Source organism: Sphaerodactylus townsendi, linkage group LG13, assembly GCF_021028975.2.
Source record: "Sphaerodactylus townsendi isolate TG3544 linkage group LG13, MPM_Stown_v2.3, whole genome shotgun sequence".
Taxonomy (NCBI): domain Eukaryota; kingdom Metazoa; phylum Chordata; class Lepidosauria; order Squamata; family Sphaerodactylidae; genus Sphaerodactylus; species Sphaerodactylus townsendi.
In genome coordinates this window covers 30,808,539-30,952,717 of record NC_059437.1, presented here as the reverse complement: position 1 = coordinate 30,952,717, position 144,179 = coordinate 30,808,539, and the positions used below count along the sequence as shown (strand labels likewise).

At 44.8% G+C, this 144,179-nt stretch overlaps 1 protein-coding gene across 9 annotated transcripts; it reads right to left on the bottom strand.

Annotated features, from left to right (window-relative positions):
- Positions 1-50,636: 50,636 nt before the first annotated feature.
- KLHL13 (kelch like family member 13) lies at positions 50,637-134,870 on the bottom strand. Of its 9 annotated transcripts, XM_048514477.1 has the most exons (9): positions 134,723-134,870; positions 114,995-115,053; positions 110,093-110,164; positions 73,399-73,540; positions 68,599-68,731; positions 68,200-68,396; positions 61,541-62,336; positions 55,111-55,233; positions 50,637-52,226 (listed from the first exon to the last, which is right to left on the bottom strand). In XM_048514477.1, exons 2-9 carry the CDS (start codon positions 115,012-115,014, stop codon positions 51,739-51,741), a joined length of 1,971 nt encoding a protein of 656 aa, XP_048370434.1. In that variant the 5' UTR covers positions 115,015-115,053; positions 134,723-134,870; the 3' UTR covers positions 50,637-51,738. The 9 variants fall into 9 exon arrangements, with proteins under 9 accessions (XP_048370434.1, XP_048370437.1, XP_048370436.1 ...); XM_048514480.1 differs by lacking the exon at positions 110,093-110,164; XM_048514479.1 differs by lacking the exon at positions 114,995-115,053.
- Between the last annotated feature and the right edge of the window lie 9,309 nt (positions 134,871-144,179).

Here is a 144,179-nt window from a genome sequence, read left to right as displayed (position 1 = left end):
CTAGGTCCTTGATGGTTGTCAGAGATCAAACCTGAGACCCCATATAGATGCATTTTTCTACTGAGTTCTATTGGCCTCTGTCCTGTAGGCCATTGAATAAGTAATATTCAGCTAGTAAAGATCTTGCATCAGCACACTGGAAAAGCTAAGACAGTTCTTTTCCAGGCCTTTGGTTCTAATAATCTATTCTTATGAAATAGTGGTAAATAGTTTATACTGGCTTTCCAATCTTGGCCCAATTAATGTATTAGGTTTGAAATGCGGTTGCCAACCTGAAGAAGAAAAATATAGTAGATTTGGAAGTTGACCATGTGACCTAGGCCTCAGATACAGTCAAAACATCCATATAGTACTAGTGAGGGGGTATACAAGCTAGATTGAGTAATTTTTTAGAAGTAATGGGCAACAGAAAGACCAAGGCTAGTCTTAGACACATAGTGAGATATTTTTTAATAAGAATGGCCGCTTGCTTTCTTCACTTTGACTTTGGTGACAATCACAAGAATTTGCCCTCTTAACAGGGTTTCCAATTTGTGGTAGCATCATGTTCTTTGCAAGAACAACCACCATAGCCCCGTGCTTGAGAAATTGTTTTCAAACTGCCTCTGACAGCTAGCCAGAGAAATAAAGCAATCCAGAGCTTTGCTGTGTTGAATATGTAGATTTTTTTAGCATGAAAAGAAAATCCTGTTAAATAATGTAATTAAGGTTGCCATCGTGTGCAACAGAGGGACCCACAGATCAGCTGTCTTTCTGCTATACCTGTGATTGTCTATTTAGTTTGATCTAATTGTTAGCTAAAACTCAGCTTGGTGCATTTTTATAAAAAGCCTTTGATTTAAACACATTTAGAAGCTTCACAAAATAGAAAGGGTCATTCAAATTCATAAAGCAAAAGGGAGAAACGCAGTGGGTATCAAACAAAGCAGACTGTAAAAAGTGCCCTCTTAATTTTCTGTTCCTCATCAACGCATCTCATCAGAACTCAGAATATGGGGGGGCATAAAACTGATCTAAGAAGACATCACCAGAGTTGAATGTATACCTGTTTGCTAATAATTTCAATACAACTTTTTCCTACCAGCATTGGGTAGTGGTGAAGAGCAGTGAACTGTAATCTGGAGAACAGGGATCTATTCTCCACTCCTCCATATGAAGCCTGCTGGGTGACCTTGGGCCAGTCACAGTCCTCATAGAACTCTCTCAGCCCACGTGGAGGCAAGCAATGGCAAACCACCTCCAAAAGTCTCTTTCCTTGAAAACCCCATGGGGCTTGCCATAAGTCAGCTGTGACATACACACACACACACACACACACACACACACACACACACACACACAAATCCTTCCTAGGTTCTTTAATGAAGCATGTTAGATTGCTTTGAATTGATCCATTAATGCTCTTTTAAGCACACGTGCACACCTGACATTAATTGTGTGGTACAGATAGACCTTCTGTGTATCTGGTTCCCATGCATCTCCAGTAGATCACATGGAAAAGGAATATTATGTAACTTCTCCCATGTTGGCATTGTCCATCACAACCTTTGCAAAATTTGAGATTAGATGGGGAAATTTAACCACAGAGCGAGAGAAGTTGCAGGTGCAGATGTGAGAATATAATTCTTGTTTCCTAAATTTTGAAAAGGGAGATAAATGCACAGGAAACCAGCCATTGCTGGTATTATTTTTGTCTTATTCACAATCTATGAAATCCCATATTTTAAGGGGAATTCATTCATTTTCAAGAGAAATTCATTCACCACCATAGGCACATTTTCAAGAGGAATTCATTCAGTCACCATAGGCACATAGAGGAACAAATTAAGTACATGCAACATTCTCTTTTTATTCCCTCCGCTATTTTAAGAGATAAACAATAAACATCTGGTTTTTGTCCCTTTTCATTAAAAATATAACAAATAGCTTCAATCCAATCTAGTTAAGTTTTGATGTTTATTAATTAATTGCAACAATTATTTTTGTTGTTGCCTGCTTTTTAACTTTTGCATAGCACAAGCAACTGTGTGTAGACATACAGAGATCTGTTTTTAACGTTTCTGGTTTCCGAACACAATTCTTTTTTTTTTTCTTTCGTGAGCAAGTGTTTTCTACGGTGCTTTGACTATTTGGATGAATGACTTTGATATTTAGTATAGTGCGTGCAAAGTATAGTATCTGTTTAATACAATTGTGCATGCTCTTTAACCCCGAGAATCGCCAGAGAACGCCATTAACGTAATATCTACTGTTCAGTTCTCAGATGGAGTCTTCTAGTTACAATGCATAGTGCCCAATAGTATACAATACAGTCCAAAATTCAGACGAGCTCCCTGGGGTTTTTTGCCAGTTTCATGGAGTAAATATACTTCTTCAGTATGTGTATTCCATCATTGCCTGCATTATTTAGGAAACTCTTCTTTATCATTTATAAATAGGCAATTTCTATGTTTATAATGAGTTCCATCTATGTCAGGCTAAGAACAAGTGCAAAAGATACAATTTTGTGGGGCCATTCTGTCACAGGCATACAAAGCTTACTTATCATTTCTCATCCAAATATGCTTTGTGATGTAAAATTCTTGTCATTGCCTGTTTATATGTGTACACCATTCAGTGGCGATAGGTGAATTCATATCTTAACCAGTTGCTTTCAATCAATCAGTCATTCTTTATTATGGACCATATGCCACACAGAATCAGAAAAAAAATCTGTAATTTAGTTAATTACCCACGTAAAACCCACTTGCTTTCTGTACCAGTTCCAATATTCGATTAAATTGAGCATTTTAAATTATGAGAAATTGGGGACAACAAAGAAGGTTAGCTTGTTGTTTTGGAGTTGACAACCTAGAGTTACATCATATTCGTTTAACATATAACAAGATTTTTTTTTTGCCATAGCTTTAGTAACATTGCAAGAAACTTGGGAAAATGCATGATTAGGTGAGTAGCAATAATTAGAAAATGCACGGCGGGAGACCACAAAGACATGGAGGGGCAGATCTTTTCCCTTCTCTCACTACTTGAGGTTTTCCTTCCCTGAAAGGCCCCATAGCTTTGCCCCTTTCTCCTTCCTGTCCACCACCTGACTTTCTCTGACCCATCCTCATCCACTTTCCCTCCTTTCCTTTCTCTGCCATCCTTTCCCTGGGAAAATTCTGGCCCAGTTGCATGGTATCACTTACAATAAGCAAGTTTAAACTGCAGATGCCTACGGCTAAACCTGTGACCCTTTGCACACAAGGCTTACCCACTGCGAACATTTTCTTATATCGTTTCCGAACGGCCGTCGATGCGCCTCCACGTCGGCAAGAATTCTGCCGGCGTGGAGGTGGAGGCCGTTTGCACGCACGCGTGCGGGCGGCCTCAGGAGAGGCCGGCGGACGGCAGGCGGCTCCGCATGGAGCCGCCTCTGTGCCCTTCCCTGTCCGACTCACCGTGTCCCCGTCATCGGCCTGCTGGCCGTCGAAGCCCCGCCCACGCTGCCCTCCGACCTCCAGGGGTCGGAGGACAGCGTGGGCGGGGCTTCGACGGCCAGCAGGACGGGGACACGGTGAGTCTGACGGGGAAGGGAAACAGCGTGTTCCCAGCGGTGCTGTTCGCACCGCGCCGCCGGGAACACGCTGTTGCGGGAAAAACAACCCTTTAAAGGGTTGTTTTTCAGGGGTCAGCCTAACGCCGCCCTGGGGGAGGGGGAGCGCCGCCTGTGCGAATGGCTCCCTGGGAACGGAGTTTTTACCGTTCCCATGGCGTCATAAAAAGGCCGTGCGGAAAGGGCCCTAGACTTTGATATTTGAGCTGATCTTTGAACGTGGGTCTTAAATATTCAAACCTAACTCACTATCCACTAGGCAACATTGTCCCTCTCCTGCTGATGATTGTGGCAAGCCTATGGACAAGAGAAACTGAATGGGAAATATGCACCGTGCTTTTCTGTATGTTAAAAAAATCACTGTCTTTTCAAGGCCTCCTGGCCTGGCACTTTCCATTGCCCTTCACATTAAATGGCCTCCCACAGCATCCCTTATAAGCTCCTCCTAGCATCTAACTCAACTAGATGCTGAAAAGAAGCTGCATCTGCCGACATCTGGAAATTGGCTGACTGAAGCAGAGGCAATCAGCAAACTCATATTGTTCATTCCTGTTTTTGTGATTTGTTCTGTGTTTATTTTTTATGAATCACAAACTTGCTCTGTTAAGAGGTTTGGGAACAGATCAAAAACGCGTCAGGATCAAGAACTGCGAAAGCCCATGGCAGGCATGAAAAGCCAGATGTCTTTGTTTTCACTGTGCCACTGCAAACATCTTCCAGAATGCCTGACACTGTCATGGTGGTAGAGAGCAGGTAGGCAGAGAGGTTGCGTGGTCAGCCTGGGCATTGCATGCTTCACAGAATGACAACACTGCAAGCAAAGCCAGCATGTGATCAAATGGCAGAGTGGTAAAGAGTAGTGGACTCTAATCGGGAGAACTGGGTTTGATTCCCCACTCCTCCATGTGAAGCCTGGGTGACCTTGGGCTGGTCATGGTTCTTCAGAACTCTCTCAGCCCCACCTACCTCGCAAGGTGTCCATTGTTTGGAGGGGAAGGGAAGAAGGTTGTAAACTGCTTTGAAACCCCTTATAGGAGAGAAAGGTGGGGTATAAATCCAAACTCTTCTTCACCCTTGATTGGTTCAGCTTTTGAATACCTTTTTAAAAGTTCCATCTGTAGCCTGTTTTATGACATACATTTATAAATGATTTATAAATGCATACCATGTCAATTTGAGTTTGACACTTGCTTTTCCCATGATGTTTGAATATTTTATGGTATCACTAATATCACCATCATTCACTCCCAAACAGTGTACTGGGCTGGTCATGGTTCTTCAGAACTCTCTCAGCCCCACCTACCTCGCAAGGTGTCCATTGTTTGGAGGGGAAGGGAAGAAGGTTGTAAACTGCTTTGAAACCCCTTATAGGAGAGAAAGGTGGGGTATAAATCCAAACTCTTCTTCACCCTTGATTGGTTCAGCTTTTGAATACCTTTTTAAAAGTTCCATCTGTAGCCTGTTTTATGACATACATTTATAAATGATTTATAAATGCATACCATGTCAATTTGAGTTTGACACTTGCTTTTCCCATGATGTTTGAATATTTTATGGTATCACTAATATCACCATCATTCACTCCCAAACAGTGTACTGAATGGGCACTGATTTAGTGGTTTTCCAACAAACTGGGGGGAAATGTTATCAGTCTCACCCATTTGACAAGTGACAAGAAACCTTTTGTATTACGGGTGTCAGCAGCTGAACGACAATTGAGTATAGAGAAGGTCCTATAACTTGGGCATCTCCTCAAACTCAAGCGCACACACCAACATGGGGTCAGCCCTACCTCCGCCTCTCTTAAATCAAGTCCTGGCTGAAAGGAATCCAGTGAAAATCTGGATCAGCTTGGTGACACCAAAGAGAATAGTCAGGCATACACAATACAGGCTGCCGACCTGATACAATGTTGAACAATTTCTGCAAGATTAAATAAACCAATTCAAATTCAGCAGCTGATGGACAATCAACCACCTGCAACCACAAGGTTTATATGTTGTTGTTTTTTGCAGTTCATTTTCACCTCTAATTCTTCCCCTTAAAAAGGTAACTATATCACCAGTAGAAGGAAATTCCAGGGTTGCCACCCTGATGTATTAATTCTAGGCCTTAATACAAGTTCATGCAACTGTCAGGTTGAAGGTAGACAGCTAACCTGAAGCACAGCAATATGTACCGGAATTGGTATGCAGGGCATTAACTGGGAATGGATGTAATAATGATGGGTATTAGCATAGAAGTACCAATTTTCCTAGCTGCACTTAATTAATTAGGTACAATAGCATTTGTGTTAGACCTGTTAATTTGGCATAAAGAACCTTTCTCCCCAGTTGGTTCAGCCATGTTGCAACATAGCAAATTTCCACTATAGAGGTCTGATGAGTGGATGAACAGGTGTGAACTAAATGTATACTTCTTGCAGGCTTTTTACTAGCGTGCTACAAACATAATAATATGTTAGCATTGTCCCATCACACCCAACTACATGAACGAATGTTATTGTCAGATATTTGCAGTGACTGAAGGGCTATTTATATATGTGACCATCTCAAAACGTGAACCCTGTGAACAGGACTGTCCTTAGGTAGGTTTCCTGTGCTCTGCTACCACTGAGAAGCTGAGCTTGGGACTTTTCCCATGCCAAGCATATGTCTTCCCACTCTATCTGGAGATTTCACCATGAAATCACATCTTTCCTCAAGTAGGTTACTTAGAAACCAGTTGGCAGCTAAGGAGTACCAAAAGAGGAAGTTTGGTTTCTCTGACTTGCCCATTAAGACAGAAATTGTGTCAATCTTAATAGTTTGTTCAGCACACATTTGTTCTTTTGTATGAAAGCAGACAGGACAGGCATGCAAAACAGCAAGCAGCAGACAACAATCCTTTTCGTACTTATAAAGTGTACAGTTGTGTCACAAGCAGTAAACCTTACGAGTTAAAGGATGCCCCCCCCCATCATTCCTAAAGGGAAAATAGTCAAATGATAATTCATACTGTCCAAATCTACTGATGTGGAAGTACAGCAAGTTCTTCAATTGCATCTGATACAATATGGTGTCTCTAATTCAGAGTGTTCTGTATAATGGGATTGATAGTCACGTGAATAGTAATAGTGCTGGCTGAACCAGTCAAGATGGGAAGGGAAAGTACAGAGTAGACCTGAACAGGGTAGCACCACTTGCTCCAGTTGTACTGGGCAATGGATCCTATCAAACAGCTAAATAAGCTGATAAATCAGGACAGAAATTAGGGATGCCATCAAATTTCACATTCCCACAGGTTTGTCTCAGAAATCCTTGCAAGCCATTTTCCATTTCCTTGTGGTACATTTATCCTGTTAAAAATGTATGCAGTTTTAAATATCATTAAATATTAAATATTTGTGCCAGTCATGTGTAATGTAGAAATGACATAAAATGCCATAAAACAAACAGGAACACAAACCAACTAAAATGGGCAAAATGAACAAGGATCATAATGAAAATACTCACACATATGAGCAACAAATTGGAAAAGGGCATTTCATACGTCCCTTGAATACATTTATAAATTATTAACCACGCAATTCTGTTCCTTAATGCATCTTACTAGGGCAATGGCATGATCAAGTATGTTTGGCCCCAATAGGGTTCAGCTTGCCAACCGCTTCAAGAATTGGGAGTTGTTTTCAACAGGGTTTTTTTAAATAAATGTGTGTATCGCCATATTGAACAGCCTCCAAAGACAAACGTCAGTTCTTAACTTGTAGTCTGACACTGAAATCAATGGGCTTAGAAGAATGCAACTCTGTTTAGGATTGCAACTGTGCCTATTTGCTATAGAATTCTACTCAAAAAGGGAAGGAGCTGTGTCAGGTCATTCTCAGATCCACTGACCAAGCACTGACTCCTGTGCTGCTGCTGCTGCTGCTGCTGCTGCTGCTGCTGCTGCTGCTGCTGCTGCTGCTGCTGCTGCTGCTAGAGGGGAAAACTAGGGATATCATGAATGTTGCAGTAAACACATTCAGTAGGTGAATATACTCTATTCAATAGTCACAATCACCCGTGACTCAAAGATCCACCAAACAAGTTTGCAGCTGCATGGTATGTGCAATGATTCTGCCTATGGTTAATCACAGATGGTTGGGTACAGTAATTAACCCATATGAAGGGGGAATGGTATTTCTCCCAAATGTGTATGAGCACAGATGGAGAGGGTTAGACTGGATAGCCTGTGTGGCCCCTTCCAACAATACGATTCTATGAAAATAGGGTTGATAACAGAGACTTGAGCAAACACCAAATGGTAAAACTTTTAAAGAACTTTATAATTACTGATTGATTTCCTCATTGTTTATTAATATAATTGGCTGTCAAGCTATGTGCAATAAGAATAGTTATATTGGGGAGGGAGGAATTATAATTGCTCTGGGCTAAGAATGTACTTAAGAGGTGGCTCTTAACTCGTGGGTTGGTAGTGTAGAAGACCGTTCTTCAAGTACTCTAACCATTTAGGGTCTTAAATGTAATAACTAGCACTCTGAACTGCGTCCAGAAACAAATGGGTAACCAGCACAGATTGTGAAGAAGTGCATTTTATATGGAAGTTTGAGCTTGATAAAGCCTCCACTGAGTTTTAAAAGTTTTATTGTCCCTAACTGAAGTCAGGCATAAAAGGGAAAGTCAATTGCTCCTAAACCTCATCAAGTACCAACCATCAAACCTTTGGAAATTTTAATGACCTTCTTGGCTGGAAACAATGAAATGGTCAGTTCACAAGTTAACTGGGAATCTGACACCTAGGGGGGTCACAGAGACCTGGGTGGGGCAAGGAGCTAGATATATCTGTGTGGAGATGTAGGAAAAGATTATTTGACCCATCCCTGGTCAAACAGAATTAACAAAATTCCTTGGCACAGAGGGAGAGGGTCTGTTTTGCATTGATCATTTTGCAAGGTCTATTCTGGAGAAGGAACACCACCTGATGGACATAATATAGTTTGGAGCAGACAAAGGGCTGCTGCCAGTACAAAGATAAGACAAAGATAAGACAAGGTTTTTAGGAAACTGCAACTTCTAAGCCAAAGAGTCTGCCACAGAATAAGATCAGCTAGAGCATGCATTTTGAATAATGGTGGTTCTCTGTACCACATTAACCTCCATCATTTCAACACAGTATCTAAAATGGGTATCAAGGGAAGAGAGGTAGCTGCTAAATGGCTAATTCCCCAGGAGTGTGCAAGTACAGTAAGTCATCCCTGTGGTAACCAGTCTCTGGGTAATGGGAACTGCAGGCATTAGGCAGAGCCCTAGAATGGCAAAGTGAGAAGGGAAGATGCTGGTTAATTCCTCAAATGGCCAGTTGGTGGCAATGGTGCCAAAAGAGCAGGAGAAAATCCCACCAAAGATCAGGTGGACTAGAAGAGCAGCACATGGCCAGGCAAAGTCTTTGGTGGCCACCAGAGCTTAGATGCCTCAGAGGGTCAAACAGAGCAGTGCTGGTGAGTCACTGGGGTTGTTCCACCACACAGACCTTTGAGCACAGGAGTGATACAATACCTGTAACCAACTCCTGCCAAAAGCCTGGCTGCTGCATTTTAGACCAACTGAAGTTTCCAGACCAATTTCAAAAGCAGCTGCACATAGATTGCATTACAGTAATATAACTTGGATGTGATCAAAGCATGGATCGCTTTGGCTTAATCATGCTTTTCAAGAGCCAGGCATAGTGGGCAAACCAGGCAGAACTGATAAAAATATGCTACATGCCACAAAGAAAACCGAAACCTCCAATCACAGGCCAGGATCCAGTGGCATCCCCAAGTTACATACCGGCTGGCTCCTTTGGGTTCTTAGATCGTAATTGTTCTGGAAAAAAGCTTACAAACTGCTGTACAAGATGTTTTAGGTGCAATTTATATTAAAGCTGGTTTACATCATTCCTTATTCTGTTAAGCCTTTTTATCTGTGGACCCAGAAATATTATACAACTGGCTGATACACATCTCCCAGAGAAGCTGATTTCCCTTCACTGAAGGGAATTTGTAGGTGAGGGAGGCTCCCTTTGCACCCCCTGCCACCTTCAAACAGTCTTTGGCAAGTACTTTGCCAACAGGCCTGACTTTGACCCCCAACTTTCTGTCTGCCTTTTGCACAAGATCTGCCCTTAAGTCCAAATGCCTAACACATGCAAAGAATTCAATGCATCTGAATCAGCAACAATGGCACTGTCTTGCTGCAGTACCTGAGCATCCTTTGCCTAGCCCTCCAACTTGTGCACGCACTGCTGTTCTGTAAGCAAACATCAGAACCAGGTGTCACGGGTAGTCTTTATGTGTGAATCTGAATAGCACAGATAATATGACACAAATTAACCCAGCAGCAATTCCAGGTAAATGCCCGAACAGCCTTGCTGACAAAGTGCTTTGCAAGGCATCCGTTGCAGATCTTTCTTTGGGTGATTCAGCAAGGGCAGTTCCCACCTCTGAGTGGTGATGCAAACTTGGAATATCGTCCTGGGGGCCACAGGCTGAAGGGCAGGCACCCCAAGCTTCCTTTTAGCCAGAGAGAGACTGGGGCTTTGAGCCATACGACTGGATCTTTAACTGTGCATATTTTAAATTTTAAAAAAATACTCCCACTTTCAGCATACAATCCTCAGTCACCTTTTACCCCACAATCCTTCGTAGGAATATAATTAAATTTAACAGAAGCCACCCACATTTCCCAGCTGCCATGGGAAAGTACTTCTATTTAATAGGTGTTCTGGAGGCACAGTGATCATGACTTTCATTTCATTGTCCTCTATTATTTATCTCCGCCTTTCATGCAATGCTTCAGCTGGCCTCTCAGACTTTGTAGCTCTGATTTGCAATAAGAAAAACAATACAGACCTAGCAAAAAAGATACAGGAATGCAGGCTGTACAAAATTCTTTCTGCTCCACACAGCTTGATGGGAATTGCCAGGCAAAGATGAAACAACCTATGATGCTGGTCCTTATGTCCTTGAAATCATATGGGTCTCTTCAGAAGTAGAGGTTTGTATCCAACCATTCATGGACTTTGCAGAACAGGACTTTTCTGCCCCCCTTTTGCTGCAGCCCACTGAGCCTTTACAAATGTTGTTCCTGGAGGTCAGAATAAGGGGCAAAATTGGAAGGGGGTAGAGAAGGGGAAATTGGCACAAATAATCACCCTCTCTTTCCACAAACTGTTCCACTGGAGGAACTGCATCATGGATAGGGTTGCCAACTTTGGAATGAGAAATTCCTGGATATTTGGGGGCAGAGCCTAAAAAGGTCGGGAAAGGGCAGGAGCTTAATGAAGATATTATACCTTAGAGTCCATCCTCTGAAGTTGCCGTGTTCTCCAGGAGAACTTATCTCATTTGGAGGTCAGCTGTGATTCTTTGAGATCTCCAAGCCCTCCAGAGGTTGGCAACACTAGAGGTTGAGTACATACTGGAAAACATGTGTACTTTGGGTTGCTGGAGCACTGAATTTAGGTCAAGTTTATTTTTATTTATTTTTTAAATTTATACCAACCTATAGATCTCTAGGCAGCACATTAAAATATTCCCATTAAAATACTACAGCATAACATTAAAACATACCTATTAAAACATTACAACATGCAAAAGTTAAAATCCCAACCCAACTCCTCACCCCAACCCTGCAACTAGCAGCATCATAGCAGGGGCATTTAGGCCAGGGAGGCTAACCAAATGCCTGGGTGGGAAAAAAAGTCTTCACCTTGGGCCTAAACCTCTTCACCCAGGCATTTGGTTAGTCTCCCTGAATGCCTCCTCCTGCGACCTCAGTGGCCAGGCAGGTACATAAAGGTGTAGGTATTCCTTTGGGTAGGCAGGCCCAAGCCATTCAGAGCTTTATATGTTAACATCAACATTTTGAATTGGGCCCAGAAGAAAATTGGGAGCCGGTGCAGTTCCTTGAGAACCAGCATGATGTGCATCTGGCCAGATGTACCAGCAAGCAGCCTTGCTGCAGCATGCTACACCAGCTCCAGGCTCTCAATCGTCTTCAAGGGCAGCCCCATGTTGTAGAGCACATTACAGTAATCTAATCTGGAGGGTACCAGCTCATGTAACATTGTGGCCAGGTCCCTTTTGTCCAAAAAGGGGCACAGCTGGTGTACCAGCCAGAACTGCTGGAAGGCACTCCTTGCCACCACTGCCACCTGAGCTTCAAGGGACAGCAATGAATCCAGGAACACCCCCAGGTCTCATACTTGGTCTTTCTGGGGCAACACAACCCCATCCAAAACACAACCTCTGGATCTCATGGAGATTTATCACCCTTCCCCTTGATTGGCCCTGGATCCAGTGGGCCAGGTTGTATCCAAACCATGTATGTAAGCCCTTTAGCCACCCAGGTTAATTTAGAGTTGGCAACTTTCTAGAGTAAAAATGTCTTGTTGCTTCAATAGAGGTTTACTGGGATGTTATTTATCAGAAAAATCTTATTTACCGCCATGAAAAGCCTCAATTGCCCATCAGCACACATCAACCCTCTGTTAAAGGAACAGGACATTTTTTTTCATGTTGTCAGCTCAGCCTATGGCCCACTCTGCTGGCAAAAAAAAAAAGATGTTCCCATTGCCTTCCTTCCCTGTTAAATTGATTTTGGAACCATCATTTCTCCCTGGTTTAGAATCCATCAGAACCGTAGGCTACCCAGCATGTAGCTGTTTGCATAATATACATGTTAATTCTCTTTTTAATTCTCATGTTGTAAGCTGACTTGAGTACTGTGCTTAGCAGAAAGGTGGGATATGAATCTCCTAAACAAGTAAAGGTACTGTGTACCTTAGAACCCTTTGACAGACTCCACATGTCACCACATCTCAGTAGCAGGAAGCCGTGCAAATGAAGAATTCATTAGGCAAAGGAACTAAAAGCCTTTGTGCACAAACGGGGGTCTTTGTGGTGGCCTTTCGATCCCACATGCTCATCCCTGGAGAGGCATCAGGCATCCCAAGCCGAGCCCTTCCTCGTGTGCCGTCAACATGTCTTGTGCTCGTGTTAAAGTGAAGCTAATTCTACATGGCATTATGCCAAGGCAGGAAAAGGATGTGTAAATTCATAATTATCCATACATAATTTAGATATTATTTGCATATAGTAAACAGGCCATCCTTCCAATGAAATGTCAGGCGAGTCTCTGGCGCTAATGAAAGACAGGGGAGCCACGGAGAAGAACAAAGAGAGGCTGGGGTGAAGGGGAGCATCAGAGCCATGTTGACTGTGCTGCTGTGTAATAAGCTGGGAGGATAATTGAGGGGTGGGGGGTAGGGAGAATGTGCTTGTTATCCTGGCTTTAAATGTCACCGGTGTTGATAGCAGGAAGAGAATATAACTTGGCACCCTTGAGCGATATTCAGACAATGTTCCACATAAAAAGGGCACTGAAGAATTATCTGCCAAAGGCAGCACAAATGGGGCAAGGAGAGATGTCCTGTGGCCAATTGGATGATGAAGGAGTGTGGCCTTTGTCACTCAGAAAGCCATCTTCTTGCTCTCTTCTCTCTCTCTCTCTCTCTCTCTCTCTCTCTCTCTCTCTCATTCCATAGTTGAAGGTTTGGAGCGGCAGAAGGAAAGCTTTCCCATTCTTCTGACTGATGAAGCAAATCCTATAACTCTTCAAAACATCTACCAGCTTGAAAAGGCTTGAGGGTTCACTCAGGGGTTCTTCCAATGTGACATCTCTTGGCTTGTTGTCTTAAAAACACTGGATAATGAAAAAACCAGAATAAAAGCCACTTTTAATGTTGGAATGGCCAGGTGGATGAGGCAACTGAATAGGAGAAAAATCATTTTTGGATGATGTATCCATTTTTGTGACATAAAATTAAATGTCTTTTCAGCCACTGTTGGCCTTTTCAGAGCACAAGCAATGGTTTGATGGAACGTTGGATGGGCAAACATGGCATCAAGAGCATCAAACCTCTTTCCTGATGAGTCAGCCCTGCATCTTTAGCTGTCATTGACTAACTTGCTGTGACATGACAGAAGGGTTCAGGTTAGCAGAGGAGCCATGGTCATTATCAAGAGAAACCCAACTTTCTATGTTAGTTTTAGTGGTTATGAGTCACTAGCGTCTAACCATTTTTTAAAAAAAATCTCAGAATCCTTTTGGATTCTGATAAATGCCTTCCTTGAATAATAACATTGTGAAAGTAGCTCTGACTCTTTTCCTGTCATGCTCACAGTTGGTGGTCTTCAGTCCCCAGGTTGGGCCCTTTCGTGGCTGCAGAGCCTTACCTGCTGAGTTGTAAATGCCAGTAGAGCGGCCTCTTTGTTGCTGCTTTAGGAAAGACTTAGTGCTAATGCATGAAAGAAGGACAGATCTTGTGATACCTAAAGTGGATTTAGCAAAAGAACACTATATAAAAACTAATCTAAATCTGCAGCCATTAAATAGCCTGCCAGAAAGAAAGGGAAATCTCGAGATGAATAAAAGAGCTGCAGTCACTCTCCAATGAAGCTGATTCACATGTTGCATAGCCATTGGACTGAATCTGGGGTCTGACTCTGCACCCTGAGTAACAGTCAAAGAAGAGCAAAGAAGAGCAGTTCCTGCTAATCTCTCCTTCACACCCTTTCAAGGTGTACTCATTACTTATATACATTTTGTTAAATGGAACTGATGAAGAGGAAGGGAGCAAACAGAAAATTAGGAAAGGAGAAGCGGAGAACAGTTACAAATGCGGACTGAAACATGTCATAATGCATGAAAACAGTTTGGAATGGCATGATTAGCCGGTATTTATTAGAGGCACTGTAAGTTGCTGGGTAAGTTGTTCCCAGACAAGAATCGCAGGGCACTGTAAATCAAGTTAGGCAAAAGGGGACATGGAAGTGTATCTTCAAGTAAAGACACATAAGTATGACTATGTCAAAAGGAAACAGTAATAGTTGTTGATAAGAAATAGCTGTTGATGAGAGCGCCCAGTCCTCGGAGAAGCTGTTTTAAAGGCAAACACACCGCAGCTCCAGTACCAGCTCCAAAGAAAAAATCAAGGGTGAAGTAGCTTTAGTCGTCAATAGTGAATCACAGAGAAAAGGCCACACAAGCAGAAGCACCAGATGCAAAGAGGATGGTATTAAAATTGATTTTATGTCTCTGAACTCACTGGCTCAATCGCAATTACTGTAGTCTCTAATGATTGCGGAATCACCCAGCAAAACTGCCTCGGCATGAAATTAGATTTCTAGCAAACCCCCAGACTGGAAGGGCAAAAACAGTAACGAATGGAACACTGATGAAGAGCAGAGAGCGTGGCCTTTAAAAACGCACAGGGACACAAGGCAGGTCGGAACAGCCAGGTGCGGAGTGGACCTTTAAAAGTGCTGAGAAAGCAGGAGAAGCAATCAGAGCCTCTCCCTGCCCCACTCCTCCACCAGTCGCTTGGTTCATCCTCCTCCTCAGGCCGCCATAGCAAACAGGCAGAGGTAGAAGATGGATGAAGAGGTGGGAAGGAGAATGGTTTGAGGGCAAATCACACATTATTGACAGTTGTCTTCCACTTTCTCAGCATTTTTTGCAGCAGCCTGTCCACCATCTTCTCCTCCTGCATTTTATTAGCACTTGCCAGAATCCCTGAGTTTTTATCCGGAAACTATAACATATAATCCACACATATATTTTTTTCACATAATTGTCTCTCATTCTTTTCTCCATTGGTCCTCCCTCACTTTTCCTGTGCTTTTCAAATCTGACCTCTGAATAGCAGCATACTGTTGCAGTACTGCCTTGACATTTAGGTTTTCCCCCACTTATTCATAACTAGTTATTCATATATTTATACCTTGCTTTCTCCTCAGTGGGGACCCAAATAGACTTACAACATTTTCCCCTTCAAGATCAGGCTGTTTTTTTTTTTTGTTTGGCTTGAGAATCCTGGTAGTAATAGTTCCTATAACGGTTGTAATTCCTGAGGGTTTTAAAAATTAAATATCCAGACATCTTTCAAGTTATTCTTTGGCTCTAATGTGCATTTCAAAGCACTGATAGATATGCTCAGAGAATCTCTTGAGAACAGTATTTCAGTGTGATCATCAGGTCTGGTTGAGTGCTTGCCCAACATTCTGATAAGATCCCATAGATTTCCATTAGGAACAGACAATTGTGAATCGTTCTTCAAAAAGAAAACAAACCACAGATATGTTTAAGAGAGGGTGGTTGCTGAGATAAGAGACAAGGAACTTATTTGCATAGCATTGTATCTGACAGGGATCTTATATATTATACACATTAAGTTTCAGGATACAGAAAGTCTGCTCTGAGCAATAAAAGGTATAACAGCTTTTTGATCTGAACATAAAATAGGAAGGAGCCAGCCACAAAGGAAGAGTAGACTCTAAACTCACCAGATGAATTTGCATTTTGATTTGTCTGTCTGCCTTCAATCTACATCTTTTATGTTCAGATAAAAATTTTCAAGAAGTGTCAACTGCTTTAAAAATTAGATTTGGTGAAACTCTGTCACACTCACAGTTTCAGGTGCGTATCCTTGTTAGCTGGTAGTAGCAGAATAATATTTGGGTCCAGTAATATCTTAGAGACCCAAAATGTTTTCCAGGATTACAAGCTTTTATGATTCATAAAAGCTCACACCATGAAAAACAAGGGTCTCTAAGGTGCCACTGGACTCGAATTTTATTTATGTGAATATCCTGCATCTACATGATGGAACTGGCATTCATCACATTCTGAAAACCTAAGGGAAACTAGAGTTTTGCAGCATGCACAAAATGTCACAGTTAGCTACCTGGACTTGCCTTCAGAAGAAAGTTGGCTGGGAACATCAGGTCTATGTAAATACATCAACATTAACACTGTATGAAATTCTCAGCATGGGCTGAGGACTGGAGAAAGAGGCATGGAGAGGCATCAGTGACAAAGCATCTGCTCTGCACAGAGGTCCCAGGTTCAATCCTGTGCACCTACTCAGGTAGTGGGTGATATAAAAGACGTTTGCCTGAGACCCTAGAGTGAAAGTGCACAATACTGCCCTTGGTGAATCAGTGGTCTCATTGGGCACAAGGCAGCTTCATGTGTTCATTCAAACTCCTCATAATATTTTGCAGCGGGATCACTATGGATCTTTACAAAACCATATCTTTAATTATATTTTCAGCCCACGCTCCCTCGAAGGAGTTCAAAATGGTATTCATTGTTCTGTCATTCATTTTATTCTCTCAGCACCTGTGGAGATAGATTAGGCTGGGAGAAAATGACTGGTGCAAGAGGATCCAGCAAGCTTCTCTGACAGAGCTCTCCTCTGCCCTTTGTTCAGCACTAGTCTCTGCTCAGCAGTCCTGCCTCCAGGGCTCATTCCGCACATGCAGAATAATGCACTTTCAAACTGCTTTCAGAGATCTTTGCAGTTGTGCAGAATAGCAAGATCCACTTGCAAACAGTTGTGAAAGTGGTTTGAAAATGCATTATTTTGCGTGTGCGGAAGGGGCCCAGGTTGGATCTCAGCCTGACCCTCAGGCTCATCCAGGGGGCCTTTTCTGTAGAAACCTCGCCTCCTTCCCTGCCCTGGTGCCCCGTGCAGGTTTTGCATTGGCTCTGCAGTCCCAGGCTCACGGTGTCTGTCCCCCCTTTCCTTGGATAATTCTGCTGGCCTAGTCAGTGATAACCTCGTATTTGTGAGTTGTGCGGGGGAGGGGGGTATCAATGTGATGTTGGCATTGCAGCCTCTCTCTGGCAGGAGTGAGAGGGCATAGTCCTTGTGCAGATGACCTTTCAGGAGAGGGGGGGGGGTGAACTGGTCTTCAGGAGAAATCCAACAGTGTTGCTTTGTCCCCTCTGTTAAATTGCAATGAACTGCCGAATCTTTATCTCAGAGCTTCCGAGCTCTTCTGAAAACTCAGGATAAATGTTACCCTCTCCTTTCTTTTTGCAGAATGGCTGTTTTTAATTTGTATTTATGTAGGGGTAACTGCAGTTTGGGTATTGAGATGTTAAATTTCAAACCGTTATAAAACCAAAACCAAACCAGTACCTGTAAGTTGATCCAGCAGGACAACTTCCCTACGAGCTGTTTCAGCACTGAAAGGGAAGGGGAGGTAAATGCCCTCTCCCGACATTGCTCAGCCGCAATCTGAATCAAGTCCCCATGAACCTAGGAACTATGTCAACCCACAAAGTGATTTTATAATGTATAAATCAGCCATATGTGGAATTTGCTGAATTTTTGAGCAAGTAGCTTAAAAATCTTGCACTGCTCTTTTTTTATTTAGTCTTCTCATGACAATGATGTAAAAAGCCCAGGGGAAAAAAACTTGTTTTCCAGTAATTAACTGGCATGGAAAGGCTTGTAATGATGCTGGGTCCAAAAGGGGGATGATGACGCGGCTTGTTTTCCAGCCCACAGTGTTTGGATAGAACAGCCATCTTCACACATTTAATGAGATGACACTGTCTTGGCTTTTGGTATTAATCATTCATTCGCTATCAGCTTTTATCCTGTATATGGAAAGAGCGGACAATCGTGCTTCCATGGTGACGCCGTTGAGACTAGGTCGGACAGCTTTCCCTTCGAAGAGGGATATTGCTGTTGGCAGTTGCCTCAATCCATATCACCATAAATCGGAGACAACCCCCTGAACTGTCTGCATCCTCCACACTAAACCTGATGAAAAAGCATCCCCAGTTATAGCTCTTGGCAGCCTTGGCCAGCCAAAACAAAGCCCTCTGTGTGCAGCAATGATGAAGCTAACTTGCCTCAAAATGAGTTTTTATTAATTATGCAAAACAGACGTAAGCAAATTCCAACAAAGCCATTACTAAAAGGTTACCTTTTTTTTTTCACAATTCGCAAATTGGCTGTAAGATGCTTTTTTTCTTCTTCTTCTTCTGGCAAGCACGGCTGGAGCCATAAAGCTGACATCTTAAATGGGAGATTGCAACTTTTATTGTGGCTTGATGAGGAATTATGCCCAAGATTTGTGATCCTATTAACCCATGACCCTGAAGCAATTGGACGTGATTTGTTCGTTGTTCTGATCTGCAGGGTGTGAACATTATTCTCTGTTTGTGTTGGACAATATCTCTGAATTGAACGCAGGAGTGGGGAATTGAAAAATGCACACCTAGCCATCATGGCACAGCACAGGTCTGTCTCCCTGGAATGTAGCCACCCTATCTTCTTTTTTTGTTTAATCTCACCTCCAGTTTCTCTTCCTCCTTCTGTTGCCTCTCCTATGTCAGATTTTACATTGCAAGGTCCTTGAAGCAGAGAGCTTCTGCTGGAGGTCTAAGTGTCATGTGTTTGGGCTGGATATTTCCTTCCTACTTCAAGAAAAGCTTTGGAATGACCGTGCAACTCTATGCAGTTACTCTAGTTCTAAGCCCCCTGAAATTAATAGGCATATACTGGAGAAACTTTGCATAGGACTGCACAGTAAATGGGATAGTTCATTTTTTTTTGGCCCATTCTGCATAGCAATTCCAGACTGACATAATGAGATCCCTCCTTTATCACGACAACAGCATTAGCCTAAATGAATAGGTGAGCCTGAGAGGTGTAAACAATCCCAGAAAACTTTTAAACTTTACTGAGCAGACTTCATTTAAAAACAATAAGGCAAAAGGCGCACAAGTATCTTGCATGAAGGAAAGCAGTGCAAAAGTCACTGGCGCTCGTCCCAAAATCACTGCAGGGAGACTTGGTAGTTCTGTGCGAAAGGAAAGATGCAAAGCAGTTGATTGGCTTGGAACAGAGTGGAGATGGAGCAGCTGTTGCAGTGGATTTCAAACAGTGTGTGCTTGGCAAATTTACAAAAAACAGGCATAACAACAACTGAAAGAGAACCAGGCAAGGCAAAACAAAAAGAATTCCCTTACACTGCTAAACTAAACTTATCTTCCTAGCACAGCTTTGTGATCCTGTTCTTGGATCCAGTGTGCACGACTCACAGAATTATTTATGCAAGGGCACCTTCCACTCACAGCAGCTGCTGCTGCTGAGCAAACCAGGAAACAGATACTTCAGCTCTTGGTTTGGAGTATTATTGATTTTGGCAACATTCACACCCCTGGCCAGGGGTTTGGTTCACCCTTGGAAATGGCATCTGATCTTTTCCTGCTCTTGAAAATCCATATAGAGCTCAGAGGGAATCTTTGGTGGGACAGCTGAGTTGATCATTTGGATGGAGTATGGAGCACTACCACTTGTGAGAGAGGGCCATCTCCATTCATTTTAACCTCCCCTCCCACCCAAAACCCCTTCCTATTCTTAAAACAGCCAGTGTGGTGTAGTGGTTAAAAGCAACAGTTTAATCTGAAGAACTGAGTTTGATTCTCCACTCCTCCACATGAAGCCTGATGGATGCCTTTGGGCCAGCCATAGTTCTCTCAGAACTCTCTCAGTCCACACGGAGGCAGATGATGGCAAACCACCTCTGAACATCTCTTGCCTTGAAAACACAATGTGGTTGCCATAAGCCAGCTGGGTCTTTATGGCACTTTCCAAAAAGGCTCTCGTTCTTTGAATCAAAGCTTTCCTATATATGAGTCAAGAAGCCTGAAAATTGGGGAAATTCCTAGCAGAGGTGAAGAGATGCCACAGAGAAGTTGCTGTACCCCCTGGCTGTGGCCCTGCCTATACACATTGATAGTTTTGTTACTTCTCTTCAAACAAAATTCTATACAAAGCTAGTGGTCCCTTTAAGGGTCAACCCAAAGAAGATTAAAGTAGTATGCAACCTTTCCATTTCACCTGAACTTTTCTTCAGGAAGGATGTTGAGAAAGAAACTGAGGAGGAGGAGAGAGAGAGAATTGAGAAAGAGATGTTGGGGACATGAAGGAACCTCCAGCCTTGGAAGATACGAGAGAGGAAGGGAGTGTATTACAGCCTTCACTTGGTCAGAACAATGGTCTTCAACCCATGCATCTGAACCCTCAAATAGGCCACAAGCCCCTGTAGTGCCACCAAGTTTTTCTTGCTGCTTTTTGGAAGAACCTGCTGCTAATGCATAAAGGATGTTGCACTGCCTGCCGCTCTGCATGCAAGCTGAGAGGAGCAGCAAGACCATGAGTGAAGGTCATTCCTTAGTAGACAGGATTCCCCTGTGCCTCTAAGACTTCTTGACTGTTCCTCTCTATGGAGCATCTCCATGTTCTTGGCTTACATTTCCTGTCCTGACTCTCTTAGTCAGATGCCAGACTCTGGAAAAGTCAGAACTCTGCTTCGCTCTTCCTGTAATGTTAAATGCTTTCGGCTTACTAGGTGCCATTCTTCTGCACAGGGGCTAAAGGCTGGTCCTGTCGCAGGTCTGGAAAGGCTGAAGATTGCTAGGTTGGAGGCAGTTTCTCCTGCAGAGCAATAACAGATCATAGCAAGCTCTGCTGGCTCAAGGAAGTCCCAACCTCTCTCTCTCTCTGAAAACAGAAACACCAGCACTTATTAGAATTCAGGACCCAAGGATTCCCATCAGTGCTGGACACAAATACAAATTACTGCTTGTTTTTATTAATGGATGTCTTGGGGTATTTAAAGACTAACAACAAGCTATTATTCTAGTGTATACCTTCATGGACTACTGCAGCAGCCTACTCTTTGAGATGATTTTCAAAGGCAGTGAAGTAACCCTTCTTGATTGCTATTTCCAGAGATCTTATGACACCAGGTGGAGTCATTAGGGTCATGATCCCAATGTTAGACTCATCCTTTAGGATACACAGAGCACTTGTCCCTTGAAAGGATTCTCTCAGGCTCTCTCTGCCCATCCATTGCCAATTCCTAAGACTCAGGGTGTGGGGCTGGTCCCTGAAAGTGTGTGGGGTGTCTCAGCTGAGGATGTTAGTGCCCGGCAATTGAGTTTCCTGTTGCATCAGCAGCTAGTCTCCTTCAGGCGAAGCAACTCAGTCTGCTCTATTACTGAGCAACTCTCAGATATTCTTCTCTTACATTCTTCTCCATCAGAGGCATATGCTGTCACCATCTTCTGTGCTTCCAATAATGATGCAGCACATCGCTACTGCAGACTTGGAAAATCAAATACAGTTTTAAGGCTGAAGGGGCTCCCATGCTATAGGGAAGCTGTGTTAAGTGAAGCAGGCCTGACAGTTTGGGTGCAAAAAGACAACCTAATTTATTTGTACATCTTTTCTGCACCATGAAAACACTTCCATACTTAAACATATGGAGAACAAACAGAACCGAGGAAGTCATTTTTAAATGCTTTTAGTAAAATGTGTTTAGCTCCACAGACACTAAAAAACAACCTCACTTTTTCCTCTCTCCTGCCACTTTACTTGAACTCCTTCCTTTTACACGTAACCCTCTTGATTTGAAACGCTTGACGTGGATTTAATCACGCAAGTAGCATTTATCATGATCCCAATGTTACATTTGACCAATTGCTGTCGACAACCAATGTTTCTGCAAACAAGACTCCATTAAGTGTATTAAATTATCCCATTGTCCTGACCAAATTTTAATTGTTAACTGTTCTGGGCTTTTAGTAATATCCAGGCATAAATCACTATGCAAATAAATGCACAGATTGGCTTGGCACCATCTAGGAGAACATACTTTAATGAACCGTGTTGCCTTCTCGCCCTTCAAGGCATAAAGAAATGTTTCTGGCAATAAAGATTATTACTCAAATGGCTTTTTCCCCATTGATTTTTCCTTGGAAATCTGAGCTCACACTTTGGCACTCACCCACAGAAAGGAGGAAGGGCGGGACAGGAGTCGGCACTCCCTTTGGTCAGGGATCAGGCCCCAAGTACAATCCAGCCAGTGCAAAGCCCAAGATGAGCCAGGTGAACCCAGAAACTGGTCAAACAGGGCTTCTGTTGAGAGGAGCTAAACCGGCCATTGCTGCCACAGACTCAGTAGCAAGGACATAAAGTATCTGTGTTTTTGTATTTGTGTGTGGCATTGTTGCCCAAGAAACATTTGTAGGGGTGCAACTACTACAATAAATTTGGCATTTCCTAACACTATGTGTTTTATTAAAAAGGAATGACGTGTGTTTGTCTGTGGCCATTGAATGGGGGGTGGGGGGAAATGAGGAACAAACATGTTACATGAAAAATACATCCAAAGGTTAGATTAGCAGCTGAGATACAAATGCAAAACAATGAACATGTGAAACTTCCTCCTACTGAGTCAAAATGAGGGTCCACCTAGCCGAAATAGAGGCCTTTGTCACCCATCATTTGCTATCTTCTTGGGCCAAATAGACATGGTGCTGGGAGCTACATACTGGAGCTTCCAACGGTTCTTTACATGCAGTTATCAGGTGCATGGGAACCCAATTCTGATTTGGATTGTGGCACAAGGGGGGGGGGGAGTTTAAGCATTCTCCCCTGCAACATTTTTCTAACCTGAAAGGGCCCCAGGGAAATGCCATTTATTCTGCTGGGGAAATATACAGATATCCCTATATTTACCAGATATATTTACCAAATCACAGCTTCCTGGAGCCATTTCAAGTCAGGAAAACAGTGCAGTGGGGAATCTTAAGCTTCCTCTCCCCCTTCAGGCCGCCATTCTGATTGGAATCAGGCCCCTCCGTGCCTAATGACTGAATTTTTTAAATAGTAACTCTCAGCACACCATCTGGTTTGGTTTTTGAAGGGGGACGACAGAAACTGAAGCTGGGACCTTATGCATGGAAAACAGGTGCTCAACCTTTCAGCCATGACCTCTCCTCAACAGCTAAATCCCACATAATACCTTTCATTAAGACCAACCAAAATGACACAGCGCAACCTTATGTGCAGGCTTTCAGGTTTGCCAGAACTCTCCATCAAGACAGCTCTAAAAAAACATGAAGGGGAATGCTATTCAGTGTATACAAAACATGCACAGAAGTGTTCTTCTTTTCCTTTTCAAAAGTGAAATATGTTACCCTGAAGACCAACAAATTTATTGTAAAAAAAAAATGACAGCTGGAGTCCACTATCTGATACATGGTTCCCAACCTCCAGTTATGGAGTTCTGCTGGAATCACAGCTACAAAAATCAGCTTTTCTGGAGAAAATGGCAGTCTTGCTGGAGGATGGACTCCATGGCATCTCATCTCTACTGAGCTTAGAATTGTCAGGTCCCCTGGCCATTGGCGGGGGGTGCGGGGTAAGGTTGCCAGATCTAGATTGGGAAACTACTGGAAATTTGGGTATGGAGCCTGGAGAGGACAGGGATCTCAGTGGAATACAATGCCACAGAATGCTATAGAATCCACCCTCCAAAGCATCTATTTTCTCCAGGGAAACTGATCTCTGTAATCTGGAGATCAGCTGTAATTCCAGAGGATCCCCAGGTCTCATCTGGAGTCTTTTACTGACTCCAGAACTGACCACACCTATAGAATTCAAATGTAACGCTAATTAGTATTACATTTAAATGGTTTCAGTGTCATCATTGTCTTTTTGTATGTTATCTCACTTCTGTACCTTCTCCCACTGCTGTTTGTGTTGGTGTTGTCTCACCTGGAGACTGGCATTCCTAACTGAGCTCCCTTTCTTTGTAAGCAGCCGGAGCCTTCTTCCACCCACTAAAGTTTGTCATTAAGGCATGGGGACCAAAAAGATTGTCATAAGAGCAAGACGCTGCTCCACACAAAATGGACGCCTCTCAAAGAATTTTGGGATTTGTCCTGTGTGTCAAGCCTGAGTGGGAAGTCGGTTGGCCGCTGAATTTTTCCTCTGGCCCTGGCCCTTAGGTGTGCCTGGCTGGACTATGGGGCTTGCTAATCTCCACTGTGTTACCTGAAGATGATTTAATCAATACTCTGACCAGGCCATTAATTATCCTATTTGTACCATCCCAGCAATCAATAGCCCAGGCATTCTCTTGATGGCTCATCAAGCCTCTCCTGCCTTATTGTTGGAACCCCAGAAAATCGATCTCTGGCTTTGCAGTCAGCTTGACTCAAACGGCCTCAGGGGCCATTTTGGGGTATAAATATTGGTCCTTTGGTCATTTGTTGTGTGTATTCTGGAGCTGCTTGCACACCCCCATTTGCTCTTTCCTTCGCTCCTGGAAATGCTGGTTGTTTTCCTTTCCAGAACTGCTTTCGCTGGATGTCCCTTAAAGACTGGTAACTATCACCCATCCCTAAAATCCTATTCAACTTCCACCCTTTTCTCTCTTTATCAGCCCTTGTATGCTTTGCATCTGTGCACTCATTGCCTGCAATGTATTCCTTGTTTTCGATAATTATTATTAATAAAATGCACCTTGTTAATTACAGAACTGTCTGTTCATTTGAGTGTTTTCGTTCAGGATTATCCCGGCATACACACGTAATTGGTCCCACTTATCCCCTTTCGCTCTGTCTCTGCAGCTAATTCCCCCAATTAAAATGAAGACTGCCTATCTCAGGTAACACCCTGTCCAAGCCCCACCTTTCGCAGGCTCCACCCTCCAAATTGCCAGGGATTTTCCCAACTCAGAACCAGCCACCCTATCTGTGAAATTTAGTACAGGTGAGATTGCAAGCATTTTTTAAAGCACCTCTAGTTACAATTGCCTCCTCTAGCTGGTGGCCCTCCTGTTCGCCACCCACATCCTGGCTAACCAAAATGGTCTCTAGCAGCAGCAGGGACATTGTTCCTGCAGCTAAAAAAAATATCTCACAATGGGGGTTCACCTGTCAGCGCACAGAACAGGCCAACTTTGTAGATTTTGGGAACAATTCACACCATGATCATTTTGCATCTTAAATTTTGATAGGGCATTTTTGTTTCCTTGTTTTACTTGGGGAAAAAAATATACAGTAGTCAGGAAAGGCAGACAGGAACCCATAATCTTCCTTGTGTTGTAGTGGGGAGGGGGATTCTTAACATCAAAGTAAGAATATGTGTCCTTATTATTCAGTTGTTGACACATCAGCATGGAAACTTCAAAGAATCCTCTGTCTGTGTGTGTGTCTGTGTGTGTGTTTAACAGCACAGACTTGTTTCATGCATAATTAGTTATGGAAATGATAGCTTCAGCCACTGGTCTAAAACAATAAACAGCCCAGCTTTTGCAGTAATTGTTCCTAAGGAAAATGAGATAAAGATGACTACAAGAAGAAACTGTACCCCGAAACAACAGGGTTCGCTGTTCTTAAACAACTCCACATGCCTAATAGTGATTATTCTTGGCCTGCTGCTTTCATTGGTAAGCAAACAATCACAGAAGGCATTTGGATCGATGTGGAAGTAAAATATTGGATCATTTCAAAACATGCCATGTTTTTCAGATTTGAAATTCTGGATTTTAAGATAGGGGCTGCTGCAGAGAAGTGGGGAGGCAGAGAAGTTCTCTTTTCTTTCAGCACTGTCCCTTTCTGTCCTAGAAAAAATCGATGCATCCATCATGAATGTCTCTGCTTCCTCTTTCCAGAACTGCAGGCTCTCTGGGAATATTTATTTATCAATAACTGAATTTGTGTTCTCAATATATGTGATCAGGGTTGGCAAAAGAAACTAGCAGAGGGAGTTTTAATATGAGAGTGTGAAGTGGCCAGCTTTAGTTTCTACGAAAACAACACAGTGCTTTTCCCTCTTACATGCACATCTCTCTCTTGATTGCTCCACTAATAACTTCCATGTGTGAATGCACCATAGCAAACACTCAGAACTATTGTAGTACCTCGCATCATCTGAAATGCAAATACTTGTCAGCAGAGCTAGTTCACATATCTAGTCATCATGGCATATCTGCAGGAAATGGCGCCCGAGGCAAGTACTGAAATTGCACCCCCAAAATTGAGGCAGGAGGGTGAGCGAGTGGGCAAATGGGGAGATCGAGCAAGGAGGGCGAGCGAGGCAGGTGGGCAGATGAGTGGTGAGTGAGCAGCAAACAAGCGGGTGGGTGAGCGGCAAGTGGGTGTGCGAGCGAGTGAGGTGAGCCAGGTGAACAAGAGGAGTGTGAGCAGGGTGTGCGGGCAGCAAGTGGAAGCTAGTAGGTGAAGGTGCAAAGGAGGTGAGGTACAGCAGTGAGCCAGGCTGCTGCAGTTTTGCCTTCAAACATTGAATACTTGTAACCCGGTCACATTTACTGAGTCCCAAATTACATGTTACACTATAAGCCCTTCCCCACACCTATACTCCACACAACCAGAGTAATGTTTGAAAGGTACATAGTCAATGCACTACCTCACACTTGTGTGACATCTGCAGCACGCAAATTCTGTGTGCTTCCAAATGTAGGGGGGGGGAACCCTCCTTCCACACACAAAGTGCCTGGCACAGATTCTTCAGAGTTTTACTTGCCCAATAAAGGCATCTTTGTTTTCCAGAGTGGTTATTAAATTCCCTTACTCCTCCCCTAAAGAGGCTGGTGGATTGATTTTATGTATCCTGCTTTATTTATTAGATTTTTATGCTCGGAAATTTTAAACTATTTAATGAGGTTGTAAAACTGCTTTTACACTGCTGTTTAAACTGTCTTTCTGCATTTGTCATTTTGATTTTTTAGAGCTACTTCTGAATTGAGGTTTTAAAGAGCCTTGGAATGTTTGTTTTTATGAATAATATTGCTATTGTTGTGTTTGGTTTGTACTTTTAGTTATCTTGTAAAGTCCAAACTGCACATTGTGTTTTGTAAAACATGGGGTCAGGGTTTTCCCCACCTGACTTTGACACTGACATTCAGTTGTCAGGTGGTGGTGGTAGTAGTAAGTGCCCTCAGGTCACAGGCAGTGGTGGGATCCAAAAACTTAGTAACAGGTTCCCATGGTGGTGGGATTCAAACAGTGGCGTAGCGCCAATGGAGCTGGGCTGGGCACGACGGGGGCGTGGCCAGGCATTCCGGGGGCAGGGCATTGCTGGGCGGGGCTGTGGCAAGGACGCAGCTGCTGCGCCGGTCCTTGGGTAGGAAACGAATGCACGCAGGCGCAGGCTGCCACACACACCAGTGCGCCTCCTGCTAGACTGCTGCGCACTACTGCTGAGGAGCAGAAGAGGGGCGTAACTAAGGCAAAAATCCCGTGGCAAAATCACCAATTAGTAACCCCCTCTTGGCACACACAAATAATTAGTAACCTACTCTCGGGAACCTGTGAGAACCTGCTGGATCCCACCTCTGGTCACAGGTCACTTATGCAACCCTTCAAGGCAGTGGGAGGTGGTTTGCCATTGCCTGCCTCTGTGTGGACTGGGAGAGTTCTGGCCCAAGGTCACCCAACAGGCTTCAGGTGGAAGAATCCAACCCAGCTCTCCAGATTAGAGCCCATCACTCTTCCCAAGGGGCCCTATTTAAATGAAAACCATGGGAAAGAAAGGGTTTCAGCCCGGTTCCACTTCCCCAAGCTGAAGTAGACTTGCCCCATCTGGCCAAAGCAGACATGGCAAGAATCACAGATTGCCATCCATCTGTAAGAGGTAAACTGTACCTGCATACAAGCATAATTTTGCCAAACCATTATTGAAGAGGATTTGGGGGGGACGGGGACAAATGTGTGGACTGCAATTCCCCTCCCCCATCTTCTGCCCTCAACAATTCACAGCACTAATTTCAATAAGGGAACTGAGGGGTATATCGTTGACTATCCTTTGATGGGTAATGTAACCCTTACTCAAATCAGCTGTCCTCACCCCCCACCTGCTTATTAGTATTGAAGAAAACACTGGGAGAGCAAATAACAGATTGACCACATGTAGTTTAGATTCCACAGCTTCCTGTCCAACTTGTAATTACTGTTGAAGTGTCCAGCATGATGTTATGTCTTTAGATAACTTCCTGTCCAGAAGATGATGGTTGGGAGCTCAGAAAATAAATTGTTTTCAAGCACTGTTTAAACTGTGGAGCACCTAATTCCATGCCCAGTGTGGAGAGCTGCTTCTGCTTATCCAAAAGGCTCAGCTCTTCTAGCTCTGAGTGGTTCCATAATCAAACCAGATATATGGCCTGAATATTTCCTAGCATTTGTAATCATCCTCTTTTGAAGTAAAATCCTACTTAACATGACCCAAGCAGGAAATTACCTTGTTATTTTGGTACTCAATGGCCAGCAAAGAGTTGCTAGCTAGAGGCACAAAATGAATTGGAACCTTCGCTGGGCAACTCGTGAGTTGCTGTAGCACCAGACAGGGCTGGTCCAACTGCACAAATAAACCAAGCAATTGCTTGGGGCAATTCTGTTGAGGAGCACCAGTGTACAAACAATTAATTTTAAGCTTTTTTCTTCTCTTGCACAATGCTCTACGTTGGCTCGCTGCTCGCTGCAAGGCCCTGAGCTTTTTGAAACAGGGAAAGGGAAAATGAGAACTAACAAGAGAGAGACAGGAGGGAAAGAAGGGTTGTTGAAGGGAAACGAAAGGAATGAAGAAAGAGACAGAAAAAATTGAAAAAATGAGAGGACAGAGAAAGACCAAATAAAATAATGGAGAAATAAGGGAACACTCCCCCAATCCCTGAAATCCTATTGAGTGCATTAACAGCGGATCTGGATCTCCATTGTTATAGTTTGATCTAGAGATGCCAGCCACCAGGCGGGACCTGGGGGTTCCCCACAATTGCAGTTTATCTCCAGACTACAGAGAGCAAGTCCCCTGGACTTTATGGCACTGTACCCCCACTAAGGTCCCAGTACTCCTCAACCCCAAATCTCCAGTAGTTTTCCAACCTAGATCTGGAACCTATTTTGCCCCCCACATCCCCCACATGTGGTGAGGGGGAACCCAGAACCCCTGCTTTGATCTCTATTCTATCTCCACCCTGCCTTTCTCCTCAATAAAGATCCAAAGAGGCCTACATCATTCTCCACTCCTCCGTTTTTATCCTCACAATGAGCCTGTTATGAAGGTTATGCTTAGCGAGTGTGACTAACCCAAGGTTTCTCAGTGAGTTCTCATGGCGGAGCAGGGATTCCAGTCGGGTTCTCTCATAAACTAGTCTGATACTGTAACCACTGACTCTACAGTCAAGTCTGTGACAAAAGGTTCAGTGTCAGTGTGAAAATCTGCTGAAGGTTCTGTTCTACCAGACACCTAGACATGAGACAGTAGTCTTTCTCACAGATTGGTCTTTTTGGATAGGCTTATGGTTGCCAACTCTGAGTTGGAAAATTCCTGGAGATATGTGAGTGGATCCTGGACAAGGCAGGGGTTGCCATAGATTTCATCCTTCAGAGCAGCCATTTTGTCCAGGGGAACAGACCTCTGTAGTCTGGAGATCAGCTGTAATTCCAGATATTAAGCCTTCCCCTGGAGGTTGTCAACTCTAGATAGGCTATGATGGACAATGGTGATACAGGCAAATAGGAACAAAGCCTCAGGTGTCATGGGAATTATAGTATGATATAACTGACCTGTTCTGTGTGGCAGCTGCTGTTACAAGGCAGGGTAAAGGGTGGTGAAAGCCAAGAAAACTGCATGAAGAACTGAAAGTCGAGGCTGGGCAAATGTATCCAACTTTGCATAAAGGGTTCTGATTTTAAAATTTGAGGCTTTTAGGGCAGCACCCCTAAAAATCCACCCTAGCAAGCAAAGCAAAATCCTGTCAGTTTATAATGATTGATGTATTGGACTGAGAAAGTGGGAAAGGCAGTGAACAGGAAATGTTCACCTAATTACCTGCTAGTTGTATCTAACGAGATTAAAATTAATGCTCATCTGTTCGCTCCACTTCCTCTACTTAGCTGGTCCTGAGCAACAGGGCATACTTTAAAGTGAGAATGACTTGGAGAAGGCCACAGAGCTGTGCTTCAAAACAGTACACAGAACCAAAGCCAAGCAGAAATGGGTTACGGTGTATTCTGTCAATGCACCAACTTAAAACAACAGTCACCTGCATCCCAAGGTTGTGAACGTGCACAGTAAAGATTGTAGAAGCCCATCTCACATCTCTATATATAACAATCGTTTTTCTGCTGACAGGTAATCTCCCAAACTACTGGACCGATTGCTTTGAAATTTTCACACAACGTCACATTTGCGTGCGGCCAGGTTTCCATACTGTTTCCACACCTCCTGTTGTGTACATGTCACAACTGTGCCAGTTATTGTGTACATGCCACACAGTTCTGTTCCACAACAGCGCCATCTGCTGGCCATCAAAGCAACACCCTCTGATACAAGGGAACCAACCATGCCTTCCTTGAAAACCACTGCCTTATGGAGTGAAAAGGATGGGGCGGGCTATCTGCACATGGCCCACCTACCCTAGTGGAGGAAGGGGAAGGTGAGGGAGGGTCCAGGGGTTTGCTAGACCAAACGCTCTGAAATTTGAACACAACGTAGCTCATGCCTCCCAGTGTGTTTTACGCTAGATAATTCGCCTGCAAGGGAAGGGAGTGAAAGGGACAGGACCAGCCCACCTGGACATGGCCCACCCACCCTAGCAGAGGAAGGGGAACATTAGGGAGGGACCTGCAGGGTTGTCATGCAAGGGAATGGGAGAGAGGGAGGGGAGCGAGGGGCCCCTTGCCTCTCCCCTCCCTTGCAATCATTGTGCAATGACACATGTTCGAACCGTTCGCTTCCCCTTTTCTTCCTTTTCCACTTCACCAGACTCAGTCACAGCAACGCGTGGCCGGGCATGCTAGTGTAAACTAAGAATCCCCCTATTTTCTTCCTATCAGCACTGAAAATCTTGGGTCCTTTTCAATGTACAGGTGGCTGTTCTCTAGTGCCTAGTTGTACCCGGCGCCTCCATCACTTAACAACCACTATACAGGGTCTCCAAGGATGGGGTTGCATGGGAAAAGTCATAACTGACTCCATGTGAACATGCTGAAATGCCCCAATTTGATATGGGTACAGAATGAGTCTCTTTACTTGTGGGAATGTGTACTGGTAAATGACTAGTAACCTGATCATAGTATTCAGGGTGACAGTTAGAAGGTCTGAACTGGCCGTATGAGTCTGGAAGGACACACAAGCAAATATATAAGCCTCGGTTGCATAGCAACCACTAACAGAGGAAGACAGGGTATTCTGACCAGAGACACTCAAGAACATCACAGTTGCATGTGATGTGAAACATTTGCGCATCCCCATTGCCCCTTTATTCAACAAGCCTGGGATGAAAATGCTATGGATGGAGTAAGCTGAAGATGCCTTGTCTTTCCTAGGGTTTCAGTATGGAAAATACTGTGCCCCTTTTCTCTCAGAGAAAGTTACCAGAACACAAACAGATCACAATTTTCAGGTTTCTCATAGAAAGCTGAACTCTTCTCTGAAGTCCTTGAGAGAATCCAATGCTACCTTTTGACTCGCTTTTATCTTACAATTAGCAGTTTGCAAAATGACTGTACAATGACTGTACAAATCTTGGGTCCTTTTTGTAAAATTGTAAAATGACTGTACAAATCTTGGATCCTTTTCAATGTATAGGTGGCTGTTCTCTAGTGCCTAGTTCCACCCAGAGTCTCCATCACTTAACAACCACTATACAGGGTCTCCAAAGATGGGGTTGCATGGGGAAAAGTAGATATTTTTTTGCAAATAACCTTGTGTTTGCAAATAACTGCTTTGCAAATAATCCTGTGTTTTTGAAGGGCTGTCGGGTTGCCACTGACTTATGGACACTCAAACAAGCGACTTTTGAGGCAAATGAGAAGCAGAGGAGTTTTTGCCATTGCCTTCCTCTGCAGAGCCTTCCTTGGAGGTCTCCCTTCCAAGAACTGAGACATGACATGTTCAGGCTACACCATACCACCATGATCCCTTTCACACATAACCCTACCTGCAAGTCTTTTGCTTTTATAGCTTCCTTTCTTCTACCACGCATCCTAAACAGGGAACCACAATGCCAGTTTTGATCATGCGTCCATCCCTATTTGCCCTCATTTGAAAGCCCCGTGCAGTTACATTCAGTGCTGGTGATGATTGACAGATGCTTTACCAAGTTGACCTCACAGTCAGAGAGAGAGAGAGCACGCACCATATTGGCTCCATGGACAGCAACCTTGCCAGCTGCTGCTGCTGCTTTCTGCTCCCTGATGCCACTCAGAGCTGCCACTTTGAGGAGAAAATGACAGAAGGCATTTTCAGTCCAAGAGAAATGAGGGTTTCCAGCTTTATATCAGAAATATATTTTACATCAAGATGTATTCTGAAAAGCCTCCGCCATTGCAGACCGTTTAGGAGAGACAAGACTGTCTTAGGGTGTGCATTCACACTTGAGTTAAGAATGATAACAAGTGTATGCAAAGAATAAAACTTATATTTCACGCACCTGGTGTCTTGTCTATGCTGTCCTGCTGTGCTTATGCGTGCAGGGTTGGCACCTTATGGACTGCACACTACGCTGTTGAGTACGTGGAATATTGCATAGGCATGTTTTTTAATGCATGTAGAATGCTCCATTCAAAACGGAGACTTCGCATGCAGTGCCCCAGCCATGGCTGTTGGGCCTCATTGTATGGTGACTGTGTACCAGCCTTCCCTCTGTACCCCACCCCCACCACTACAAGTTACTGAGGAAGATCAGTTCTGGTAGGGCAGCTGCCTTGCAAAAATGCTCACCTGCCATTGCCACTGTCGCCAAACAACCCCCGCTGAGCCTCTGGAGCAACCTCAACATTCCCCAGTGTGTAGTTCGAAAACCACTGATCTAGACTGACAGAGAGGCAGAAAGCTGAAAGAGAAAGCATTTGCTACATTTACTATAGGGAAAAAAAGAGAAAAGAAACCTATTTTTCATAGGAACCTATTGTCTGCTCCCACGAAGCAGAAAATTAGAGTGACATTTGAAAGAAATGAACACTTGTTTCCAGATTTTTTTCTCTCTGTGTGCTTAAATTGCGTATGAACTATCTCTGCCTTGATGTGGGTTTGCTTAACGATTCTTGTTCCTGTTGCTGAGTGGGTTGCCAAACCCCTACTACCTACGCAGGCTTATGCGGATGATTGACAGCAAGAAAGTACTCGGAGATCAATGCAGAAGAGAGAGGCAGAGTTGTAGGCACCAAATTTAACCCTGGTAAACTCTTGGAGTTGCATAAGATTTGACAGCTCTGAGCAAAGATGCTTTGACTCATTTTTAAGTATCTACATATTATATAATGTTGAAATTGTCACAAAAGAAAAGGCTCAGAGACGGCAACTGACATTTTAAAGCTCAGGATATGAGCGAAAGAATGTTTTAATTAGGGGCAAAGTAAGATGTCAGTTTTGTGTATGTATATATAAAGTACAGTCAAGATACAGATGACTTACGGTGGCCCAGCAGGGTTTTCAAGGAAAGGAACTAGCAGAGGTGTTTTGGCATTGCCTGCCTTTGCATAGCAACCCAAGCAAATATTAACCAGGACCAACTCTTCTTAGCTTCTGAGGTCTGAAAAAAAATCAGGTTATTTAGACCCTTGGTTTTATTTGGTTTGTTTTAATAAAGTATTTTTTTAAAATAGTGTATCTTTTAATATGTTAGCTCAACTTCTTAACCTTGGAAACTGAAAGCAAGGATCTGCTTAAGAGACAGAGGTAAGCTTTCTACACCCAGGAAGCTTACGAACTAAACACTGGCGGAGAGGGGAATGGCAAGGAAAGGAGTCTAATGGCAAAAAGTGAGTTATGTGTACTTCAACTTTGTTTTGGCTGGCAGTGAGGATCAGTGGTCAAGGCTTCATTAAAAACCACGGGTTTCAATGAGGTATTTAGAAGGCAGGGTGATGTCAAAGGGGAGCTCTAGGTGAAAATTCCAGGGCAAAAGGGAGTCAAGATATAATTATTTAAAGGAGATGTTCAGAGGACTGAGGATGGAACAGGTGGACAAGCACAGCTGAAAGAAGCAAGTAAATAAGGGAAGGAATCCAACAACCGGCTTTTATGCATGCAAGAGTTCCCTTGCAGCTGTGGGCTTCGCAGAAGGTTTTCCCGTGGTTTTTTTGTTTTTTGTTTCCTGTTTGTTTGTTTGAACATGATTCTTCTGCTGCGATATGTCCACAGCTCAGCGGATCCACCATTTGGCCTGCCCCCCACTTCCTTGTTCTGTCCAATTGGGAGGAACTACTGTTGCATGGATGAGGAAAGCCGGGAGGAGCAAGGAAGCTGGGAGGAAGCCAAATGCATGTTGATTCCCCTCACTTTCCCTTCACTTTTCCCTGAAAAGTTGCACTTTAACCAGTCACAGAAACTGCAGGAACAGACTGAGGGGGAAACGTGCATACCGAAAGTCCAACCCAACGGGAATGTATGCTGAACACAAAGGAAACCAAATGTGTGTAATTAGAATGGCTTTACCATATGGAGCCAGATGAGCAGCCGGTCTAGCCGAGTAGTATGTACTCTTCCTGGCAATACTAGAGAAAGGTCTTTCCCCACACTTGCTTGCTAGAGATCACCCCAGCCAGAGTTAGCAGCCCTACTTAGCTACAGTTGTACGCTGTACACTTTAAAGACTCCCACCCCTTCTATTCAGTACAGGCACGAAAACAAAAGGGTGTTCATTTTGAACGTACTCGACAGTTAATAATATGCAAAGGAAGAAGAGAGTCAGGCCATGGAAGTGCTGTCAAGAGCATGAAAGGCCAGGACGAGGACTCTCAGCTAGGCCCAGGAAGGATTGGGAAGTGGATCAAGCGGTTGCTGCAGAAGAGCCAAAATGCCAAACTTTGTTTTTCTACAAGGAAATGTGCAGTGAAAGATTGGAGTCAAAGAAACCACAGTAGTAAAGGAGATTGCAAAGCTCAGATCAAGCAGCACACCAGCCTTTCTTCCACTGTAGAAAACCCCCCGCCCCAAGAAATTGTGATAATCTTAATTAGCTTTTAGTCCTTATCTGTTATGCGGCAGCAGCTGTAGAATCTTCCAGTATCCCAACCCCTGGAAGACATGAGGAAAATGAGTGGAAGCCGGAGGGACAGTATCCCTTTTATTACAGATATTGTGACTGGCCCAGCTGCCCTTGACCATAAGTATTAATTATGATTACAGAGCAGGAGCCGTCCAGATTTGGTTAAATTAACTGGTGCACCAAATGGGGACCAGTGAGCACCTTCCTGAACAATGAAATAATGCTGCAGACAGCAGGAGAGATCACCATGTTCAAGCATGCCACAGTTTCGGATTAAAACTTTCACATTGCTTTCTCCAAGAAGCAAACAAGCCAATTAACTGTACTGTGTGGGTTTTTTCTGCACCAAATGTATACCGTCTACAAAAATCTATGTAAATTCTGCACTAAGAAAACTGCAACTGCTGCTAGTCCAAAGCCAGGCATGTATTAAACCCTCGACTTTCACCTGGACAGAAAAAGTTTAGCTTGATCAGTGAGGTGTGTGGCGGCTCAATCTTTGATCTTGCTGCACGCAGAGGCGTAGCAAGGGGGGAAAGTGCCCAGTGCCCTGGTGCATCCTCCGCCCTATCCCGCCCTGGAGCACCCCTGCCCCGACAGGGGTGTGTGCCTGGTGTGTTGCACCCACTCCTACCCCCTTGGAGCTACGCCTCCGGCTGCATGTGCCATCATTTCACAGACGGCACAAATACAGCAGGGAAAGCTTTGCCCATCACTCACTTCTGTGTTTGGAAAGGCTTCACCTATTGACTCTGATTGTCCTGCAACCAGCACAGAGCTCCTGTGTGAAATCTTCAGCTTCCTTTGGTCTAACAGGCTAGCCAGAGAATGATGTTACAACATCATTTGTTACTTCCAGGTCAGTTCTTTATCTTAGCACATCTTTCCTCCTAGAAACTGCAAATTAAGGGTAGGTGAGCGGAAGCAAAGGAAGAGGGCAAAGCTTTGTACCTTTAACATTGTGGTCCCTTTTTGGGGAGAAAGGAGTGTGCAGCTTGAAGACTCAACAATTGGAGAGCTGGAATATGAGAGACAATCAAGAATCAGACTCAGACCACAACAGAAAAGCAGCTCTGTTGTCAGGGAGTTTTATTTTTGGTTGGGTGGTTGGATGGGCAGCGGACAACCACAGGAAGGCAGAACAATAACAGACTGACAGAGACATGTGCATTACATGTGCAACACAATTTCAAACAATTCCAAGTCCTCAGTAACAAGCAAGCATTTCTTCAGATGTTCGAGTGCGTTGCTTTACAATTCAAGCAGATGAGTGTTCACTTTTCAGCAACAACGAACTCTTCACATTTCAGGTAGCAACTGCAGGTAAAATGAAATTGACACACAAAGTCCAGAGCAGGGTGAAGCAGCAGGAGTGGACTCTGCCATTAGTTTACACCGCCCCCCCCCCCACCACAGCATACTTCGGATTATAGCTTTAATTCACATGATTCTTCCCACCAACACCACAAATGGGCAGAGAGATCATATTAGACTTAAGCCAGTAAACCCATACACAGTGTAGATTTTTATTTTTCTTCATACATATATTAATTCTCATGTTACAATCAATGCCTGCACAGTTGAATATGGGATTGAAACCGTACATTGACTCAGATAATGGTCCCCAGTTTTATGAGTAAAGTGAATGTGTGTTGGCTTTTTCTTCCATCAGACATATGCAAGTATGTGTGTGTTAAGGGCCATCAAGTTGCTTCCAACTTATGATGACCCTATGAACTAATTACCTCCTTAAGAATCTTGCAAACGGAGGGTTCTGGCTTCCTTGAGTAAGTCAGTCCATCTCATGTTGGATCTTCCTCCTTTCCTGCTGCCTTCAATTCTTTCTTGCATTATTGTCCTTTCCAGTGGGCCTTGGCTTCTCATAATGTGATCAAAGGACAAAAAGTCATTTTAGCTTCTTTGTTCAGGCTTGATCTGGAATCCACTAACCGATAATTGTCTTTTTGGTGGTTCACGGGATCTGAAAAACTGTCCTCCAAAACCATACATACACACATATATGCAGGGTGTATATGCCTTCACTGAAACATGTGAACAGGATTATTATGTTATCTGTGTGAGTGGAAGGAAGAATCATAAGCAGGAAGTTCACCCCTGCCCTTCACTGCATGCAAACGAGGATCTATTAGGACATCTATCAGAAGGTTGAACTTTTCTTGGGTAAATTATTGCAAAGGACAGAAGCGAGAAGAGAGTTCAAACACTTCTGCTTTCTCCGTTTGAACCCCTTGCTTGCAGATGACTTAGCAAAGTCTGAAAGAATCAGGAGGCAAATTTTATCCAGCACTAGCAGGATACAGACTGAAGGAAGGAGTGGGGAACCAGCTGCTACCGTGAAGAGAAAGGCAGGCACCAGCAAAATGAAAGGAGGGAAAATTATCACTCGCCTGACAGTTTAAAGGACTGTAACTCCAGCTTGTTGGCTACTGGGTGTCTACACTCTATGCAGTTCAGAACAAAAGCCAACAAATATCCACTGCTGCACGGCTACAGGACCTTCCAAATAGAGCCACATGTATGGCTAGGTTTTGCTAAACAAGACTTGACTCGGCAGGCTAGTGATAGACTTGTTATGCTCCACAAATTATTACCATGTTCAGGATCCCACAGTGGTTTGGAATCCATCTTTTGAGGCCATCATTAACAAGATTATTGCAGCTTTAAATATACCTGTACCATCTGAAGGTTCATAGTGGTTCATATGGCAAACAGGTGTCTATTTAAGGCAGATGCCAATCAGGTGTCTATTTAAGGCAGCATTCTGCAGCAGAAAAGCAAAAGGCATGTTGGGCACACAAAGCGAGCCAGACCTTTTGCCACTGCTGGATTTGCAGAAATTGTTGAACAGTAAAGAAGCAAATGAAAAGTTGGAAGAAAGAACATAGAAAAGAGTCCAGACTCTTCTTAGGTGAACACTGCACTCTTATTCCAGAATAAAGTGATTTTTCTAACCGATGGAAAAGGCGATGACAGTGGTGAGCAAATAAACCTAGGCCCACAAACTTCAAAATTTTAGCACATCTGGCTTTAATCCATGTGGAACTAACATCACACTGCATCAAACAACTTTTACTAAGAAAAAACAGCCTTTCGATTGAGTAGGAGGGAAAGTGCAGCTGAGTCTGTGTTGAATCATCATTGCCATGAATACCAGCTGGGACTGAAGCTCCTCCCAGCTCATTGGAGGAAATATGGTGAGGAGGCCAGTGAGGGCGTGTGACGTATTTGAACACGGGGTTCTTGCGCTCACAGCCACCGGGTAGTGTGGTTGAGGGAGGCATGGATGCTTTTTTGAGCACTGACGAGTTTGATGAACAGAAGGACGTGACGCACCACTCACAACTAAGCATCCCAACTTAAATGGTTGGCACTGAAAGCACCAGCTGGAGTCTCCTGCTTAAAAGGGCAACATTAGGGAAGCCACCATGCTCTGTTTGCAAGACGTGAGCAAGGCTATTTACGACAGGACATTTTGGAGGGCATTGATTCACAGGGTCCCCAACAGTCAGAAGCAACTTGACAGTGCTTACCCACACAGAGAAAGGTTTCTTTCGAAGGGCAAAAATAAGCAGTTTATTGAGGGTGAGGGAAAAAGAGCCTCCCTCTGATGAGAAGTGTGAGAGGAGCAGGCAAGGCTGCAAACTGGGGCTAGATCTACCCATGTAACCATAGTGAGATGGTAGAATTGGCTATACTGCTTCAGATCGTAGGTGGGGATATTGCATTTTTATTGTCCCCTTGTTTTAAGAAAACTGCAACAATTACCTATCAGGGAGCTAGTTTTCCATTTGCAGGAAATTAAAGTAGGACACTTTTTGAGAAGATAACCCTTCCTATACAGTTTGAAGTGATGAAGTCTGTTCTATCATCTTGATACTTTGCTAGCTCATTCTGCTGTCAACCTAGCTGAGGCCTGAAGGACTGGGCGGTGATGTGACAGTGCGTGAGCCTGGCATGCATCAACCTTCAGGCTTTTCAACACAATCAGGTAGTTCCATGGCTGGGGAATAAAAAGGCAACTCACCCTTGACTTTGGCATCAGTTGCTTCCGTTTCTGACCAAGGACAGATGTGCCCTCGGCACAGAGACACTGAGAAATTGGAATTTTTGCCTGCATCTGGGGAGCAGTGCTTGCTGTCCATTTTGGACTGGGCAAGCATAAACCTGGGAGTGGGGTAGGTGGGGATTTAGCAACGTTTGATGCGTGCCTTTAGAAATCCCCATTAAGATATTTGTTGAGAGCTTTTTTAGAACACCAGAATTTGAGGAACAGCTATGGAAGTGCAGCTCGGCACTGCTGCATTAACAGCAGCCATTCTGAAACCTTCCCTCATATTCCTTAGAATTGGTGTTGCCTGATGGCACTGAGGGGTGAATCTGTAGTTGAAATATCACACGGTTATGTACTCAGTAGATGGCTTTGAAAAGTGCTGCACTTTTCTTAATTTCAGCGCAGGGATGATGACAAGCAATCTACTTGCTGTACTTACCTTAGCAATCCTCTCAGTCTTGCTATAAAGTGCCATCGGTCTCAGGGAGGCCCTCTTCCTCTGTTCTGCATCCAACAAGATTCTTCAGATAGAATTTTGCAATCTTCCAATATTCTACATAGGCCATTTATGCACTTGTGGGTCTCTTTCACATTGAGTGTTCATTTCCTTTGGTTTGGATTCTCGAATACCCGCACTTTTTCCCCTCTCCTGAACTCACCACGTGTAAAATCAGAGAATTTCCACAGTTTCTGAAACTGCTGAAAGTGTGAATACTCCTCTCCTTTTACAGGGAGCAAAAGGAATCAATATGTGTTTCTTCACATTTTCTTGCTCCTCCTGGCTTTTTCTGCCCACACAGCCGCACTTCCTCCCGCTCTGCAGGGCATCACTTCAGAAGCATCATAAAGGGCTGTTTTTTTTTCCTTTTTTAATTTTCGCTTGAGCAATGGGCCCTTGAAGCTGACCTAAAACTTACACAGCCTAGCAAATTAATGCTAGACTAAAGATGCCTCCCCCAAAAGGCAGCAGGTAATCTCACCAGCTGAAGGTTACACAGATAGAACAAAGAAGTGGGGGTGGGCAAAATAGAGGATCACATCAGTTGGGGATAATTCACAGTGGGAGAATCCCCTGTTTAAACAAAAACAAAAAGGCAGGGAAAACCCACTGTGAAGTAAAAGCCACTGTGAAGTAAAAAGCACTGGATACATAAATGGCCATAATTTGTTCTGTGTTTTGCCAGTTATGGGAAATCAAAGTCGCCAAAGCCATACACACATGGAAGATACTGAACCTATCAGTGTTTTGAGATTTCAGCAAACATTGTCAATGCATACGATCCACAAAACATGCTTACCAAAACAAAAAACAAAATGGAGAACGGAGATTTATTAGAGGGATTTACATGCCAGCACCCAGGCTGTACCCACTGTCATGCTTAGGACTCTAGTGGAATCACAGCATCCAGGCAGCCCTGTCCTTAGACTACAGCAAACGACCCATTGGTTACTCACCGAGAAGGGGTCTTCTGCTGGATTAAGGGAGGCATCTTGAAGTGGGTGTTTCCCAACCGGATCTCAGGGAGGCAGGACTTAACCAAAGTTGTCACTTCCTGTGGTCCGAGTGGGCGTCACCTTTCTTCTCCAGTAGACACCTGTCCAAGCAGTGAAAGCTTTCCTCGGAAGTAACAGGTACATTGAACCACAAGAGGAAGTAACAAGACAACATAACGATGATTATAACGGTAACAACTATACAAAAAACCCATGTGAACTAATGGAACTTTGGGCTGCTGGGGTTTCTAGCCCATTTAAGGTACAAGTAGTGTGACAAGGAGAGCATGGAAAACATTGGAGACTAATGATGATCCTGTGGGAGGTTAAGATGCCTTCTTAATCCAGCAGAAGACCCTTCTCGAGTGAGCAACCAATGGGTCGTTCTACTGGATGTGGGAGGCATCTTGAAGTGGGACCTCCCAGAGCAGTGTCCCGAAAACGGGTGGGTCAGGATCAGTCTCCAATGATGTGTTCCAATACTCTCCTGCCAAACACAGCTTCTGAAGCCGCCGTAGTGTATTTTATAGTGCCTTACTTAAGGATGAGAACAGAGGACCAAGTGGCCTCTGCAAATGTCTAATACTGAGGTTTGAGTTCTAAGGGCTGGCGTTAGTTGCTGCACTACGCAGCGTGGAGGGCCACTATCCCATGAGGAACCGGGCTGGTTGAGGCCTTATGCGCCTCCACGATGCAGGCCTTGATGGTGCGGCTGATGGCAGCCTTGGACATCGGGTGGCCCAGATTCGGCGTGGATACGTTAATGAACATTGAGTTGGACTTGCGGATAGATTGAGTGCGTATTAGGAATGCTTTTAAGGCTCTACGCACGTCCAGGTTATGCCACAGCCTCTCTTTAGGATGTGAAGGGTTGGGGCAGAAATTGGGAACTATAATGTCCTGTGAGGTGTGGAATTGGGAATTGACCTTAGGAATGAAGGTGGGGTCTGGTTTGAGAACAACTCTGTCCCTATGAAAAATACAGAGTTCTTTTTCCACTGATAAGGCATGGAGTTCCAAGACCCGTCTGGCTGAGGTGATGGCTATGAGGAACATTGCCTTCATGCGGAGCCACTTGAGATGGATCGTTTGAACCGGCTCAAAGGGTGATTTAGTGAGTGCTGAGAGTACCAGGTGTAGTCGCCAGGTGGGGAAGCGATGAACGGTGGGTGGTTGTAGTTGCGTCACTCCTTTAAGGAAGCCGGATGACGCCGGGGATGTCTGGAGAGGAGCGTGCAGGCTTGAGTGGCAGATGGTGGTCAGAGCCGCGACCTGTCTCCTAAGTGTGGCGCTCCGCAAGCCTTGTTCGAATCCCTCTTGGAGGAAGCAGAGGATTTGAGGAATGCTGGGTTTTTCAGGATCGACATTCTTCCTTCGGCACCATCTGGTGAAGGCCTTCCAGGAGGAGTTGTAGATCCTGTTGGTGGAGTTGCGGCGAGATGCCAAGAGGGTGGTGGCTACCTGATCCGAGTAGCCCTTCTCTGTTAACAGTCTCCGTTCAACAGCCAGGCGGTTAGTTTGAACCACTGAGGTTTGGGGTGGCATATGGGTCCTTGGATCAGCATGTCTCTCGGGGTCGGGAGAGTCAGACCTGTGGTTACGGAGAGGTCTAGAATGGAAGACAGCCATGGACGTCGTGGCCAGAAGGGTGCCACCAAAATCACCGATGCCTTCTCTGTTATGACCTTCCGGAGGACCTTGGGAAGGATTGGTGTAGGTGGGAAGGCATACAGAAGTGCTTTGGGCCAGGATTCCGATAGAGCCGTCCACTCCCACGGCTTCTGGGTGGTAGAATCTGGATATGAAGGCCGGAATCTGGCGGTTGTGCTTGGAGGACAAAAGGTCCAGTTGTGGTTGACCGAAGTGTTGAGTGATCATCCGGAATATGGCAGGGTTGAGCTGCCATTCGGCCTCCTGGATGGTTTGACGGCTCAGCCAGTCCGCTGAGATGTTGAGGCTCCCCTGGATGTGTTCTGTGGTGAGTGACAGTAGATGTTGCTCTGACCAGTGCAGAATTTTCGTGGCTTCCTGGTGAAGGAGGGAAGACCTGGAACCTCCCTGGTTGTTCAGGTATGCTTTGGCTGACACATTGTCCGTGCGGATCAGAACGTGAGAGTTCTCGATCAATGGGAGGAAGTGCTGAAGGGCCAGGTAAATCGCTCTGGTCTCGAGAAGGTTGATAGGAAGAGTAGCTTGTTGATGCACCAATGCCCTTGGGTGAACTGGTTGTTTGCTGTGGCTCCCAGCCGAAAGTAGACTCGCATCTGTGAAGATTTCTATCCGTTTTGGGGGTAGGTAGACCTTCCCTCTGGAGAGGTTGCGTTTCACCGTCCACCACTTGAGACTGGCTTTGAGTTGGCAAGGAAGGGTGAGATATCGGTCCTCCTTCTTCATAATTTGATACTGGAAGGGGCGAAGGAAGACCTGCAGTGGGCGCGCGTGGAGTCTGCCCCACTGGAGCATGTCGAACACTGACACCATGGTACCGAGAACACTGGCCAAGTGGAGTAGGGAAGACTTTTTGGCTGAGATGATTAAGTTCACTGAACTCCTCAGTTTGTTGATCTTCTCGGGGGGTATGAACAAGGTGTTTTGAGAAGTGTCGATGATTGCTCCGAGATGTTCCATCCTTTGGGATGGGGTTGTGTGACTTTTGGGAACGTTGATTAGGAATCCGTGACGGCGGAGAACTGACTGGGTTTGGGCGACATCCCGTTCCGCTTGTTGCCGGGAGGTGGACCTGACGAGGATGTCGTCCAAGTATGGGTGGACATGGATGGCCTGCTGACGGAGAAGCACGATGGGGGCCAGGAGGACCTTGGAGAAAACTCTTGGAGCGGTGGAGAGTCCAAACGGAAGAGCCCGGAACTGGAATTGATGGTCTCCCACTGCGAAGCGTAGGAACTGGCGGTGCGAGGGTTTTATGGGGATGTGTAAATAAGCCTCGGTGAGGTCCAGTGAGGTCAAGTAATCCCCTGGTCTTAGGTGTTCCACGATGGAGCGGAGGGTTTCCATCCTGAAGTGTTGCAGTTTGATGTGACGATTGATGAACCGAAGGTTTAGGATGGCCCTCCAGTCTCCGTTCCTTTTGGGAACGGTAAAGAAGTGAGAGAACACTCCAGAGCTTCTCTCTGCCTGAGGTACCGGCTCTATGGCCCTGATGGTCAGGAGGTGTTGGATGGCTTTCTGTGTCCGTTTGGCTTTGGCCAGATTGGAGTTGATCGGGAAGGCGTGAAAGCGAGGTGGGGGTACTTGGTTGAACTCTATGGAGTAGCCCGATTGGATGACCTCTTTGGTCCAAGCATCGGCATGTTCGCCCAGCCACTGGTCCTGAAACTCCTGGAGGCGGCCGCCGACAGGGGTGGTGTAGTCAGGATTTGTTGGGGTTATTGGGATTTCTGTCGTTGGCGAAGTTCTTGCCCGATCTGGCTTGGTGACGAAAGGGCTGATTGAAGTTGCCCTGGTTTGACCTCTTGCGGAATCCCTGTTGAGGTTGCCAGCGTCTGCCGTCTCTAGGTGCTCTGGCAAGCGTTCTGTGGGAACGAAAGGTGGTGCCGGATTTGGAAGGGTTGTGCTCCGATCTATAGTATTTTGGCATGGCCTTCTTTTTGTCCTTGGTCTCTACTAGGATCCTCTCCAGTTCCTGGCCGAAAAGAATGCCGCCCTGGAAGGAGAACCCGGATACCAGTTGTTTGGAGTGCTGGTCCGCCTGCCAGGAGCGAAGCCAGGCAAGCCGCCTGGGAACCGAAGCCATGGCCATGGCCCGGGCTACTGAAATGAATGCATCGAAGTTAGAGTCTGCCAGGAAAGATACCGTCAGTAAAATACGTTCTACTCCTTCTCTAACTCCTTGTTGGGAGGTAGGAATCATGTCCAGGAGTTTGCGAAGCCACACGATGCCCGCCCTGGCCATGGTGGCCGAGGAAGCCAGGATTTTGAAGGCCATGGCTAGAACCTCATGGAGTCTCTTAGAGACCACGTCTATGCGTTTATCTAAGGGGTCCCTTATGTTGCCATCGCCGTCCTGGGAGACAAGTCCTCCCGACTGGAGTGCTGCTATGGGGGCATCCACTAGAGGGCTGGTTATGAGGCTTTGGATGTACTCTGGGGAGGCGTACAATTTTTTGAAACTGGAGGGGAACCCTTTGCTGGCAGAGGGGTTGGCCCATTCTTTCCTGGCACGTTTTTCAAAGTATTCCGGGATCGGGAGAAAATCCTTGGGGGGCTCCCCATGTGGGAAGATCTTTTTATCCCCTTTGGGGCAACCCTTGATAGGTTTGGAAGGGGTAGAAGATGAGGAGGAGTGGTCAATGGCGTCCTCTGAATCTTTCAGGTCAAGGGCAGAGATTGCCTTTGAAATGAGTAAGGTAATGTCCTCCGTTTTGAAAAATTTTGGGGCTATTTCCCCCGCCTCAGGGGTGACCTCTTCCGGGTCTGAGAAGTGGTCTGACTCCACGCATTCCCCTTCGCTAACCCCTTCTTCCCCTGGGAAGGTGGTGGGGTCCCTGTAGCGGGTGTTGGATTGTGAGGATCTGGGTGGTGAGAGGGAAGGGGAGGTGGAGGGGGATCTGCCTCGCCTATGGAATCGCTTATGATAGGAATGGATCTCTTCCCTCATGGATTTCTTAAAGAGATCCACCAACTCCTGGGCAGAAGCCTGTTGCCAACCCCCTGGTAAGGTGGGTGCCGTGGGTTGTCCTCCCCCCCCGTCGCGATCTTGCCTGGGGGCCTGCGAAGCCCCGTCGTTATCCTCCATTCCCTCCTCTTCTGCGCACATCTCGGCCCTCTCCGGGTCGTTGGCGTCAGGTTGCAAAGCAGCAGGGCTCTGAGGTCTTCCCTCAGTCCTGTGCTCGTTGCTGCGGCCGGGAGGAGCCATTTCGTGGTCTCCTCTGCGCAGTTGCGGCTGTTGGGCGCCCTCTGGCGGCCGGCAGGGGTCGCTGACGATCGCCAGGCGCTTTGCTGCCTTTTTTCTTCGCTACTGCCCTGGAGGAGGCGCTCTTTTTAGCCGGCTTTTGCTGTCGGGTTCCGGCCCGATCCTCCCGCCCTGGAGCGGGTTTGGCTGGCCGCGTTGTTCTCCGGCGCGTGTGTGCGCGCCTTGTGAGCTGCCCTGGTCCTCTCTGCGGAGGACTGGGAAAAAACCTCCCTCTCGGGAGAAAAGCGGCTGGCATTTCCCCAGTGTGCCATAGCCGCTTGGAGGAGGCTGAGGGGGAAGGGGGGGGGAGGGAAGGGGAAGGGAGAGGACAAGCTTCCGATCCCTGTTGGGGAGGAAGAAATCCCCAACTAACACACTCGCCCCTAGACAAGACTTACAATAGACGAACACGAAGAATTAACAGACAAGGGAAGAAGGAAAAGGAATTCTGCGAGCAGAGCTCAAAGAGTGCTGCGCTCCCTGTTAGGCAGGGAAGAATACTGGAGAAGAAAGGTGACGCCCACTCGGACCACAGGAAGTGACAACTTTGGTTAAGTCCTGCCTCCCTGAGATCCGGTTGGGAAACACCCACTTCAAGATGCCTCCCACATCCAGTAGAACAGCTTTTTTGCTGTTCTAGAAGCAGACAGGGGAACCTGAAACTAAAAGCTCTGCACAGAAGGCCAGGCCTTGGGCACGCGGTCCCTGCAGCAGAAAGTGCAGTTGGTTAACATCTGGCACAACCAAATGAGCAGGGCACAGTTGTGACAGGCCATCTAAGGTCCCAGTCACAAGCCCCTGCAGCAGGTCAAGGATGAGGTCAGTATCATCTGCACCAGTTCCACAGCCGTGAGAGCTGGGGCAGCTAAAGTTGAAAAGTGCCTCTCTCCTTCTCAGGGCAGAATGAAATTACACATTGCCAGTTCTAGAAAATTTCTTCAAGTGCTGCATCCAAGTGTAGCCTGAGCCAAGATCTGAGCAGCCACTCTCTATATCTGCATCAGAATTTGGGAAGGAAGCTCTGCCAAAGCACCAGAATGGAAGCCTAGTCCATCAAAGTGCTAGGTGCAGCATCCCCTCTTTCGTATCAACTCATTTAGAGTTGTTGATTACTTTTGTAGAAAAGTGGCATGGGCTCCTCTGTGCATAACTCTGTGTGTTGGATTGTGGCCCAGAAAAAAACAGAAAGATCAGCTGCATTCTACCCCCAAAGACTTCCAGTATGCTAAGGAAGAATGATCTCATCAAGAGTGTAGATTGACAGGGAAGGAAACTGTTGTTGTTATGGATATAGACACAATTCCTCCATCTCAGCAATTTGCCAAACACTTTTGATGGACAGCCTGAATCTGATTTCACTTGCCAAAGCCTCTTTCCAAGAAAAAAAAAGAAAAAATTACTAACTGGTTCTGGTGGGTTTTTCGGCCTGTGTGGCCGTGGTCTGGGGGATCTTGCTCCTAATGTTTCGCTTGCACCCCGTGTGAGCATCCAGGGGCTCCTAGCTGGCCATGGCTGGTGAAAGCACTCTGGGGTAAAGTGGATAAACTAATGAGTGAGAAGCAGACCACCAGGGTCTGGTGTCCATAGCTCAGCAGCTGAAGCAGGAAGGAAATAGAGCACTCAGAGAAGTTGGCAAGCATGCTGATAGACATGCGGGCACATGCAAGGAATGAGCACAAGTCCACATCCTGGTATAAGGACAGACAACTGCTCAGCTGATGGAGAATTTGGGGACGGGGGAAGAAAGAACAGATGATGATAATGTCAGAGGATAGGAGAATTATACACAACAGGATAAGAGGGAAAACCCTACCCACAAGGGGAACAAGGAGGTCTGCAGTCTAAACAGAAAGACACCAAAAGGGAAAAAAATCCTCCCCTCGCAAATCCTGCAGCAGCTCCAAGAGATCAGGTGTCAACAGCTGCTTAAACAGCTTCCTGCAGCTGCGCTCAGCACCACCCACAAAACAGCTGCAACTTTAAATATAAACGTAGTGGGCCAGTGAAGTGCTGGTCTCAACAGAAAATTCCTCCGGAACAGCTGCGTATTTAAGAAATGAGTGCGTGCAAGAGCAAGAGGGAGAGACTGTTAAGACTTGCATTCTAGGACTTCCACCTCCAGTTCGATTGGCATTTGAGGATCACAAGGCAGGCAAAAGCTCCTTAGATTGTGCACACAATTAAGTGGGATGAAAATGTGTCCTAGCCTGGCAGAAGCCCTTTGACAGGCTAAGTGCAGTCTTAAGGGGGGTAGCTGAAGGGAAGATCTGCATGCCCTTGGAACAGCACCATTTTGCTGGGTTTCCTGCAAAACACAGGACTAGATAAACCTGGGCCTGATTCAGTACAGCACAGCATTATTTAAAGGAAGGGTGTACCGCCAGAATAATTTAACACACATCCCTTAGACCAGGGGTAGGGAACCTGCGGCTCTCCAGATGTTCAGGAACTACAATTCCCATCAGCCCCTACCAGCATGGCCAATTGGCCATGCTGACAGAGGCTGATGGGAATTGTAGTTCCTGAACATCTGGAGAGCCGCAGGTTCCCTACCCCTGCCTTAGACTCTTTATCAGATCTTCCATTGATCTTCCTGCTTGGCAACTTTAATGCATTTCTGTTGACTATAGGAATTCTCGGCCGGGGGGGGGGCAGTATATGAAACACAGAAGTTCACCCAACCTGGAATTACACAGTAAAAATTACATAATCCCACAAAACTACAAAATGTGTATCTGGATAGCCCTCATTCACATCTCACTTTTAAAAGTTGCCTTATACAAATCTCTGTCTCTTAGCCCTCTCCTCCTGATCTATAATATGGTGATACTGCCCAACCTTATAAGACTGTTGTAAGGACAAGGAGCTGAAGTGTGTTACACAGCCTTATATAAATACCACTCTGCAGCTAACTTGAATCACCATTCTTCTGTCACAGAACTTCAAAATCCAGCATTAAATCCCTGAATTAGCTTTTCCTGGAAAACTTGACTGCATTCATAATTGTCAGAATAAAGATGAAACTTCACCAACCTACTGCATGCATTGATGATGGATGAAACACACTGTGATAGAAAAGTCACAGGCAGAACTTCTTGCCTTCTGTGACCTGTAGCCCCATCATCTTCCTTTGACCTCTCCTCGTGTATTTAGAAGAAGAGTTGGATTTATATCCCCCCTTCCTCTCCTATAAGGAGACTCAAAGGGGCTGACAATTGCCTTTTCCTCACACACACACCCCAACAAATACCCTACAAGGTAGGTGGGGCTGAGAGAGCTCAGAAAAACTGTGACTAGCCCAAGGTCACCTAGCTGGTGTGCGTTGGAGTGCACAGGCTAATCTGAATTCCCCAGATAAGCCTCCACAGCTCAAGCGGCAGAGCGGGGGAATCAAACCCGGTTCCTCCAGATTAGAGTACACCTGCTCTTCAACCACCACACCACGTGTTTGACCACTTCTTGCATCAAATAATATGAACTCTGATGCTAGAATAAAATCTGTAAGAGAACACATGGAGCTGCTGCTTTATACCCAGTAAGACCTCTATTTGTATGAGCAGTATGACAGCGTGGCTCGCCCCCCTCCCACCCACCCCCTGCCGTTTGTTGATGATTATCCTAACAAAACTCTCTCACCCCTACATGTTGCCACTTCGGCAAAATAAGAACAGAATGAGAAGGCTACACGAAGGAGGTGGGGGAGAAAGAGAAAGCTAGTTTGTCGCAGCCTTGAAAAATGGAAAAGCAGAAGACCTGCAGGCTTTTGGTTTACCAGCTGGGTGGCCTACTGGCAGCCATTGTGATGGGAGAGTTAGAAAGCCTTTGCCATTCAAAAAAGCTCCCAAACCCCTTATTAAGCACGCAGGGCAGGAGCCCGCACTCAAGATGTCCAAGATTTCTAAAAACAGAAATGCCAACTGCCTTAAAGGTTCTTGGTACATGTAGCTCTTTCCCTTCTAAGCAGAGCAGCTGCACGGAGAACACTGAATCAATGTTCCAGGAATACCCCAATTTTGTAAGTTCCAGAAAGCCCTGTAAGACCTTAGGCTTTACTAGAGTACATAACTCATCTGCTTCAAATGTCTCTTTTGCACTTGGGTGCTGAATCCTGAAACAGCTTTTGTTTCCAAAAATTCAGTCTTCCCGAATCTAGAGGATTCGGTGCCCAGACTATTCCAATACAGCAGTCAGTAAAGTTGGATTTTGCAATTTGTAAAAGTCATACAGATCTGGATCAAGTTAGCAGACTGATTCTTGTTTGGTTAGCCAGAGAAGGGACACGAAAGCCCTGAAGGCACCCCTCCCTCAACTACTGGAAACTTTATTAAACAGCCCTTTCCAGCTCCTGAAATTCTAGCCGGCACAACCTGCACGCTTTCAAACATATCTTGCAATCATAAGGGCTAGAAGCTTTCAAATGAACAACAAAACACACACGCATTCCCAGGAAGCTGAACTGGAAGCCCCAGGGGACCACACTTTGGGCTTCTCCCTTCACCCTGCATATCAAATGTTACTCCAGTCCCACCTCTAGATGACTTTCCAGGCAACAGCTGGCAAATCAGTTCTGATCTTGCACTAGAAAGCTTCCAACATTGATGGAAGGACTTCAGCTCAACATTTGAAACTGCCCAGACATAACGGCCACATTTGCAAGGCACTGAATTCACATCCGGTCCCCAGTTTGGGCTTTATTTCCAGAAAGTGGGTCAAACTCGCCATTTTGGAAGCTCTTTGCAGACTGGCTGCCCAGCAGGTTTCGCTGCCCACACACAGATACATACGGAGGTTTCCTGGCAACGGGAAAGCTGGAGGAGGAAGATCACATTAATGAGATCTTAAAAAACAACAAAACCAAAACTAATTGCAGTTAAAGGTTTTATTGAACAAAAGAAACAGGGTAGTCTGGATTCTCTGAGCAAAAGCAGCTCTTGGCCCTAGCTGCATTTTGTGCTAAATAACCACATTAACTGAGATTTTATACAGAGGTGTAATGGGCAAATTATCTTGCCAACCAGTGTGTGTGGGGGGGGGGAGTGTATGTGGAGAAAAGAGACACTTATTGTAAAGGAAAGAATCTGGTCAAAAATTAGTGGCTTTAAATTAAACATTTCTAGCCCTTGTCTACCTAAAACTTGGGGCAGGTATCCAACCAGCTCTGAACTGAAAATCCCATGAATGAAATCCCATGAATGAGTACCTTAAGATTTCATGATGAATGAAGCGGAATTGGGAGGGGGGAGAGAATTAAAAACTTCACATATTTATGTTTTATTTTATGGCCCAGAAAAAAGAAAACTTTTTTTTAATTCCACAAACACCACACCCTAGTTTATCATTTCAGTGTCTGCCTGCTGTATACTTTTTACTGTTTTCCAGACTGCTGGGTCTCTCCTGTATGTCTGCCTTAGGAACTCCACACCCCCTGAACAGCAACCACAGAGTCAATGGATATACAGGTAGGTAAAAAAATGATCTGTTAAAAGGGGGAGGCAGCAGAGGCAAGATGATTTGCACTAGTCGACGTTGCCTTCCTTTCAACAGGGTAGGAAAGAAAGGAAAGCTGGGATCTCCACAACTCAGCAAACACGCCTACCTAGACCCTCGTGCCCCGCTTTCCGGCACCACTTTCTAGACCTCCCTCACACCCAAAACGTAACATCAGTGTACCTAATGCAAATATTTCTTCTTTTAAAAAAAGAAATCTTGCTTGCCTCATTTGTTATTCACTTGGCTCCAAAAATACTTTGTTCAGCGTGTTCTTTTGTCCACTCCAGAAATATTCCCGACCAAACGGAACAAGCAACAAAAATCATTGTTCTGCCTACGCCCCCAACTCCCTAGTAACTGTGTTGACCGCTTTTGGGTAAGCCTTAGAGATACTACTAAAGAAGAAGACAAAAGGAGAACCCATGATGCAGTGCAACAGTATTGGAACGACAACATTGCGAGTCCAGGGATACTTCTCAAGGTGCTGAAAGAGGAGATTCTCTAGAAGGTGACCCTGTATTGTCATCAGGAGGAAACACTGTCAGAGTACAGGCACGGATGCCCCCGAGGGATTCTGGGAGATCAAAGACTTTGTGCCACTCATCTTTTTCCGGGTCATACTTCTGAACTATTTCCACCATACAGCGGTTGTTCCACGAATATCCTCCAACCACATAAATTTTGTTTTCAAACACAGCCACTCCAACATCACTCTGACCACGAAGCATAGCAGCAATTGGTGTCCACTGGTCTAAGGTTGGTGAGTAATATTCACAGCTTAGAACGTCATCATAATCACTGGTTCCTCTGAAATGGTTTCCACCAATGACATACAGCTTGTCACCAACAGTACACATGCAGTGAAGGCCTCTGACTGTGGTCATTGGAGCCTTCTGAGTCCATTTGTCCGTGTCAGGGTCGAAGCACATGAGTTCCTTCTGGAAAGTATCATGGGTGATGCCTCCTGGAGGGGGAAGGAAACCAATCACATATACTCTGTGTCAGAGGAGTGCTAATGAGAATACACATTAATAAAGTCTAACTTTTTGGTCAGTTTGTTGTAGCAAAAGCAACAAGGATAGTACACAACAATTTTTTTCACTTTAGCAGCAACACTTCTGATAAACATCTATTCTTGACTTCAGAACTGGACTTTTCATAAGCAACATGTATCAGATGAACTGACATACAGCCGCTTGGAGGAGATTATCATCTTCACACTGGACTGTAACTGCGTGCCTACAGTTCTACACTACGGATGCAACAAGGCCTCTTCGGACTTTCTCAAACACAAATCTGTGCTTACTGGAACTGAAGAAAGATTCCATCCTAACCTGTCACTGCTCAATGGAGTTGGAGCCAGTGGGATATTTGAGCACAACTGAAGCTGCCTTATATGGAGTCAGGCCATTGGTCTATCAAGGTCAGTATTGCTTACTCAAGTTGACAGATGCTCTCCAACATCTCAGGTGGAGGTTTTGCAAATCGCCTACTGCCTGATCCTTCTAGCTCAGGGGTAGGGAACCTGCGGCTCTCCAGATGTTCAGGAACTACAATTCCCATCAGCCCCTACCAGCATGGCCAATTGGCCAAAATGCTTGACAGAAAGAGGCTTGATGGAATTGTAGTCCTGGAACATCTAATTTTCATCAGGCCCTGGAAGTCCTGACTAACTGGAGATTGCAGGAAAAAAACAGAGGAAGCTCTTTCAGGGAGTTCACAGCCCTTCCCAACCTCCCTTTTTTCCAGAGCCTTTTTGCTTCCTCACTTCATCTTGTTCAGTTCTTGAAAGCCCACATGGTCTTACTCTAACTTTAAGGCATGTGCCATATAGACTTATAGCAGCTAAACACAGTTTCCTGTTGAGGCATTCTGGGAAATTAATGTTTTGCAGAGATGCCCAGAACACTTTTAGCTCACTTGTAGGCCTACAATTCCCAGGTTCCATAGATAAAAGCCATGACGATAACACTACCTCTGAGAGCCAAAAGAGACTTTGGCAGCCATCTTTAAGGATTCTTTTGGCACGTCTTCCCTGTTCATGTACAGAATAGGTACAGGTAATTTAATGCATTGTCTCACATTTCATCCTGGAGCTGGATGGCATAGGAGATTAGAGGTGTCACTCGACTTAGAGGGGCTGAGAGGGATCAGTTTGGGTTTTGAATCCTGCTTTGTCATGGGAAGCTCACCAGGTGAGAGCCTTTCAGTCCATCACATTCTCTCAGCCTAATCTACCTCATAAAGCTGCTTTGGTGAGGATACAGTGTAGGAAGGGGAAACAATGTGACTCCTTTGGATCCTCACTGGAGAAAAAAAACAAAGCAAGCAAGCATCAAGGTATACTTAAGGTATACTTAAGCTGGGGGCGGGGGTGTGGGGAATCTGAACTCCCCACACCTCCCTGTGGTTCCTCCCTCCCTCCCTCCCTTCTCTCCAGGGATTTTTTCTAGCAGCCTGGCTTATCTCCAGCCTCTGCACCCACACTGATGTTAAAATAACTCTTCCCTGAGGCCCTCTTAAATCATGACTATCACTTCCCATTTCACCCTTAGCCTTTCCCTACTGGCTCTTCTCTTCCAGACGCTGTCTTTAGGGAAGACTTTAGGGAAGACTTCCAGACTTTGTCTTTAGGGAAGACTCTGGTAAACAAAGAACCATGGGCAGGATACACACATTTCTGGCTCGAGATTATTTGAGAGAGAATCTCCTTTGGAGATATTTAGCTTCCTTGCACCAAGTCGGAACCATGGTTCATTTTGCCCAGCACTATGTAGCCACTGCTAGTCACACTGTTCAAGATTTCCCCGTCTTTCTATCCAGGTCAAAGAACTGAGCCTAGGATCTTCTGTACACAGGAAAAAAAGGAATTCCACCACTGAACTATGGCCTATTTCACTCCCTTTTTGAGATGCTGTAGGCAGCGCACACACACACATGAAATTACTCACGATGAAGAATCATCTCTCATGGAAACACTGATGCTAGCGGAGGCATTAACGTAGGAACAAGCCTGCCCTTGTTTGGGCACTGTATGCCCTACACTTCTCCTTCTGAGACAGAGCATGATCGAGATTACCAATGAGTGGGGGAGGATCCTTTATTTGGGCCCTCCTGGCATCAAGCCCTCCCTGGAGAGGGAAGCTAAATTGTTCGGGACTTTGACAAGCGTATTCTCTCAGGGGGTAACCGTTAGCTCCCTCGACTAGAAAAGAGAGTGATATAAGAGGCACAGCTTGTTGACATGAATCAGACAAAAAACAGAACCGAGCCTGAAGTCTGATATTTTTTGCCTTTCTGAGGATGCCACCTTTGAAAGACGCCACGATTTATACTCTCCAGCTAGACTTCAAAGGTCCTTCAATTCTGTCCCAAAGACATAACATTTATTATAGTATTTGCTGGATTTTCTAAGCCTCCTTGAAGTACAACTTCATCCCAGTCAAAAGCGAGTATAGTGTTTTGTTTTTTTACAACAGGCGGCTCATGTGAGATTAGAAACAGCGTATGGAAGCTGGATCCTAAGATATCCTTTAAGAAACACTCTCCGGAAGATTTAAGGAATTGCACAAATTACTTCTTAAAATGGTGGTTACCAAAGGCAATCTCCTACCAGCTGGGATAACTGTATCTAAAATGAGTGTTGGGGATCTAGCAGCATGTCCCATTTGAATGATTTTGTGTGAAGTAAGAGCTGCAGCTTGCCGAATGCAAGGGGCATGCCTTAGAAAGCAGCCGAGAGGGACAGGGCTGGGCACGGAAATCAAAGCCCATTGCAACATTTTTAACCTAAGTGGGAGAGAGGGAAGAAGGAGAGACAGCTTTCCCCAGAAATAAGAATGCTTTACCTGAAGAATATACATCCAGGCCTCCATAGACCCAGTCCCGCGCCAAGCATGAGTGGGGCTCATTCGTACAGCCACACTTACAGCTCCATTCATTCATCCTTGGATTGTAGCACTCCACTGTAGCTGTTTGGAGAGGGGGGAAAAGGCTCGTTTTGAAAAAGAAAAAATAATTTTTACAGTCGACCCACCACACACCAGATTATTCAAGCAAGTCAAGTCACAAACTATAATGAGAGGCAAAAACGAGGAGGTTTTGTGATATCTGTGAGTCGCAGAGAGCTTCTAAATATATTTGGTTTCTTTGTCCAGAGCTAGAAAACTGAATTATCACTGAGCACTAAGAGTAGAGCAGAAGTAGAAGTGAGTGGTTAAAAGCAGGTGTACTTTCGAATTTGGAGGGAACCGGGTTTTGATTCCTGCTCTGTCCACACAGACTCTTGAGGAGAGAGCTTTTATTCTCCTGAGAATTCAGATTAAGCGTGTACACTCTCAACACATGCCAAGCTGGGTGACCTTAGGCTGAATCACAGCCTCTGCGGAGCTCTCTCAGCCCACCCTTAACAGGGGAAGGGAAATAAGTTTGGGAAGGCCCTTTGAGGTCTTCCTTTCTATAGGAGAGAAAGGGGGGATATAAATCCAACTCTCTCTACAGCAGCCCTTCTTTGGCAGCCCCTCAGGCCCATCCCTCTGAGTTGGGGGCATCCCTGACATGTTGAGGGCTGGAAGGCCTTTCCCCTTACAAGCAGATAAGCCAGTCTTAAGGTTTCACTCATGCATTCATTTTAACCAGCAGGATTCCAGGCAGCCTTTTAAAAAGCTTCCAGGGTCTCTAGCAGATACCTTCACAGACAGCCACAGTTCCCCTCGGAAAGGAAGTACAATCTTTCAGAGACTTCCAAGAATTTTTTCCTTATTGCTAACTGTGCATCCACCAGATTCTTTTTTTTAAACTCCACTCACATGAAAGTGAATATGCCAAAACCTTCCTTTTACCATTTACTTCCAATGGATGGAAGAGCAGATGTGCACATACATAGCGAATGGCAAGCTAGCCTATGTCCTTTCCCACCTTCCACATATCTGAATCTACTTGCTAGATAGCAAAAAAAAAAAAAAGTTACAGAAGCCAACGAACCTCTGCATCATTAGCAGGGCTAGGACATTTAACTGCACAGCACACTGCTCTCAGAAAGCTGGACTCCACAAGGCGAGCAGAAACCATAGAAGAGGCTGCAGTACTGTTTTAAATGCTGCTCTATTACCCAATGAAGGAGTCCTTGCACTTGAAAATTACCATACCAAATTAGATCTTTTCTCTGATGCACTGTCATTCTGAGAGAAAGGAGGCCTGCGTTAAAAAAGAATGGGGAAACCAAACCTAAAATTCCCAACTTGCAGTCAGAAGTGGTGCAGGGGCTGCCAGTTCTCAGAAACTTATTAATAAGCGGCTGCTTTACCGATGACACATTATCAAAAATGTTAAGAAGCCAACTGCCTCAATTATCATCGCCGCGAGAATTATTTTTTGCCATCCGCCACACAATGCTAATGGCCGCCCTGTCTGCTGAGCGCACTTCTCTGCCTGCTTTGATCACCTCGTCTGCCATCATTTCCAGTCCGCCAGTTTTGTGACTGCCCACAAAGCACGATTCCTGGCTTTCCCTGGCAAGCTGATATTCATGGAGCTACCATAAGCACAGTGTGAAGCTCACTTGCGTGAGATTCCAGTCAAAGCTACTACATCTGATTCTAGCCAAGAAAGGGTCCCCACATTCAAATCCTGCTACCAAAGTTTCCAGCAAGCAGATGCTATTGGCCTGGGCTTTTGTCTGTTTATAAGGTCAATGCTGCCTAATTTTCTCAGGAACAGAAGATACTTTGAGCCCCAACTTTGCAAGAATAGCAAAGCTTGCGTGGCAAACTTGTGACCGCAGTCAAGCAGCACATGAAGGCAGAGCCTTTGTACTTCACATCATCTCTGCAGAAGGCAGGTAGAGTTCATGCACTGGGCTGGCTATAGATCATAAAGTGATGACCCTTCTAGTGATGAGCATGCAAATAGGAGTCGGCCAGGTCACAAGGACTCCCCTCCCAGCACAAAAGGCCTCTGCAGTCAAAACAAACAAGGAAGGTTCTTCATGGGCCAAAGCCTTCTGAAGTGACCAAACATTCAGTCATAACCCATTCACCTGACAGGAGAACAAAGGCTAAGGGAAAGGTCCCAAGTGCTCACTGGATATCCCAGGAAGTTTTTTTTCTTATTGCTTTTACACTTTCAGCAGAAACTGTAACTTCTCTTTTTTTAAAGTATCTGAAGCAATGAAAATTCTCTCTTGTGAGAGACTTTTGCAGCCTTAACCATTTACAATTCCACCTCATAGAAATAAAGGGTTGTCCCATCTACACAATTTTGCAGCATTTGAAGACTTCATTTCTGCTGAAGAGCTGAGCTGTCACCTCCTTGCTGGCTCCCCATCCCACTCCAACAGGAGAGATCAATTCCGCGCGACTTACTGAGAAGTTAAGTGCTCGCACTACTTGCCCAGTTTTAACAAGCAAACCCTCCTACTGCCCTCCCTCAGTCACAGGTGCAAACAGCTGTTTTCCAAGGGAACAGCAGGCAACTCATTTTATACTTGCACGGCTTGGGCCTTCCATACATAAGGAGTTTTGCTGAATACTCTCTTTCCTCCATATGCCTCAAGAGGGGATGCGATGCCCTTCACTACAGTAATCTAGAAGGTTTTCAAGGGCAGGTGTCTCGTGAATGATTTGGAGGGGGCTCCTCACCTCCTGGAGACAGGTTCAAACCTTACTAAATCCGTCTTGTAAATCTGATTTGGGAAAGTGCTGTATGACAGGCTCAGGCACTTACAGGATCTAAAAGTGGCTCCCAATCATAAATGTACCAGGAAACCATCAGACAGGCACTACCAGGAGAATGAAGGGCACATCTCCACCCCACCCACCCACCCCAGACACACACCATTCTCTTCCACAGCCAGAATTGCACTCCATATTTTTGATGCTCTCCCTCACCATGAAAGCCATGCTACCCTTGCAGGACCTGCAAGGCCTCCGATCTAAAAGGGGAGGGGGCTGCACCATCTGATTCCTCTCCATACATTCCATTACTTCATCCTCCCTGCTCTGCCACAGATGCTCCTTCAACAGGCCATCCTTCCAACTCCCTCCCAGGGCGGCTCCTTCCTGCCATCTTTTCACTTACTGCCAGAAGAATGTCCAGGCATCCCTGTCTCGCTCAGCTGCAGACACCTTCGGGATGCTTCTTCCCCTGCAGGCATGCATGACAGGTGCATACCTGGCTATTAAACTCAATTACACAACCCAGAGCCTGCAGCCCTGCCCTGCTTGTTTTGGGCACATCCTGACTTGGCCAACACAGCCTGCCTCAGCTGAGGTGAGTTGAGTCTGTAAGTCAAGGAGGAAGCCTACTGCCGGACAATTCTCCACCAGAACTTCAATGGCTGCCATTCACCTGAGCTTTAATTGTGCTGTGTAGCCAGTTCGCTTTCTCGATAACCAATGAACACTTTTGCAAAGCCACGGACTCATCTTTTCTTGATGCCAGCCAAAACCTTCAGAACATCCTACACAATCCCTCACCTACAGCCAGTCTGGTGTAATACAGCTCTCCAATTCCCAAACAGGATTGGGCCCTTGAAGGAATTATCAGTGAGTATTCTTAGAGGTACAGCCTTTCTCCAGAGGAGGGGCAGAACCAACTGATGAGGCCAAAGAGATAGAGGAGTATTCTCACTTGCTATAATTCACATTTTCATAACATTCTTCTTCTAGGATTCTCCCCTCTTCTATTTTATCTTCAGTTACCCACAATGAGATAGCAGAGAGAGGGAGAGAGACACCCAAGGTCAGCCAGTGGCAGAGCGCAGATTTGAACCAGGTGTTTTTGACTTTTGTTACTCTATAACCACTTCGCCACACTGGGCTCTAGTCTCTGACTAGGATACCAACCCAGCAGGAAGTATAACCAAATACCCCTTGTGAGTCCCCATGGGTCTCTGCAGAAACCTCTACAGGGGTCTTCAACCTGCGGCTCTCCAGATATTCATGAACTACAATTCCCATCAGCCCCTGCCAGCATGGCCAATTGGCCATGCTGACAGGGGCTGATGGGAATTGTAGTTCATGAACATCTGGAGAGCCGCAGGTTGAAGACCCCTGCTCTAGCATATTAAAGATTGTCAACCAATCCTTGGAGAAAACCAATCTTTCATGCAAGGCGTTTCCACTTGAAATGAAGAGCACTTCGCCAGCAAAAAGGAACCAGCCCAAGGGCCAAGCCCAATGTGTGCTCTGCCAGAGCTACCCAAAAGACAAGAGCCAGGCCGTCCAGAGCTTGTGCCCCCGCACAGCATTATGTTTGCCAACCATGCCTTTGCCAGTTGACTTAGGTCAGATTTCTTTCTGGTGAGAAAACAAGTGTATAATAAAATCAGCAAGTAGCCAATGAACTCCTCCAGCTCCCCTTAAGCTCGCCCGATATAAGTGAAGAAAATATGAGGGCAGAAAGATGGTGAAGACAAAGCAGAGTGAACAAATTACAATGTTTTCTCTTGGTCAGGACAGGCTGTTAATTCAACAACAGACCATTAATACACCATGACCGCTAATTATTGCATACAAGCTGTTATCCTGATCGAGCACCCTGAGAGTTGTGGAATTGACCACGGACAACAAGCCTGACCTTGTCAAGTGTGGAGCTGCTTTGCCTGGCGTCATCTGAATGCGTTTTTCATCGTTTAAGCTCACCTTGTAAGACAAGATTTCTCTCCCGACCGAGTCTGTGCTCATGCACAGATCGCCAAGCTGCTTTGTGCTCTTGTGTGTACAAACATTTACTCCACGACAGATTAGTCAGTCTTGAAGGAGCCAGAAGACTCTCGCATCCAGTTTATATATTCTGCAGGCTGGAGGAGTACCTGCTGCCACCCTGCCAGCAAGCAAGGCGGGAGGAGGCCTTTGGGAAGGGCCACAGGCACCTGCTCCCAATTCATGCAACCCCCCCCCCCTCCATGGAAAAAAACTGTACGGAGATCACTGTCATGTGATGCACCCCCCCCCCCCTGCACATGAAGCCGTGCACATAGCGAAGAGGAATGCAGGCGTGTTCCTCGACCACGAAAAAGGGTCACTGGCCTTGTAAATGTGAGAAGAAGAGCTCAGGTCTTCACTGCTGCAACAGACGAGCACAGCAACTTCTCAGCAAGCCTGTGGCTTTTCAGAGAAGAGCTCTACGTGTGCATCCTGCCGCTCCCCACAGTGGAGAAATGAAAGAAATGAATCTCTAATGCCACCTGCTTTGCATTCACCTCCAGCTCCACTGAGCTAGTCAAGACAATGAGATGGAGCTCAACCACAAGGCTCAAGAGGAGATTCTCTGTATTAAAATCCATGCCTCCCCACCTCCCATCTGAGTCACGGCTGCACACAAATGAAAAATCTGTAAGAGGCCTGTGTAAATGCTTTGCAACTTACAAGACTCATGTGAAGCTATCCTGCAATAGAAGAATACACTCAAGTCAACACTGACCAAGAGCACATCAGTATTCAGTAATGGAAGATCAGGAAAGCACATTTCAGGCAGATTCTCATATCTGCCCCCAGCAAGGTGATGACAGACCTACAGGTATGGCTTGCTAAGTGTTTCTCCTCCCTTTGCAGGGAGGAGGAGGTATCTGGCCCACCCATTTCCTAACACCAAATGAAATGAAGATTCAATGGCCGCTTTTTCTCCTAGCCCTTTCTGTTATTGGAGTAAGAGCAGGCGACATTAATTTTTCATCCTTTGGCTGCAAATACTTACGAAGGTTGCAATAAAAGTGAAAAATGGCTCGCGGCGCAATTAATGAAAAGGAAAAGCAAGTATTTCAGACTCAAGATCAAAAACGCAGAGAGCCAGATACCGATTTTCATACAAATCGATCTCGCCGTGTATGCTAATCAATGCAACTTGTGAAACAGCCCAGAAAAAGTCCAAGATTTTGAAACAAAAACAGGAAGATTCTAAACCTTATCAAGCCAAATAGATTACATAAGGTCACTGCTCTCCAAGACTGAATGCTCATAGACTACTTCATAGACAGTGTCAATGTGCGTGTATTGAGCACTAAAGAAGCAGAGGTAAAGCAAACAGAATAAAAGATCAGAGACCCCACAAGGTGAGCATGAAGAGACTCTGCAGAAAGCCCAGAATTAGGAAGCAATGCCTCTCCCTTTGTAATTTACTCCAGTGAAAACATGTTTAGTTTGGTTACTCTGAGATGAGGCCATTCACGTCTCCAGTGTCCCAATTCTTCAGTGTCAAAGGACACTAGGTTAGGGACGCCTGCATATAAGACAACACTGATTTGTTATCAAGCAAGAGTTTTCAGCCTCAGGCACTCACCTAACTCGCCAGCTGCATTCCGGCCACCAACTGCATACAGATGTCCTTTGAGGGCACTTAGGTGGAAGAAGGTTCGCTTTTCATTCAAAGAAGCCACTTGCATCCACTTATTATAGCGAGGATCAAACCTAAACACAGTGTCAACCGCCGTCTTGCCTTTTGTGTCGTAATTGCTCTGGCCTCCAACGACGTAAAGAAAGTTCCCAATCACAGCAATGCCGTGCTGGTACCGGGGGGCATCCATGGGTGCCAGCGACCGCCACTCGTGTGCTTTTTCGTCATACATCCGCAGCTCCTTACTGACCACCAGCTGCTGCCGCAGCACCCCACCCAGCGTGACCAAGTGGGTGCTGTCCGAGCGAATGGCCGTCCTTTCCGACTGCATGACGGGCTGCATGTAGGGCATCATTTGGTAGTTGCTGGCTTCCAGGAGCAAGTTCACACATGTGTTGTCAGTCCTCATGAAATCCACCGTCTGTACGTAGTTGATAAGATCCTGTGGAGTCATCAGAGGGAACCGGATGTTCTTCATGAGTTTTGCCGCAAATTCCATCCGTGGCTCCTCGGACCGCAGCCAGCGACAGGCAGCCTTGAAGAGTTCCAGCTCAGTGCAGTGCTTAAGGCTATTGCTCGAAAGAACAAAGGCAAGGCGCTCAAACGGGAGTTTCACAAACTCGCCAGTACTTAACAACGCAGGAAAGTTCTTGAGGATGTAATTGTTCACATATTTATCCACTTCGGTGAGGTTGTACGTATTGGCAATCCGCCCCACTTCAACGCAGTTTTCTAAGGAAACCTGTTGAAGGGGAAGCAAAGAGGAATCAAAATTTTTGGAAGTTCTAGCTTCATTGAGCTAATACAAGAGTAGCCAATGAAGTCCTAGCCTCTGAAGCAACGCAATACTGGAAAACTGAACAAATCTTTAAAGGAACATCTAACACTGCCACAAAAGACCTGGGAAGAGAATTGCGCCCAGCAGATTGTCAGCATCATATGGATCCAAACAGTGCTAGGCAAAGATGTGTGTTTCAAACAGCCTCCAGAGCAGTGGTTCTCAACCTTCCTAATGCCGCGACCCTTTAATACAGTTCTTCATGTTGTGGTGACCCCCAACCCTAACATTTATCCATTTTACAGATGGGGAACACTGATGCAGAGAGTCTTAGGTGACCCCTGTGAAAGGGTCGTTCGACCCCCAAAAGGGCCGTGACTCACAGGTTGAGCACCACTGCTCCAGAGCTTCTGAGGGACAGGAGGGCTACTTAAACCACACAAAATGCCCTGCTGGATCACTGCATGGGCCCATTAAGATGAAGAGGAGTTTGATTTATAATCTCTTTTCTCTCCTGTAAGGAGACTCAAAAGGAGACTTACAAACGCCTTTCCTCTCCCCACAATGGACACCTTGGAAGGTAGGTGGGGCTGGGACAGTTTGGAAGAACTGTGACTACCCCACGGTCACCCAGCAAGAATGTAGGAGTGGGAAAACAAATCCAGTTCACCAGATAAGAGTCTGCCACTCATGAGAAGTGGAGAATCCAACCCAGTTCTCCAGAGTCCATCTGCTCTTAACCAGTACACCACACTGGCTTTCCAGTACTCTGTTTCTAGCAGTAGCTACTCAAATGCCATGCCACTGTAGCTAAGTTACTGCAATTCATCATACATAAAGCTGCCCTTAAAGGCAACCCAGAAATTACAGTTAACACAGAATATGGAGGCTCATCTGTTGCATAAGATTAAAACTGCACAGAGGAAATCCCAACAGAACCCTCCCCTCCCAATTTTTCACAACTTTGGTAAAATAATCTCTTTTTCTGCACAAGGTCTTTTACAAAAGGACTTTTAATCTAATTGAATGCAGTTAGCTGTGTTTTAGAGGTGGTAAATGTACCAATTTTTAGACTGTTGGTTTTATATGAGAACAGTTCTAATTGGATCATAACTGAATAGTTATTTTTGTAAACTGCCTTTAGTTTGCCGTATTAAAGAAAATACATATTTCTATAGTGCCTATTTTAAAAATCTACACAAAACTAGTGCTATTCCAGTCCCTTTTGGTCCCTTCTTGCATGAATCCCAAGGCTAAGAAACACATACGATGTGAATTCTGTAATGGAACACACACACACACACCCAGCCTGCAGTGGCTTAGTAAATTCCCTCAAGACTGCATTTCTGCATCGTGCTGTTAACTTTTCCAATTCCCAGCTGAGACTGTTTGTGCAAAAGGCTAACAAAATGGGCTCTAACTTCAAGAAAAACTCAAAATAGATACTTTTATGAGTTTAAAACTAGTGACATTCCAGCTAACAGAACTCCTTGATTTCTAAACAGTCTGCTTAAAGTTAAGCCTCATAAATCCCAGCATGCATCTGCCTTCCATCAGAGGGAGGGCAATGAGAAGACCAACAGCCCCCCATTATGCCTGGATCCAGACCCTCCTTCCTAATGAACACTGGAGTTTACTGTCATTTGTCCTACTAACGTTCTCTTACACAGCCAAATTTGGTTGGACAGTGGCAAAAAAACAAAACATAAACATATTTCTCATAGGATTTGTTCCATAGTAACAGTTCCAGATTTGACACTCTGGTATTACAACCAGGTACCGTGTTTCCCCAAAAATAAGGCCTACCTCGAAAATAAGCCCTATCATGATTTTTCAGGATTTTTGGAGGAGGCTTAGTAAAAGTATATTCTCGTGATATACTTCCGCGTGATAAGACATCTATTCTGGGTGTATAAGACAACCCCCACTTTCCCAGTTAAAATATAGAGTTTGGGTTATACTCGCCATTATAAGACCTCACACTGCATCTCGGGCGTGCATAAGACTAATCTCTCCCAGACTTTACACAGTACGATTTCCCCAGAAGGTTTCCAAAAGTAGTCTTATACGCCAGTATATACGGTAAGCCCTATTCCAAAAATAAGCTCTACTGGTAGTTACAGATCAGGATGGTGTGATCCAGCAGGGTGCTCCCTGCCAATGAGGATGCAGCTTGCATCACACATGACAGGGAAGCAATGGGGCTGCCAAAAGCCCGCCTTAATGAATTGTGAAGGTACTGTATTTCCCCTAAAATAAGCCTACCCCGAAAATAAGCCCTAATGCATCTTTTGGTGCAAAAATTAATATAAGACTCTGTCTGATTTTCGCAGAAACACGGTATGTGATTAGAGTGTCAGGCAGCCCAATCATTACTACCAAATTATCTAGCTAAAGTTTGTAACAGAACATAAACCTGCCTTTGATGGCCAGGTTGCTATTTTTTTAAAAAATCTGAAAATTATTTTTTTTAAAGATGGTAACAAGAAAAATAGATCTATAGCAAGAAGCCTTAACAAGGAATCCTAATGAGACATTTGAATGCCGGACAAATTAACAGTTTAAGATCAATAAGTCAGAAACTGCTAAATTTCATTTGCAGAATTTAATGAAGATGCACAGGCAAGTTCTGGACAACCTACGTAGTCCCAGTGGCCTACCTTTAATAAAATCATGTGAATAAGAGAGACCAACTATACAGAGGTGCTTTGAGGACAAATGGATTTAAAAAGCAACATCTTCCATGACAAGAACAAGAGCCGAACTGTCATTTTTTTCTAACATGGGCCAAAGGATCAACATCAATATTAGCGCACAATCAATATCAGTTTCTTTATGTGATTTTATCTATACCGCAGATGGCTCCAGAGTATTGCTCAACTATAAGAGCTGTCTATGCTGCATCTCCAAGTGCTTAAGTTTAGAAGTGTACACTTCAAGCTGCACGGAGGATCAGTTGGATTTAACTCAAAAAGGCCAAATCACTATGTAAAACCCCATCCAACTGGGGTTCCATGTTCCATCCACCCACCTCCCTCTGATTCTTGATACACTGTCCATATGTACCACCACAGGCCTCTATGCACTGCCATTACCTTTCATCTGTAGTCAGTGGTATCTCTGTAGTCAGTGGTATCTCATCCCCCACTCACATCCAGGCCTCTCTACATCGCACCCCTCAGTTGTCCTCAATCTAACTTCTCACTATTACCACAGGCAATTCCACCACAATCTGCTCTCATTTCCCCTCATTCCCTGCTTGTTCATTTCTGTATCCTACCATGTATTTCTCTCCTCACATATATAAGTCAGCAATCCCCTATCCTAAAGGTTTGTTACTTTTCCACCACCCCTTTTTCCTTCAGATTTTCTTGCTCCACTTCAGTCCACTCACACACAGCCAAGCCTTTTCTCCTCTGCTGATCCTTGGCAACAACATTCAGGGTTGCCAACAAGCCCCACAAGTGCCAACAAGGTCACAACAAGCCCCATAAAGAGGGAGCCATAAACCCAGAAAGACCATTCAGCGTGGATGGATGGCTGTAAGCAGTGGAGGGATTCAAATAATTTAATAACTGGTCATTTACAAGCACCATTTTAACAACCGGTTCTGCCGAAGTGGTGTGAACCTGCTGAATCCCACCACTGGCTGTGACATGTTGGGGGGAGTAGCAAAAACCCCATTATGTGGCATATTCTCCCACCCAATCATTAAAGGATTGTTGGGGGATGTCTATGTTCTAGAAGCAGGTAGTGCGCATGATGAGAATGATGCACATAATGAAGGGTGCATGATGAAAATTGTCCGAAGAACTACATATAACCCGAAAGGAGGCTGCATCCACCAACGAACAACACTGGAGAACTTTAATATCTTTTTTTCTTGAGAGGCAGCAAGAATGTCTTTGTTTGCATGGCTTGGTAGCAAGGGAAGGCGGAAGAGGAGTGTCAGATACAGCTATTGCAGCTAAAAGAAAATGCCTGAGATAGGAGCAGCTGATGACAGCAGACCCAAATAACCTAGCAGAAGTCAGAAAATCGTGAGAAATAAATTGGAGCGGCAGTAACAGAAATGAAAAAGGAGAGGATTTAGGAGATGCCAACAGTTAATGGGTTTGCAAGCGTAACCGACACACAGATAATCCTATATCCTCTTTGCTAAAGCCAGGGATAAAGTATGTGGATCTATCCTTGCCTCTTGGCTGTCCTCTGGACCCCAGTGTCCAGACATCCAGAATTTCAACATGCCTCCTTTATCTGAGAGTCCAGACCAGCTTCAGATTTGCAGTTCTACTCAGCCTGCGAACTGCTGTCTGACCTCCAGCAGGAAACTGGGGGGCTTAAAACACAGGCTCTGGGATTACGCAGCTCAAACAGAAAATGGAGACATTCACACAGAACCTTCAGAATGCAAAATGCTTCATTATCTGCTTCTTCTTACTCCGCCTTGGGACAGTCTCAGATTATTTCCCAAACCCCCCATGGATCTTAATGCGGGTCTTAAAATCCACATCAATGCAATTTTTAATGGTTGCCTATAAGTCAATGTCATGTCGGTGTCTCCCTTAGCCCCAGCCCAGGTTTGACAGCAAAGCACGCACAAGCAATCGGTAAAGTGGCATGGGCACCTCTGGCTTTTTAAGCGCAACCCAGTGCTTAAAGGCAATGAGCACTCTAAGCCCTTCTGTCCTGCCCAAAATGTACAAATAAATCAGAGATAATGGCCCTTATATAACAATGAGATGCTCTTGCCCAAACCAGCATCTCCGAACACAAAAGAGCCCAGCTGTTACATAAAGGCCCTTGAAACTCCAGCAACAGCAAAAGACAACAGCTGTCAACCAAGACCTTCAGATCTTCCTGAAGTTTTAGAAGCCCTGCCATGTGCCTTGGACACCAACCCTGTCGTTTTCTTGGAAGAACGCTGCAAGACAGATTCCCTTGAAGAAGCTCTTGGCAAAACATGTAGGGAATTTATGCCAGTGACTAGTATGGCCCTTTTATTCCATCTTGAACACCAACCTTGCATGCAAGTACAGTCCAAACAAAGCCTGACAAGGCACCCTGCCCACTTGTGTCAGGCGTAAGAACACTTCCCACTTTATGTTTGGAAAAGTCAAGTTCGGAAAAGTCACTTCCAGCACCCTGTGCATGCACCACAATGAGTGTTTAGCACCCTCACAAGCATATCCACATGATACATGGGTGTCATACACATGCTTTACATTGTTTAGATGGACACTGAACATCAGCTAAGTATATGCCTGAATAATAGATTTTATGAAGATTTTATGCTCCAAATGCATAAAAAAGAAATAAATATGTGTCACAGTTTTATTTATATTTAAATTTAGTAATGTAGTTGTGGTGGGTTTTCCGGGCTGTGTGGCCGTGGTCTGGTGGATCTTGTTCCTAACGTTTCGCCTGCATCTGTGGCTGGCATCTTCAGAGGTGTATCATGGCGAGAAGTCTGTTACACACTGTGTCCAGTGATGTGGCTTTACTTGGGGTTTATTGGGTGGGAGACATCCCAGGTGTTATCAAGACTAAACTTATTTTCAGAAGCTGTTTCGCAGGCAAGACTGTGACTGGAAGTCCAGCAACAAGCATCTGGCCAGCAAGATCGCTCACCGCCGAGCCGTCAGCCAAGCCAGTCCTGCCATCACCTCTGCTTCAGGAGAATTAAACTGCAAAACTCCCTACCACAGCTGCTACACTCACTGTACCTGCTCCAGTTTGAAGTGGGTGAAGCATCCTGAAGGCTGGGAATTCACTGCGTTTAAAACTCAACAAAAGGCAAAGTGAGCATTAACTCAAAGGGTCTTACCCCAGATATAAGAAACACTTTACAGAAGTCCAAAACTGGCAAGATCTGTAAAAAGCTGGCAGCTTCTAAAGTGTCCTGGAGGTTGTCCATGTTGAGAGAAAGTTTTGCAGTATAAATAAAATCTATGATCTTCTTTAAACCTATTTTGTTCACACCGTGGAGTTTAATGCACATTAAGTCTTGTTCTTTCATCCCACCTGAGGAGAGAAATTCAGAGAAAATACAGTTAGGGCTTGAAAGTTCTTTCCTTTAAAAAAAACAACAACACTCTCGGCCCACAGACAAGACTGCTTTATGCATCAGGCATCAACTTGAAAACAGTGGAGATTGCTGGATGACATGCTTTGAAGACACCCTCACAGGTCGGGCCTTTTAACGCTCAAGTGCCATTAACCGTACCTGTGAACATGGCTTTGAAGTAATCGCTAGCCGATGCCATCATCGCCCTGTGAACAGGAAACACTTCATCCCCATCGCCTGGCACAAGTGTCACATCGCAAAGCAGACCTTCTATTCGAAGCTGGTCGAAACCCTACAAGAGGAGAGACTCTGTGAAGGAACTGAGAAATGGGGGTAGTTCTGAGACTTTTTTTAAAAAAAAAAATCAGCCCCACACTTAAAGTGGGTCCCTGCTTCTTGCTCCCCTAGTGTCGACTCGTGCTCAATTTAAATATCAAAACAATCGCTCCGAAACCTTTCAACAAAGGAGATGGTAAAGAAGCTTTGCCGCCTGATTTAATATTCTGAACAGCTGATCTTCTCTGAGGAACAGAGGCTTTTCTCCTTAGAGGCAAATTTGTTCATGAAGACCTTTGATTTGATCTCTAGACTCATCCCAAGTCTCTTTAGGAATGGACAGAATACATTTTCCACTGGCTGCAAGGTCAGTCTGAATCAAGGTTAAAAGACCCCTCAGCATTTAAAAAGAATCCCAGAAGGATTTTGGAACTCAGTAAGCAGCTGGTCCCTCACTAAAAGCCACACTCAGTACAGACTGAGGTGAAAAACAGGCTCCTGACAAGAGTTTAATTAGCATTATAGAAATGCCCCTCTATATTTTTCCCACAACTCAGTCCCAGATCCCTCATTAAGAATAACTGACTCAGCAAATATAAAATAATAAAATTCGAATTCACGATCTAGAAAAGGCACCAGATGCTAGCTCCTTTCGAGGTATTTATTTCGGCAACTAGCAACCAAACTCAAAAAAGTACATTTTAGGTACAATGCTAAATTTAGTTACACTCTTCTAAATCAGTAGACTCAAAAGGGCGCAACTCAGTTTATGACTGCAATGAAAGTATTACACATAGAACTATAAATGGGAAGCATTTAAATATGAGGACCCTCCGCTCCCCAGGCACTCTCACATAAATTTCTGCTAATAATTTAAAAAAAAATATTTGAATCTTTATCTTTTAAAGAGATAGAGAACATCAAAATCCAAAAAGAACTATTCAGACAGAACTAGATAACTCAATGAGAAAGAAAAGAGTTTGCTAAACATTGTGAGCTGCATACAGCTCTGGTTCCCAAAGCAAAGAAGCAATGCCGTGCTTAGGGAGGGACAGAGGGGGCAGACACCCCAGAGCCAAGTGTCACATGGGAGTGCACTGCACCACTCCCCACACCTCCCACAGCCACAGCTGCCCAGACCACCCACCCACCATCAACCTCCCTGGCCTGGCCACTCCCAAGTCCAGCCCAGATTCAGTCAGGGTGCACCCGCTCCTTTTCCTCGCCTGTTAGAACTGCAGTGTTGCCAAAGGGAAGGGCTGGGGGGCGGGACTCTCCTGCCCTCTCTGCCCACCCCTTGGCATCCCAGGCCAGAAAGGGTCTGCGCCTTTCCAGATGGCGGGCCCTTTCTTCAACAGGCTTCGTGGGTGCAGAACTCAGAAGTGGACAAAGAAAGCCAGGCAGCTCGGTGAAGCTGCTACTGTTGCCAGCTGGAAGTGAAGGCCAGCCAGCCAACCTGCCAGCCCTGCCTCTCCCCAAGCCTCCTCCTTTCTTCCCTACATTAGGGAGGGATCCAGCATCAGCCCTTCCAATGGTAGTGCGGCTGGTCCCCAAAGGCCAAGGCAGGGGGCCAACAAGGCTCCAGTTTCGGGCCAGGCACATCAATAGAAAGCCACTACAGTCAATGCAAAGTCCAGTTCGGCCCTGGGCCCCCCAAAGGTAAGGCAAGCAGCATAGAATGGAAGGGGGGGTCAGAAGTAGCCTGACTGCTTCTTTGGGGAAGTGGCGGCAGAGGTGGTGTGAATCTGTGGGGTAGGGGGTGTTTTAAGTATATACACCCTTGAAAGGAAGACTCCACAAATAGCAGTGATGGTTAAGATAGGAAGGGCTGAAAGGAGACAACAGAAAAACTGGAACTCATATCAGTGATACCTCTTATGAATTGTACTTTTAGAATTATGAATTAAATGTTTCATAAGGCAAGTTTCTGAAACACTATATTAGCCTTCCTTAGTATTTTCAGGGCTATTCTTTGTTGTTCAAATGACATATTGCATTTCATACAGGCTACTTTCCCGCACAATTACAACAAAACTTATTGCATGTGATAATGATATCCTACTGAAAAGACTGATGTTATTAATAAAAGTTAATGCACATTTTCCAATTTTACTGTAATCTTGAATGCTGTGATCTGTCAGGCTGGAGGAAGCACCAGCTTTTTCCTCCTTCACAGAGAGGTCAAAACAGAAGCAACAACCATTGCTTGTGCTGTATACACTAATCCCACTATTGCAGGCTGTTGTTATATTTTAATAGCCAAGTCAAACAAATTTGGGGATACTTAAATTTAGTGACTGGAGATATGAATGGCCAATGCGGATCTTTCTTCAAACCTGAAAAAAACACCTTGCCTTTGCAGAAAAATCTGAAATATATATATTGGGGAGGTTTAAAAAACCCCAGAATGATAAAACAAACACCTTTAGCTTTAATAAATGGATTCCTTCAGTGGTTGTTGCTGGGCAACCCCAACATTCCAAGCTGGGTTTCAGTGTGTAAAAGGCAGGAGGAGGGGGCAGGGTAATTTCCAAGGCTGTTTTGGTATTTGAGGGAAGACTCATTGTGACCAGGCCTGGCTAGGGTTGGCATCTCTAGGTTGGAAAGTTTCTAAAGATTTGACAGTAGAGTCTGAGGAAGGCATGGTTTGGGGAGGAGTCTTAATTAGATATAATGCCATGGAGTACACTCCCCAATACAGCCATTTTCACAAGGAGGACAAAACTCTGTCATCTGGTGATCAGTTGTAATTCTGGAGCTCTCTAGGTTCCACATGGATGTCTGGCAACCCTAGACCTGGTAGCAACTACTGGGTGACTTGATGCCACCCAATAGGTCCAGTTCTTGTTACTGTTTAACAGAAGTCACCCCATGAAAGCCAGTGTGGTGTAGCAAATACAGCTTCAGAGTAGGGTCAGGGAACCCCAAGTTTGAATCTCCATCTTCCTGTGGAAGCTCACTGGGTGATTTTAGTTGGTCATACAAAATGAACTCCCCATGCCCTTAGTATAGACTTATATTATAACACTAGAAAGATAAAAGTCCACCTCTGGTGAATGGATGAAGGCCCTTAGAACTATGGGCTATAGTTTTCCTAGGGTAGAAGCTATTGGGGAGAGAAGGAAAGCTGAAGACAACAGGTCAGATAAATGAAGTTTGGCTGTTGGATGAGAAGAAAGCGGGAAAAGAAGAGAGGCCATGATTGCTTTCAGGAAAGGAAAAGAAGAAATAGTGGGGGTGGGGAATGCTTTTGTTGGAATAATACTGATTATGGGGAACTGGTTCATAAGTCTAGGTAATAAGAACTTTCCTTTGGTACTACAGTGTTAAAAGTTTCGGACTTGTAGCCCTACCAAGGGTTCTGTATGCCATGACCTCTGGTACAGGAGAGTGTAGAGAGGGGAAGGAGGAGGGTTGGTTCACATGTGCCTTAAAAAGTTTTCTTCGTGGGTTTTTATTTAAATGTCGATTGGGAGACACTATAACTTATGGGGGTTGATGGCCATCTCTCTAACATTCCATTTCTACCAGTGTGCCAGAAGAGCACTTGAAGTTTCCAGAAAATAAAACAGAGGCAGTTTCTGCACGGCATTTACACGGTCTCGTGAGGGCAGCGCCAAGGCTGCTGCGACCCGCAGAGGTGGCTCCGCCTGTGGGTCGTCCCATTCACCTACCTCTCCTCCCTACGCAGCTCTGGCCCATGCCAGGGATTGGAAGGCAGTGTGGGCGTGTCCCTCCAGCCATCCAGAGCTGCACAGGGAGGAGAGGTAGGTGAACAGGAACACCAGAGGGGTCAAAAGCAGAGCCCTCATGCTGGTGCGCTTTGCACCGCGCCGTAAGCGAGTTTCAAAAGCAACACTTTCATGCCAGTTGGGGGGGCAAGAATGACACTGCTGTGATGCAGCAGCACCAGCTGTGTGAAAAGCGCCCCAGGGACGACGTTTTTACCATCCCTAGGGCGCTGTTTTTTGGCCGCACGGAAACAGCCAGAATGACTGTATGAGTGTATTTTAAATTTGGAAATCATGGGGTTTTTTGTTATTGTTGCAACTGTATACTGACTGTTGTAAGTTGCTCTGAGCCCATCTTGATGGGAATGGGTGCCTATACATTCAATAAATAATAACAACAACAATGAAAGAACAAGGCAGCCCAGCCAGGGAGCTTTGCTTTGCTCTAAGCCATTGCAAATGCAAGTCACAGTAGCAGCAGCAGATGGTTGCTATAACCAAGCTCGCAGGGTGGGTCTGGACTCCAGCAAAGAATGCTGATAATGAAACTGAACTACCCATCGAAACATGCTCCAAGCTCAGGGAAAAAAAGAGGAAGAACAAAATATTAACACTGAAAAAGATTTACTTGGCATTCAGAAGACTCTCGGGCAAACATTTCTTTGCTTATATAATGTCAAACTCACACTGTGTACTCTTTCAATTACAGGGAAAGGCCAGATTTCTTGGCACCATTTCCAATATTACCTGAATGTTTAATTCAACCCCCCCCCCCCAAAAAAAAAATCCTTAAACTGAATTTTAGAGAAGAAAATGGAGAACCTTGTACAGCTCAAGTCAGGATGGCCTGACATCCAGTGGCACTACTGAACACAGACAAAGGGTTAAATGTCCCACTGAAGACCTCTTAGGGAACTGCATCCAAAATAGACGGAACTTCATGTTTACTTACCTGTAGTACCACTGAACTATGAGTATTGCTGGTGAAAAATCTCGTGGTTCCTGCCTTGGAAGACTGCAGATGGGCAGACACACCCATATCGCTGCTCCCAAGAGATACTTTCATGTGAGGGTCCTCCTCTTCAACCAGAGATCTAAAAGGTACAAGCAACAGAAGACAGCCTTAAGCTTTCATCTGCCTTCTCCTACATGAGAATGGCAGGCACGGTAAAAGGTTTATTTTGTGGTCCAGTTAGAAACTCGCTGAAGAACACGAAGCAGGAGACTGGATCAGCTTTCTGTCACACTACCATGCAATGTCTTAGCTATGAAGCTGCGGTTTGGGGGGCTTCATTTCCAGCTCTGCTGGGGGATGCTAGCAATTGAAGCGAGCAAACCTTGTTAAACCAAGTCCAATGTTTAACATCAGAGTAAACTCATTATGGAGCACAGGGTCACATTTTGTGTTTCAGTGCAAAATACACCAAGCAAGCCCCATCTCCAAACTAAGACTGTTGTGTAGTGTCAAAATAGCATGAAAAGAAACAAGAACCACACAAGCTGCTTGGAGCTGCCTGGAAGAAAAGTGGGACAAAACTGCAATATTTTTTGGGGGGCCATAATTTCTTTATTATCCTATTATCCAAATATTACCCTACAAAGATTTTACCTTCCAAAGCACTTCACTTCAGCTGGAGAGAAAGCCGCAGTGCTTTTCACAGGGTGTACATTCCTTGCCTTAAGCCATGCATTAAGTGAAGGCTCCTCCAATAGAAGACAGGCACCCTAGTGTGACCTTGTGTGTGACTACCTGAGTGTGCATTTCACCATTCATGCTCTGGTAAGTGATCTATTCTACTCATAGCATTTTGCATGTCAAACATACAACTGCCAGTCTCAGTGACACAAATCTAAATTGCAACATGCAGTAAAATACATTGGCCTCAAATCAGTTTCAAAAATCACTTTAATAACATGATTGCCCCTTCTCCTGAAACGTTACGCTCAAAATTAGGTTAAAGTCCCTTTGTTCGCTGAAAATAATTTGCAGTCCTACCGACAACTTTTCAGCCATTCCAATTATTTAAAGGGCTCTTGTGAATACACATTTGGGGCTGAGATGTTCTTGTCTCCAGATAAGGAGACAGCATCCATTTAAAGCAATTTCTGAAACTGGAGAATTTTTTCTGTGATTAATCAACACCACAGACAGGTTGAATGGGGAACCTGCCATACGAAATTTTTCAACAAATTGGACCAAACAGTGAACATGGGTTTGAGATGTAGGTGTGAATTACATGGAACACACAGCATAGAAAAGCATATATATATATTTAAAGGCGACCACCAAGTCACAGGTATGTGGAAACATTTAAACAGTTGAGAGACCCTCAGCATGCAAAAACTGTAAATTGCCGTTTGTGTTAGTCTTAACCTGAACCTTAATGTGTTAGTCTTAACCTTAACCTTAATGTGTTAGTCTTAACCTGAAAAAAAAATCTTATGCCACAGCTTAACTGCATAAAGCATTTGCAGATTCCTAAAATCCAAATATTTACTTCTCTTACTGTATTCTGTCACAGAAGAAGTAATTGTTATTGAAAGTTTAACAAGAAAAAAGAGTGAGATAAAATAGCTGTTGGTGTGTTGTTTTTAAAAGTTGTGTATGTTGGAAAATGCTTAAATTTAAACACAGCACCCAGAAGATCACCAAGATCAAAAGTCACCCTAAACTGTTTCTAATACAAACAGCAAGTAAAGGAAGTCGGACAGAAAACAGCATGCCTTCATCCCCAGTAAACTGACATATACAATAACTGGAACAGAGGGAGAAAATAAGGGAACAACTCATTGTTTCTTGGTTGACAAATTTAAAATGGTTGCAGCAAAACAATATTATGGTAAACTCTTATAGGACCATGTCCTTTGAGGAAAACATTAACCTATTCAGCAGTGACTTGTCTATGAAGATGAAATACATGTCTCAATTGCAGTGGAAACAATTGGGGAAGTCAGATACAAAAAAGATCCCTCACCCGTCTTAACAAAAATGTACACACCATTCAGTACCATCACTATGAAGGAGAAAGGATCTAGCCTAACTTTATTCCTATAGAGTTTCAGCATGTTCAGCAAATGGCTTTAAAAGAGGGCTAGACAAATTCATGGAGGGTAGGTCTTATCAATGCATATTAGCCACGATGGCTCAACAACCCACCGTATCCGAAGGAATGAATACCTTTAAATACTGGGGAGAACAATAGCAGCGAGATTTTGGCTTGTAGATGGTAAATTCTTATATAACAGCGAGATTTTGGCTATTTTGCCACCGGATATTGCACTAAATGGATCTTTGGCCTGATGCAGCAGGGCTGTTCAGAGCAAAACAATCAGCAGTAGAAAAGTTTCATTTGTGGAATGAGTACAGATTTTTTTTAATGCACTCCTAAAAGGCAGCTCCAAATGCTTAATACCACATCTTCAAATGAAGATATCTTCACTGCTCAACCCACTCAATCCTGCTACTGGGACAAGGATTGCCACCAGTCACTGGCTGCCTGGACCATCAGCAATTCTCAACTGAATGACAGATTTTTCCCACTCCCCTTCTTGGGCAAAAAAAATAAGAGTCCTAAATTAATTCGCACTGGGGGCCTTTCTCTTGAGCTGGCCAATTAGTTTTCTCTGGCTGCAAATCTAATCTTTCTCACAGACATCTAGAAGGTCTATCTGATTTAGGCACAAAGTTACAAAAGTCATTTTATTTGTATTCATTAATGCTGGCATGCCAAACACTACATTTAATTAGGCAACAATGAATGTAAATATATTGATTGGCATTTCCTCGTAAGCGTGTTCTTTCACTACCAGGAGTTCTAGAAAAGAAGGAAGTTAATTCATTTTTTAATTAATTCCATGGCTCTGATCAATAGATGTCATTAAATAAAAAGGGGAGGCAGATGCATTTTTAATCAACATAAATGTCAGTAAAAGGTTAGGACTGGCACAGAAGAGCTACAATTGTGAACGATAGCTACAACAGGTGTTGAATCAGAAGTCAATCTGCACTGAACAGAGAAAAGGATCCACACAAGTTAGTGGCTTTTGGATCCAAAATCATCAGGGCCACAACCAACAGTGGGTCTGGTTTCACATTCTTTGATAGCCAACCCTCCATACCAGATCAAACTGTTTTTGAAACTCTCCTCCGGTTGAAAGGCATGGTGGGCATTCAGATGTGTGCTAGTACTGTTTTAGGTGTGTGCTAGCACTGTTTTAGCACTGAAACAGTGACATGCCCCCAGATTGGGTTTGTTTTTTTAAAAAAAGAAATTACATGGGGTGGCATCAAGATTTTATCTTTGCGCAGTCCTGTCTTTTCCCATCTCATTCATACAAAAAGCCTGGTCGCTGATACGTCACTTCCACTTTTACAATATGAAGCAGAACCTTAAGCAACAGTATTTAAGGAGGACAACCAGAGCACTCAATTAGCCTTATTCAACTTCTATATGTTCTGCCCCAAACCTCACTTTCAGGCTGGAATAGGTTATGCCAACAGAGTCTTGCTTACAAAGTGAATCAAATGGCTGGCCTAACCATACAGCAGAAATCTGCAACTGCGACTTGGGATGAGCGGGGAGCCGGGGGGGGGGGTGTCTTAAGCACCTGACATAGCCAGAGCCTGCACATTTGGAAAGATGCAGGGGCAATTTAGCAACCTGCGGACGAAGTGGAGACCTCTTGGATTCAAAAGACTCAACTGAGGCTTGACAGGAATGTGATGCTGGCTGAGAAAAGAGCTCACCTGGGGAGCTTAGCAAGGGTAGCAACCCAGTTTAAACCAGGCTCAGTGCAAAGAAACTATGCGGCAAAGTACATTTAGCTTCTTGGCAAGTTTAGGCAGCCTGGTTTAAACCACAAACTGAATGCAAAATCCTACAGCTGAGCACTTCTCAGCCAGCATCACATTTCTATCAAGCCTCAGAGAGCCTTCTGATCTCCCCCAGCTACCTGGGGGCAAAGAGACACACTTCTAAAGGGTATGTAGAGGGGAAATGATAGATATTTTAAAAAGAAAAGGAAAACAAGCAGCATTTGGGTTGACTCAGATGCTGTTGTCTCGATAAGACCAGGGAAAATAATCTGAATTCACTTAAAGTAGGGGGGAAAAACCTTGTCTGGCCCCAAGTAATTTAATATCAACATAAAAACATGAACATCTGTAGCTGTGACCATTCTAGTTCAATTTGTTACAACATGCTTCAACACAAAAATACTTCAGGAGAGTGTTAAATTTTACTACTCTTCAAGAACTGCCCAGATAAGAATTTCTCTCTTGGGAAAAGTCAAATATGGAGTTCTCAAGTTTAAGCAAGGTAAAGCAGCCTTACGACAAGTTGTATAAATTTGGCTCTTATGCACATAAAAGCACACTTCTAAAACTGTTTTCAGCAAGAAAGTAACTGTCAGTGATAATGTCAGGGTCTTTTTAACCCAGTGCACTAATTGAAACAAAAGTAACGCAACCAGCCCAGTGCTTCACATAAGAACATAAGAAAGAGCCTGCTGGATCAGACCAGAGTCCATCTAGTCCAGTACTCTGCTACTCACTGTGGTCCACCAGATGCCTTTGGGAGCTCACATGCAGGATGGGAAAGCAATGGCCTTCTGCTGCTGCTGCTCCCGAGCACCGGGTCTGCTAAAGCATTTGCAACCTCAGATCAAAGAGGATCAAGATTGGTAGCCATAGATCGACTTCTCCTCCATAAATCTGTCCAAGCCCCTTTTAAAGATATCCAGGTTAGTGGCCATCACCACCTCCTGTGCAGCATATTCCAAACACCAATCACGCATTAAGTGAAGAAATGTTTTCTTTTATTAGTCCTCATTCTTCCCCCCAGAATTTGTCGAAGCCAAAATGTGTGATTGCAGAACTTCAGAACCCAAAAACAGAATAGATGAATACACATACAACATTCATAATTTTGTCTGAAGCCAACCCCTCTGGCAGCCAAGGCCGAACCCAGCAAAAACACACAACTCCTGCAACCTCCCCCCTCGAAGTAAGCTGAACAAGATGAGGAATTCTATCCACACCTTTCAGTATACACAGAGAACATCCACCCCTTTTATATTAAGCCAAAAGAGAAGCCAATTGCTAATAATTTTCTACTGAATAGCAGCACAACAGCTATGCAGTGAACGTTTTAGCTACTGAACTCAAAAGAAATCTGAAATCCAGAGAACAAGGACTAGGAAGGCAATTCATCTTAATGCAAAATGCTCAATCCATATTCTCATTCCACATTCTCAATCCTCATTCCACATTCAGAAATTCACCTTGAGCATGCTAATAAAAAAAGGTGGGGTGTAAGTCTCGTAAGTGGAGCACTTGTTATGCTTTGGACTCTCTTAAGTAAACAAGAGCCATCTGATCTGCGAACACGCCATCAGAGCACTCTTGTTTCAGACAGACTAACAGGGGACAGACTGTTTAGGCAGGCTGTTGGACTTCTACTTTTGGTCCCTTCCGGGTAGCCATGAATGGTGCGACTCCTCACTTCTAGGGCAGAACTTTCCAATCCCACAAGACAACCAATTCTGCAGGGAAGAGGTTTAAGAAATGGACTAACCATTATTAATGGCCACCCTGCCCTTGATAAACTTGGCAACTTCACATATATCAATTCAAGGGGGGGGGCGCACTATTGATTATATCCTAGTCCATGAGAATACTTTATAATTGGTGTCAGCCTTCTCAGTGGGGGACTTTTTGGAGAGTGATCATCTTCCCCTGTTACTGGACTTCCAAATCCCTACTTGCTCGGCCAGAGGACCAATCTAGTAAACATCGCTCCCAGCTGAACAAACAACTCAGTTTTTTACAAGGATGTTGTATCAGTGCTCCTCCCTGCCCATTTTGTGTGTGTGAGTGTTTGTGTCACAAAAAAAAACCCCTAGGCAGTCTTCCACACAGGTAGGCAGGCTGGCCTGTTGTTCATCAAATCATTTTTCAGGGCCCCTTCTCTACATCTATACCAGTGGTTCTCAACCTTCCTAATGCTGCAACCCTTTAATACAGTTCCTCATGTTGTGGTGACCACCAACCTTAACATTTATCCATTTTACAGATGGAGAACACTGATGCAGAGAGTCTTAGGTGACCCCTGTGAAAGGGTCGTTTGACCCACAAAGGGGTCGCGACCCACAGGTTGAGAGCCACTGATCTACACACTGCTTTGCAAATTCAGGCTTGCACTCCCAACCCACTCAAAAGAGGCACACAGGAGTTTTCCGCCCGCAACACAAGCACAGCATCAAGATTTGTGACACAGCAGCTGGTGCACCATAAACATCAGGTTGCTGGTGCAGCAAATCTGAGGACCAGACAGCAAGTTGCTTAATTAGGACAAAAAGTCTAATCTAATGCCTAGTGTCACACTGCATCGCTGAGGTAGGCAGAGTCATGCTGGGGAAGAGTTAGCCTCCCCACCCCCCCACGCCCTGACAGGATACAGTGTGTTCGCTCTTCCCAAGAGCATTTCAGTGGGAATGGATTTGGAACAAGAGACGAACCATGAAGCCATTCTACTGGTGACTGATTACGGCACTTAAACTGTGACTTTCATGCAAATTTTTTTTTAAGTCTTTTAATATAAATCTACAGAAGTCCAGGCTTCTTTGGAGTGCATCAACGAGAACGAAGGGAAGCCAACAAGATTATGGGGGAAAGCTCATATCAGCAGTTCCAGAGAAAGTGGCTTAATTGGGCATTTGCTGTTCTTCCCTCACTGGGAAAAAAAAAAGAGGATGACTCACAGTACCAGCCAGGAAATACTGCTGGTGCTAAACCCTAGAGCAATTACAGCACAGCGATTGCCTGCAGAGCTAACTGATCAGAATTCTGTTCTTTTAACCTTGTCACAAGCGGAGCGAGGACAGCTATTTGGCTAAACCGGCACACCTCATCCTTATCGCCTCCTGGGGTCAGAACCCCTTTGCCTCCATGATGTTCACGCATCTGCCAGAAACAGAGAGGGCCAATGGGGCTCAGCAGCAGCAGCATCGCTGTTGCCAAGGCAAAGCAACGGAAGACTATTTGGAGGGAAGGGGAGACATACACATACACACACTCGCTGATAACACAGATCCATAAATTCAGACATACAACCAGAAGAGGGGCTTGAGTGGCACGCCACCAGCCAAGTCATCTTGGGCTGCACACTTGTTTATGTGGCAAGAAGCAGACTCTAATGTTCTGTCCCACCAATGCAAAGACAAACCACAACAGAGAGGTGTTACTGGACACCAAGCAAATTCCAAGAGTTCTAATGTCCTACAAAGGCAGACAACTGATTTTCCTTTAAATGCAAAAAGCATGCCATTTTTTCTTTTCAGAAAATGAGCCAGGAGAGCCAGTCTCTCTGGCCTGCTGAACCCAATTTCCCATAAAGACGTCCACTTGCTGCCAAGCAAACTCTATGTTTATCTTCAACGTGGAGGACAGATACAAAGGGGGAAAGCAGTAAGGCTAAGTGATACTAGAAGCAATACATCATGGAAGAAGGGAGACCAAAAACCCTTTCCTTGAAAAAAGTTAGCTCTCCTTCGTAAGCTTTCTTCTCTCAGACCCATTTGTAACATCACCTGAGGAATTTTTCATGAATCCTTTGAAAGCCCTCTCAGAATCTTATTTAAAGGGATGCAAGGTAACACTCCAACCATAAACACACACTCTCTAACACAAGCCCCACTGATTTCAGGGGAACATGTCCTCAAAAAAATGTGCCTAGGCTGTGGTTTTTTAGGTGGTCTTCAGCGATGCACAGAAATCAAGACAGCAACTGTTCCAAGTGACTTGTTCACTTCCTTTTTGCAGCTGCACCTGGAACTCACAGGGTAGATGCAGAAGCTTCCCTTTCAGAGGTTCCATCAGATGAGTGAACAGATGTTCACGTCACTTGTACATCCGCTGTCACTGCTTCTAGGAAGCATTTGAAGTGACTCCTAGTTACTTCCAACAGCTGCCAGATCCCTTTGATCAGTCCTAACAGCGTTCTGAAATATTTCCCAGTTCTATTGAACGGGGGCTTCCAAAATTCTGAATTCTGACCCACGACGGACTTTGTCTCCCACTAGGATACCCAAGATTCAAATGAGCAAAAACATACATTTGACTATTCCATTCCTCTTTCAAATCCACAGCACAAGTACAGACAGATATATTCTGGGATGCCGAGCATTCCCTTCACCTCCCAAAGATCTGTCATAGCTAAGATTTCAGATTGTATTTAGTGACTAGGACTACTAGGGAGAGCTGGACCACAAGAAAAACATTTCCTAAGATTTAGGGTATGGAAGGCAGAGCTGAATTTCATCTGTGTATTAAATGAAGTTTCTGTGCATGTTTTTAAAGCACTTAATCTGTTACTAGGAAGATCATAAGATGAAACAAGAACCAAGATTTGAATTTCACAGTTTCGTTGAGCCAAGAAGACTATTTTCTTTTCAGTACATTTCTAATGCTATTGAATTTGCCTTTTATTTCTAGCAAGATTGTGCAGTACTGTAACAGAACTTGACCAAGGCAGAAGCAATATTCACAAATCAGAGCATAAGAGATACTCTAATAGAGAGCCAGCATGGTGTAGTGGTTAAGAGCAGGTACACTCTAATCTGGAGAACCAGGTTGGATTGCCTGCTCTGCCACTTGAGCTGTGGAGGCTTATCTGGTGAACCAAATTAGCTTGTGAACTCCAACACATGCCAGCTGGGTGACCTTGGGCTAGTCACAGTTCTTTGGACCTCTCAGCGCCCCACCCACCTCACAGGGTGTTTGTTGGGGCGGGGAGGGAAAGGAGATTGTAAACCCCTTTGAGTCTCCTTACAGGCGAGAAAGGGGGGATATAAATCCAAATGCCTCCTCCTCTTCCTTCTTCTTCCAATAGGCACTAGTGTACCACTGTAAAGTACCTTGGTGGCACCAAAGAGCAGAAGAACTAGCTTGAACTACTTCCTCCGCCATCTTCTGGCCAGTTGCCTTGATGGCCAGGATGTCGGTCTTCGAACTGAGATACACACCACACACTGTCAACCAGTAGATTAGTATATTGTATACTAATTAGTATACTATACTAATCTACTGGCAACCAGTAGATTAGTATAGTAGTGTATGTGTGTGCATTAAGTGCCACCAAATCACTTCCAACTCATGGTGACCCTATGAATTAATTACCCCCAAAATATCCTATCATTATCAGCTTTGCTCAGGTCTAGCAAACTAAGGGCCACGGCTTGCTTTATTGGAGCGATCCATCTCATGTTGGGTGTTACTTTTTTCCTGCTATCTTCAACTTTTCCTAGCATTATTGTCTTTTCCAGGGACTCTTGTCATAATGTGACCAATACAACAGCCCTCAGTTTAATCGTTTTAGCTTCTGCAGACAGTTCAGGTTTGATCTGAACAAGAATCCACTTATTTGTCTTTTTGGTGGTCCACAGTATTTGTACAATTCTACTGCAACACGATACGTCGATTGGACCAACTTTCCTTCTGCCAGCTTTCTTCATTACCCAATTTCCACACCTGCTCCTAGCACTGGGGAATATTATGGCATGAATTAACTTGATCTTGGTTTCCAGTGACACAACCTTACACATAAGAGTCTTTTCTAGCTCCTTCATGGATGCCCTCCTCTGTCTCAATCTCCTTCTGATTTCTTGGTTGCAGTTCCTTTAGGTTGATGATGGAGCCAAGGAATAGAAAATCTTTAACAAATTCAATGCGTTCATTAAAGTTGCATATTCCCCCAGTAGTCATTACTTTTGTCCCCTTACTTAGTACAGATAAAATGGCAAGCATCAACCCTGTTGTTGGGCTTACAGTTAACATACACATTTAAAGACTCCAGGACAAGGGGACAGACACCCACCTGCAGCCTCTACATCTCTGCTCACTCTCATACCACATCAGAGTAGCAAATCTGATTCTCCTTCCCTCTTGTATCCTTACATAGTAAGTTAGGCTGAGAAGGTCTTGTCCAAGGTCACCCAATGAGCCTTTATGACACATTGTGGAATTCAAACCTGGTCTCCCTAGTCTTAGTTGAACACTAGCCACTACCACTGACAACTGGCACTCAATTTACTGCCTGCACCTGAAGGAAATGCTGCCCTACATTTTTAATTAGGAAGTGTTGACCTCTTCTGTCCAGAAGTCCATATATCTTTGGTATATGCTTGGATCTCAAGGTCAACCTCCTTTGGTTATGGTCTCCAAGACCATATGCTTGGCAATTCTTAGGATGCACCTACCCAACCTTAGACACTTCCTCTACAGAGGTCCCTGTCACAAGACAGCAGCCCCCACCCTACCCAAGTCAAGAATGCAGTTTGGCTAAGGAAGTCTTAAACTACACCAGATGCCTCAAAGGCCTGTTAAGCTGCAACATCTACATTATTCCTAAGCTGTATGACCATTCCACGATGGAAAGCAATTTTATCTGCCACAGCATCATCAAAGCTAGATGGAATGGGAAGCGTTACGCTCTCCTGCGCAGGATGGACTCGTCAGTTCAGGGACATCCAACAGGCAAATCTAACCCTGCCCTAAAGTTCAGCTGACACATTAGACTGCAGAGGCTGCTCTCTTTCTCTCTCACACAGACACCATTTGCCATTGCCTCTGCTGCCACCATTTACCCGGGACCAAATTTTAGGAGGACTCAGATAGGAAACACACAAAGGCAGTCCAGACAGCGTTGTCCTCACATAGTTGCCAGCCACAGTTTGCAACAGTCACCTAGTCATCAAGCACATTTAGAAGGTCTGGGAAAGAAGTGGGTTCTTCTCTCATTTGACTGAAGTTTGGAGAAGGAAATAGCAGGATATATACCTCCAGCTGCTTCTTACCTTCTTCATACCCAAGCTCCATAGAAGGAGAACACAGTGCTACTGGACATTTTGCCTGCTGTTGATAAGCACATGTATGGATGTTGAACATTTCCCCTATTCGCTCAACAAGCCCACATCACAAGAAAAGCAGTTTATTGGACTAAAAAAAAGGAAAAGAAGAAAAGAAACCTCTCAACTGAACCTCTAAGATGTATAGTCCAGCTCACATGTAGACAGTTGCTCACAAAGACATCTGCTCTGTACATATATCCTGAAAGTCAAATCCAGCAGAGGTCATTTACAATGTTATCTTTTCCTTCCTATGTGAGTTAAAGGTTACCCAGAGGATCCTTTAAAGATCTTGGAACTTCCATAAAATGTCTGAGCAAGTAGCCCAGGGAACCAATCTTTTGTTCCAAGCATCAGCTATATACACAGTATGATAAGGAACACTCTCAGCTTTTATAGTCTCCCATCAGCCTAACAAAAGGATTTCACAAGGAAGTTGACTTGGAGGCAAAATGTATAGAGTTAAGCTGAGCTCAGTAATCAACAGGAATACTTCATCAGTGTTAACCCTTTTATCATGAGGCACACATATACATTTCTAGGTAAGAAACATTAGATGCACACTTTTATAAGCGAACCAGGCAAACGCTACACCCTTCCCTGTGACACTGTGAGTTATTAGAGGGTGGGTGGCAAAAAACAGGTGTTCACATTTCACTGTTGTAATTTTAGAAGTGAGAGAACACTAAGACTAACAGAAGTAATGGGGAAGGGTGTGGACTAACCAAAGCACATATGTTTTGAATACACTAAAACAGCAAGCGTTCAGTATCAAATTATAATATGCTAGTATTTTGCACCTAGTAGAAGACCATCATCGGTTCTCACACTGAAGTAATGCTATTAGCGGCACCTTGTACTAGATCAGTTAGGATGGACAGCGCAAAGTTTACAAATCTGTAGTTTTTAAATAATACTTGCGGAAGATATTCTACAAGATATTTTTAAAAATCCAAAACTTTGGAAACACAGTAAATTTTCTCACTCCGGTTGCATATATTCTGGAAGTGTATTTTAATCGCATATGATCAGTCTTTCAGTAGCTGGTTTAATATGGACATAGTATAGCCGCTGGTTCATAACTGACCCCATCTCAAGGGCTCAAGGTGGGTAGCAGCGAATTCATGTGGAAAGGTATGCCCAATAAGCGTGGATAAAACAAACTGACCCCGTGACTTCCCATGTCTTCTCCCTTGTAAAAGGCCAAGTCAGTTATAGCCTGGAGCTTAACATGCAGCATGTTCAACAGAACCAACATTTGCACAGCCTTTTACATAATCCTTTATATAATGTTAGAACTACACCTCAACATCTTGCTTTCACAAGACACGAATGAATGAATACGTGCCAGTTTGACCTGAAAATAACAATATCACCACCTGCTTTTCCACTAAAACTGTGATGTGCCTCCTTCAGGGGTGCACACAATTCGTGTGCCGCTGGATGAAAACTGGGCACTGCACCAGCCATTCCTAACTCTGTTTTAAACACAAGGTATTTTTAACATGCTGCTAGCCACAGAAAGCCATGGCAGCAGTTTTTTAATTTTCCTGTGGCAGGTAGTTCAGATTAGCCTGGGGCAGAGTGTTCCTTGAGGCACAAACAGCAAAACCCACATCAATGTTGACCACTGTACAATATTTAGATATCTCAGCAACAGAACACCACCTGAAACTCCTCAGCACGGAGCTGTTTTTCTTTTTCTTCCTTGTTTCATCACTGTACAATTTTGCTTTTAAGCTTCAGGTTTCTAAGTATCATCACGGCTTCTTTAAAATGCTCCAAATTCAAATATTCTTTTTAAAAAGTTTTTAGCACCTTTATAAAGTATTACACCAATGTTAATCTATTAATGCACATTTTTAAAAAAAAATTACTGGGGCAATACGGAAATAATGTACTTCCTACCAAAATGTTGGTTGAGGGACAGCTAACCCATCAACAAAGCCGATATGTATACAGATCAAAGTGCCACATTCCATTCCTACTGTTCCTGAGGGGAGCCATCTACAACACTCAGTGGATATTTCACGTTTTACAGACCTGAAGGCCACAGAAACTGTTCCTTTCTGTCTCATTGGCTAATGAGCATAACCAGTATCAAGTTAACTTCAAATACATTGTTTTTGGTATGCCATGTGCAATAGTCAATGTCAGCCTGAAACCTAGAAAATGCTACCATGACTTTTTTTTAAAAAAATAGAAAACACTAAGCTAATGTAGTCTGCTCTAATAAGGCAATATTTAATTTTTTTATTACTGCTTTTGAGACATTTCACAATGTCTGAATAGTTAAGAAGACACTGCAATCAAAGCGAGACTAAATCTCAATATTTTACAATATGCCACAGAGACAAGCACACTAATACGGAAAAAGACACCAGGGTAGGGGAAGCAAATGGAGACTAGTGTATCCATTTGTGGAATATAAAAGCTATAAAAAGGAAGTGCTGTGTGGTAAAGATTCCAACTTGCTCATCTAAGATCTGCATTAAAGATCAATGAACAGACGAACTTTGATAAGGGGCACTGAAAAAAAAATCAATTGTGGATGTGGCCAAACCTGTACAATGTCTTGGCATTCCCAACAAAGAAAGGATATTCAACACATCATCCGTCATGGGGGAGGGGAAGGGAGAAGAAATGGGAACTGACAACAAAAGGCAGGTTACAATTTGGAGGCTCTAAAAAAGGAAGAGAAATGCAAGGTTGAAAATAAAAATTCTGAGACCAATGTCACATCAGAGAATACAGCACCACAAAAGAGCACCCACCGGGAGGGGGGGGAGAAAGAATAATCTCACAAAAGAAAAGCCCACCTTAGGTATCCTCAGTTCTCTCACTTACATGTATGCTGGAGAAAGTGGCGACGACCTGGATGTTTTAAGCACAGGAACTGGGAATTTCCAGATAGCAGGAGAACTCGTTTTCCATTTCAATGGCATGTTGGTCACCACGATACTACAATAACAGCAAACAGCGTTTCCATAACAGACTACCAACTTGAACTTCCATTCCAGTCACACGCTACTGGCCCAGTGGAGGATGCTGCTAGGAACGGCACCAGCCAGCCTGCCAGTGACCTTAAGCCAAAGCTTCCAGTCTGGGAAAGGGGGCAGCCAGGCATCGCCTTTTAAACCCAGCCGTTCCCTAAAGAAGTAAGACGAGTCTATGGCTCCAACTCACCAATAGTGCCACCTCGTTAGAGAAGTGTTGACTGCAGTATATGTTCAAAAAAGCAAGCAAGGGAGAGAGAGAGAAAGAGAGGGAGAGAGAGAGAGGGAGAGAGAGAGAGAGGGACTGCACTGTGCAAGCCACCACAATGCAGCTTTATTCTATAAAAAGATCGCCTCTTTATTTCCCACCCACCCCGAAAGAACAAGCCTGTAATGCTATTGTCTACCTTTAGAGTCACATTGCAGCAGTGTACTACATTCTGTACTTATTAACCTGATTTCTGACCAATGGTAGTAGGAAAACAAAAAGGAGAAGAAAGGGGGTGGGAGTGGAGGGTTCCACAGAACAAAAAGGAAGCCACGTACCTACTCAGAATACACTTGTCATCCTCTGAACATTCCTCGTTTGAGCTGCAACAGTACCAGCGAAAGAGAAACCTCAGCATAGCCTTGGGCCACACGGCTGAGAGAGATCAGCGACCAAAGACAGCCGCTTCTGTGCGAGCCAGAGAATATGAGAATGCCATCATGGAAAAAGGCCTATTGCAAAAATAAAATTGCAATAAAAAAAAATTTTTAGGAGAGAGAGAGAGAAGAAAAAGAGAGAGGGAGGAAGACAGTCCTTCCTAATCCATAGTCAGAGTGACCGAAAGTAAGAACAAAGGTACATTTCTGCAGATCCTTGCATGTTCTTCTATTCAAGGCTTCAGATGCAAGGCGTTCTCATTTTTCCTACCCTTGACTTCCCGGTGAGATGAGTAGAAATCTCATGCATTTTACAATGCGCTCTGGGAACATGAATATCGCTCTTCTGTCTGCAGCGGGGAAATCAAGAGCGATGTGCAGCTAATAACCGTCCTTGCAGGGACCCGATCAACAATCAAATAGAGCAGCCCCCACCCCCCCTCTCCAAGAGCGCACAAATTGCCTGAAGTCCTGACGAAGCAGCCGGGCACACGCAGGTGTCCGTCACAGCCCCCCTCTGTTCGTTCCCCTCCCATCCCCTGCAGCTCTGTGGTCTGTTTCGTGGTGACCTCCAGGGGCAGGCAGGCAGCCATCAGAAATGCATGTGCGCGCTTTTTATTTTAGGAGAGAACTTATAAAAGAAAAATAGCATCAATAAAGACAACTCTTCACTGAGAATTTATTCAAGAGGAAAATACAGGCTAGAGAGGAATTTTATCCCCAAGTCTAGGGACATCACAAATAGCTGGTGTAAGTCGTCCATCCCTTTTAGAGGTACAAGTATTCACATGCTGGCATGGTAGATTTGACTAACAGACTCCAATGCTGATTTTTATGGACTGGAGAGTAGACTTCTGTTACGGTGGCAGAGTGCCACCAAAGCAGGCTTCTTTTCAGCAGCGTAGCTGAGTGTCTCCTCGGAGAATAATCTAAATATAATGGAAAATGCACCAATAGAGTGCTTTTTATTTAATCACTGCTATTTTTGCTCAGCTTCATTTACAGTTCAAGAGGGGGAAGAAAAAGCAAAAAAAAATCAAAGTGGCGCCTCACATGTATTTTGTTTAAGTCTCCAGCTGCATGAAGAACTGTGGTTGTAGGCAGAAATCCAAGATCCCTGGGCAAGCCCTAAACCGGCATGCAGCCCTGAACTGAAGGATGCTCGGCTGTCCCCAACTGACACTCGAATCAGGAGAAATGACACCACCAGTCAAGCAGGTAAGATGCCCTCCCATACAGTAATCTGCCTGACAAATTGCTCAAAATTAGCAATATTTCCCATGGCTTTAAAAAGATAAATGCTGTACACCAATCCATGAAACCATCTCTAGTCTTAAAATTCTGGCTTTAAAAAAATCTGAAACCTTGCAAAACTCCCGAGATCTGGTTTCGCTGATACCACCTCAGATTTATTGCAGATAAAAGCAAATCTATCGATGTGTGCTGCAAACCCACAGGCTGTTTTCACGTAACTGGACTGCAGCCATGCATTCGTGTGCCGTGAGACGCCGACTTCAGGTGTGCACAACCAACCATGTTAGCAGATCTCATTTGCATAGATCGCTTGACAGCCTGGCCCCTGCCTTCCCCAAACCCCTTCGCATTCTGCAGCTGAGCGCCATGGGCTCAACTTACACCACACAACATTACATAATTGTTGTTGCCTCTGTGCCAGAGCTCAGACATTCTTCGTGCATCAAAAAATCAAGGTTAATGAATCGCCTTATTTTAAAAAATCACAATCAGAAAATAGCTTCTATCTCCACTACACCCATTGAGACTGTTGAAGGGCACAGAGGTTGTTGGCTGATTTTAAAAAAAACAATATATGCTACCCTGGCACTTAGCAGAATTAGTGAGTCCTGTTACTCCAAAAGGGCCAGTCTCCAGCCTGCTTGTGCCAACCATGTAGTGCTTTAGCTTAAACAGCAATTTTGAAAACTCCTCTATCAGTGTCGGTCTGGCTCAGCCAGTAGAAGCTGCCGCTTATATAGCCCAGCTGATGCTTTGGCTCCCAGCGAAAATACAGCAAGGCTACAGAAGGCATGATGACAGCAGCCCTATCGCCAAGTTCCTCCACGCAAGCCAGAGGCTCTGACCCCTCGAAGGTACCGCGGCACAGACAGTCATCCAGCAGGCCCATCAGCCGCAAGGCTCCGCTTTGTTCTCCTGGAGACTCCCCAGCCTTATCCATTACTGTAAATTAACAATCTGCCATTTTCACCAAAGAGGATCAATCTCAGTATTACTGTTCCAGTAACTCTGAAGTGGTCCATCAATTCTGCCCTCTCTCCAAAACAGACTGGAGCTAACCCTCAGTGCACGACTGGTGCAGAAACTATTAATAAGGACGTACAGCCAGCAAACGGAGACTGATGAGAAAGCCACCGCAGAAACAAAAATAAATATGTGAATAACTAAGCTTGGAGGAGAGGAAATACTCTCTCCTCCTCTTACACAATGGCAGGGCAATGCATGCCGCCTGACACCCTCTTTCCACTGTTATTTTGCATTGAGAGGAGATATCTGGACTGAACAATCCCAGCATTCCAGATGACTAACGGAGCCTTGCTTTAGTCACCATGCAGGGAAGGTTTCCCCAGTGGAGTCTGTGGACATCCTCCTCAAGCTTTTTGCCTTACTTATCTGAGCCACCTAACTTATTTCACCAGGTGACTGGCAGCATGTATTACAACCCCCAGTCATTTAAGTTACTTGATTAACACATAGTACATGTGAAAGGGATCTGGGAATCTTAGTAGACCATAAGCTGAATGTGAGCCAACAGTGAGATGTGGCAGCTAAGAAAGCCAATGCAATTCTGGTCCACATCAATAAGAGCCATGTTTAAATATTTGAAGGGATATCATGTTGAAGAGGGAGCAAGCTTGTTTCTGCTGCTCCAGAATAATGGATTCAAACGATGAGAAAAAATATTCTATCTAAACATTAGGAAGAACTTCCTGACAGTAAGGGCTGCTCAACAGTGTAATATGCTGCCTAGGAGGGTGACGGAGCCTCTTTTGGAGCTTTTTAAACAGAGGCTAGATGGCCATTTCTCAGGAGTGCTTTGATTGTGTGTTCCTGCATGGCAGGGGGTCGGAGTGGATGGCCCTTGTGGTCTCTTCCAATTCTATGATTCTGTGTTACAACAATCAAACAACTTCATTTTGTCCAGCTCTGATAAAAAGGATGATTTTTTTAAGTGAGGCAGAGTCACTAAAAAACTTCATGGATAAAGCATCAAGTGGGGATGAGGAAGGGCCAGGCACAGACCTCTTCTGTGAAGCCCACCGGATGAGGATGAGAGAAGCACTTCAGGCATGGGGGAAAGCGGTCCAGGTGTAAATACAAAATTACTTGGTGGGGCATTTAATTTGCCAGCAGGCGAAAAGCAGGATTAATTCTTTCTGAGGGCGGAAATCATTATGTGCCAAGGGCTTCTTGGGTAGCATAGCACACCAGCTAAGAGAACAAAGTGTGACCCTGGTGCAACCTCTGCCGCAAAGTCACCAGGTGGCTTTAGGCAAGCTACTCGCTCACAGCCTCAGTCTCCCCCTCTGCAATACAACAAGATGGCAACCCATGAGTATCATACTAAGCTGTTGCACGGATTACTGTGAGACATCTGTAAATTGCCTTGAACATTGAAAGGACTGTGGAAGTATTTTCACTCTGCAATAGGATTCTGACATGCAGCAGACGGACTAGATGATCTCTCGTCTCCCTTTCAGCCTCGTGATCCCGCACAGGAATGAAATCCTCCACTATATCAGCTCAAGCAGCTGCTGGCTCATCTTCCTCCTGGGAAGAACTTGGAACAGATGGTGGGCAGCCTCTTCCACATGGTGCCACATCCTTCTACCATTCTCCCACCCCCACCCCACATGAATGGGCGATGCAGACAGAACAGTACAATGGCCCAGACATTTGTCATCTCCACTTATCTGGGGAAAGAAACTGTTCATAACTGATCTACAAACTTTGGTGCCAAAGTGATCCAACTGTTGTCTGCAGTATCTCTAGCAGCTGAAGTCTTAAGAGATCAAGGGTCACTAACTGCTGATGGAAAGAATTGTCAAGAGTATCCATGGTAGGAAGTATGAAAACCGTCAGAAGGAGAAGCAGGTCATAATTTGAAGTAGGGATATATAATTTCCTACAGCTCACAAAGATCACACTTCGCACTGTTTGCAGAGAACCCTTGCCTGCCTAACCCAGCAAAATACGGGATGCCCAGAAAGGACACAGCAGGGCTCCAAGCTCTTTAAGCAAGCTGTACCTTAGCAGCCAGCTTGCCTCACTTGACCCACGTATGATAAACCACCAAACTGACAGCACAGGAAGGAGACCGCCCATATAAAATGTTGAAGAATGGCTTTATCACAAAAGACCATGGCCCCTTGCTAGAATCTTTATCGTCTCCAGCAACCAAAAACAACTGCGTCTGTGGCCTGCTGTGTTTTAGTTATGCTTCCATGCCACTCACAGCTCTTGGGCACCATCAACCTGCGTTTTTCTCCTAAGCCTACAAAAAGACTGTAAACGGAACTTGAAACAGGCTGCAGAGTTTGGAACCAATTTCAAATTTGGAAATTCTTCTGCAAGCTTATATTTGAGCAGCTTCAAAAAGAGCTGCATTAACATTTGGGAAAACGCCACGCAAACAGCTCGAACGCCGGGTTCCTAAAAGGCACGAAACTTACGTATGATCTTCATTTGAGAAGCGAAGCGTGGTCTTGAGACTAAACTGTAGGTTTTGTTTCACAATCTGGGTCACTGAGCGCTTTGCAGAAATTAGCACACAAGGAATTCCTTCCCCTTCTTCGTCTCATATATTATTTACCCGTTTTCACATAGGCAGGGGGTTGGGGGAAATCTGTTAGAAGTTAGATGCCATTTGAAGCTATTCCAACCATGCCAGGGAACAAAGAGTTGAATCCTTCAGCTTCTCAGAACCCGCAAGAGTCACTGCCAAAGAATGTCACTACATTTAGGCACGCACAGACTGTTTGCGCTTGCCCCCTATTTGCCCCCTGCCATGGCCACTTCAGCCTTCTTTAGGACAGTGTTAAAATAAGAAAGGTGTGTCACCTCTGGTGGAAAAAAAATGAACAAGTTACCAGTGAGGTCTACCATAGGTATTATCACACAGTCATTAATTGCTAAATTACTTCAGTTCATAGGCTCAATACACATACCAACAGAACAAGGTATCAGTGTAACTCAAGATTACAAGAACAAAAGATATAGGTTGTTACATTCAATTTACTTTTTTTTAAAGAGCTTAGCAAATCAAAATCGGTGTCTATTCAGTGTTCCAGGGTACATTTTGTACTCCAATACTCGAGTTAAATGTCCAACGCACTCAACACTGCTCAATTTTTAAACCATAGACACAAATGCAAACAATTCAGAGCCACTTCAGGTTTTTCTTAAGCAGCAGCAAGGGAAGAATATGAGAAACACCTTCTTGCTCGCTGGAGCTCTCCAATTCTCTCACATCTGTGTCGCTGGTTTGTCTTTCCACATTATTTGTAAAGTCCATTGCAGCATCAAGCTGTCCCCAAAGCACTGAAAGTGCCAGGAGGGTCCACTGGCCATGCAAGCAAAAATTTTAAAAAACTATGTTGAGCTCTGTTATACAGGGATTTTGTTGTATCTGCATAGCAAACAGACAAAAACACCCAATTCAAGGCCAGTGTTTTATTAGGCGAGACTGAACAGGGAAAACACTGATTCCCCTGCAGACACAATAGTCCAAAGGGAAAGAAATTCCACTGACGCATGCCTGGACACATTCCACCATATCAGAGGTTGTCCAAACAATTGTACAGCTCAAAAATCAAGAAGAAGATGGAGGGCACTGTCAATGCATTATGGGTTTTTTAGTGCACCATCTAGCCAAGACTAAGTCAGGAATGGGATTCATCACAATAACACCAAATAAAACACAAAATATTCAGAACGTGTAACAAGCTTCCTCCTCTAAGTGGCCCTGTGTTGAATGTGAGAATACCTGATAGCGTAACACTGCTGAAGCTAAGAGGCAGGGGGTTCTGGGGTCAGAAGACTGACAAGCTAAAGGGCCATGTGAAGCAAATCTTCAACTCAAACTCTTTCCTTGGCATGCTTTGTGCCAGTCCTGATGTAACCATTAGCTATTTCTTCATCTATCAAATCAGAGTTTCTTGGATATCAGAGTTGATAGATACTTCATCTATCAATAGTAGTGGCGGTCCTTACACTCCAGGATGTTATGGACTGTTACTCTCTTATCAGCCCCTGCCAGCATGGCCAATTGGCCATGCTGGCGGGGGCTGATGGGAATTGTAGTCCATACCATCTGGAGTGCCAAAGGTTTGCCACCATGGATCTATCAAATCAGAGTTTCTTCATCTATCAAAGCAACTCCAGTCATGGTATCCAGAGGATGATTGGAAGGTTCGAGCATCAAGGACCGGGATCAAGAAGCCATTCAAACCCAGTATCGTGCACACATTTGAACATTTGAACACTGCATTCAGTGGCCTTGAATTCTCAACATGTTGAAGCTAAAATAAAAAAAATTCACTCAACAGGAATTAAAGAAAGAAGAAGCACAATATACGCGGCTTCCCTAAGGGGAGACATGGAAGGGAAACAGGTGTTTTTGTTTAGCTAGCTGGTCCATTGCTAACCAAGCTTTAAATTTCACATTCTGAAACATTTTGTTTTGTCTTATCAGGTCAGTAGGACTTAAATGGGTGATTTAAAAAAAGGTGAAGCAGAGCCACAGGAACACTCCCTATACAAAGATGAATTTCAGTAGCAAGGAGAATTTCAGTAGTTTTGCTGTTACACATGGAACACGGTGGAGGGAGATATTTGTTATACATGGGCATTTTAAGATAGGGTTTGAAGGGAGGGGAGATCCAGAAAATTAGGTAATACTCATTCAAAATCAGCAATGCCACCTTCTGGCAACTAAGTGAACAGATTAACAGCACGTTTAGCGCTCATCTCTCTTATTTTCCGGACAGGCTGCAACATGAAACAGAGCTGGAAAAAGAGGAACTTGAAAGTAACATCTGACTTAATTATTTTCAAAACATCTGACCTGGTGCATGTTAGTCCAAGGTGTTTTTTTTCTAGCTTCAGTTGCTCAAGAAAACGTATAAGTGAACAAAACAGATATCTTGGCCCAGGGATTAGGTGGGGGGGGGGGGGCGGGCGGGAGAGAGGGGTGCTAAAACAAGAAACCCTCTCCTTCATCCAACAGGAACGGAAATGGCAGTTAAAAACAAAAAAGCAGTCAAGCATTTATACAAGTTTCCTTTCCAGCCAGTAAGAATTTTCTTTATATTTATAACCCGCTTTTCTCTCTAAAAGAGACCCAAAACAGTTTGCAATATTGCTGTTCTCTCTATAGTTTTCTCCTCACAACCACACACACACACCGATATAGCTTAGGCTGAGAGAGTCTAACTGGCCCAAGGTCACACAGCAATTTTCCACGGCAGGACCAGGATTCAAACTCGGTTGTCCCAGATTTTAATTCAACACCCTGTACTATGCTTGCTCTCAGAAAAGAATGCCTTTCCACAGAACTTCTTGCCTGCAGTATGCACGTCTGCTGCTCTGAATTACACCACGCTGTAAAATAGAAGATTTAATAACAAGAAAACAAGAACTCGCAGAGAGATCTTGCATATTAACATTACCCTCTTCCTCGAAGGATTTCAGCCAACTCGGAGAAATGTTTACATTTGGGGAGGGGAGAAACACATACCCTTCGAACATGAAATTTCATCATGCTGAAAGCAACAATTGAAGTTATTTGGGGGGGGGGGAACACCCCAGGAGATCACATCTCGTAGGCAACCATCTCTCAGGCTCTCTTCTCCTCAGAAACAACTCATTTTGCTGTTAACACACCACCAAGCAGCAGCACCTCTCCCCAAAAGTGCTTCAGGTGATGTTATCCAACTGACAGGAAAGCCAGAGCCCTTGAGGCCTGAACATCTATCTGGCAGGTAAATGAAAGAGTAGGTGGCAAATTAAAAAGCGTAATTATTCAAGCCTCTGCAGAGCATTAACTAGGGCTACGCAGGGTGGAGATCCCTGGGCTTGGCTCTGTGGAAAAAAAAATCCATTTTTCCAAACCAGGATTGGGGTGGGGGACCAGAAGTGGAGATTTCAGCAAGCTTGAGTTCTGCTACAGGGTTGTACGGCTCCAACTGACAAGCCACAGAAACCAACAGTGGCCTCCTTCACACAAACACTGAGAACTATGATGACGGCTTACAATGACATCCATTCCACATGTCCTCTTCTCAACCATGCCTCATGTGTATTTCCCTCATGTGTGTTTCTCTCATCATACACCTGTATATCATAAAGTGGTAGCTTCATGCTTATTAAAATTCAGGTTAACAGTGGGCTGCTTCCTTTAAGCTTCAGGAAAAAAAATACATACTTCTTCCTGAAAGAGAGATCTTCAACCATGCAGTAAGCTCATTTACATGAAGTTAACCATGGCACAGCCAGGGAATCAGTTAAGCGGATTAAGAAAATTTAACTGGCCGATAGCTCTGTGAGAAGTGTGCCAAGTTTTCACAACCCCTGCAATGCTTCTGGAATTAGCTGAATGCCTGTCCTTTGGGTAAATAACTATCTATGAAGTGTAGAGAAAAGGATGTTATGCGGAGTGGGGAGTGGCGTATGAGCAATCTGCACAGAAGTGGGAAGAAGGGTCGCTAGATCCCCCCAAAAAAGTCCAGCTAGACCCTTCCTCGTCAATTCTCTACAGACAACCAGGCTTGCTTTCAACATAAAAAAGAAATTATGCCCTTTCAGAGAACTAGGACAAATTCGGCAGAGAGCTTCCTGGATCCTCAAGCAGGGCTTCTGTTCTTGTTACTGAAAATACTGAACACTGGGGATAGGAAAAAAGTTAACAAACAACAGGTGGTGCCCACTAGAGAGAGTAAAGATCCCCATCCCTGTTCCACATCCTGGTTTGGTTTGTCAGCCCTCTTGTCTCGAACAGCAGCAGGAATATTAGAGAATTGGTCGTCACAACACTGTTCGTGACAAGAAGCCATCCAATGTGTTATTGCAAAAAAAAAAATTATTATGTAAGCAGTTCAGTTACAGATCACAGGATAAGCTTTCCCTACAGCAACACCTGTGTATTATCGTTTCTGGGCAATCTGATTGAAGCCTAACGTTTTGCATTCCTCATTATGGAAGCCACCAACTGTTTTCTAATGCCAAGTTGGGGCGCTCTGCATATTGTTGTTCTTGTAAGTAAACTACTACCTTATAATCACAACTTTGTAAAATGTATTTTTCTACCCTCCTGGGTTACAAGGCTCAGGCTTAGAAAACCAGAAAGCTGACTATAAAAGGCTGTCAATGAATCTTAGGTCCTTTACCGTGCCATCCTAAGCAGAGCTACACATTGTCGAGGCTTTCCTGGCGGAATCCGCCGATTATGTGGTTTCCAGGCTGTATGGCCGTGTTCTGCTTATTCTCTCCTGGCGTTTAAGCCTGCATCTGTGAGAAACATGCTTCAGAGGTCACTCTGAAGATGCCAATACAAGTCAACATCAGAAAATCTTCAACCATAGCAATACAACACCAAAATATCATTTCCGGCGTCGCTGCTTCGACAACCATTAATTTTAACATCTCTATGGGAGAAATTGTTCCCAAGACACTTGCGGAAGTGGAAAAACTACAGCTCAGGAAAGCACTTGCAATTCTCTAACCTTTCTTCACGCTGCAGAACACAGGTACTATCCCCATCTTTTCTGCTTTGCAGCCAAAAGGTTTCAAAGCACGCAGGCTCACGCATCTATAACGCTTTAGAGCGTCGCGGCTTTTCGATGAAGGAGAATCACCACCACGCCAAAGAACTTGTAAGCAGACGGGGAGTTATTAGTCCTTCATATCAATACCAGCCAAAAGATGAGTGCACAAGACTGGGATAAAATTGACAACTTCACCTACAGCAAAATGGAGAAAGACATGGCTTACCACACTAAAAGGCAGAAACTAAAATTCGACAAATGCCAAAGATCCTCTGAAGATGCCAGCCACAGATGCAGAAGCGTCAGGAAAAGGAGAATGCTGTAGAACCACCAGCCATCTGACCAGCGGAAATCCACGCGCAGAGCTACACATTGTTAAGTACACAGAAGTCAATGAGCTTCGAAGGGTAGAATTCCACTTAGGACAGGGGCCATTCAACTGCAACCTTAAATGAGAGAGGAAGGTCCACGGAGTTTGAGACTTCTGACCAAAACATGCTTTGGATTGTACTGCTGGCACCTGGCTCGGTTTCTAAATTCTTTATGATCAACCATTACATTTACACATGGTTTAGGCAGTTTAATTACTATTAGTTGCAACACCTAAATTGACAAAACCATAGTTATGGCTGTAGCTCTTCCTCCAGAGATCACAGCACTTAAAGAGGGGAGTGTTGCACAGGAAAAAAATAATAAAAGCAAGTAAAAAGCTCTAAGTCATGGTGTCATTGAAGCAAAAAACAGGAAACTCTAAAATATGGTTAAGACAAACCACTGTCCAGAATGATGCCTAAACCAACTCTCTCACGCCTTTGCCGAAACTCAGCCCCAGCAGCCATCACATTATTTCCCTTATTAAACACACCAAACTAGTGCAGAGACCAAACAGCGTGTTTTGTGGATGCTGTGGCCTCTTTCTCATCTTTGGATCTACCATACTGGCTTCAGGCGGAATAATGAACCTTGGCCCGTTCTGCACGTTGCTGCCTGTGTGGAAGGGGCTCGAGTGGATCCAGACATTCCAGATGAAATCTTAATTAAAACGCTTTCGAAACTGAGGACAAGAAAATCTTAAAGATACTCTGTAGATATTGACATGAAGATGTCTGAGAATGGAGGGAAAAGAACCATGGGGTATGCACTGGATGCGATAGGTTTATAATAGAGGGTGGCTGGGGCCGGAGGTAGCATGACCAAAACACCTCAGGTTCAGCCTCCACTTGCCTCATGGCCTCCTTTGTGCAGGGGCTGGGAGGCTGACCTGGCTGCAGCTAAGGCTGGCTGGCACGGGGTGGGGCCGCCCGGAGACCCGCAGGAACCATGAGAGACCGGAGGAGGTGCAGGACCACCGAGCTGTTTCAGAGGAGTGAGAACTTCGAAGCTCTCTTCAAAGTGTGGAGGAGGCACAAATTTTCAAAGACATGATGCAGCTGCTTTTAGAGGCTGGTAGAAACTCCTCCTGGAACATATGTGTAGCAGCGTGGGTAGAAGTAGATGCTGCTCGGTGCTTCTTCCATGGCAAAGATCCACAGGGTTGTTTTAATCAGATTCAGTCTCACCCATGGCTAGAGTTTTGGTAAAATGATCTCCCTTGGGCCTTTGTTTTTGCCATTTGGAATGAGTGATTTACTCATCTGGGCCAGGACTCAAGCTGCCAGGCCACAAACTGGAGTTGACCTCTCCCAGCTTATCCACTCACACCTTTTCACACACAGGGTTTACTCATTACTGCCATCAGCCTGCCAATAATAGAACTGAAGTCTCAGAGTCAAATACCAGTCTTCAAAGAAAAAAAAATTAGAGTCCTTCCTCAGTTGGTTACTTTGGGGCAGGCAGGGCCAGGCTGAGGGAAACTGAACCCAGGACTGGCGTATGCCTGCACCTGCATACGGTGCATTGCGCACACACACACCCCAGCAGTGGTGGGATTCAAATAATTTAACAACTGGTTGTTTACAAGCACCATTTTAACAAAGGTTCTGCCGAAGTGGTGCAAACCTGCTGAATCCCACCCTTGCCTGACTATGGCTATGTCACTGGGGGCAGGGGAAAGCACTGTAAATGTTTTGTCACAAATATTACCAGCTAAGCAGGCCCTCTTGGTTTCCCTCCTATATTCTGATAAACATGAGCCAAAGTATGAGGCTTTTTTTGTGGCTGTAAGGACCGATGTACTCCAGTTTCAGAAAAAGAACTGTTTTATCTCTAAGAATATGCACAAACAATGGATAAATGAGAAGAGGTTTACAGTTGAACAGCAAAAGATTATAATGTCTGGACAGAAAGAGAAATCAATTAGGTATAGATGGAATCAACTTTCTCTTGACCTAAAACGATATCAGCGGATATCAGGAACCAAGGAGAATATTTTCAGAGTTTCCACGTTTAATATCAGGCTCCATCTCAAGATTTACCTCTCTGCAAATGGCTCCTCAAGTTTTTCCCGAAATGTTTATTTATTTATTTATTGGCAATGCTGCTCTCCACGGACACTCAAAGCAAATTACATGGTGTAAAACAATATAATAAGATAGTATACAATCTAATAAGCAATGCAATAGAAGTACAAAAATTAGAAACAGTACAAACTAATGTCAGACAGGATATGTGGAAAATAGAATGATTAAAGTAGAAAGCAATGCAATAAAAGTAGGAAAACACATACAATAAACAGATAGCATATGGCATGCATATTGGCATGGGTGCGAAATCCTTTTCTCTTTACAGAAGTGGCTTCCTGAACCAACACATTATACTACTGCCTTTATGAAAAATGTCCTCCTGGACACAGTTTACTGTCACAAACGTAGGAGCTTTCCTTGTCTCCCAGACAAGGGCCATTCTATAAGGTGAAGTACAACAACAAAGAATGTATCTACTACGAGGCCACTCCTTTCATTCATCTATATGTCTGTACCTTCAGAAAGCTTCACACAGATGAGCAAAGCCACCATGGCAGGTCACAGAAGCAGAGGTGGTTCTGTTGACATGAGGATCTAAGGCCATGGAAGGCTTTGTAGGTGATGACCAGTCCCTTGAACTAAACTCAGTAACTGATAGGTCACCAACGGAGTGACTACATGATGCGTGTAATATATATACTTTGCCTAGTTTCCAATAATAATTGGACTGAGCAATTCTGAACCAATTGGTATTTCTGAATTGTCTTTAAGGACAGCCCTATGCAAAGGACATTATAACAGTCTAGCCTGAAGGTAACCATAGCATGGATGAATGTGGCTAGATCAGCTGAACCAAGATAGGGTGCTAGAGTTAAATGAAGCAGGAAAAAGATGCCTTGTTTGCAGCTGCAAAATTTTGATTTTCCAGCAATGAAGTTGGACCCAGTATAACCCTCTAGCTCTTAATCAAATGGTCAATAGCTGGACCTATCAAAACTACGGCTTACGATGTCCTTCAGGACTTGCACCTTTGTAGCCACATCACCTCCATCTCATCAGAATTTAGCTTCAACTTGTTTACCTATAGTTATTTAATCACAGCAGTTAGGCACCAGTGCGGAACCTCTACAGCAAACATTCTTGATCCTGTGGGCACCTTTAAAATTCTGATACTGCATGGTAGGAACAGCCATAAAATGACTGCTGTTGAAGATAGAGCCAACCACACAACGGCTGCCATAGCTTACTTTCAATCACTCAGTGAAGACCCTGGTGCTGTGACAGCAGCTGCTGTAAAAACAATTTTTAACCAGGCAGTCAATGAAGCGCAATGGTCAGTCAAGAGGCCGGTGGCCCACAACCTCTTATGGTCCTGTCCGCTTTGTAAAGAGACTTAGGTGCCAGGAAGGGTACAAGTAGACGTCATCTAAGGGCTTTACATTGAGATTGAATAGCATAGGGACATGAGCTTTGAGAAACTCCACAAAATAGGTTCTACATCATTTACAACTTGACCCAAAGCACATCCCTTAATCCCTACTTCTATCCCCAAATGTCTTAACGTGATGGCATGGGCCTCCATATCAAAGTCTGCCAATAGTTCCAGTAGAAGCAAAGAGCAGGCATGGCCTTTGTCTATATGCAGATGGAGATCAACAACTCAAGCCACCAGTGTATCTCTGTCCCATAGCCTAGCTGTTCCATAGTCCAGCCAGGAAGACCTGGCTGGACTCTCTTAATCACCTTGCCCAGACCACTCTCTTAATCACCTTGCCCAGAAAGGGCAAGAGGTGGATGATAACTGGCTACATAATTCTTCTTCAGCAAAAGTCTTTATGTACTGGATGGAACGGCCGGGGAAAGCCTTTGAAACCCAGGAGTCTCTACCTGTCAGTGATTCATTTAAAGAGCCAGCCTCACGGGCGAGTTTCATTGTCCAGTCCGAAGACAGTGCTGGCCCTGACAGATCCTGAGATTCTGTCAGCTGGGTCAACATGACCTGAACCGTATTACAGCATTATTCGGTGCTTGTTTGAAGTTTTTTCAGCAAGAACTGCTGCAAAGTGATACATCTAATCATTTGTTCTGAAATGAAATGCTCAAGATTTAGGTGTCAGAAAGTGTTGACAAACTGAGCTGTTTCCATAGTAGCCAATGCAATGACAGAAGAGAAATAAAATTTCATTACCACTATCACTCTATCACTGTATCCCTTAGATCTTCCAATGAGAACTGTTGTAGATACACTGGAGTTTTTCTACCAACACCACTATATGATGTCTCATAGCTCTTGAAGTCACTGAAGTGATAATCAAAGGAACCAGGTTCTGCGGCAGGGTGACAGAGGTCAACAAGGGGCAACCCTGTTTACAGTTTACAGAAGCTTCATGTTCCAAGCTTCCACTGCATCCTCAACAGAGCATTCACTTGAAATCCTAGAATCCCTCAGAGCATTCTGGAATCCAGTTGGATCCATGAATCTCCATAGGCAGATCATTTAAAGTGGCCCCTCTTTCCAGGGAATCAGCGGCGCTTGCCTTGAGTGAACAGTCCGAATACATGATATAGCATGAACTTTCAGTCCCCAACCAGACCTTCCCCTTCTGTGCCAAAGATTAAGTCTCAGATGTGACCTTTTCATGTATAGGAGCCGTTTCGACTCGACAGCGGCCCACTGCAATCACAGAGACTACAAAATCCTAACCCAGCCCAGGCATGAAAGTTGATGGGTCCCAGAACAGTGAATCTATGCTGCTAGAACACGGCCATACAGCCCGGAAACCACACAGCACCCAGAGCTACACATTGTTAAGTACACAGAAGTCAATGAGCTTCGAAGGGTAGAATTCCAATTTAGACAGGGGGGCCATTCAACTGCAACCTTAAATGCTATGCAGCCGTCCACGAGGAGCTCCGGTGACTTCTGACCAAAATATCACGCTTTACTGGATTGGTACCGTTGGCACCTGCCTCGGCTTCTAAATTCTTTATGATCAACCATTACATTTACACATGGTTTGTGGGCAGTTTAATTACTATTAGTTGCAACACCTAAATTGACAAAACCATAGTTATGGCTGTAGCTCTTCCTCCAGAGATCACAGCACTTAAAGAGGGGAGTGTTGCACAGGAAAAAAATAATAAAAGCAAGTAAAAAGCTCTAAGTCATGGTGTCATTGAAGCAAAAAACAGGAAACTCTAAAATATGGTTAAGACAAACCACTGTCCAGAATGATGCCTAAACCAACTCTCTCACGCCTTTGCCGAAACTCAGCCCCAGCAGCCATCACATTATTTCCCTTATTAAACACACCAAACTAGTGCAGAGACCAAACAGCGTGTTTTGTGGATGCTGTGGCCTCTTTCTCATCTTTTGATTCTGCCACTATACTGGTTTCTCAGGCGGAATAATGAACCTTGGCCCGTTCTGCACGTTGCTGCCTGTGTGGAAGGGGCTCGAGTGGATCCAGACATTCCAGATGAAATCTTAATTAAAACGCTTTCGAAACTGAGGACAAGAAAATCTTAAAGATACTCTGTAGATATTGACATGAAGATGTCTGAGAATGGAGGGAAAAGAACCATGATGCCTTTTCTCACACTAGTCAATCAGTTTATATTGTGAGGTGTGAAGTTGGTCTGTGAGTGCGCCTGCGCACGCACTCCCTGCGCTCTCCGGCCTCCACCCCCCTCCATGTGATGCCTGCCCCCACCTGCTATTTCCATTGCAGGGGCTGGAGAGGCTGAAGCCTGTATTCTTCCAAGGCCGAAATGGCCCGGGGTGGGAACCACACTTCCCAGGAGACCCTGGGGCTCGCAAGGTCTCCTGGAAAGTGCAGTTCCCACCAGGCTGTTTTCAGCCTAAAGGGAACAGGTCGCTTCTCCAGCCTGCGCTGTTTTACAAAAGTAAGTGTGGGGGGGGGGGCGCGGGAGGAGGCACAAATTTTCAAAGAGCATGCCCAGTGCAGCTGCTTTTAGAGGCCCCCTGGTAGAAACTCCTCCTGGAATATATGTGTGCGCGTGGGTAGAAGTAGATGCTGCTCGGTGCTTCTTCCATGGCAAAGATCCACAGGGTTGTTTTAATCAGATTCAGTCTCACCCATGGCTAGAGTTTTGGTAAAATGATCTCCCTTGGGCCTTTGTTTTTGCCATTTGGAATGAGTGATTTACTCATCTGGGCCAGGACTCAAGCTGCCAGGCCACAAACTGGAGTTGACCTCTCCCAGCTTATCCACTCACACCTTTTCACACACAGGGTTTACTCATTACTGCCATCAGCCTGCCAATAATAGAACTGAAGTCTCAGAGTCAAATACCAGTCTTCAAAAGAAAAAGAAATCAGAATCCCTTCCTCAATTTAGTTACTTTGGGGGCAGGCAGGGCCAGAGCGAGGGGAAACTGAACCCCAGGGCAAGCGTATACCCTGCACCCCCAACACGCCACGGTGCATTGCGCACACACACACCCCAGCAGTGGTGGGATTCAAATAATTTAACAACTGGTTGTTTACAAGCACCATTTTAACAAAGGTTCTGCCGAAGTGGTGCAAACCTGCTGAATCCCACCACTGCCCCTGACCCCTTGGCGCTATGTCACTGGGGGCAGGGGAAAGCACTGTAAATGTTTTGTCACAAATATTACCAGCTAAGCAGGCCCTCTTGGTTTCCCTCCTATATTCTGATAAACATGAGCCAAAGTATGAGGCTTTTTTTGTGGCTGTAAGGACCGATGTACTCCAGTTTCAGAAAAAGAACTGTTTTATCTCTAAGAATATGCACAAACAATGGATAAATGAGAAGAGGTTTACAGTTGAACAGCAAAAGATTATAATGTCTGGACAGAAAGAGAAATCAATTAGGTATAGATGGAATCAACTTTCTCTTGACCTAAAACGATATCCGAGATATCAGAGACAAGGAGAAATATTTTCAGAGTTTCACGTTTAATATCCAGGCTCACGCATCTCAGATTTACCTCTCTACCAAATGGCTCCTCAAGTTTTCCCCGAAATGTTTTATTTATTTATTTATTAACTGTCTGCCTTTCTCACGGACACTCAAAGCAAATTACATGGTGTAAAACAATATAATAAGATAGTATACAATCTAATAAGCAATGCAATAGAAGTACAAAAATTAGAAACAGTACAAACTAATGTCAGACAGGATATGTGGAAAATAGAATGATTAAAGTAGAAAGCAATGCAATAAAAGTAGGAAAACACATACAATAAACAGATAGCATATGGCATACGCAATGGCATAGATTGCAATCCTTTTCTCTTTACAGAAGTGGCTTCCTGAACCAACACATTATACTACTGCCTTTATGAAAAATGTCCTCCTGGACACAGTTTGCACAATGCCAGAAGCATGGGAGCTTTCCTTGTCTCCCCAGACAAGACATTCTATAAGGTGAGGGCCACAACAACAAAAGAATGTCTACACTACAGGCAACTACTCCTTTCATTCATCTATATGTCTGTACCTTCAGAAAGCTTCACACAGATGAGCAAAGCCACCATGGCAGGTCACAGAAGCAGAGGTGGTTCTGTTGACATGAGGATCTAAGGCCATGGAAGGCTTTGTAGGTGATGTTCAGTCCAGCAGACTAAACTCAGTAGCTTCTGATGGGATCACCATGAATTGACTACCATGATGCGTGTAATATATATACTTTGCCTAGTTTCCAATAATAATTGGACTGAGCAATTCTGAACCAATTGGTATTTCTGAATTGTCTTTAAGGACAGCCCTATGCAAAGGACATTATAACAGTCTAGCCTGAAGGTAACCATAGCATGGATGAATGTGGCTAGATCAGCTGAACCAAGATAGGGTGCTAGAGTTAAATGAAGCAGGAAAAAGATGCCTTGTTTGCAGCTGCAAAATTTTGATTTTCCAGCAATGAAGTTGGACCCAGTATAACCCTCTAGCTCTTAATCAAATCGTCCAATATCCGCTGCTGGACCCTATCAAACACGGCAAGCACGATGTCCTTCAGGACTTGCACCTTTGTAGCCACATCACCTCCATCTCATCAGAATTTAGCTTCAACTTGTTTACCTATAGTTATTTAATCACAGCAGTTAGGCACCAGTGCGGAACCTCTACAGCAAACATTCTTGATCCTGTGGGCACCTTTAAAATTCTGATACTGCATGGTAGGAACAGCCATAAAATGACTGCTGTTGAAGATAGAGCCAACCACACAACGGCTGCCATAGCTTACTTTCAATCACTCAGTGAAGACCCTGGTGCTGTGACAGCAGCTGCTACCAAAGCAATTTTTAATAAAACTCTGCAGTCAATCAAACTTCCAATGGTCAGTCAGAAGACTTGGTGGCCCACAACCTCTTATGGTCCTGTCCGCTTTGTAAAGAGACTTAGGTGCCAGGAAGGGTACAAGTAGACGTCATCTAAGGGCTTTACATTGAGATTGAATAGCATAGGGACATGAGCTTTGAGAAACTCCACAAAATAGGTTCTACATCATTTACAACTTGACCCAAAGCACATCCCTTAATCCCTACTTCTATCCCCAAATGTCTTAACGTGATGGCATGGGCCTCCATATCAAAGTCTGCCAATAGTTCCAGTAGAAGCAAAGAGCAGGCATGGCCTTTGTCTATATGCAGATGGAGATCAACAACTCAAGCCACCAGTGTATCTCTGTCCCATAGCCTAGCTGTTCCATAGTCCAGCCAGGAAGACCTGGCTGGACTCTCTTAATCACCTTGCCCAGACCACTCTCTTAATCACCTTGCCCAGAAAGGGCAAGAGGTGGATGATAACTGGCTACATAATTCTTCTTCAGCAAAAGTCTTTAATGTACTGGATGGAACAGCCAGGGAAAGCCTTTGAGAAGCCCAGGGAATATGCCTGTGTCAGTGATTCATTTAAGGAAATAACAGCCTCACCAGACATGAATTCAGCAATCAAGATCCAGAGAACAAGTGCTGGCCTTTACAGATCCTGAGATTCTGTCAGCTGGGTCAAAATGACCCTGAACCATGTTACAACTTGCACCGTATCAGAATGTATTTGAGAGATTTTTTTTCAGCAAAGAACTTCTGCAAAAGTGTCACATCTAATCATTTGTTCCTGAGAAATGAAATGCTCAAGATTTAGGTGTCAGAAAGTGTTGACAAACTGAGCTGGTTCCAAAGTAGCCAATGCAATGACAGAAGAGAAATAAAATTTCATTACCACTATCACTCTATCACTGCTGTCCCATAGATCTTCCAATGAGAACTGTTGTAGACACACTGAGTTTTCTACCAACACCACTATATGATGTCTCATAGCCCTCTTCAAGTCACTAGTGATAATCCAAGGAACCAGGTTCTGCCTTGAGGGTGACAGAGGTCAACAAGGGGCAACCCTGTTTACAGTTTACAGAAGCTTCATGTTCCAAGCTTCCACTGCATCCTCAACAGAGCATTCACTTGAAATCCTAGAATCCCTCAGAGCATTCTGGAATCCAGTTGGATCCATGAATCTCCATAGGCAGATCATTTAAAGTGGCCCCTCTTTCCAGGGAATCAGCGGCACTTGCCTTGAGTAGACAACGGTCAGGCCATGATATAGCATGAACTTTCAGTCCCCAACCAGACCTTCCCCTTCTGTGCCAAAGATTAAGTCTCAGATGTGACCTTTTCATGTATAGGAGCCGTTTCGACTCGACAGCGGCCCACTGCAATCACAGAGACTACAAAATCCTAACCCAGCCCAGGCATGAAAGTTGATGGGTCCCAGAACAGTGAATCTATGTGCCTCTAGCACCAAGCTGGATTTACAATGCAAACAAAAAGGTGACAAGCTAACCAAGTATTTGCTGCCAGAAGGCTTTGAATAGGCAAATATTCAGTCTTCACACAGCATGAACTTTAACTTCTTGCTTCCCCAAATGCACCTTTTTAAGGACATTTAAAAAAAAACAAATATGCCTCTTATATGTAAAAGTCTCAACTACTGACCTTATCAAAGTTAATGAGAGTTGCAGGCCACATCCTTGGCTGGAACGGAAATGGCACCTGCAGCTATGAAACAGTGCCACAAGCCTGACAGTTGGGACCTACCATGCAAACAGTGCGTGAACTACGTTTTCACAGAGCAGCACATGCAGGTGAGCAATATATTCAAATCAGAAGGAACCCTTCAGATAGTGAAAGCCGCATTTTTAGGTCAAGGCAGTTTTTACACTGGACAAGGAAAAAATGGCTGGAGATACAGATGATGCCTGTCAGGACTGCAAAGGCATTTTCACAGTGAATTCTGTAGCTAGAAGCAGGTTTCTAATAAGAGGACCTGAAGTCACCATTCAAAACTGCAAGTGCCCAAAGGAGCTGACCAATGAGCCAGGGGAAAGCAAAGCAAAACGTGCATCTGCAAAGGCTACAATTGAAACATACAGGGCTATTTGGAAGATTTTAAACCTTTTATATGAACAGCAGATGGGTATGTCTGAAGGGACACTGCCTTGGGAGTGACTGACACATAAAAACTGCAATTTTCAAAGACAAGATCAAAATGCAATAGAACTGGGGGAGGGGAGGTGGCATAATTTCCAGTGATTCTGCCAAAATTACTGATTTTAAATGCTTTGCTAACACTTGGCAGCAAAAACAGACTCCAGTGATGGGAACATAACTTTTCGCCCTTCCCCCCCAATTCAAATTATGAACACAGGCCTCATTTCTCACTTCAAATCCTTTATTTTTTCAGCTTCCAGTTTCACATCCTGTTTTCAGACCAAACTGGCATTGTATATAACACCTCTGATCTGGCAAGAACATCACAACAGGCTACAGGCTGAAAACGCCAACAAGTCAGTCCATTTATGTTTACAGTGCACAGCCTGATCCCAAAGACTTGTGCACCTCTGTATCAAGCTTTTCCAGTAACCAGAGGATGCCCAGCAAACTGGAGTTAATCCAGAGTCATTTACAGCATACTGAAAAGGTGTACTTTAGGAAATCCCATTGCTACTGGATGCTGCAGCCTAGAAATCAATGCCCAGCTGCCTCAGACTGGCTCAAATCAAGTCCCTGTTGACAACTGTATGGAGGTTTAGTTAGACCACACCCCGCCAATCTCACACTGGATTGGCAAATGAAGGTGCTAGAACTAGTTACGGTTGCAAAAATATTGGGTTATAGAGAACTGGAAAACAATCTTAATTTTAGAAATCAATGGAAACAATGGTCTGTATATTTAGATGAGAAGTATAATATTAAAACAATTTGAAAGTTTATAAGATGCTTTCTGGCCTATTCAGTATTCAGCACTCTCGGAAGTTGAATTACTGCTTGATTGCAATATTGGTTGATGTATTGGACACCTGTTTGATGTGTTGCCTTTTTTTGGATACAATGTGCATATTATTTATAAAAGCAAAATTTTAAAAAATTATGTTTGCAGTGCAGACTTGTGCACCTCTGCAGTGCAAAGACTTGTGCACCAAAGACTTGTGCACCTCTGAATTGAGCTTTTCCAGTAACCAGAGGATGCCCAGCAAACTGGAGTTTATCCAAAGTAATTTGCAACATACTGAAAAGGTATAGGAAATCCTATTGCTACTGGATGCTGCAGCCCAGAAATCAATGCCCAGCTGCCTCAGACTTGCCCAAATCAAGTCCCTGTTGACAACTATATGGAGGCCTAGTTAGACCACACCCCGCTGATCTCATAACTTTTGGGAGTAAGGTCAAGTGCCCTAATAAGCGTCTCAGACCATACCCTGCACACTTTTAAACAAGGATGTTATTAAAGCTCTTGGAATATATTATGCCCAAAAGGAAGATTGGAAGCAGCAAGCATTGGCAATCAGACAGCAGCATTAACTTTTTAATGTCAATGGTTCTGCAGCAAAAAAGCCCCCCCCCCCAAGCACACACATACCTGTCATGAAGTACAGCTGCCACCTCCCTTCTGAGCACAGAATGATCCATGCCGTCAATGTTAGTAACTCCCCTGTTGACCAAAGGACATAAGACTTTAATGTTCTGATTCTCGGGAAGGAAGCGTGGTACCCGAATGTACCATGCCATCCTAACGTACCATCTGAGTGAGGCTCATGGGGGCGGCTGGGCGGGGAGATTATCGATGAAATCACACTGCCAACTACACAGGAACTACACCATCAATTGTTTAGCTGGGAAAATGAAGCGTTTGTTTCTGGACAAGGAAGTGCTGGACAATGGGTTTTTTTCTTCAGCAAAGCACAGCAGGGTCAACCCCAGCACAGTGCTGCCAGACCGCTCCTTTTTTCTTTCTTTCTTTTTTTGTCAAGTGTGCATTTTAAATAGCCTTCCACTCTCTAATATTTTAAATAGCCTTCCACTCTCTGGATGCAAAGATCAGCAAACAAAGCGAACACTCCCTTTGCCTCAAAAGGGCCCGGCGTGCTAAGATCATTCCCAGAACAAAAATCACACCCTTTAAACAAAGGACTTGGTAGAATAAGGATGTCTGGTAGGCAAAGAGTCAATACTCGGAATCAGAGAACATCATTCTTCACAAGAGAGACGGCTCTCTGGCCTGCACTTTCGTCTCCTAAAATGCGCCTGATAAAGCAGCTTAAAGCTTTGATCAGGTTTCCTTTCGACTGCCAAAGCAGACCTGTAACAGCCCTGGAGATATCACTGGCTTCTTTATTAAAGACAGCTTTGTGTACTGGGCTCATCTACCCTCCTGCTAAAATGGTGTACGTGTTCCTTACTATTCCCTCCATGCCACAAGTAGCGAAGACCCTGTTCCCCGAAGAGCACTGAAGAGTAGCTCTGGGACCCGCACTTAAAAAGCTAGGTTCTGTCCTATGGGCTTTGACTGGTGAGCAAGCTTGTGCTTATTTGAAGCCATGTTTCCTGTTTCTGTGAGCAAACATCCCTCTTGCAAATGGGAGCTAAAGCTCAAAACTGAAGAAAGAGACCGTGCTTGTTTCTATACTTTCATCCCCTCCAACTCAGGAAAGAAGCTGACAAAAGAAGCCGGTCATAAAAGCGATCACCAGTTAAAGGGTCTTCAGAAAATACTGTAAAGACACTCTTCCAGCTAGCAATGTTCAGATTCCAACAAGAGGCGTATCAAAGAATGTAGATCTTAGCAAATAGAAAGCTTTTGTTTCTCCTTCTTCAATCACAGGGAACTCACCCAGGATTTAACGTGCTGCTTTGATTCATATATGCAAAGGAGAACACATTAATCTCCGTATTCAGGAGGGGAGAGTGGCACCAAACGCCTAAATTATATGCAACGCAATAGATTAAACTGCTGCAAGCCCAGGAGGTGGGAAAGGAGCACACATAGAATGGAAAACTATAACAGGAGTGTGGACAACTCTGCTACCTATCCCTCTACAAAATCATACTCATTTCTTACATCTGATGCTGTCTTGGTTCTATCTGTAGGTACTGGCAAGATGTGAACACACACACTTCAAAATAAGTTCTCTCACTATAACCCCAAGCCTGCCACACCTGCCCTACAAGGTTAAAGATGTGTAAAGGTCAGAAGTTGACCATGAACCTGCCCACCTAGAAGCCATATCAAACAAACTTATGGCCCCATTCGGGGGGGGGGGGGGCAATGCACCACTGTGCGGCTGCCAAAGCCCTCCCTAGCAGTGGGACACAGCACCAGGTACAGCGCCAGCATCCCTGTGCTTCCCCCATCATAGAATGGGCGGGTCCAGGGAGGAGCCAACACAGACTGGACTTAGGACTTATGCCACCAAAGAGGTGGCATAAGTCCATTAAGCCCAATAAGGGCTTCTTGGCTGTGGGGAGTCTTTTTTGCCTTTCAAGTCTCCCCACGCCAACACGCGAGTGGAGGACTGTCACAGTCATGCCTGGCCCGTTGGATGGGGTTGCCTGGCTTAAAAGACAGCTCTGACAAGAGAGAAAGATTGTAAATGAAGTACAAAGATTATTTACGATGGAACTGATGCTTCCCAAACATGTGTGCAACAGGTGGCAACATCAGGAAAACACATCATGGTCTATGCCCTGTTGTTGGTCCTTTCCAGGACCCCTATTCACCCCTGTGTGAGACAAGGATGCTGAACTAGATAAACCACTGGTCTGATAGAGCAGGCCCCTTATGTTCTTATGCCAATTTTGCTTTATAGCGTTTTTACATATTTTCCTATTTTGCACAAAGTGATTTTTTTTGTTTTTACATGCATAAACAAATGCATTTGCTACACAGCGGATTATGCTACTAATAAAGACATAGATTTTTTGCAAAAATGCTTCTATTCAACTTACACAAAACACTTGACCAAAAGCCTGATGTGTGTAATTTTCTGACAAATTTTATAATACCCTTTCTTTCTTTTAGGAGAAAACATTCTGAATTATGCAGAGCAGTGCTTGCCCAAGTATGGTTTTAGAACATCCCCCCCAAAAAAAATTACCGAGCAAAAACATAACTAAGATCTGCTGCAAGTTTTCATATTCCCTCATTAAAAGCAGAGAGATGTATCATTAACAAGGCCAGAACATAGAAGAGGAATATCAGAACTCTCCTGGCAGGTCTCTCTCTTTCAACTCTGCCAAGTCCTTGAAAAAAAAATGTGTTGCATGCTCTAACCAAAAATCTACATTTCACATCAGCACTAGAAGTTGCACGTGTAAATGACCTTTATTGCTTCAAGGAAAAACAAATACTTAGAAGCTTTTAACAAGTATGAAGAAGGGAAAGAGGAAACTTTTCTCCCTCTGCTTCAAACCCCCTAAGCTCAAAATTGCTCTTGACAAACCCAGCTGCTACACGGCAATTTGCATTCGGTCTGGCACGACACACTCCTCATGCCCAGAGCTAAAATGGGATTATTTCATTGTCTAAGCACACAGGCATCTGAACCCTACAGAATAGGCGCTTTTAAGTTGGTCTCAGCCACAGACCTTATCATGTGCACTAGCTGCACGATGGAAAATGCAAATCAAGCATTTGATCTGCTTCCATAAGCACTGTATGGCGGAGAGGCTAGAAAAACTGACCCAGCTGATAACACATGAAAAGCAGCAGAGCAAGGAGTTTCAACGGCTCAGACAATTACAGAGCAATTCCCAGGCAGAGTTACACCCTTCTAAGTCCACTGAGTTCAACAGATTTAGATGGGTATAACTGTTTTGGACTGTACTATTACTAAAGTGTAAGAGCCATTGAATATATCATGACTTACTAATAAACACACATATGCTTCTTCTTTAAGACCAATGTGATACAGAAAAGGAAAACAGTGCAGTGCTGAATAAGGGGTTGAAGCATCTTTCCCATTAAGAAAGGCTCTGGCAGTTTTCAGTTTAGAAAAGAGATGACTAATGGTGGGGGATCATGGTACAAAAATCATGTGTGGGTAGATAGAGAGCTTTTTCTCCATCGCCAATACTAGAACTCAAGGGCACCCTCTTAAATTAACAGCCAATGGGTACATAACAGATAAAATGAAATTCTTCTTTATTGCCAGTGGAAGTAGAGGTGGACACAAGCGTAGATAGGTTTAAGAGGGAATTAAATTCATAGCAGATAGGTCCACCAACGGTTATTAGCCATGGTGACTAAAGCAATCCACTGTATACTGGTGCTAGGAAGCAGCATCAAGAAAGGTCTTGACCTCTATGACTAGTTTGCCCTCCAAGACTCCTTAAAGCTAATGCGTGCAAACACAGCTGGCCGCTGTGTAAAGCAGAATGCTGGACTACTCAGATCACAGGTATAATCCAGCAGGGTTCTGCCCATTTTTCTGCTGAATATTATCCATTTCTAAAAAGTGGTTTCATAAAATTAACAATGACTAGATGCCTTTGCCAATAACACCGTAAATACACATAAGAAGTCATTCATTTAAGCTATGAATTCACCTGATTTGCTGTGCAAGTCAAATCAGAAGTCGAAAGCTCTTATTTATGTGCCTCTTCTTGCACGGGGGAACAGGATATTAAATTCTTCAAAAATAGGTTAGGGGACAACCGTGCCCATGACAATATCATGCATAATTCTTCAGATGTGTGAAATTACTATGCAAGTCTATGAAGAGTTACTCTTGTGCAAACCCACTCAAGTCAGTAGGCTTGATTGGAATATCTCTGCACAGGACTGTGTTGTTAGTATATCAATGCTCTTCAGTGTATTTGTTGTAGTTTTTACTTTGAATCAGAACAATGCGAGGGAAACAAAGGCTAATATTGTCTGCAAATTTTTACAAATGTTTTCCAGTAAAAATAATTTATTTGCTTTGATCCCTAATTAAGTATTTCTGTCCAACTATTTGCTGCTACTGATACATGAGGTTACTTTAAATTTTTTGTTTACGACATACCAGTAAAAACAAACACACTAAAACAGATCACACTCTGAAGACCCACATAACGAAGTCAGCCATGGGCTCCCCCCAACCATTAAGTATTTCTGAAGGTTCTGCTTTTGCTGAGCAAGCTGCCCTATTTACTCCTTAAAGCTAATGCGTGCAAACACAGAGGGCCTGGGCTGGTACCCTCCACCAGTTTCTGCCAATGACCTGAATGTATCAGAAGTGGAGCAGTCCTCTTAAGTAAGTCTAAAGCATTTTAGCCTTACTAACATTCTGCTCAATCTAACATTCTAGTCAAACTCAATCTTGGAACGGATTGTGTCAGCCACCAATCAGATCCACTGCTTTCCTTTGCCAAATCAAAGCTTATAACGCTGTTAGCCTTTGAACTATCAATCAGGTAACCAGGAGCAACAATAAGTAGTTCCGCTTCATTTCTATTCCTACTCAGTCACTATTGTGTTACACACAAATCACTAGTTACTCACAAAGTGTCTCTCCACATCATCTCCGACACACTGATATGCCTCCGTTGCCTTTTACGCACCTGCAAATTAAAACAAAACACAAAGACTGAGACAAACTCTCAGGAAAGGGAAGGCGGAATTCGATCAGAGTTTGGCAAGACACAGCTAGCTCTACGTTAAATAACTTGCTATGGTATGTCTCTAATGAAAATGGTGCCCAGAGCAAGCTCGCAAATGTAACCCTGCCAGCTGCCCTGGGCACCACCCACCAGCTGCTCCCCAGTCAAACTTCCCCCACTACCAACCCCCCCCCCCCGCATTTTGGGGGTATGGTACCTTTGAAATTCGCCTTCGGGGAGTCGTGGCAGCCTGGTGCTTCCCCACCCCCTCTGGCCGGCAGGAGAGGTGGTGATCAAGCAACAAGTGAGGCGAGTTTGGGCAGCAGGCTGCACTGCTCTGCCAGTGTTGGACTTCCACAAGGCTGCTTCTTCGCCAGGTTTGCCTGCTCTTTTTCCCTTTCCCCAGGGCAGAGCAGAAAGAAGAAGCAGGGGAATAGGAAGAGGAGCAGGCAAGCTGGGCTAAGAAGTGGCTGCCCAGAACTCCAACACCAACAGAGCAACGCAGCCCACCGCCCAAACTCTCCTCACTCACTTGTTGCTTGATCACTGCCTCTCCTGTGGGCCGGAGGGAATGGGGAAGCTGTCAGCTGCTGCAGCTCCCCAAAGGTGAATTTTAAAGGTACCATATCCCCAAAAGGTTTTTTGATGGCAGGAGCGGGGGGAGGGGGACACCAGCCCATTAGAACCCCCCATGACACCTTAACATGGCATCTGGCTTGATCAGACCCCTCTGACACCTCCCCGCCCCCAGATCCACTATTCCTTGCTACCAGGATCTGAGCAAACGTTTCATGTTCTGCTCACAGATTGCTCCTTTGCAGCCTTTTCAAGAGAAAAAAAATACTTGGATGGAGGTAAGGAGAAGGCGAATCTAGGCCACCTTGTGCCAGAAGTCTAGGGTTTCCATCCAGCTTATGCATTTCTTCTGGTAACAACCAGTACCTGAATTCCTGATATCTTCAGGAAAGAAGTGAGGTCACTTGTTTTTAAAAGTAACAAGAAAGCACAAATCAGATCACAAATCAGATCTGCATCTGAAGAGAGCTCTGACTTGGGAACGCTCTTGAGGGAATTAATTCTGTTAGTTTCTGAAGTGCCATTAGACTGCTGTCTATTTTGCAAATCAAGTGGGCTAGGCTCACTGAGAATTCTGGGAAACTTTTTAAAGGTGTGGAAACTCAACAAAACATGCTTAACAGTCAGGCCACACACACTAGAAGAGCCTCCTCAGCAGGTATTGTTGAGTGTGGACTCCACACCAATTCTCTGCCAAGTCTGAACAATTTCCTGCCTGTGATTCATGAGGGATGGATTTGACATGGCTGAATACTCAAGAGTTGGGTCAAAATCATCACAAGTGAAGCAAAAAATTCCTGACACACAGATTTCCTATCTCCTTTACGGTTGCAGGCCACAGAGATGCTGAAGTTCTGATCAGGGGGGCAAAGGACCTTCACGAGTGGCTTGGGGGGTGGCATTGGTGAAAAAAATCACTCCACCTCCGTCAGAAAAAATGCAGTTACACCAACCAAATGACATCTTTGGACCAATCCCAAATGTGTATTACTTTTCTAGCTTCCCCACATACAGTACCATGATCTTAACATAGGCAATGGGGGAGGGCGGATTTGTCAAACAGGGAGTACCCAGGAGAGTCCTATGTTCCTCCCATCTGAACCAACCAGGCCAGTAGCCCAATAGCAGACTCTCAAGTGATCCTGCTGAGGTTATTTACAATGCATGAAGGAGTGCAGGAAGATGGGCTAATCTCTTTTGTGAGTTTCTCTGCAAGGCTGGGGCTGAGAACAACCCACCCATGTCAGCTGGTAAGTACACCAGTCCCACCCCGCATGAACTTAACATGGCTTAAGTAAACAGTTCAGCTCCCAACAAGTTGCTACAGCAGAAAGGCAAGGCAAGAGAAAGCGGGCCTGAACAGCTTTATTTTGTTAACTTAATTTCTAAGCCAGCCCCCTTTGTGAAATAATTAAACTCTGGTTAACTGCAGGCACTTTTGACAAACGAGATGAACTGATGGAATAAACCATGAAACATTTATCAGCAGCAATACCTTCGCATCAGCAGAGCGCACCTCAGTGGCTTCTACTCACTCAAATTAATGCCACTACCATCCATGCAATTTTTAATTTGCCAATCACATAATACCAAGAAAAATGACTTGAACAGAAAGCTAGAAGAGAAACAAGTAGTTCAGCTGGTTGAGGCAAAGCTGTTTTAAGAGATGGCCAGGTTCCAGATCCCTCCACATGAGAACTGTATTCCATATAGAACTGGATCAGCACTCCTTATATGGCCTGGAAAACTGCATCCAGCCACTGGGTACTCCACATTTTCCAACTGTTATAACCTGAACAGAATGTACTCAAGAATACCACATCCAACACTCACCTGGAGCTGTGCGTAACATGGGAGGACTCTGCATGGTGGACAAACTGCCTCTTACGAATGCTTGTCTGCCATGACCGGAACCCAGTAGGAAACAACAATGCCACTAAAGAAGAAGAGTTGGGTTTTATACCCCGCTTTCTCTGCCTTTAAGGAGTCTTAAAGCGGCTGACAATTATCTTCCCTTCCCCACAACAGATATCTAGTGAGGCAGGTGAGGCTGAGAGAGTTCAGAGAGAACTGTGACTAACCTAAGGTCACCTAGCAGGCTTCATGTGCAGGAGTGGGGAAACAAACCTGATTTATCAGATTAGAGTCTACTACGCATATGGAGGAGTGGGGCATCAAACCTAGTTCTTCAGGTTAAAGTCTTAACCGCACTGTAGTAGTGCACTGCCGACCCAGCAGTGCCGTAGTAGAACGTTGGGGCCTTAGCCGGACCTGCTTGAGCCTTGCCCGGTTCGCGCTCGCACCCTCCTCATCCCCCCATGAGTCACGGGTCATGAACTGTCTGACTCAATCACCGGGCGCAGGGACAATGGTCTTGCCCCCAGGTGAGGATTAGGCTCAGACGCGTACGCTCCTCTCCGCACGTAGCCAGATGAGATCATGCATCACATGATGATCTCCTGACCTCCCGCTCTCCCGGAACTCCCCCCGGTCCTCCCTCCTATACGCCCCCAATAGGATAACAATAAAAGGTGCCAGGAACCGGCAGGCCGGAAGTCGCTAGGAACCACCGGACCTCCGGTCTCCCAGCTGCTGGCGATCTCCACCAGCTGTTATCTCAGCGTACGTCCTGCGTTCTTACGCTGACGGCGACGGGTGGGCCCCACAAGCTGGTGCGAAACCGGGGAATCCTCGAACCTCCACCCTGCTCACGATCGCGTCGCCTGGGGAAGGGCGGCGATACGAAGTCAGGCTGGATCGGCGCGTCCAGGGACCACCCGTTTGGTATCGCCTGTCCTCTGGATCGGCGCTATCCAGAGATTTCGCAGCGTCCTACGGACACTCTCTGCGTCCGACGGAACACACCGGTGAAAGTATGGGAGCTTGCAAAAGCCAGGGCTTATAGGCGATACGCGTTGGCGAACTTTAAAGCGATTAGCAAGGGAAATCGCGAAGCAGGAGTCCCGGTAAAGAGGGGAAGACTGCGCGCAAATTGGTTTGAGAGAGATTGAAGCTCGAGTGTCCATGGTGACCCAGAGGAGGGACATTGAATCTTAAGGACTGGGAGAAAACATCGAGCACTCTTGGCACAGGGGAGCCTACGCCGCTTGTGATGATACCGTAAACGCTGCACTGACGATGGAGACAATGTTTCTTAGCCATCAGCTACCTGCAGAACCCTATGGCTCCCTTGCTGCATGAGGCGCCCTCCTTTCGATCTTTCACCTTCCAGAATTTCAAGCCCGAGATTTTCTCTATCCACTAAATTGGGCCGCCTGTCCTCCTTCTGCCCCCTGAAAACTCCCTCACCACCCATTTCAAACTCTCCACGCTTCGGCTCAGCCGCCCCCTCTACTGCTCCGCCTTCATTTCCCTGAAGCCACTGCACCTCCGTCAGCATGCGTAATGTGCGGAGTTCAAAACTCTCGCCAGAGCGGTGGTAGCCCAACCCGATCTGCAGAAGAAAACCCTGACCCGAGGAGCGATACCGATATTCTTACATTGTGCCCCGTCCACTTCACAGATACGGGGGGGGGGAGGATTAGGCGTCATCAGCCGGGTTGTCAGCCAAATTACCGCCCCCTAAGCTATAACATCCTTACCGAGCTCCGCCAAAGCAATCGCGGGCCGTAGGAGATCACCTAACCCCTACGTGAGAGGAGGCATGCTGGAAACAAATTGCGTCGCGGGAACCACCTAATGAATGGTTCCAGATGACTGGAAGACCACCTTTAGCATTCTCCTGGAGCCCTGCACAATTTGTGGTCTGGGAAGAGTAGGGGTTCGCCCAAGCAGTGCTTCAACAGAGCAGCCACCTCTGGCGCCTACCGCCCAGCTCAACTTCACCGGTTTTACGATGCTTTTGCCAATCCCAGCGATCAGAATTTGTCCTGCCTGGAGGCCACAAGTTACCCTTCACGATTAAGCCTCTGGAGTGCGCCTATAAGGCATTTGTCAAAGTCCCCAATGCCGGTTAGCCAAACCCAGAGTTTCTCCTCCATCGTGACCAAAAAACCCCCCACAAGAGCCCTATGCTGAATTTGGCCAGACAGGCTCCAGGAAGGCTCAAGGAGGCAGGTAGATAAGCGAGGAGGCCCAAAGCGGCGAACTCCTCATGCCTACCGCCAATGAAGAGCGGCTTCCCGCAGGTGCCGCCAGGAGCAATCCTGGGCCTGGGCAAAAATCCTGAACTGGCCGACATGCTTAAGGCTTGCGCAGGACATCAGTTCCGGGTCCGCCCATACCAAACTAGCCTCCTCGCAGCATGGCACTCTCCACTGGCCGGAGACAGTCTCCAAGGGGACGGCTGCCAAAAGCTTTAACTCGCGGCAGACCGGACGCTTCGAAGGGAGTGTAGGCAGCCCGGTGGGGGGGCCTGCAACCCGATGGAGGAGGAGGTCCTCCCCAGGAAGAGAAGGCCACCTACAAAACCGGTGCCACGTTGCCAGAAGGGCTTCCATTGGAGAAGCTTGACTGCCCGATCCGGGAAACTCCCGCCCGAGTCTCCCAGCCCAGGACCAAGGGAGGGGAGAGTACTAGAGAGCAGACCCAAGCGCCCGAGGCCCCGCCAAACCACCCCCCCTCTTTCTGGAAGTGGCATCACCGGCCGCTGTGCACCCAGCCCATCTCGCTTTAAGTTCCCCGCGAGGGTTCTTGTGGCCCCAACCCAGTATGGCGAAGGCCCATCCCTACGAGGACAATTGGAGGCTAGATGCTGCCAAAAGAGCCTCTGCAGCTGAACAGGGGACGCTGTTCGCCGTCCCCAGTTGATCGACTCCCGCGCAAGGACCCCATCCACCTCAGGGTCTGGACAAACATCCCCACAGGAGCTGCCGCCCGGAATGGCCAGCTGCGGCTCAGCTGATTCTCTTGCCCCATGCGCTGCCAGCTGCCGACCCAATAAAGGCTCTGAGGCCCAGCAGCCAACATGGTAGCAGCCAGCCACCACCGATGCTTAGTGATTGGGGCGCTATATCGGGAGCTCCCGATCCATATCTGGAGCTTCGCCATGGCAGGATGTAAAGTTCAAGGAGCCTGAGTGGACACCCGCAGCTGATGTTACTGTCATCAGAGCAGCCGAGGTAGCCACGAACCGAGTGGCCCGACGAGGGAAACTTGCCCCAGCACATCTGGGGGGGTGGGAGAAGACAAACCCTTGAGCGAGACATCCGCCCAGCTCCACGGTCCAACAACCCAGGGACTTCCGGCGGCGACGCTCACGAGAGTCCATACATCATTTGGACATCCATGTCAATCTCTGGGGAAGGGACCTCATGAGTCCAGGTTCAAAAGCGACTCCTGGTTTTGGGACGGGTGGAAGAGCACGTCACAGGTCGTGGATTGATCCCAATCTTGCCCTCGAGGAAATTATTTTCTAATTTCCGCCCAGAAATCTGTTTCCACCCTCGCCCCTCCCCTTTTGCCCTTTTCCTTCCTGTTTTTTGACCAGTATTAAAGCGCGGGAGGGCCGAATTAACTGACCTTTAAGCCTCCCTGGATTACCAAAATCTGGAGCCCGTCCACAATCACAGTTAGCACTGTCAGGACAGGGCCCCAGTTTAAAAGGGGCTGCCGCCATTATGCCCCTAATACCCACGAGGGGTTGCTGCAAACACTGTAGATCCTCCTCATGATTTTGGGTGGGTGGTGATCATTTTGCCTTACGCTTCATTGAAAAACTTAGCGCCCTTAAGGAAGGCGGTCACCGGTGACGGTAACCAGGATAAGGCTCGATCACAAATTTAGCACCGTAAACTGCACCATTGTAGCCACCAAAGAGTCCGCGGTAAGTGCAACTCCCTTGCAAAGAAACCCCCCCCCCCTTCCTTTTTTTCCTTTGTATGTGAGAATTTGCCTTTAATTGCCGGATTAGCTTCATTCCCGGATGCACCCATCCCCAAAGGTGCTTCCAAAGCCCCCCTTTGTGTTGCTGATTAAACGCATGCATACCCACAATCCCCAGGACCCGTAGCCTGTTCCCTCCCCTCGAGGGGCTCGGACCCACCGCCTTGGCCTTACCCTGATGGCGGCTCAAGCAAATTCCAGCAGCGAATTCCCGCCAGGACGCCTACCTGCCCTCCCTGTCAAACAACTAAAGAAAGAGAGTGTAGTAAAGCTGACTAGGAGGAGGTTGCATTAAAAGCAACCTTCACGGGCTGCAAAACAAGCCTTCTTCGCTTCCCCATATTAAATCTAAACACTACTTTCGATCCCAATCTCCACGCCATCACGGCTCTAGGGCTGAGGCCTGGCGGGACCAGGCCGGTAAACACTGGAAAAGGGGTGTGTGTCGTCCAGTCCTCTTCCTACAGGTTCCCGTGGACTCCGATTTGCCATGACAGGCCAACCCATGGAATGGCTTAGGGGAAAACCAACCCCATCCCGGAGATGGAGCGCATCTCTCTAGAAGGATCCTTATAGCGATCTCAGCTTAGGAGCGCCGTGTAGCAGCCCGGAGCCAACTACGGAGTAGTACGAGGGAGGCGTCAAAGGCGACCACCAGCCAGGCCCCTGGCGCTGCTGCTTTCTTTCAGCCAAGACCACCCAGGGCACGGGGAGCCCTCTATGCATTCTCTCTTGCGATCATCACCGCCAACTCAGCGACCACCATCCTTTGCCTTGCATAGCTCTTGCTGCCCTCCTGCCCGATGGCGATCGGCCCACCCCCTGCGAGCTTTCACCAGACCAACATCTGAGGAGCCAGTTTGCTGCCGGCTGCCAGCGATCTCATCTTTCTGCCTGGGCGGGTACCTGCAGAATTAGAGAACCTGCTAAGCTCCTGCCTGCTCCCGCTCACCAGTCTGCAAACGCGCGAGGAACTTCCCTGGCGGAGTCTGGGCTGGAGCCCCTTCATGAATGCCTCTACATCCATCGGAGATACTCCTATGGCCGCCGACTGAGGGGACTGTCGGTCAAACCCTCCGGCTGGCGGCTCTCTCCCTTGTCACCAAAGACTGTCGCTAACCACCCGAGTCTAACACCTGCGCCCGCATCACCGGCGCAACCCGAGCGAGAAACGGGAACCGGGCCCGATTAAGCGTCGGCATTTCGGCCAGTTGGAACTGCACACGCCGGAGGACATCCCCATGTTAGGAAGCATGTCCTGCTCCCCAGAACAGGTTCTGGACCTGCTTGGGGAAGGGCGTTAACTACATTCAACGCCGACTCCCTGCCGGAACTCTTTGCTGCCTCAGTGCGACCTGCACCATTGTCCATTGTGTCCTACCCCAGGCTCCCACCCGGGGAGCCGGGCCTGCCGCTGCCAGCCGCTCGGCTCTGCCTTCTGATCCCTCCTCAGCCGGGCGGCGATCGCTACGCTCGAAGCCTCTCGAAGGAGTTAGGTCTCCTCGCAACTTCCCTAGTGGGAGTCCCGGACTACGCTTCCTACAATGCACTAAGACTATTGGCGGCTGGCCTGTGTGCCCATCGCGAAGTCCATCAACTCTACCTCCCACTGCTCTGGATGCCCTGGCGCTCCGAGCAGCAGGAACTTTCGATCAAAGCGACCCTAGAACCAATCGATTACGCTATTGATTACTTGTTGTTGTTTACACCACCAAAAGGGTTGTGAGAATGTACATAATATGTGTTGTTTTAATCTTTCTGATAATTCCCAGTTGATTCACATGAAAGTGCGTGAGCTGCAAGAAGTTGTATCTGAAATCTGGAAAGTATGATGTTTTGCCCCATTGGTGGTCAGCCACTCTAAGGAGCTGGCTGCGGGAGGAGGATGGTTGAAGAGTGCTTTATTGTACAGCTCTGCATTGGTTTAATTATTGTGCCTTATTATCCGGATCTTGTTTTACGGATTCAATGCGTGTCTATGTATATGCCTGTAGCACGTGTGCAGAAGCCCCTCGAATTTCCCTTACCCGCAACCCAGAAGTTCTAATGTTACACAAAGCAGCGAATTGGTCCAGACTTGATAGCGAAGCCCGGAGGAGACAAAGCGTCCCTTTAAATGCAAAGCCCCCCTTAGAAGCGTTTAGGCCCCCGTTTTCTAAAATGTAAAAGGAGGAGATGTGAGTAGTGCACTACCCGACCCAGCTAGTGCAGTAGTAGAAGAAAGCGTTAGGGCGTAAGCCGGGACCCTCGCGGCCTGCCGGATTCGCGCCCTTACGCCCCACTCCTCATCCCCATGAGTCCGCGGGTCATGAACTGTCGTGAGCTCTCAATCACGAGCAGGGATGGCTAGATGAAATTCTTGCCCCAGGTGAGGATTGAGGCACCAAGTGGCAAGCCGCAGCTCCTCCATACGTAGCCAGATGAGATCATGCACCATCACATGATGATCTCCCGAGCCTCACACAGCTGGAACTCCGAGATTCCCGGTCCTCCCTCTCGCTCGCCCCCCAATAGGATAACAATAAAGGTGCCAGGAACCGGCAGACGGGAGATTCGCTAGGAACACGGACCTCCGGTCTCCCGCTGCTGGCGATCTCCACCAGATGTTTATCTCAGGCGTCTCGAGTCACCGTTCTTCACGCTGACCCGGCATTAGATTAGAGCTACACCGCACCACTACACAAGCCTTTCAAAATCATGTCCCAACCATAAGTAAGCTTCTGGCTATTCTCCCTGGTGGAGATCCAGAATTCCTTCTGGTAAAAAGGCTCTTCTGGCACCTCCCCACCCAGCCAAGTTCTAATTTTCTGCCTTTGTCAAATGTATGGTAATATGGCAGCAGGGTACACAGTCATACAGTTCCCCCCGGAAAATGAATCAGACTGATCTCTGCCATGCAGACACTACCAAAAGTAAAGTCACCATAGAAAATAGGAACGCCCTAACCCGCCCTGAGCCCTGTGGGGATAGAGTGGGATAAAAATCCAATAAATCAAATCAAATGACCAAGAAATTCAAATTAACTTACAATGCTACACATTTATTTTTGAGAGCCTTTTTTTTGCTCCAGACTTCTCACGTTACTTCACACTAGCATAGAGGATTACTATTAAGTACTGCTGTACCGGACAATACCACTCCCAGAAGCCCAGCTTAATACTGATGCACTAAAAAGAATTCATGGAAGGAAAGCAAGAAAATGTTGCCATAAAGGCCAATAAGCTGCTGTTTAGAAAACTCAAGGGTATATTTCCACTAGAACTGACTATTGATTCTTTTTGTTACGTAAGCTGGATCTCCACTTGGAAGAGAGAAATGGAATCCATCTCTTAGCCTGAAGGAGACCTCAGTTCCATGGACATGACAAATTTAGGAACTACTTCAGTGTTTCTCTTCTAACACTCTTGAAGGGTAGTTAGGTAGACAGGCAAATAGGTGGGATTTTATGACACAGCTGCCTCAAGGCCATATCACATCGTACAAGAGATTATGATACCGACTGCCAGCTCTGTAGCCTAATTATCAGCAAAGTGGTCAATATACATCTGAGGTGTATCAAAGGCCAAGAATTAAAATGCTATAAAAAATAACTGCCTTCACTTTAAAAAAATAAAAGCGCCTAACCCACAGGTTGCAGATTTGTGTCTGTAAAACATTCAGCTAAAAAATAAGACCCTGGTTCAACAGCAAGGGGACAGGTGCAAAGCATACATAGGTACTGGCAGTACAGATGTTATGTCCTATCCTTAGACAAGTCAAGACAATTTCCTGCTTGAAGTTGTGAAGGATGCATTTGATCACAATTGGAATATTGTGTGGAGTTTCTAAACATATGGTAGTACTACTAGACCAATTACACCAACAATTTAGACTTGAGGGGGTGGGGAAGAAAAAGACATGTAGAAAAGGAAGATATTTTTTTTAAAAAAATTAGTGGTTGCATAGCACAAACCTAAGAAAACAACACACCCAAAACTGCAGCTTTCTCCTCTTCAGACATATTTACAAACTGGCTAACTGTTCACAAGTGCACAGGCCTGATTCATTCTGCAACAGTGAGGCTGAACAGTAATCCAAAAGCACCAGTTAATATTCTTATATGTTCCTGCCCATAATACACAGCAGAATGGATCTCCCCTCCCAACACACATACACTTATCCTGCTATTAATGCCAACTGTAAGTCAGCGTGTGAGCTGTCTCCTGCATTTGCAGAAGCAGACAGCTGGAAGTCCCGTAAAAGAGGAACTGAGCACCATTTTTGCCATCTGCCCACTTTCAACAAGCCATGCTTTCAGCGTTAACAATGACACAGCATGGTGTGAGGCAAGACCAAGACCAGGCAACACGTGAGAGGACCACTACCAGCAACACAGCAAAGGAACGCATGGGCTTTCTCCATTTGCTCTAGAGGTCTGGGCGGTTGACGAAATGCTATTTAGATATCCCAGCTTTTCTACCCAATAGGGAGTCAAAGTTGCTTACACCATCATTTTTTTCTTTCTTAACCTCACAACCAGCTTGTAAGTTTGACTGAAAGTAAATGGCCTGAGGTCACCCAACAAGCTTCCACGGCAGATTGGGAATCTGAACCTGAGTTCCCCAGATCCTAGCCTGACATTCAAACAATATACCATGCTGGCTGCATGAGTGCCCTTACTGGTCAAAAAGGCGGTAGCACACAGAAACTAAACAGCCACGGACCGATGCAATAGCCCAACATCAGCTATACCTCCTACAAATCTTAGATAGTATAGCTCACATTCAAGCATAACTCACATTTAAGACAGGTGACATTTCTCTCCAGAGGTGTCATTCAGTATTCCGGATGCATGAATCAGACAAACCCCAACACAGTCAACTTCACTACAAAAGAGTTCCCTACATAAAAAGTAAAGCAGCAGTGCCAGCAACAAGTGAAAACATGCAAGTGATTCCTCTGGGCGAGAAAGTGCCTGAAGCAATGAATGCCTTTTCACTCTGTTGCAAGCCTACTCTGCAGGCAGCATCTCCGTGCAAGGAAATGTCATCCCTTACCTCTACCATACTGGGATGGTCAAAGACTTTATGAAAAGCAGTTTGCGAGAAAGTGGCAAAAACAATTTCCGTGCCTTGTCAAGCACATCAGGTAAGGCAACGGAACAGCCGACAAAGACACAGATTCTCTTTTACACTTCTTCCCCCCCCCCCCCGCCCCTTACCAACCTACTGGCATTCTCCTCTACCATGTGCTTTGATTGTGTGTTCCTGCATTGCAATTCTATGATTCTATCCACCACAATTCTATGATTCTATCCACCACAATTCATTTACTTAATTCATTTATAACTCCACCTTTCTTCCCAGTGAAGTCCCAAAGAAGCTCACATAATTTTTTTTCCTCACAACAACCTGGTGAGGTAGGCTAGACTGAAAGTATCTGACTGCCCAGCTGGCTTCCATGGGAAAGTGGGGAGTCAAACCCAGATCTCCTAGATCCTAGTCCAGCATTCTAACCATTATACCATACAAGCCTCCTCCATTTCCAGCCTCTGTCCACGCACTGTCCAGACAACCACATGACTGGTTACATAAATGAGTAGGAATCACATGAACAAGGAAGATCTACATATTCAGGAAACATCCCTCAACTTGACCAATACTCATGGTCATCTGATTGTATTTCTGTTCTCCTTTTTAAAAATTACCCAATTAAACAAAATAAAAAAATGGACAAAAAGTCAAACAGAGAAGTAAAAGTAAGGAAAAATACCAGAAAATTTTCACAGGAAAAAGACTGATTCCCTCACATGTGCTTTTTCTGTTCAGTTTTTTTTCAATGAAAAACTGGAAAGCATGAGAACACTGAAAATGTCAGTTTCTACACTATGTATTCTTTTTTGGAATTAGAGAAGTGTATTTTAAGATAATTTGTTCTACTTCCTCAAAATGCATAGTTCGAAGATTTCCATGCAAGATTATTCTCAGCCTTGGATAATAACAAGTGGGGAACTCACACAGACTCATCGGGGACACCCCATTTTTCTTTTTCCCACCAGGTCTTTTTTTCCCTTTTCCATAAAACCCCCAGTCTCCTCTTTCCTTGCTTCTTCCTCCCCTTTCCACTCACCACCCAGCCTACCTTTATCTAACAGATAAAACGGAGGATAGGATAATAATATAATCTGTTTTGCTTCCCACTGTGGAAAAAGCCAGAGTGTAAAAGAGGTAAATAAATAATAAACATAAAATAAACATAAACATGGGAGGCAGATAAAAGGTAGGCAGGAGAACGGCTGAAAAAGATAAAATGAGGCGGGGAATGGAGAAAGGATATGGGGATTGCCAGGAGGAGGGAAAGGAGAAATAATGCAGCGAGAGGGATACAGGGGAAAGTGATGTGAACTCCTGCACAAGCCCTTGAGGGTTCCCTACCATGCCTGGCACCACATAATTGTGCCATAGTTTTCCAAGGTAGAGGTTGCCTGGAGGGGGAGGGAAAGACAGAAGGACAGATAAAAAGTAGGTTTGCTGTTACATGGGAAGGAAAAAAGGAAGCAGGAGAATGGGAGAGGATGTGGGGGCTTTCAGGGAAGGAGAAGCGGAAATAGTGGAGAAAGCGGAGAAAATGAGATGCCCCTCACAAGCACCTGTGGGTTTCTACATACTAATAATGAAGTTGGCCAAATCTGAGGATCGTTCAGTCCAGTGACTGGATCTGTGACGGGATAAACACAGATCTTTCTACAAACCTGAAAAGGAGTCCAGGTTTGCAGAAAAATGTGAAGTGGGGGATGCTGAAAGTGTGTGCAACTCGTCCAAAGTTACCCACTGAGCTTCCATAGAAAGATGGGGGTTGAAATCTGGGTGACTGGCTTTCTCTGGCCAGTAATGCATTTTCTTTCCCCTCTATTTTAAAACAAAATTTTATTTTTTCCCCCTCTATTTTAAAACAAAATTTCCTCCCTTTTCTCTCAAATTAAAGAAACTAAGATACAGTATCGTTAAGTAGCGTCAGGAGCAACAGTTTGCTGTTCTCTCTGGTACTAAATATATTTGCAATTGTGGTTGTTGAAAACTCTGGCATTTACATTTTAAAATTTCATAAATATTCTAAGAGCTATAACTCGATATGCTTAATAAGTTATACATAATGCATGTTATGATTTTAATGTTGCAAAATAAGTTTAGGCTTGGTAAATATTGAAAAAACGTTTCAAAATATTGAAAAATGAAAAAAGTTTAGGCTTGGTAAATATTGAAAAGTGTTTCTATTTTTTTCTGGAAAAGCAGGAGGGGGATACTTATGTCTTCAGAGATTCTGAAAATGTTACATCTCTAGATGAGAATAATTCCTAAAATGTTCAGCAGTTTACATCTCTCGGGTGATATATGGACTGGGGGTGATATAAAAGGCATCAGTAGCTAACTGCAGAGCTACTGGAATGCCATCCCGATGCCAGGCTGCCTGGTCACTTCTGCCAAGGGAATACACATGGCCACAGAAAACCATCTGAGGTCTAGTCAGAGCCTTGGGCCATCAAGATCAGTACTGTGTACTCAGACTGGTACTAGTAGGGGTCTGCAACCTGTGGCTGTCCAGATGTTCATGGACTACAATTCCATGTAGCCCCTGCCAGAATGACCAATTGGCCATGTTGGCAGGGGGCTGAGGTGGGAGTAGCCAGTCCATATTTAGCTATCTGAACAACTCCCAATAACTTCTAAAGTTCCAGCAAACAGAAATTTTTCATGACATATACTACCTGACCCTTTTGGCTAAAGATGCCAGGGACCCTCTGCATGCTGAAGAGATGCCGTACTACTGGGCTATGCCATCCACCCCCTGTGTTGGTCCTTGGAGAAGACCAATGCAGCATCACAGGAACTATAAATGCAGCTCCCTTCAGCCTACCAGTCTTAAAAGCAGGTTACCTGGGATTCTTCCCAATTTGGGAAAGAGAAGGATTAAGCATATAACCCCAGAACGGATTTCTGGCTGTCAGAGCTCAGTATGCTAGCTTACAGACGCTCGCTCAGTGGTACCCATTGCTTTACTGAATCTGGCCATGCTTCTACTCCAGAGATCAAGGCAATAAACACACTAAACAATGATTACTTGCCTTATCAGTATAAAAAGGCATTAACCTCGCCTGGGATTCAAGTGAAATAACACCTCTTTTATTTAGCCTGTAATTCATTCACCCAAGCATGCTCAGAGGCTGTAAAGCCTCCATTACAATTGATTCATCATCCTTTACCCTAAAGAGAAGAATATAGATTTTCTCCTGTATCATAAAGAAGCAGCACACAGAACATTCAAGGGCACCTTCAGGGACAGCTGAACCCAGAGAGCTATGTTTGCCCCTGGCGTTCGATTAAAAGGCTCCCAGGGCTGACACGGGCAGCAGTTGCTCTCTGGGTGCCAATCTCGGCTGTACCTGTCGGAGTCCCAGGGATCTTGGATACTAGGCAAGCAGTACAGATTGCTCCTTGGCTGGGCATACACAGCTTCCTGTAAGTGGGATAGAAAGCTACACGTGTAACCATTACAGAGCCACCATATGTGTAGGTTTAAGCCAGAGAGGGAGCCAGAGGCCACTCATACATGAACTACTTACACCCTGTTTCACAGTGGTTTTTTCCAATGGTGTTTTTTATTTGCGCAGGGATTCCCCTCCTATGAAGTGTCCCTAGCTGAACTGTCATTATGCCTGCCTGCTGCTTCATCGTAGTTTCTGTGCAACCACCATTTGGGGAGGTTGCCTGTTGTTTTTCTGCTGTTTTTGGCCAATTGTTAGTTTGCTAGATTATGTCAATTTCTTGTCCTCATGCACTTCCAATAGTCCCCATCCATTTCCAACAGAAGTTCCACCTCCTCTTCAGTACACAGATTAATGGAGCCTACAGGGATATAAAGATTGAGAATTCAGAAAAGAAAACAAACTCTCTCTCTCTCTCAGCTGCTCTCCTATGTGAGGCAAGAACTAAACATAGTTCCTGGGGCCAACAGAGAGCCAACTACAGGAAGTTTAGAATTAGTCCTGCCTCCCAGAGGAATGGGCGGGAATAACCCATCTGTCAGGATGCCCTCCACCTCAGAGAGAGAAAGCTAAATGTATGCTGACCCCCTTTGCTTCCCCTATGAAGGGAAATAAAACACCACACTTTCAGAGCTTTCCAAAACTGCAGGGATTCTCTAATCTGAAGGCAGGGTGATTGCAAAAGAGGGAGAAACATGTGTGTAACCAAGGATCAAATCCAAAGGGAATGTTCACTCAATGCGGAAACCACACGTGCATAAATGGCAAGAATCACCTGCACAGCCAAAACCATACTTCAATTTGGAATGCACCTTGTTGTTGGGCGGGAGGGCTGAGGGGGAAGCTTGAGCCTTAACAAACCATTTTATCTGAACAACACACATCACATGGCTTGTTAAAGCAGAATAGGAAAATTGCTCCTCACCACAGGCAACCAAACAAATGGCTAAATGCAAGCCTTACCCTTAGCCACAAAGGTAAAGTGTTACCTTGGTTGCAAAAATAGAAGATAGCCACATATATGGATGGTGAAATTCAAGGCAGGTAATCTGCGGCCGCAAGTCAGGTCTGAAATAGCCACTAGGCTAAATAGGATACAGATCTAAACTCCAGGGATGGCTTGTTTATCTGGGAACTTTTAGCACTATGGGGCACTTTTAGAACATATTTAGGCAACATTAGTTAAAAGCTACATGAAACTTATTTTGCCCAAGCAGCTTGGAAAATCATTTTGGAAAGTGACCTTATGGTAATCAAGGTAGACATTCCCATGGCCTATCAATATACCTAACAGTTAGGAGAAAAAAACCTGCATCATTCAAACAAGCCACACCACCCACAGACAAGGAACTGTCTTCCGCATACTCACGGTGTGTGTGTGCTATCAAGTCCCACCTGATCTATGGTGACCTCTGGGTTTTCAAGGCAAGAGACATTTAGAGGTGGTTTGCTATTGCCTGCTTCCGAGTGGGCTGAGAGAGTTCTGAGAGAACTGTGACTAGCCCAAGATTACCCAGCAAGCTTGATGTGGAGGAATGGGGAATTGAATCCAATTCTCAAGACTGGAATCCAACGCTCTTAACCACAACACCACACTGGCTCTCACACAGTAGCACCATAGAGACCAAGAAGATTTGCAGGGCACAAGTTCTTGCGAGTTAAACTTCCCCAACTCTCAAAAGCTTATATTCAAAAATCATGTTGTGTCCAAGGTGCTGCTGGACTTTTATCCAAAGCTTTTCAAGTTCATCAAAAGGAGGAAGAAAAATCCAAATTATCTGAGAGCTGAAAACACTCCAGAAGACACACAAAAATGAGAAGACATCTGGGATACCATTAAAGAAAAAATGGAAGCAAGGAGAGAATTGGCCTGCATGGACCCCTAAAACCTGTAATCCTAGTGGCAAACCTATGGCACTCCAGATGTTCATGGACGACAATTCCCATCAAGCCCTGCCAGCATGGCCAATGGAGTGCCATAGGTTCATCACCACTGGAACAGATTTGATGGGATTTCCAAACTGCTCCTTCCCTCAATTCCTCATGAGTTGCTAGCATGTAATTTGGGAATTCAGGGTTAGAGAAATCTCAACCATTATGTCACTGTATCATGTAAATATTTTACAGACGTTCCTTAGAATCTGAAATTACTTTTCTAACTGCAGACAACAGCCTTGTGTGTCAATATGCTGTTGCAAACAGCCTTCCACCACCATAAAAAGAGAATCAATGAAAAAAGGAGGAAATCCTGTAGGTGAAAGGGAAAACTCAAGAGCCACTATCTGAGCTGGATAGTGTCCGACACAGTACCCTTCTAATTAATTTTTCCTACTGGCACAGAGATTGTTGCTGGTACCAGCACCAGCTGAATGACTGCTTTAAAGCTGGCTACTTCAAAAAAGAGAGTGTTTCGCACAGTCATCTTGATTTCTCCTTGGCCCACAGGATCCAGCTCCTGCATCCACCAGGAAGCTTCCTGTTAAAATTCCAGCAGGACACAGTGATTTGCCCTTGCACACCCTTAAGAAATACTGCAGGGATCTTCTCCCCTCCCCCAACTTAAACAGCACGCTATCTTGCTTATCATCGGGGAAATGCAGCTCTGGATTTAAAAATATTACAACTGTTACAAAATCTGCTGGGAAATCACAGACACCATTTTCTTATCTCATCAGTTTGCAATTAACCTCAAGTCAACAGCTTCCCTTGAAAAAAATCTTATTTTAGAAACGGTGTGCCAGTGTGCATTACTCATATAAATGCACTGCGCTTAGGTTTGCAAATAAGGGTGCATATAAATATTTAAAAGCTTAGCTACATGAAACTGCAGAACTATTCCATAACGTACCTTTTTATGAAATATCGTAGCAAAAGTGTAGAAGCACTGACTATAAAATAAGTAAACTTTAATGAAAAACCCGAATATATCCCAGTTTGGGGGAGGGGGTTATATTAACAATAATGTCTGTGATGAGGATGAGATGATTAAATAGTCTAAAAAAGGGATATACTGCAAAGTTCAGGAAGCCAGTGCCAAAATTCTCTCAGCATACACAAACCTAAAAGGAACAAGTTCTTTCCAAGCCAAATATTGAGATCAACCCAAAACTTTCTAGCATGACTGCAAACCTCACTTCAACACTGCACCCTAAAAAGTGGGAAACAGAATGAGAGCTTTTCTTCCCAGTATGCAAGGAAACATCTCTGGCAGTGGAGAAGCCTGCTGAACAGAACTGGAGAGCAAAGACTATACAATCCAACATGATTCTGGAAATGTTCCTACAACATAAAGTGTTGCTTGCTACAGAGCAACTTTCTTTCCAGATGGGTAACTCATTTGTTCTCCAGTTGTTTACAAAGAAGATGGTCACTTTGCTCCCTTTTGCTGGCCCACTAGAAGAAAAAATCTATGTATCCCCTGAACATGTAAAAGGAATAGTAGCCCAAATCTCAGCCCAGCCACAAGTTTATAGGGTAGTTTAAGGTAAACCACACACAATCACATAATATAAAAGGGACTACCTTACATGGAAGTCATACAATAAAAATAATACTTCATGCATAGGGCTTATCCCAAGAGCTGCAACACTGGTGTTATTTTACAAAGTGTACACAACTTTTTTATTAAATTAATATACCAAACAATTTACATAAGACTCAAGACACAACAAAAGCCAAATTAAACCACCACACCAACCCAGGACCCAACAAACACACTGAACAAACTAACTAGAACCACCCATGACTTTCATAACAGGAGCAATAGTAGTTTTACTGAAGGCACAAAAGGTTTTTAAAAGGTAGTAGGTGAACAGATGTAAGGAAGATATTCCCCAGACAGGTTGCCCTATTAGGGAAGATCCTTCTCTGGTAGCCCCCACCTGGTTTCAGGGGCTGGGGGTACCAGGAGGAACATTTCAGCCAGTAGTCAAAACTAAGAGGCAAGTCTCTAATGGAATGGAGGTCCTAACTCCCAGGCCATTTAGGGCTTTCCTAGTCAAAATTAGTTCTTCCAACCGGGCTCAGAAACAAACTAGAAGCAGCCTCATAATGCATGTCAATTTCTATCCCAGCACTGCACCTCAGACTTGACCCCAAACAGGCACAAATACATTAAATACAGTAAGTTCTCCTCTCCCTTCCCACCACAGTCATATTCAGTCCAAATTTAGTTAGTACATTCCTTGAAGCAGGGTCTGGTTTTTCCCGGGGGGAGGGAGTTGCTTATGTATCACCTTATGCAAAGTATACATTAATAAAACTCAAATAAGTAGCATTTTATTAGCAGCCGCCCTGTCAACACATTATATACAAGCCTATAAAGCCAGAATTCACCTCCAGACCCAGAGATTTAAGAGCAACAACCACGTGTAGGGGGACCACAACACATTTTCCAAAGGGCAGAACCTCTGCCCGCCCCCCCAATTCAGTCGGGGGGAGCTCCCAGGCAAACTATTCCCACCCACCCCAACATTCTGAGGTGGAAGACAGGATGCCAACCTCCCTCTCCCCACTGGAGACCAGCACCGGCCAATCATATCCCGCAGTTTTCTCGAAACAAGCTGATCCAATACGCAAAGGCCTCCCAAAAGCCCCCCTCCTCCAGCCAATCACGGAGGAAGACACAGAGCGGCCCTCCCTTTCTCGTTACAACGAGCGCCTTCTCAGTCGTCGCCGCCGCTGTCTCACCCGCGTTCGCTGCCACTAAGCCCGCCAACGAGGCGGTATCCCGGCCGCAGAGGACCGGCCAAACCGCCTCTTCGCCTCGTCTTTTCCTGCGGCGACGGCTGCAGCGGCTGCGGGAGCTTTTCAAAAGTCCTCCCGAGTCCGGAATCGGGAGCCCCGCCCCCTTTTCCTTTCGCCCCGCCCTCTTGCGTCACCGAGATGGCGGGAGTCGGATTCTTCTGCGCTTGCGCGAGATTGGAGGAAGTGGAGAGAGGAGGGAAAGTAGGATGGAAAGAGGCATGAGCCCCGCCTCTCTTAGGAAGCCAAGAGGAAAGCCGAGGTGGGAGGTTTACAGCTGCGGAACTTTTGAACTGAAGTGCCATTTTGCTAGGTTGAGCATTGCAGCTCAGGGGTTGGTTCAGAAAGTCCTGGGCTTAGCGTCTCTGTGGAACGGGACTGGAAATGCCACGCCCTTAACCCTTGCAGGGCCACTTCCAGTTGAAGTAGGTGGACCCTTGGTCTAACTCAGTAAAAAGCAACTTCATAATTAGGCATGTAGAGTCCCAGGTTCCATTCTCTTGGGGCATGTAGGAGGTCCCAAGTTCAATTTTCTTGGCATCTTTAGTTGAAAATAAGGTCCCGAAGATCTAAGTACCTGGGCCAGTACTGTCAATTACAGCAAAGAATAAATGGACCTTTCATTTCATTTGCTTGTACCTGAGTGGTAGAGCACCTGTTTTGCATATGCACAAAGTCCAAGTTGTGGACCCTTGTTTAAAGATCTCAAGTAGCTCAGCCAGGAGAAACTTCTGCCTCGCCACTGTGGACAGCTACTACCTAACACAGCGGACACTGCTAGGTGTTCAAGGATTCCTGTCTTATTGGTAACATATAATCAGAGATAGGCAGCCCATTCCTGGTGTTTGATGGGACTTGTGCCTGCAGGATTGCATCCTTAGACTTGACTGTATTAATTTAGTTATATAAAACATTCCTATCCCACCTCAGACTCAAAGTGGCAGCTGTAGAGCTACCACTGCAACCTTTGTATCACTTTTAACAGGAACATAAAGGACCCATGTGATGTGGCCTAGCAATTCAGGTTCAAAACCCGATTGTCATGATGAAACACACTGTGTGCTGCTCAGCTACCTTACAAGGTCCTTGCCAGGACAAAATGGAGAAGAAAACCATGTATATTGCCCTGAGCACCTTGAAGGAAACATAAATAAATACATTTTGGGTCATAAATGTTTTCTCTGGACGGTAATAGCCACTTGTATGATCTGATCACAATATCTCCAGGCAAGTTCTCCAATTAAGTATCCCACCAGTCTCCAGGCTTGGTTTTGTTTTGAATTTGCCATTTTCCACGTTTCTCATCTTTTTTTTTCTTTTCCGGGTCCTTTATTGGCATCTAGGTTATAAAGTAATACATAGTATGCAAAAAATTAAAATATCCAGAGATTTAAAATAAAAGACATCATACAACCACCCAACACTGCAAGGAGTTAAAAAGGAAAGAGCTAATACAATTGTAAAAAGGACCAGAGAACAAATTAGCACCCTTTCTTTGGACGATAGAGCTTAATGGCTTCCTGCAGAAATTTAGCTACACTCTCACACATTTGTAAGATGAGGTTATTTAATAGGAAGATCAGCTTGAAGCTATCGGTAAACTTGGCCCTCTGTCTTAAAATGGGGTTTATATACTTTGCTCAAATTTCATCATAGAACAGGCAATAGAAGAAAGTGTGCTGTACAGTTTCAGGACAGCCCAGCTTACAGGGGCAGAGTCTTTCTACATAAGCAACATTTTGGAATCTTCCATAGAGGAGAGCAGATGGCAAGGTGTTAAATCTGGCCAGGGAAAAGACTTTTTGGTGATTTGGATTTTGAAGAAAGTAAAGATAATCAGCCATTGACCAAGTTTAATTGGGATCCCCAAGCCCAACGGAAAATAGGTATAAAGATTTGTGCTTCTGATTCCATGAATCTAAATTTGATTACTTTAAGGGCCTCAGCAGCAGAAAGCTCATATAATGAATCCATGTGTAAACCAATGGAGCTAATTTTTCTTTCAATAGAAGCTAACCAGTTAGAAAGGTTGGATTTAGAAAGCATCTGATAAATGAGGCTAGAGGGATCTAGATTTCTCATCCCTTTTTTCTCTGGAACTCCAAAGGAATTTACAAGTAAGTTAATAAAGAAAAACCTAGTACAATGCTGTCTCTGAAAACCTTATTAACAACAATACACCTGCCAATTAAATTATTTAAAAAATGAGTAGAGTGTGGCAGGTTTACTTAGAACAACACTTCAGGGCAGTCTTAAACAAGATGGGCCACTTTCTTGACCTATCAAATGTTATCAGATCTAAGCAAAATGCAGCTACAGTAGGTAAGAGTTCTCCATCTCTGCTGGGTATCTCAACTGCAGGAGCTGCATGTTGTGGCTCTCAATGATGAAGGTGACAGTTGTGGCTTTTGAGGTTAATGGTTTGGTCATTCCATTCTCTGCCTTTCTAGAATTCAACAGTGTAAAGGCACCCAAGAGCCAACTAAAGTGGTCATTGTTAATTCCATCCTGCAAAAGGTCAAAACAGAGCTTATTTCAAAAGCAAATGCAGTTTTTCAGCCCAGGGCCTCATTAAAAAAACAGGAGATGGGCTTTGCATATTGGTTTTTTAAGAGTTCACTCTGTACAAAATGGAATTGATCCCTACATAATGAATTTGAAGAGGGAGCTGAGATTCAAAGGGCAGCAAAAGAAAGATGGGGAGATCAGAAAAGGTTGCTACTGATGGGGGAGAGAGAGGAAGTAAACTGCCTATCATTTTGTTAAAGAGAGGAAAGGGCAGCATAGTGTCAAGCTTGAATGACACACAAGCCTTGAGTAGCCTGACAATGAAATGTATGGCTGCAGTGGCAGTCTCAACATAAACACACATTGGGAAGTTGGCCTATCTTTACTGCCACAATGCAGTAAGCTGAAAATAGCTGAAAGGAAATTCTCCAGTTTAATAGTTCATTGATTCAAAAGCAAGTTGCTTCCTTGTCATGGGCAAAATAGGGGAAAAAAATGACACGGTCAGATTGGCCGGTGACTCTAAAAGCTTCTTTCTTTTCCCTGGAACTCTGCTATAATAAAGTTGCTGGAGCTGCAAGATGTATTCATACATGTAAGAATAAAATCTCAGATTTCATGATACCTTGGAACTGCTCCTGGGAGGGCAAATCCAATAGTGTGCCCCACACCACTCTCAGCAGCAGATTCCCCCCACTTTGGATATGGCTGTGAGCCTCCAAAAGATGGATAATGCAAATTCAGAATATTTCTATACAAATTATTTCTTACAACCTATGGCCGTTTCCGCACGGGCAGAAAATGACGGCCTGGAGACAGTAAAAACGCCGTCTCCAGGCCGCCATTCGCACGGGGGGGGCAGCTGCAGCGCAGCCGCGCCGCCCTCGCGCTGCCCGGCTGGCCCGCACCCGGCGTATTCCCAGAACGCTGGGAAGTGTTCTTTTCGGGAATAAGCCGCCGTGAAGCCGCTGCCGAGCGAACGGCAGCGGCTTCATGCCGCCTCCCCCACCCTGTACTTACCTTGTCCCTGGGCCTCCAGCGCGTTGCCGAGGCCTGGGGACATGCCCCCCTGGCCTGCACCGCTCGAGCAGGCGCGCAGGGCCAGGGGGGCGTGTCCCCAGGCCTCGGCGACGTGCCGGAGGCCCAGGGACACAGCGGGACGGCAGGGCTCCGCGGCGCCGGCGTCCCGCCTCCTCCCAGGACCGTCCGTGCGGACCGTCCCAGCGTCTTCGGGTCGGCGCGGAATGCGCTGACCCAGCCATTTCCGCCGCCGTGCAGAAACAGCCTATGACAACTAAATGTGCTTCCCTCTTCCCAATTTTTGTGGCAGATTTAATGAAAAGGCCAACCACAATTTTAAATGATTTGTTAAAATAAAGCTTTTAAACTCACTAGATGCTATACAACAAGTAACATTAAAATACACTGCGCATAGAGGCTCATGATCTATTCTAAACCAAAACACAAAACACAGCAAGGAGGAAGGAAACAGTTGGGAATGGCTAAAGTAAATAGTTACGTCTTGAGGTATTTGGCAGTGCAGTCCTAGGCTGAGTCACACCCTTTGATTTCAATGAGCTTAGAAAAGTATAACTCTACTCAGGATTGCAGTGTGAATGTAACACCAGAGGAGGTAATTCAGGTATCCAGTGGAAGGGCATTTTAGTGGATGGGAGGTTCAAGAAGGAAAGCGTACAGACAGGGAATGAAGAGGATAGCTCTAGTTTTAACTAGCAAATTAATAACCTGTAAGGTAGAAGTGCAAAGTAAAAACAGATATAGAAAGAGGGATTACAGAGGGGAAAATTCATAACATCTTTTGAAATTAATCTCAAAATGAAGACAAGAGAGAAACTAGTGAAAAGAAGGCCCCAAAGGAGTATTATTTGTGTGTGAGTATATCTGCAATATTCTCCGAGAAAGGTGATTTCCAGTTAAAAGCAAAATGGGAATTAAAATATTAAAAATCAATAAAACCAGCATGCAGTATCACTAAAAGCCATCAAAATAATAACTCAGACCAACAATGGAGGCATCAGACTAAAAACCTTGACCGGAAAGGGCATGGATCCCAATAGACAGTTTAAGTAAGAGAAATACTGGCATTTGCCTATCCAGATTATGATGACCCAAATATTTAAAGCTGATGTGGTCAGTGGCTTTGGTTCCAGGCCATTAATGAATACAAAGAGGAAGAGACAGTGGGAAAAGAAACACTGAACAGAATGTCAATCCAATTCATACAGAAAGGCAACATTTGACAATGGAAACTTCCATGTGTTCCATTGACAGTATTGTCCTCCAGTCTTTCCTTAGGCAAATAAGCATTAACAAATATCCTTTCCTCTCTAGTGAGTTGATAGTTCCTTCCTATAATCATCTCTTATTTCTTGGGGCTGCGTTAGAAATGTTACTGAGATTATGACAGCCTTATTTTGCCTGCGCTGGACTGGCAGAAATAGAGCTTATTTTTCCTGAGGCTGATTCTAAGAAAGCAGTTTTTGAAGACAATAATTGTCTTGCTCTTTGCGTGTGTGTGTGCGTGTGTGGAATTTGTTTTGGTTACGCAGTACAACAAGGATTTGACTGTCAGCTGGCTTCCTGTAGGTATAATGGAGAGTTCTTTAAGCAGCTATGATAGCTAGCATAGCTGAGTGGAGATATTTCCCCCATTGGAGATTCTATCAGCTTTGGCAGTTTTTTTAAAAGGAGACATATCTTTTGCATAATATAGGAACTCAGAATCATGCAACAGCATTTACAGGGGTACATCCTTGTTTACACATAAGGTGCAATTAACATGTGGGATTCACTTCCTGTCACAGAATGTGGGGATGATGGCAACCTCTTTAGATGCTTTTGAAAAAGTACTCAGCAGAGGCCTGGAGGAGATATACATCTACAGCACATAAAAATGGAATGCCTGTGTCCTTTCTGTTTAAAATTTAAATTGTGTATTCCCATTTTTGTTCCGATGGGCATTCAAGGCAGTTTTTTAATGGGAGAACAGTAAGGTCAGTAAAACAACAATGTTAACTCATGGTGGCAGGAATGCTTTAAGACCACATTTTTTAAAAAGCAGTTTTCCATAAAATATTTTTAAAGTCTAGAAAACTGAAAGCATTAGGAAACAAGAAGGGATAAGAGAAGAAATCAACATCCACCATGCTGAAACAACCAGCATAGATTTTGCCTGGCACCTGAGAGGTGGTATAAACTGTGCCAGGTGACCATTCATCTGGATGGAGTTCTGTAAATGGTGCACAACTATAGAAAAAACATCTTCAGCCAATGAAAGTGTCCCTTACAAAATGGGGGAGTTTAGGGAACGGTTTTCAAGAATGATCACAACCTCTTTGCAGGTTCACCCAGGAGAAAGAAGTCCTTCAGAAACCCTAGTCTCAGTCAACTAGTGATTTTAAAATCTGTACTAGCATCTCAAACTGTATCTAGAAATGAGCTGGAAGATCTTTGAGCACTGGGGAAATATTGTTGCTGTGGCAAATCCCTGTGAACCATCTGGCTAGTGTAGAAACATTCTGGCTAGAGTAGAAGCATTCCTAAGCGGATCTATTCAATAGGAAACTGAGGATGCCAGGCTGTGTTCTTGACTGATTGAAGGTTAGCAGTGCCACATATAATATGCAGCAGTGGTCTATCTTGAAGGTAAAATTACTGATCCATGAGGTGACTTCACATCACAACATTTACTAGGCAGATTTTGTTTACAAGATGGTTTGCCATTGCCATCCCTAGTCATCCATATTTTACCCCCAGCAAGCTGGGTGCTCATTTTACCAACTTCAGATGGATGGAACGCTTAAGCCAGCTACCTGAAACTGACTTCCATTGGGATTGAACTCAGTTTGTGAGCAGAGCTTGGGCTGAGGTACTGCTGTTCACCACTCTCTGCCACAGGGCTAACTTAGGCTCATTCCGCACATGCAGAATAATGCACTTTCAAACTGCTTTCAATGCTCTTTGAAGCTGTGCGGAATGGCAACATCCACTTGCAAACAGTTGTGAAAGTGGTTTGAAAACGCATTGTTTTGCGTGTGCGGAAGGGGCCTTAGGCAGTAATAAAACATGATCGTTGTGGCAAGACCATCATTTTCCAGGACACGCGCCTGTAAGCATATCAGCCAATGTTGGTAAAGGCATTCTGCATTACAGACAACACTTGCACGCCCATAAAAAATGCAAACACCCAGCTACCAATACCCCAACTGGGAACCTGATCTTTTAGGGGCAGTGAAATCCTACCCAATATGAACTGAAGATTACCTCTATGTTCTATTGAATAGCTCACAAACCAAACCAAAAAACCCATCAGTTTTTCCATGGACTCAGATTGAGTGGTTAGAGTAAAGGTGTGTCTTTTCCAGCTAAGTGATAGTTTTCTTCTCCCCCTATGTATAAGATCATCTATAATCACTTCCACAAGAACAAAAACTCTGGCTCATTCCGCACATGCAGAATAATGCACTTTCAAACTGCTTTCAATGATCTTTGAAGCTGTGCGGAATGGCAAAATCCACTTGCAAGCAGTTGTGAAAGTGGTTTGAAAACGCATTATTTTGCGTGTGCAGAAGGGGCCTCTGATTCTGCCCACCACTACTTGACCATTTTAATGAAAATGAGTTGTGTTTTAAATATGAATGTTAAAGGCACAAGGGCAATTTTTGAACTGCATGTAGCTACTATGCTTATTTTAAAAAAGAATAAGAAACCAGTACTCTTTAAACATACCCTTTGGAGAGAACAAGTTTGCATTTTCATCTTAATGACATCTAAGATGTCTAAGGCGAAGATATTGTCCCATTGTATTTGAAATTCCTGTGTCCCCTGCTACTAAAGTCTAAAATAGCATCGCTGTCAATATACTTCTGAGTACCAGATGATACTGAACAACCAATGTTTTCATATTATTATTATTATTATTTCATATTATTAATGTATTTATTCAATTCATAAGTCATTTCTTGACAGATCCCCAAAGCAGATAATATATATAAAAATACAGTAAACAGTGAAATCATAATGAAAGCAAGAAAAACATCATGTTGAAAAAGTTAAAAGCAGGAGATGACATTAACTCTTATAGCTGGTGTGTGCTATTTCCTCTGGGTCATCAGATGAAGGCTTTGATCCATCAAAGCAGGCAAAATGTCCCCAGGATCTTCTGCCTTCAGTTCTACCAAGGTGAAATCCAAAAGGCCTTTTAGCCAGTCACTGCTGGAGACAGAATTAACATTCTGATCCAGCAAGGTCAGATCAGTAAGGTCATCTGTATCTTTGCATGGCATCTAGTCAAGCTGGGAACCCATTCTTGACATGCAAGTAAAGTTCCCTGTTTCCATCTTCTTTACCCCTTCCTCACCTATTCTGGGAATTTTGACTGCAAAAATATGCCTTCTGTCGGCAATCAATAATTCCTCCAGCAAGGCAATCACGTTTGGTTGCAATTAAGGGTTGCACTGAATATAACATAATTATCGATTGCCACCCTTGAAATAACTGCCCAAACCTGGGTCTAAGAAGGATGGATCAATGGTTCTGTAAGCACCACAGGCCACACAAGTGTCATGGTGCTGAGGGGCCACATTAATCAGCTCTGCTGCTGCCATTCAGACAAGGATGGTGTTTAATATGCATGCACCACAATTATTCCTGATGTCCCAAGGTGAAGGAGAAGACAGGAAAACTATTGCTTCCAAATAGCTGTTTATGAACTCTAGCCAGAAGTTTCATCATAGAACTCTTCCTATAAAGGGATTACAGCTTGGACTTTTTGTTGAAATAAACTTCTGCAGCTGAAGAACTGGCCCTGAGCAAGTCTTTGTGTCCTGCAAGATTATTCATTTATTCCATGTATTTATAGCCTGCTTTCAAAGCTGTTGCTGAGATGCACCAGCCCCTTTTTGTTGTATTTTGCACAATAAAATAATCTTTTAGAAACGATGTGGCATCTTTTGGGAGTTCACGAAAATGCTGAAAATGCCACATGGTAGAGGTGAAGAAATGGAGAACATATGAAACTGCCTTGTGCCAAATCAGGCCATTGGTCTATCAAAGTCAGTATTGTCTACTCTGACTGGAAGCAGCTCGGCAGAATTTCAGGAGGAAGTCTTTCACATCACCTGCTACCTGACCCTTTTAACTGGAGATGCTGGAAATGGAACTTGGGACTTTCTGCCTGCCAACCAGGTAGTCTACCACTGAGCCACAGCCTCTATTCAACATCCTATTTGTTAAGTCTTCCACTCATACCTCCAAAACTGGTGGTTTCGATAACTGGCCCCTCTGATTATACATTTTCCTCTTGGACATGCAATCCTATGAAAATGACCAGGACAGAACAGACATGGCACAGCAGAATAGCCAGACACAGCAATGGTTACAGCCAGTGATGGGATTAAAATAACTTAACAACCGATTCCGATGGTGGGATTTAAATAATTTAACAAGCAGTTGTTTACAAGAGGCATTTTAACAACCGGTTCTGCCAAAGTGGTGCAAACCTGCTGAATCCCACCACTGGTTATTGCCATCACCCCAACATTTTAAAATGTTAAATGCCAGAAGTTCACTGTATTATGCAGCCAATGGAAGGAATAGCCTTGCTGAAATGTGCAACTTTTTAAAATTTTGAAATGGCTCCAGAAACACTCCTCTGGAGTATCAGGTTTGATTCCCCACTCCTCTACATGAAGCCTGCTGGGTGACCTCAGACTAGTCACAGTTCTCTGAGAACTGTCTCAACCCCACCTATCTCTATTGGGAAGAGAGAAAAGGAATGCAATTGTAAGCCACTTTGAGACTCCTTAAAGGTAGAGAAAGGCAAGGTATAAAACCCAACTCTTCTTTTTCTACAGCCCAGCAGCACTTGGCCTCT

Bases quoted from the DNA above. Each gene is read 5' to 3' on its own strand.
- KLHL13 (XM_048514474.1), bottom strand. From the start codon at position 87,972: ATGCTGAGGTTTCTCTTTCGCTGGTACTGTTGCAGCTCAAACGAGGAA. The intron at 73,541-87,197 runs GTAAGTGAGAGA...TGTACCTTTTAG, and splicing joins CCACTTTCTCCAGCATACAT to ATCTCTGGTTGAAGAGGAGG. The intron at 68,397-68,598 runs GTACGGTTAATG...TTCTCTCCTCAG, and splicing joins CTTCAAAGCCATGTTCACAG to GTGGGATGAAAGAACAAGAC.